Source organism: Anabas testudineus, chromosome 7 (genome assembly GCF_900324465.2).
Source record: "Anabas testudineus chromosome 7, fAnaTes1.2, whole genome shotgun sequence".
Lineage (NCBI taxonomy): Eukaryota > Metazoa > Chordata > Actinopteri > Anabantiformes > Anabantidae > Anabas > Anabas testudineus.
In genome coordinates this window covers 17987991-18093609 of record NC_046616.1, presented here as the reverse complement: position 1 = coordinate 18093609, position 105619 = coordinate 17987991, and the positions used below count along the sequence as shown (strand labels likewise).

General features: G+C 40.2%; 7 protein-coding genes and 1 non-coding gene across 14 annotated transcripts; 5 read left to right on the top strand and 3 right to left on the bottom strand.

Moving 5' to 3' along the window:
- Positions 1-8657: 8657 nt before the first annotated feature.
- On the bottom strand, positions 8658-16758 carry zgc:113278 (TRAM1 and TRAM_LAG1_CLN8 domain-containing protein). The gene is made up of 11 exons (XM_026366905.1): positions 16357-16758; positions 15245-15305; positions 15040-15158; positions 13685-13801; positions 13538-13596; positions 13234-13318; positions 12719-12789; positions 12434-12538; positions 12180-12323; positions 11892-12052; positions 8658-11736 (listed from the first exon to the last, which is right to left on the bottom strand). The coding sequence occupies exons 1-11, from the start codon at positions 16474-16476 to the stop codon at positions 11663-11665; spliced, it is 1116 nt and encodes a 371-aa protein (XP_026222690.1). The 5' UTR covers positions 16477-16758; the 3' UTR covers positions 8658-11662.
- A 998-nt stretch (positions 16759-17756) lies between these two features.
- On the top strand, positions 17757-17829 carry trnak-cuu. Its single transcript has one exon. It is a non-coding gene; the product is annotated as a tRNA-Lys (tRNA).
- A 927-nt stretch (positions 17830-18756) lies between these two features.
- LOC113167233 (protein kinase C-binding protein 1-like) lies at positions 18757-33700 on the top strand. 6 transcript variants are annotated; one of them, XM_026367661.1, is made up of 21 exons: positions 18757-18896; positions 19007-19242; positions 24147-24217; positions 24741-24904; positions 26244-26387; positions 26886-26999; positions 27172-27264; positions 27464-27551; positions 27641-27696; positions 27792-27869; positions 27976-28091; positions 28219-28694; positions 29160-29288; positions 29429-29587; positions 29874-30377; positions 30713-31183; positions 31291-31439; positions 31625-31705; positions 31796-31874; positions 32004-32243; positions 32565-33700. In XM_026367661.1, exons 2-21 carry the CDS (start codon positions 19229-19231, stop codon positions 32741-32743), a joined length of 3405 nt encoding a protein of 1134 aa, XP_026223446.1. In that variant the 5' UTR covers positions 18757-18896; positions 19007-19228; the 3' UTR covers positions 32744-33700. The 6 variants fall into 6 exon arrangements, with proteins under 6 accessions (XP_026223446.1, XP_026223445.1, XP_026223447.1 ...); XM_026367660.1 differs by having other exon boundaries at positions 26166-26387; XM_026367662.1 differs by lacking the exon at positions 26244-26387.
- Positions 33701-33980: 280 nt separating this feature from the next.
- Positions 33981-65183, top strand: LOC113167865. Its single transcript, XM_026368765.1, has 17 exons — positions 33981-34068; positions 35207-35295; positions 35390-35458; positions 35564-36719; positions 36830-37076; positions 37586-37843; positions 38001-38181; positions 51818-52355; positions 52532-52691; positions 52803-52916; positions 53037-53162; positions 54688-54856; positions 54974-55595; positions 55729-55882; positions 55976-56065; positions 56161-56356; positions 57524-65183. The coding sequence occupies exons 3-17, from the start codon at positions 35413-35415 to the stop codon at positions 64558-64560; spliced, it is 11094 nt and encodes a 3697-aa protein (XP_026224550.1). The 5' UTR covers positions 33981-34068; positions 35207-35295; positions 35390-35412; the 3' UTR covers positions 64561-65183.
- Positions 65184-66455: 1272 nt separating this feature from the next.
- On the top strand, positions 66456-70725 carry LOC113167877 (transcription factor-like 5 protein). Of its 2 annotated transcripts, XM_026368787.1 has the most exons (8): positions 66456-66474; positions 66592-66659; positions 66989-67540; positions 67657-67813; positions 67911-68073; positions 68168-68354; positions 69065-69206; positions 69692-70725. In XM_026368787.1, exons 3-8 carry the CDS (start codon positions 67089-67091, stop codon positions 69806-69808), a joined length of 1218 nt encoding a protein of 405 aa, XP_026224572.1. In that variant the 5' UTR covers positions 66456-66474; positions 66592-66659; positions 66989-67088; the 3' UTR covers positions 69809-70725. The 2 variants fall into 2 exon arrangements, with proteins under 2 accessions (XP_026224572.1, XP_026224573.1); XM_026368788.1 differs by lacking the exon at positions 66456-66474 and having other exon boundaries at positions 66489-66659; positions 67657-67771.
- An 81-nt stretch (positions 70726-70806) lies between these two features.
- On the bottom strand, positions 70807-85747 carry col9a3 (collagen, type IX, alpha 3). The gene is made up of 32 exons (XM_026368776.1): positions 85569-85747; positions 84715-84783; positions 83473-83508; positions 82641-82712; positions 82379-82432; positions 80295-80330; positions 79966-79989; positions 79814-79867; positions 78902-78955; positions 78666-78707; positions 78523-78579; positions 78324-78377; positions 78115-78168; positions 77909-77962; positions 77774-77827; positions 77600-77653; positions 77460-77513; positions 77320-77373; positions 77162-77215; positions 76773-76817; positions 76631-76684; positions 76426-76479; positions 75893-75946; positions 75649-75720; positions 74869-74904; positions 74556-74600; positions 74260-74292; positions 73291-73437; positions 73118-73172; positions 72854-73036; positions 71798-71875; positions 70807-71547 (listed from the first exon to the last, which is right to left on the bottom strand). The coding sequence occupies exons 1-32, from the start codon at positions 85632-85634 to the stop codon at positions 71363-71365; spliced, it is 2037 nt and encodes a 678-aa protein (XP_026224561.1). The 5' UTR covers positions 85635-85747; the 3' UTR covers positions 70807-71362.
- A 1621-nt stretch (positions 85748-87368) lies between these two features.
- ogfr (opioid growth factor receptor) lies at positions 87369-92967 on the bottom strand. The gene is made up of 7 exons (XM_026368777.1): positions 92668-92967; positions 92085-92150; positions 91910-91991; positions 91739-91817; positions 90888-90954; positions 89592-89740; positions 87369-89507 (listed from the first exon to the last, which is right to left on the bottom strand). The coding sequence occupies exons 1-7, from the start codon at positions 92794-92796 to the stop codon at positions 88409-88411; spliced, it is 1671 nt and encodes a 556-aa protein (XP_026224562.1). The 5' UTR covers positions 92797-92967; the 3' UTR covers positions 87369-88408.
- Positions 92968-98553: 5586 nt separating this feature from the next.
- Positions 98554-100956, top strand: LOC113167879 (potassium channel subfamily K member 15-like). Its single transcript, XM_026368790.1, has 2 exons — positions 98554-98976; positions 99163-100956. Exons 1-2 carry the CDS (start codon positions 98694-98696, stop codon positions 100170-100172), a joined length of 1293 nt encoding a protein of 430 aa, XP_026224575.1. The 5' UTR covers positions 98554-98693; the 3' UTR covers positions 100173-100956.
- The last annotated feature ends 4663 nt before the right edge of the window (positions 100957-105619 follow it).

The following is a 105619-nucleotide window of genomic DNA, read 5'->3' as shown; positions in this document are numbered from 1 at the left end:
GTGTTAATGTTGGTGACTAGTCTAAACTTGGGAGCAAATTAGGACGCGAAGGTCTAATCCTTGTGTGATGAGGATGACTTGGTTCATTTGGATAAAAAAAACAAACAAGCCGTCCCGTTCATGTGCCAGTGGCTCCTCTTTACTGGGATTAGTTGTGGCACTTTAAAGGGGCCATGCTGATGGTTTGGCATGTGGTCAACCTGAAGTTAAAATGCTGCTGTGACATGTGGGTGAAAAGCACATCAGTGACCTAACAAGTGTGAAGAGGCACCTATTAGACTTTTATAATGTGTACAACTGAAGTGAAACTCCACTGATGGACAAACGATATGAGAATAAACAGAGAAAGCTGTTTTGGACATTGATTGAAGAGTACATCCACTAGAGGGCAGATTAAGGACCGCTCCTCCTCAGAGGGGAACTTCAAACCATCCTCCTTGAGAACATCTGCTTTTGCGTTAACGTTGACAATCACCATGGCAACACTTGAGAAGGTCAAAATGACGGCGAGACAGCAGCAGAGAAAATGGCAGATACACCGCAGATGGTATATAACTGGGACAAGCTACAGAAGTTTCTTTTCCAAACCTTATTCTGCCAAACCTTGTTGTAGAAGTACAAAACCGCTGCTCGTCGTTTGGCCAATTCATAGTTTCAGCTTCCCTCAGACGGATGGTGGATGAAACAAGTGGATGGATGTCTTAAGAGAACAGCATTAAAGTGGCACACACAGAAAAATACCCATTTTCTTCTAGGACACAGAATTAAAATGAACTGGACGACCTCGATGCTGTTGATGTTGAACCTACGTGTAGAGTTTGTGAGCTAGTGACCTCCTCCAGTTGTGTTATTCTGCACTTTACTGGTGCACCTTTTCTAATGATTCTGGGAAAAAATGCTTTTTGGGCCAGTTTGCATCACGTGATCAATGTAGAATTTACAATAATGCTATTTGGACACAATGCCAAATTACTGGCTACTCACTGCAATATCCACTTTATTGGCATTACAATACGCAAATGTTACACTGACATGTTTTAATGTAAACTCAGGACAACTCTACAGTTTGGACAGTCTGCTACTTGACATTCATAGCCTACAGAAATGAAACCAACAGCTGCCTAGAATGATACAAAAATACACCCAAAACCGAACAGCTAGTATTCAAAACAGGTCAGCAAAAAATGTTTTTATCATATTTGTAGTTATGAAATAAAAATCAATGGTACGGCCCTTTAAATTAAATAAATGAGACAAAATATAAAACTTATTATGGAAAATCATTATCTCAACAGTTTTTACTAACTGGTGTCTTCTCTTTATTGCAATAATAGTTTCAACTACACGTCTACTTCTACAAACCTGTGTTGTCACTTTAATAGTGAAGATGTTGATTTCTTTTCAGAGCCTTCTGCACTCATCCTCATTCCATTGACTGAAATGCGTGTCTTTAATTTACAAGTCAAAGATCCGATGATGCTTGATGTTTGAACACTTTAGCAAAACACAATTGGGTCGTTTTCCAAAATAACAAATTTTTTTTTTGTCCAATTAGTTTGAATATATTTCCTTTATCGAGCCGTAGAATTTAGAAATAGAGGAGAATCCTATGGGTTTTTTTTCAGATCTAAACCAGTCCGACCATTGTCTAAGTTTGTGGTACCTTCTTCACTTTTAGAGCTAGACAGATAAAAAGATTGCAGGACACAAGTGCCAACGATGTGTTTGCGATGGTTCATTCATGAATACATGGGTGACATCAACACGAAACACCATAAAATGCAGGCTTATTTATTGTAATATGCAAACTACAGGGATGCAAATGAACATTTTTTAATTTCTCTAATTTGCTTTCTGACAGAAACTTAAACTTTCATAACAAACATAGAAAACTAGCAAGCTGAAAAGAAATGTTAGGCAACAATTGTCTTAATGTCAAAACTGTTCATCATCTGTACAAAGACTAATGGGTTTATTGAGCTCATTTTAATTCTGATGTACCGTTAGTTTATTTTTCCCAATCCAACTAATAGTTGTCATCTGTACTGTATGTGAGCACTCATAATGTTTGATATGAAGTGATATGTACCTATTCTATTTACTGTTGTATGTGATAATATATTGATTCAAACACATCAAACACACAGAAAGAAATAACAAAATTCACATTGTTGGGAACAATACAGGTGATATTTCTTTGTGTATGATATACAATAATACTAATGTATTATGTATTATATCATTAATTAATACTTTATTGCATTACTAAGCAGTATTCATATATTCAATAAACAGTTGTAAGCAGATATAAGTGTTCATTGTTGAATTACAGGTTTATTTTTCTTCCAGAACTCAGTTGTTCCTTCTCTTGAAACAGACTAAAACATCACTTCATGCCTGCAGCACTCTTGCAGAAGCCAGGCTTCTGTGAACTGCATTTGTTTCACTGGAGGGACTGTGGCTCCTTCAGGCCGTCTATTTCTTATAGATGATGCCCATATGTGTGCTCCATATGTGAGCTGGCAGGGTCAGCGTGGAGCACTGACGTCGGAGCCAGGTGGCCTATGAACTGGGACACGTCGACGCAGCGCCCCGACTACTGCCAAGATATACAGAGCAGAGACAGATAGCACCAAAATCCGTCACCATGGTGATACCAGACAGATAGACAGATAGATACAAACACACACACACACACACACACACACACACTTTGTGTAATGATCCTGTTGTGTCACTGACAGTGGGAATGAAAGAAGATGAGAAGAGGAAGGTGGGAGAGAAGTGAGACAAGATGATGAGATAGTGGAGTTTAGTTTAAGGCAGTTTAAGAGGATGGGGGACATGATCACAAGTAAAGATAAATGGTGCCTATTGCCTGAAGAGAAGGGTAGCTGGGAAAAGAAAGAGACACAAAGCAGGAAAAAGGGGAGAAAAGGAAAGAGTGTGGAGTTGTCAGTGTGATTGAGGAGGAAAAGGAAGTATCTCTAAAGGACACAGTGAAGATAAGACAGCGCTACACCAGTTTTACTAAGAAAGTGAAAACGGGAACATACAAGAAGGAGAAAACCATAAGCAACTACGGAGACTAAGAAAATGTTGAAACTGGGCCGTGGAGAAGGTTTAAAGCAATTAGCCTCATGGGTCAGCCATAATTTATCAGGCAAAACTAAAAGAACTGCTAAAGAGATGAAAATGTGACTAGAACCTGCAGTGACTCTGTGTGAGTGTTGTTGAAAAGCAGAAATGACAATAGAAAGATCCTTAGAATGACATTTTTTGGTAGTTCTGCCAAAATGTCTGGCACATTTAGAAGAATTGAATAACGAATTTTTATGATGTATGCCACACAGCTGCTCATTTCACAAAGACAAGTAAAGAAAGACATGCGTGCTTCATGTTGCACTCTAATGAACACATACACCCGGAGGGATAAGTCCTAGCCAAAGGATTTAGAGACGTTTTAAGCCTCCTTTAAAAGAAATTAGACTTGGAGCACATTTGAAGTCTACTGGCAGACGACACTGACCCAATGACTGAAAATCTGAAAGCTTAATGCAAGTAATGCAGAGAATTTGTTACTGAGCACTGAGTGTATCACAGGATCATTATTACTGTCTGAACTTCACAATGAGCTACACTTTCTGTGCCTAATATTTATTTTACGTTGTGTATGTCTTATAACGATAAGCCTTGACACATACTACATGTACGACCACGGTGCCACAAAACATACAGTGTACCAAACTCTATATAGGTGTGTTATCACTAAGGGCATCAGGAAGGAGTAATGCAGCAATGTAACGACTCACAAGAGACAGATTTATAAAAGAATGGTCAAAATCGAAGCAGCAGATAAGAGATATCTTTAACTAAAAATCCCATATGGGTCAGGTTGTATTTCAGTGTTTTTCTTCCAGACTTTGAATAGCTCCCTTGGGAAGATGTGTTACGCCTCGTGATGAGTAAAGTGGACTCCTGTAATATCCCCAAAATCTTAAAGTTTCGTTGACCTGATTTTCGTTTCGTTTTGCATCTTTTTGAGGTTATTCTGTTTCTCCGTGTGTTGGTTTTCATCTATGTTTTTGTGGTTATTTTGTGTCTCCGTGCTCATTAAGCATTTTTTCTTTCTCTTTTTGGTACATTTTATTTTCTCTGTAGTGAAACACAAATAGATTTTTGTTCTATATGAAAATGAGAGAAACCTAAAGGCTTCCTGATTTTCATAATAAAGACACAACTGTTTGGATACAGGTTGGCAGCAATGTTTGTAATGAATGATTCTTTATCAGATAACAGACATCTGAAATGAAACTGTAGTTTGATTTCATGCTTGTACATGTATTTAAAACTGGATTACTATTGGACTAATTTTTCCCTTTCAAATCATTTCATTGAAATATATTTTGTAACTTGTTTTTTCTCGTGTTCCTTTAAGCAGCTTCGCTACACTTTAATTCATTAGGTCTGCTCCTGATTAAGTGAAACACTGGAGAATTGTTTTTCTATAGCCAGCTAGCTTCAGGTTACGGTTCCACAATATTTAAAGCCACATTATTATTGTACTTATTGTCCATCGTTTGGAAAATTCTGTAGTGCAGCCTGAGGCTAAGAAGAAAACTGAAATGTAACATGAAGAAACACACACATCCAACAGCGCTGCTTCTGCAGTGACACTTCCACTGTGCTCGCACCACAGCCTGGAAATGTCCCTTCACAATTCAACTTGAGCATAATCCTCAGAGATACAGTAAAGCACTTACTGCCTGATATCAATCCATTAGAAGGTGGATGGAGAGTGAACAGAAGATGAGATTATTTAACAGCAAACCATTTATTGTTGAGTCAGCCCCTCCGTGAGAATTTAGGGGACTGTGGATAGAGCTGTGGGAAGGTGCGAAGAACAGGGAAGCGGTTTAAAATTCAAAACAGGTAGAGAAAAGGCTTCGGTGACACACACGTTGAGCTTCACAGTAGAGCAGGTGGTAAACAGGAGGACTTGCGAGGGTTAAGAGGTGACTACTACTTTTAGAGACATGTTGAAGAAGCATTATTAGCTGTCAAATGGAGATATATCAACAAATTAAATCAAATAACTCTTCCGACGCCAAAGCTGTGGTTTGGAAAAACAAATCTTGTACAGATGAAGAAATAGGTCTGAAAGGAAGAGTTATACTGGGACTGAGTGGGTACCACCACAGGTGAAAAGGAAGAAACAAAGTGAGCACTCTCAGTGAGTTCAGGCAGTGAAGGAACAGATGAGTCTATATAAACGCACGTGACCCCGCCAGTGCTGTCAGCTGTCCCAGTTGCTGGCCGGGCCACGTGGTTGTGCGCGCACATGCAGGCTGGTGTGTAAAGATTCACGCTCCAGATGCACAGCTCGTAGGTGCACAGCTGCATGCACACATACAGACAGAAAACATTCCAGACTGTCTAGAGGACATGCATAAATCATATTCATATTCCTTCCACATTTTTGTTGATTTCTGCATTGCTCAACGTGAATGCTTGAGGCAAAAAGGGGACACGCGCTGACTCCAAAAGTGAGATCTTCCCTATAGCTCTGTAAGCTCACACTGCAACATGCCGGACAGTGTCCGATGATGATTTGAAAACAGCCATAGAGACAAAATTCCTGAAGTTACGTCCAGTTCATTCATTGAAAAACTCCCTTGGCAGCATAGAACAAATTCAAGCTGTAACCAATTTAGCTTTTAGAGGACGCAGGGACAGGTCTGGATGCATGAAACAGCTCAGAAGCGCAAAATCCTGGTTTTGTGTGCACTGAGTTCAACATGTGGTCCTATAATTTTCCCCAGCAGTTTTGGCAGAGTCTGGGTTTTGGGAGCTAGAGGAGAAGCTTTAAATCATTTTTGAATATCATGCCTCTAAGTGAGGCTACACTATTAAGTTTACATAGACTTTTTTGTACCGTTGACTCTTGCTTTGTAACTGTCTGCATTTATAAAGAACAGCAGGGATAGTGTACTGGGAAGATGGCTGCCTCCTTATGTTTACCTTTGCATAGGTTGCTAATGTGACAGGATGCCAAAGAAGGCCCAGATATGCTGCCAACCCTGCTCTCAAACCTTGGCCTGTGTTTGAAATCACAAATTCACTCGTTCACTACTTCCTATATAATGAACACTAGGAAGCTCTAAAATGGGGAGCAGGGCATTGTGGGATTGTTAGTCGAAAAAGAAGCAGTGCATGCTGTGTTTTCTCGTCTTTTGCTGCTCACAGACTATATAGTGGAGCTAGAGGTTTGCACACTTAACATTTGGACACGGCTATAACAAACAATCTGTATAGTGTGCTTTATAGTAGAGTGACGCAGACACGGCCGTGTTCTGTGATGTCAAACACGTCCCTGCACTTACTCAAATCGTCACTGTTTTGATTTATTTGCACCTTTAGTCATTAATTAACTTCCACGCACGAGCACTGATTGTTATCTGGTTTTGTCGCCTAGTGTTTGTGCCCCTAGTCTGATTAAAACAATCACACAAACCTGTACACAAAAAAACAGAACTTCAGAGTTATTTTAATGTCCTGCTTGCTTTTTTTTTAATCCATATTTTTGACACAGTTTTCTCCAGCGTCTTTATTTGACCGGTCCTCTCTTTATTGCCACTATTATTAATCCATCTATCTCATTTGAATCTGCTGGCTCTGATGGGCCCCCTTTAAAATTGGTTTCTTAAAGGATGATAGCAGTAATATATTATTATATCACTGTTGTTTCAACAAATCAAAGGACTTGAGTAGTGCCCACTAACTTCCACTGAGTTCTGTCCAGCGCCTGACTTTTAGTTCATTAGTCTATGCTATAGAACTCAATAGAGTTGGGGCTTTTTGGGACAGAGGCATGTTTACCATGTGTTACATCACCTTGTTTATATAACTGGAGTCAGAGTTGAGTGTATTCGTGGAAGGTCAATCACGTTTCCGGTTGGTGTATTCCTCCATCTGCGTTGTTGCATGTCAACGACTCTGTTTGTGATTTCCATGGACAGGATCTCAAAGCACAGCCACGGGGAGCAAGGGGTCCAGGGCACATCCAACAGACGATGGAGAAGACCTGCTGGATGCTGGTTAGATCTGATTCGTGCTGCTACTGAGATGGTAAACGGACGACTCTGGTGAAAACTAAGCACTTCTCTCCTTTTCCCAACACACACACACACACACCCTGACACTCACTTCCCTCCATTATTCTCCTTAGTTACACTAAATCTGTCCGTGCGCTTCTTTTTTCTTTCTCTTCCATTACCATTTAGTCTCAGTGCTCGTATGATTTTCATTCTTTTAAAAATGGGACATTTGCTTGAACAGTTCAGATCTTCACCAAGCCTCACGGGTCACTGTAAGAAAACCTGGCTGGGAGAGCAGCTGCTGTCCAATTTGCTCATTCAAATCAATCAATGAAAATAACAACGAAGCACTACAATACTTGCAGGAGACTACACAAACACACAGGCACATGCACACACGTGCTCCAGTCCAGCTAATTGTTGGCTATTAGTCTGCAAGTCTGGGATTACATGTCTTATTAAATACAGAATTTCAAATGAGCTTCGTTAAATAAGAAAGTACTCCGCTTTTAATGAAGCTAATTTATATGGAAATTACACATAATACTGACGATTCAGCGAGAGATTTATCCTCAGTGGATGAAGGGGAGGAGTGGGATAGTGATTTTTTTCCTCATTGCATTAGCCAGCCCTTGCTTTTGGAGTCTTTCTGCATGTTTGCCTCTGGATCATACCCTCAGATGTTTCAGGTCATGTATGTTTCGCTTGTGAATACAGCCGTCAGTGGGCGTGTGTGCGCGCACGCGTGTGCGTACGTGTGTGATGGAGAGCATGTGTGTGAACTCCTGTCCTTGTGCTGACCCTGCAGAGATCCAGCCTGCCTCTCTGGTTCCCACTGATCCATCATGCTGTCTGATTGCCCAGAGAAAACCCATTACTCGGAAACAACACAACACATTAACAGTGAGCTGCAGGTGTCTCTTTTCTGTTTCGTGCTCATTCTTCACTATCCGGGGATGCAGATGTCATGTTTACAGTGTCCTAGCAGTCAGATTGCATAACAGTAAAGCCAACACCCGTGTTTTCTACCAGAAATACCCTCATGTTACAATAGAAATTGCAACACATCAGTTAATCATATTGTAAATTGCTTATTAAAGACTGTATAGACTGTAAAGAAAGTATTTATCTACATGCTGTGTGATAACAGTGTTTCTGTCTTTCTCATGCTACTAGTGATTTATTAATGCAGGTCTGTATGCAGCTATGCCCCTGCAGACTGCTTCTGTCCCTCAGGCAAAAAGCTCATTGTTGCTCCCTGGTGGTAATTATAAGAAGTACAATTTGGCCAACATTAGATACTGTCCTCAGTGGGTTGTGTAAATGAAAGTGTTCAAAATCGAAATATGCAAATATCTGTAAGTGAAATAGGTGAAAAGCTTCTGAATGTAATATCCTGAGAGTGGCTGCTTTTAATAATGAAATGTTCTGCATGGTTGGACAACTCTCTACCATGCTAGTAATTTACAGTGTTTTTTTTTTCCATGGGTCAAAACTACTACTTAACTTTAGGCACTAAAGTAACTGTAATGTTCACATTTGTGTAATGAACAAAAGCTTTATTCAAACATGACATAAAAAAAAAAAGTGACAAGGAAAAGTGATCAGAGCTCACAAGAATTTGCATAAATATATACCATCAGAACAGTTCAGAGACAACATATTTGAAAAAGTAAATACACTGAAACATCTATAAACAAGCAGCAAAAAAAAGAAAAAACAAAACAAAAAAAAAAAAACAAGGACGATGCAGAATGAATTAATAGAATACAGTAAACATGAGCTGTGCAGTTTTTTTTAAGATCTCGTGTTTAAATGCATTGATTGTTGCCACCTAGAGGAAACTCACAAAATGTATTCATTGCTGACCTTTTTCCAACTTTTACAAAATGCAGACAGTTTAAAATGGAGCAATTCCAATATTTAGTTTGTTAAGAATCAATGCAGAAACAGCTCAAAGTGAGCAGTGTCACGGTGCTCTGACATTAATGCATATTATGCAAGAAAGTGCATTCCTGTGGGATTATACAGGCCATTGTGTCTCAAAGCGAGGGGGCTGTGATCTACAGTGTGGCTGGTGTTGCAGAGCCTAAATGTCAGCTGATTGTTGTGCAGGGTGGTGTCTGATGAGAAAGGCTTACAGATGGTTTCACCCTACGAAGCGTAGCTTGTTAATACTACATCTGAGCCTGTAATCATAAGTACTGACAAACGCCTGCAGTAGTGGAACAAATTGAACACTATACTGACCGCTTGCTCTTCTGATCATATATTTATACTGATGTGTGGATGACTAGTGTCGTCATGACGATGCTTTTCACTATCATGGAACATGTAGTAGTAGTGAATGCTGCAGCATGGTGTTAACTGAGCACTGTTATACAACTGAGTTCACTTTGCTCTAATAAGGCCATAAAGTTAAATAAACCATTAGGCTAAGTAAATTTTTACACTCATACCACAACGTTTACGCACGCTAACAGTTCAGCAAGCTTCATTCTTATATAAAAAACAATTCATATCAATATGGATGCAAAACATATATTCACGTGTGTACTGAACAACAGTGAACAGTTTCCCCTCTATAAAAATAGCTTAAAAATCTGACACATATTTTAGTACAGTGTAGGGTTAAGTCAGTTTTTTTTTTTCTCTTTTACGTCTGAGACAGTTAAATAACAGGCTGGTACATAAGTCATCTGCTCCTCCTTTCCTCCTATGACACTGCTATATACAGACAAAGGACCACCAAAGTCCCAACAGGGAGCGCTAAAGGGAGCAATAAAACGTATGGCATCTCCTCCCTGCTTTAGACTAAGACTCCAGACTCCAGCGGTCTACAGGCAGGTAGTGCAGTCTTTTCTGTACAGACGTTCACATGCACAGTGGTTTAGCAGTAGAGCAGGACTTGGTCTGTGACAGGAAAAGGTATGGCCAAGAGTACAATTGGTGTGCTCCATAGCAATGTCAGGATCATTGAAAAGGTGAAGCAGGAAGAACAAAACAAAACGGAAACCACGAAATCTCTCTCACACAGGATAGGGCATCTGAGGGGCAGAGACATGTAACACAGAAGCATTTAGTAACCAGAAGCACAACATACATTTGTTCACAACTCAGTGTCTTGCACAGAGAAGAATGTCTTGGAACTGAGATGTATGTAACAAAAGTAAACAAAAGGACAGGACATAAATGTAAGGTCCTACTAACAGGGCAGGAGTCATATTTCATGCTCTGCACGCAGGCAAATTTTTTTTTATGGGGCGAGCAATGAATGTTGTCATCATCCTTCAGGCCCAGTTAATTCATAAACATACACAGTGGGTAAAACAACACTGTACACACACACACACACACACTCAGTGAAGTGCACAGGCATTCAAACACATCCGCTCACAGACACACCTCCCACTGCACCATGGGATGGAACGTATAGTGTAAGTGGTGAATAGCTTGTCCCCTGATACCCTATAATAATAAAAGCAAACGGAACGCAACACAAGCGGAACGAGTGATACAAACCACTAACGTTATAAGGACACTTGAAGAAAGATTGTTTTGTTTGGATTAACTAAACGCAGTTGCTATGTACCGCCGTGTTTGCTGGTTATAGCTTCTCAAAGCGTTCAAAATAACAACGATCTATAGTGTATGACAAAAATAACTAACTCAAACCTGTTGCAGTAGTTGTAAAAAGGCCACTGAATGCTTGTGTGTTTATCTATGTGTGTGGTTGTGTGTGTGAGAGAGATGCAAACTCAACAGCACAGTTAAGAACTAGCTGTAGTCTTCAGCTTTAAACCCTCATGCATTAACACGACCATATAAAAGACTGGCGTGCAGCCTCAAACACAGTTTTCTTGCCATTTCCAATCATGCCATTATAAAGATTTAACTGTATGCATACAGTACAGCATCCCAGGTTACAGTACAGCTTCCTCTTGGTAGGTTTCCTAACCTGGATGAGCCTATGTAACAGGCCCATTACCATGCTAGGGATATAATCAAAGAAAATTACAAAAGTGCCTCAATCCTGTAGCATATTGGATTTCAAAGGCAGAGGCTGTCAAATAATGGCAGTAAATGATCAAGGAACTAAGTACAAGCTTCAGTTCGTCAACGCCAAGCTGTGTAGTTAATCTGTACATTAACACTTCATACTAAGTTGCCCTGAAGTTTAAATTCACTTTTTAAGGTACTGTGATCTTCACTGATTGAATGACAAATTACTCAGGTTTGATGAACCCGACGAGTGGTCGTAGTTTTACACAAAAGGACACTTTTCAAGAGCGAAATCTATCCTGTTAAAGCATCAAAACCAGCTCTGCCCAGCCCACGTCCCATCCACAGAGAGCCCATATTAATAATACACATTTCTAGCAGACAGTAACACTGAACCTTTTCCAAAGGGAGTTTCAGCCCCAAAGGGACATTTATGTAAGGTTTCTTAGTGAGCTCAAACAGCTCTTTTGGAAAGCCATAGACAAAATTCGAAGTTGTGTAAAGACAATGTCACATTGTCGGAACGCCCTCACTCAGTTTTTCCCTCCGACTTTCTTTCATCTCTACGAAGCTTTGGCTTTTCTTGCCCGTGGTGATGTTTTGTCCTCAGACTTCACAACCCCATTGGCTGCACCACCTGTTAGGTCAACAGAAAAGTCCTCGATTAAGGTAATGTGGCCATATACTCCACAGCAAAAGAATCGTACGCGTCTCACACGTGTTTCAAACGCACAGAATCACATTGTGCCTGAGTGGCAGACTGACCAGACGCTGAGGCTCCTGCATACTCACCCCTTGCAGGTTCCCTTTTGTGAGGCTTGCTCTTTGGGCTGACCACCTTCTTCTTTGAGGCCTGGTTCTGGCTGTGCTCCCTCCACTTTTTCAACTGGAAGTTAATGAATTTCCACATCATCCAGGCCTGAGTCAGGCAGATAGCTGCCAGACAAGTCATTCTGAGGGGTGGGAAGGACACATGGAGTGAATGACTCAACTGTCATTTTGTCATCTTAAAGTACAATGGCACTAGTAAACCTGCTTGGTGCCAGGCACTATTGGCTCTTCCTGTAAATCTATACTTGCCTTATAGTGAGTACATTAAAGTTCCCTTCTGCTAGAGAAAAGCCCTGGTTTCCCGTACGGGGCAGACCAAAGCCGAATGTTAGAACTGAGAGCGTGAGGGTGAGGAGGCGGGCGATGACAAAAAGTAGTGCCCACAGAGTAAAACTGTAGAGAAGAGAAGAATGTTAAATCAGGTCGTTCAGACAGAGAAGTGCTGCTAGCCAGCAGATATAGAATGCAAAGTGGAAAAAATATAAATGAAATTAAGGCAGTACCCTTTCTGCTTGTTCTCGTCACTGAAGTAGAAGAGGCGTGAAGCGTGAAACAGGAGCTCCACCAGGTAGTGAGGGACCAGCAGCACCAGGCCCAGTCGGTGGAGGCTGAACACAGAGAGGAAAATCAGCTGGCATAAATGTACTGTGGCACTGCTTTACCTAGTTAAGTAAGGCAACGGTGACTACATTAAGCCATTATGAGACATACTGCTAGAATGGGCTCTATGTCTTGTTCTTTATTTCCTTCTCAGAAGATACAATGTGCTTAGGCAGGATTTCACTCACTTTAAGACGTAGGCACCAGTGATGTGGACAACATAAAGGCAAATATAATAGAGCTGGCGGGGGATGTCTTCCTGTAGAAATACAAAAAAAAAGAGCCTGTGTTAGCGCTGGTAACATCAATTACAGTTGTAAGTTCACAAAACGTGTTTTACGCAGGCTCAGCATACTGAAAATCTCTGGAACCAAACGATTCAAGTATAAGTTTTAGTCATTTTATTCAAGTTATGATAAAACAAGATGAAAAACAAAGAGTATATTAGTTAAACACTAACAAAGATACAACAGAACAGAGGTAAGAGTAATAATCATTAACCGCTTCTTCGCACTAATTCCAGTAAGAGAGATAAATACGTTTCATTCTAGCTTATCTTTAAATAGTACAACACACACGACCCAGCAAACTCTTACTTTTCTCTAGATAATTTGAATATAGAGGATCTAAAAACCTAAAATTAAAGTTAATGTTTGTTTCCCCAGGTACATCTTCTCTTCTTTTTTTTTTAAATGAACCTTACCTTCCGTACTTTCTGAAAGTACAGTTCAGGAAGTGCATGGAGCCAATAGGCAATTTGGCAAATGTAGAAGAACTTGACCTGAAAACTAGACAGAAGACAAATTGTGCAGATTGTGAGGTGAAAGTCTGAGTGCTGTATGGCATTCGTGTACAATGGATCACGTTGTGCATGCTTCACTGTACCAATTAAAACATACTGATGTGCACAAGAAGTCACACCAGTAAAAATGGGAAGGAGTTCTAAAGTTAAAGTAATAAAATAGAAACTTGTGATGTGTAACTTGAGTCTGTAAATCTTTACTTACACCATGTGAGTGTGTGGGTAACCCTCCCATAAGAAAGTAGGATTTATTGCAAAGTCCTCCTGTTAGAATAAAAAAAAAGACCAATGCATAAGATAAAGCTTAATGCAGGCCGGGACAGTGTGTTTCTGTGACTCCTGACCCTCGTACCGCTGTTAGGATGCTGCAGCCCCAGATGAACGAGAACAGGTAGAACGCTGCGAGCTGCCCCGACTCATTAAACTTGCTGTGTTTGGTTTTTGACAGGTGCAACCTTCTGTTCATTTTCTGAAATTAAGCAAAAATATTACAGACACAAATACGTCAAATGTTGACACGAAGCACATTATTTTTAAAACTACCCCCTTCAGAAGTAATGCAGTTGTAGATTTCTTTTTTACTACTTGATTTATGAGGAAAAGAAGTGTATAAAACTGTCTGATACGGAGTTATACATGTTTCACCTCATACAACATAAACTGTATTAGAATAAATTTTCCTACATTTCTTTCTTTCATTTCTAGACACGTCCTTCGACCTGGCATGGTAGATTCACTTTTTCTCCAACCTGCCTTCCATATGAACGGCTCATGGGACAGAGCAGCTCATCTGCTAATGGCAGGATTGAAGCAATATCTTAATGTTCACATGAACATTCGACTGCTGTTTTGAGACAGATATCAACAAACGTGAGCCTGTGCTATTAAGACAGACAAGCTCTTCATAGGATAGAATTTCTAAATCCTCCTACACTGTTGAATGTGATCTAAAAAAAGGCTTTTATTTTTGGAATAAATATATTTAAAAATAGTTTTTTCCTTTTAATAACACCCCACTAGGGATTACCATCAAAGCAATAAAGATGCCAGGAGAAAGACATTATGCCTTCGTGATCAGGGGCCGTACTCACAAACATTGTTAGAAAACTCTCATTGAGCTCCTAACGGTGCGTCTTGATTGGTTGATGTCAATTGTGGTGAGTTTTGAGTTTGAGTTTTTTTTTTTTTTTTTTTTGAGTTTTGCTACTCAATATGATGGATGTTCGTGTAGCATTTCAGTCAGTATCAATGTTTACACAATTTAATATCAATATAAATGTAATATATACAACTTGTATTATTATTATTGTTGTTATTTTATATATAATATTCGTTTCCTGACACTTCCATGAACAATTATCACAATATAGAAACAAGATTAAAATGTGCTCTCGATGACAATAAGCATACTGTGATGATTTAAGTATTAATGCAGCTGGATGTTTCTCTTAACAGAACATATTCTAAGCTGATACTGATTACTGGCCAGTCTATTTTAGTAGCAGAATTGTCACTCTAATAACATTAAAGATGTACGTTATGTACGGCCCGTGATCACATAATTAGAGCTTTCTAAAAAGAACAGTCATAAAGCAGAACGCACTTGACACACACAGCAGTGGAGCCCAATATACTTTTGATTCCTTTTGAATAAAAAAGGGAAAACATTATGAACCTGTGTGATAGGTGCTGAAGATGGATACTCACATCGAGGATATATTCTTGTATCAAGGCATGAAGGATGACCGCAATAAGCAGGTAGAAGAACACGGTGGCCACATCTTTTGGGCCATACTGGTAAAGATTCACCGGCTCACTCTTGTCCTCTGAGAAAAAAAAAAAAAAGATAATATCATATGAAACAATCATAAAAACTTAAGGACGATTAATGAATGTCTAAACTTTGACTCACCGAGAACTTGTGTAACATTGTACTGGACTGTAATGAACATGATGGCAAACTTTGCTGTGACCTGGAACACAAAGAAAAGAAAACAGGATTAAAGGACTAACGTCATCCAGAGGAGGCAATAGCTCAACAAACTAAATGTCTTGGCCTTCCAGAATCTTTGTTGTCAATGAATGAACACACTGTGGATTTACAAATTAATAAAAACATAATTTTATTGAGACATCAATTAGAAACAAACTGGACGAACCGTCAGTCATGTCTATAGACAAGACTTCAGATGAAAAAGAGACGAGAAGGATAAAATCACTTTACACATACACTACTTCAGACATACTATTTTTTCAGTAAATCTGAAAAGAAAAATCAACCTAGTTTCATCTTTTTAGTATCAAATTGCTACATAACTAAAATATTCAGCCATCGGCACAAGTGATGAGTGAGGACTGCTGTGTCATTGCAAGACACTGAATTCACTGATAACCATAGAGGAGGTATGAGGATCTCCAGAGGCAGACTCCAGGGGCTCCCAGGGTCTCTGGCAAAATCAGGTATTTTTTAAGTTTAGCTCACCTGCTACACCTGAGTGTATGATGGCTTTCATCCCACTTTGCCCTCAGCTATAGATGTCAAGCTACACCTCATCTCACAGAGGAACGTGACTCTTACCACCATGGGGATCTGGGATGTGGATAGATCGTATTTTCTAATCTGGTGACAAGGTACAGATGGGGGCCAGTATGTGGGAGGAAAGCTATCTAGTTGAATTCAAACGTGGGTAGGTAGTCAGGTGCTCTGTCGAACTAAATGGTTGGTGATGAACCGTGCAGCATCCACACAGACATTAAGCCTGACGCTCCTGTTGCCAAATTCCTGTACATGTATTGATTTGTTATGGGGGCAGTGCACTAGCCGACTGGTGAAATCACCTGTTCGATGTGTCAGCTGGGCCTCCTCAGCTTCTACTTTGGCAGCCAGGGAGACACATGAGAAGGGAAGGAGACAGGCGAGCTAGCGCCCTGCCCCTGGAGAGCTGCTGTCATGTCAGCTAACGCTAGCTAGCGACGGCTAACTACGGCGCCTGCGCTTTCCCCCCCCCTCCTGTCACACAGTACCTCAAACATCAGGCCGAGCAGGATGATCATGGCCAAACACGACACCATGTCGGCGTGGTTCTGGATCACAAACTCGTGGCTCAGCACCGGCGGACTCTTGTTCTTCTTACGGAAGCCCATGGCTCACCAACGGCACTCTCCCTTCTCCGATCCGGGCTTGCCGACACTGAGTCTAGCTAGGTTGGAGCTAGCTTCCCCCCGCTGCACGGCTGCCGTCGGCCTGCAGGATGTCCGCGCTGCTCTGGGCCGATTGCTCCTCTCCAGTCCCTAAGCACAGTGAACAGCTGATCGTGTGCTTAAAAACAGTCATGAAGAAGCATCGCAGCAAACCAAACACCACAGTACAACACCCACTTTTTTCCTCCGGGCTGTTAGAGTCAGATGACGGGCCCTCCCACTTCAAGAGCCCATTCATGAACCGCCCAGCGCCGCTGACGTAGGAGGAGAATCCAGGCCCGTGGTGCGTTCACGTACTCCACGTAAGAGTGGGGATACAATGACAAAGCTTCCTAATACATCCAGGAACGCCCAGTTTTCAAATCTATTAACATGCGACCAGTTCATTTACATTTACATTAAGTGTGTGGAGCGTTTTTCTTATAGGGTTTAATTTTAGTAAGCGTATAATTTGAGGTTACCTTCCATTTCACCACCAAACAGAGAGCATTTGATAGAATAATAAATGTTTCCTGTTATAGATTAAATAGATTCAACTTCTCACAGTTCATTATATAGGCTGCTCACAACATCACAACAATACGTGGTAAGACCAACATCCTCTCTTTCCATTGTGCTGGTGTATATCTGAAAATACTAGGTTGCAGTATTTTTGAATGCAGGACTTTTAGCTGCAAGGCAGTCTTTATTTTTACTGTACATGACCTTGCTGCTTCAGAAATGAGCCTGCTTTGTTGATTTTATGAACCTACAGTAAACAGGTACGCTAATTTGGTGTTTCCTCTTGGTTAACGCTATTAACTAATTTTATCAATAGCAAGTAACCGCTAAATATATTATATATAAAATATTTGCATGTACCACAGACAGCCAACGCTGGCAAAAAAAAAAAACATTTTGTGTATAGTGGGAAGTTTATTGTGACCATTGAACCAAAGTTACACCATTTAATTGTTAACAGTTCGTCTGACTGTGGTGAAATGGAAGCTATGCTAACACTTGCTGCTAACGTTAGAGGGCAGTATGAGACAGACCGTAGATGTCACGACGGTGGTTTGACACCGTGGTTTCAGATTTATTGGGGTTTATCTACACAACCTGCTGCAACAGAATCTCCCCTTTTCGGCTTAGTAGTACAAACCAGCACAATAAATTGAAATTTACTTTTACCATATGATAATGTATCAGGTATAATTAATATTGTTCGATGCTACCTTCTCGTAGCCCGGCTAGCTCAGTCGGTAGAGCATGAGACTCTTAATCTCAGGGTCGTGGGTTCGAGCCCCACGTTGGGCGCACTACCTTTTTCATTTGTCGTTTTTCGGTCTCCACTGTGCGGACACGACCACAGAAACGATAACACTCTACAAATTGCAGTTTTTCGACCCTGGTGTATTTTGGTGTGGGAAGTAATATACATATATAAAACAGCTGGTGTGTTTTCTCTGGCACTTGCGATGCGTGTATATATCTCTCTCTCTCTCTCTCTATCTCTATATATATATATATATAATGCAGCTTAACTAAAACCTGGTTACATGGTTATAATTCTAACTAAGCTATATTCATTTCAGGTTCAGTTTTGTATTGCATGTCATTAGATTGTTTTTTATAATGTCTGGGCACCATGTTTACATTTATGGAGGAGTAAAAGATGCATTTCACCATCATGCAGTTCAGTGTGCTGGTATATTCAGCACACTGTCATTTACAGCCTCACGAATTAAAATAAAATTAAGTCAAGAATTGACACAGTTTCAGAAAATGTGAATATTACAAATGTGTGCAAGATTGCATTTATTGTAGGGTTGTTTCATGTTAAATATTTTTTAACTTTTACAGGTGTTGAAAATGACAAAAAAATCCTCACACTTTAAACAAAGCTATTCCTGGCAAGAGGATCTTGTGTATGTTATAGTAATTCAGCTAATTCACACCGATTTTTAGATACATTTGTGTGGTTGATTGTCACTGGCTCATTATGTAATGAGGTTATTACAGTAACAACAGTGTGTGTGTCAAAATTGTGATCCTTTTTATGACGTATAAAAAAGACTGGTTCTATTTTATCTATATCTGTATAATTTATTATCTAGTCAAAATATTCTCTTTATTTGCCTAATCTTTGTCTTTTGCAGACTAAATCGCTAAAAAAGGTAGAAGAGCTGTAGTGTGTCTTTCTCTGGAAACAGCCAAGCGAGAGGGAGGAGTTTACACAAAGGCCCTGTGCACATAAAAAATGGAGGCTTGTGCAGAGAAGCCATGGTGTCCTGTTCTTCACACTTTACATGCTGCCATTTCTACTTCTAAAGCCTTCAAATAAGACAGCTGCTACGAGATTCTACACTCTGAAGCTTCAAAAGGTTGTTGTGTGGGGTTTGTATGTCACAAATGTTCATGTTAATCCTGTTATTTTGTGGTTTTAGGCCTAGCTCTGTGCTTATTTTCCTTTCCCTGTCTCTGACTCTCACAGTGCTGCCCCAGCCTGCACTGAACAAAGATAATTACTCAGGAAACATTTCGGCCAATCAGACGTGGCCTTGTATCTTGCCTGCGAGGAGAGCGACCAGTCAGGATCTGGCTAACAACACCGGGGCCTGATCGCCTTGCCTGAAGAGCGGAGCCTTCCCCGGCTGAGGGCTGAGAGTGTCCTCCATGTTTTATAAGTGTTGACATAACAGTGTGTCAGGCAGCCATGCATCCACAGAGGTAAGCTCTGTCTTTTTTATCTCAGCTCTCTGATAACAACATGGCTTCCTTCTTGTTGTTGTGGTGACTGTTGGTTTCTCATGATGAATGTGCACACCTTGAAATCAGTTTAGTGTACAGGAGGAGGAGGAGCTGGGGTGGATTGGAGGCCTTGCCAGGCCTCTCTGCCCCACAGTGCGGAGGGAGGTGGGGGGTTGAGTAACGACTCTCACCCTTGCTCTCTCTCTGTGTCTCAGGGTCACATGGGTGCCCCGGACAACCAGGCTGCCATATAGGAGGCAAAGTGGGCCATGGCAAATCCTTTTCCTTTTTATAATGTAAAAGAGAGTTGGATTAAAAAAAATGGCACCCACTCCTCCTTTCTGTTGTGGCAGTCTTGTGTTGTAGCCTGGCATAGAACGAATGGGGGGATGGGCAGTGGAGGAGAAGGAGGGGGGGGGTTATTATGTACCCTTTGTAAGTGGATTGACTATCTGCAGGACAAAAGTGAACACTGGTTTTGTTTCAATGTATGTAAACTACATTATTGTGAAACTGAAGTCAAGTCTTTTCCCTCAGTACACACAGTAAAATAATGTACTGAAGCTGCAGTTTGTACATTACATACTGGTCAGAGTATGACCCACGTGAAGAAGTCCTCTTCCAGTTCTTCCAGTCTAACCTTAGGAAATGAAGTGCTCAAACATAGGTTACCTCGATTCAGAGCCACAGGGCCTCAGCTTGCAGCCTTTGGCTTCGTTGACTACACAGCACTATTGTGAAACAGTTTCCTCCACTCTCTGGTCTTCAGACAGTGGCCATTTTGTGTTTAGAGAGCTCTTCTTGGGAGACATTTAGTCTTCTTTTCACACATCAGACAGCAGGACAGAGAAACAACGTGACATCTTCAGTGTTTAGGTGTGTAGACGTATTACCTTGGCAAATGTCTGAGAGTTTTTTTTTCTCTTACATACATTGGTCTGTTTACTTTGCTTTCCATTTTCTGTTATCAGAAACATAATGGGTTTTAATTTACAGTTTAGTGTGCAAGCATACAAAGATTGTGTCTTGGTGTCAGTTTCCCAAATGCAACATACGATAATAAAAATAGTATAAGCAGAGCAAATACACAAAGGCAAGAACAAGATTGTGGACAGAATAAAAAAGTTAAAATATAAACTACAGTGATAGTTGTGGTAGTCAAAAAGCATGAAATTTGACAAATGTACTTGGCAGTATATGTGCATAAGAAACTAAATAAAATATGTTTATCAAATAGCACAAATTAGTTGTTTTGTCGTATAAAGAAAAATATTGAAGCATTAACAAAATACAGTTAATGGGTTGATAAAACCATGAGCTGTATGAAAACTGTTCTTATTATTATTTTTGCTTAAATTTTGAATTAGCTTTCCATAATATTTTCAGAACACATCAAGACTGTGTTTCGTGCACCATTATTCACCACATTGAGATTTTTTGGGGGGGACAAAACATGTTTTCTTTCTCGTTGTGGCTTCACATAAGTCATGTTTCATCTACGGCAAGTTACAATCAATTTCCTCTTAGACTAGTTTAGTCCCTCATCAAAACCAAAACCAAAAGTTACACCAATTGACCGAAATGCATGTGGTAAGGCAAACCTGTAAAGAAACCTTGGTAATGCGTTAACGTCCTAGTGTTGGGAACAAATTGTATGGGCCTTTTTCTGAGCTAATGTAGCCCATAAACAGGATGGCAAGGGTTGAAAAGCACAGCTATTGAGTAATGCATTACAACCACAAATATAGGCTCCACAAAGGCCTTTTTTTCGAATCCCGTTTGGTTTCTGTTGTCATAATCAGGAAGGACCATCTAAACTGAAGGAACATAAACCGTCTAATGCATGAGGAAATCTCTGCATTGCAGCAAAAATGCTTTTTAAGAGGAAGAGGGGAGCCTGCACACTGTGATCCGTGTGGCATAGCACAGCCGACCAATAATGTTCCACCCTGCTGGCCATCCAGCCAATTGCAGCAGCAGTTGAGGTTAAAGATTGACAATCTGAGGCAGAGCAGCAGGAGAGCAAGGGCCTTCTGGAAAATTCCACAGCCATCTTTGATTCACCCTTTACTGCCTTATATAAAATCCAGGTCAAATCTTTCTTTTATACAGGATATTCTTTGCATATTTGCTGATCAAGTGTTGGGATTCATGTAAAAAAAAAAAAAGGCATTTTATTTTTATGAAACATAGGCAAGAAACTTCTGTCTTGTGTCTTATGCTTTTAATTATTACGTTTTGTTGATCACAGTAAAAGCAAAAGCTAATAGAGTGCCTTTGTTTATTTGTCTGCATGTGGTTGTTGATCTTGTGCAACCTTTTCGGGGGGTTTGTGTAGCAGTTAACTGTGTTTTCACTGTTAAGAGCACAATATGATGTTTGTACTGACTGCCTTTCTGCCATATAGAGAAGCCTTTTATTCAGCCTTAGTTTGGCATGCAAACATTGTGTATTCTTTTAGGTAAAGAGGACAGCTTTGCCAGATAAATGGGGTTTCATAGTGTTGGCCTCTCTTCCTTGAAAATGAAATCAAATTATTCTATGACAACCGTATTCACAGGGAAGGAGGGAAGCCCAGATCGAAGACATAAAAAAACGAGATGAGTGCTTCTCACTTTGCTGGATTTTCTCGTGTCTCCTTCTCTGTGTTTCTCTTCTATCTCTGTGATCGGCTCTGAAGGTTCGTCTTGACATAGTCGTGTTTTTATTTTTTCTTAATATTTATTTTGGACTGTAATCTCCACAGATCTCTCTGGTCCTCCTGCATGGATGTGCCAATGCCTAAGTCTGAGCTTCGGAGTGGGGGATGGGGGAGAGGGGGGAGGGGAGCAAGCTGTGGCCTCCATTTTCTGTGACGAGAGAACCCTGCTCGTCTCTCACAGGAGTGGAGTCTAAAGGCACTGACTCAGTGTTGTTTCCTTTTTGTCCATCAGGTACCACTTACAGAGGGGAATACTATCAGTATTTTCTTGAGCCTGGGTGTCTCTGGATTATAACCCAGAATCTGCTGAGGATTTATTTGCCTACCTCTTCTTGTGTGATGGATCATAGCTCCTGATCTGCCCTCTGGATGAGCATACTTCTTACTACTGCTCATCCTGTTTTCCTGGTAGTTGCAGCAGTGTCTTGTCATTGGTATTAAGTGTGTATAGCATAGGGGCGTGGGGTTGTTCAGCAGCTCTGGGCTGCCTGGTCATGGCGAATGCTCTCTGTTTTCAGGGCTGTTGTACACGTAGCAGAGCGACTTGGATAACGCTTTCTTATTTTCATGTGGGCCTCATTTGTTCACTCAGTCCGGAACAGGAAGGCCCCGGAGGGGTGTGTGTGTGTGTGTGTGTTAGTGTGAGAGAGAGCTAGACTGTTGGCAGGCTGAAACAAGATACCCATGTGCCATGTTTTTAAAGAAACTGTGCTCAAACCATGTCTGTAATTTTTCAGACAACACAAGTTGCTGCTTTTATTCTAAGTTTCTGTTTGGGAGGCTGTCTGTGATTTCTAGTTTTAATATCTAAAGGAACTAAGAAATGTATTTTGAATACCCTTGCTGGTTGTGAACTCCAGCATCAACTTGGTAACAGTATTTGATATTCTCTTTGATAGACTGGAGAGCTTTAATCGTAGTTAAACCTCTCTATTGTGATCAAACATTTTAATAGTTGATGTCATCACATCTAATCAGTTTGTGTTTAGTTTAGTTTGTTAGGATATGTATTTTGCCATCAACATGCTTATCAGTGAACTGACATTTGATTTGAACTTTGTGTGGAATGTCTCTTTGAAGGTAGAGGAGAGGACATTTTCAACTTTCAGAAGAAAGTAAAACAAAAGCTTATCCCACGAACGTGGTTGACCTTTGAGCCAGTAATTCAAGTCATTCATTCAAGCTGGAAACTGGAGCTGCAGCCAAAGCTATGAACTGGTCAAGTGTGTGACCTGTCAGGGGTCCTTCTGAGGATTTTCTCCACAGGGCTTATGAATAAAAGCTACATCCCTGGAATGAGACCCTATGTTGCTCTAACAAAGGAGGAGCCAAACACTCAAAGATCTTCATTAATTGCCCGACCGTCTTTATTCTTGTGCCTTTTTCCTCAGAGGAAATGAGATGGGAGCAGGACCAGAGACCGGGGAAATCCAATTCCTATGCTGCTTATTTGAACACGCTGTATCTTAAATATAACATGGTCTCAATGTTATAGATTATGACGATGGACATTGGCATGAACATGTCATTAGCATTCTTAAAAATGCCTGCCGCTAAGCCACATAGATAAAATTGGTATCCTAGAATAGGCCTAAATCCTTGGGGTGTAAACTTGTTGTTACTGAAGGGGCTTGTGGGGTGGCAGAAACATATACCTTTAATTGTCATGAGACACTGTGCCACAATAGTATGGACCAACTCCCTTTGGATGTTACTATAGGACTAATCACCTTATGTCATAAACAAGGCATAGTGCAAAGAAAAGGATCCAGGCATCTTGCAAATGGGTCTCGTGAAGGACGGAGGTGCAGGGTAATGTGTTAAATGGCCCGATGTGTTGTTGTGAATTTCAACTTGTGCTTAGCAGAGAGGAGCGTTGCCATGGTGATTGTTACCATTCTCTCTCTTGGAACATAAAGAACATATTCAGACTCATTTATCACTGATAATATGGAAAGGATTTGAACTCATACCATAATGTTAGATATGAGCAGAAATCAAATGAAAACAGTAACAATGGAAACCTGCATAGTCCCCACTGGCAGATCCTTTGGGACCTGGGTGCCTTAGGTGGTGTTCCACTTGTTTACTGTTATGCTGGTGTGGTTTCTGAACACCCTTTCTGACTTTGCGTTTGCCTCTCTTTCTGTGTTTCTGTGTGCTCTTGTTCGGTGCTCTGCAGTCTGGCTGAGGAGGAGATAAAGACAGAGTCTGATGTGGTAGAGGGGATGGATGCATCTTTACGATCCAAAGGTATGTCTCTCTAAGGCCGAGTAACTCACATTAAGAGTCAAACATCTTATGTGGCTTATTTTCAGAGAATGTAAAGCTTGTTTACTGTAAGTTTCGAGAGGAATGTAATGCATTTTATTGGCCTCTAAAGGCTACAGAGATAATCCATTATGCCTGGCTGTCTGCCTGTTTGTGTCAAGTACCTACATAGCTTCTGTTTAGTCTGGAGGAAGCCCTGTAGATATTTGTTTGTGATTGCAAAATGATAAAATATGAACAGTGAATCTAATTATTGGATTGCTCAGCTGAAAATGGACTCACTTAGTTTGCATTCCCTACCTTTTGATTCTTAAGATCTAAGAATGTGGCATGATGGGAAAGACTTTCAAACATCCTCTTTATTTAATCTAGAGCTACCTAAATGTGTCATAGTACTTAGTACTCTTCAGTCTTTTAGTCTGCTTCAGCTTGTGTACCATATAAGACTAGAGCATGGTGAACAATACTAGGTTTTGTGTGATGACCATTGTCTTTGTGTATGCAGTTCCTGATCCACTGGGGTCAGCAGAACGAGCAGTAGTGCCACAGAAGAGAAAGGCATCAAGTCCCACTCATTCCTCAAATGGACACTCTCCTTCAGAAACCTCCCCCAGCCCTATTAAGAAAAAGAAGAAGCCAGGGGCTGTCAACTGTAACAACAAAGACCAGGTAAGGGTTTCAGTCCACTAGGTTCAGAGATTAATTTATAGAATACGAATGAAATAATTCCTTGACAGTATGTTGTGTGTGTATATAGGGTCCAAGAGTTTGGCCTTCTGCCATGCTTGTTCTGCTCATAGGAACATGTGAGAGTTTTTAGGCACACAACAAGAGTCCAGGTTATGGTGGACATGCTAACATGTCATGACACAACTATTTTGTTAATATCGCAAGACAGCAAATTCTTATCACAGGGAGGCATTGTGTCTTTAAATTGTGGATGATACCAAATGATACTCGGCCTTAGAGAGAGGCCCAACCACCCAATCAACAGTTCATCACTTTTCAGACAGAAAGACACTTTGAACAAACCCAGACTCTGGTCCTGTATATGGGACAAAGAAGGCAAAGCACAATCAGGGTATTCTACTTTTATTTTATCAAAATGTGCCATTTTGCCTGTGAGAACAGAGTCGACATGTATGGGTGTGACCTGCTGTGAGTTTGTAATTGTTGTCATAAATGCATGGTCAACTAAAATACACTTATTTTGACTGATGACTTCTTAAATGTGACATCAATCACCATTGGTCATTTGTGTCCAGCTATTCTTATGAGGTTTTGTGCGATGCATATTGGAACCATGTGGCTCTGATGCACATGTTTTTCATTATCTGCTTGTGGTGCTGGGTGACCTCCCCCTTTGACTTTTACTTGTGTTGATCTTGCATGACATTAAAAGATAATTCTAGTCTTTCTTGTGTAACAGTTGTTTGATGTCAGCATAGATTTATACCATCATAATAGATTTGGAATACATGCTTTGGTTCTCTGGAAAGGCTCAAATAAGTAGCAGTACAGGTTTACCACTACTCGTGATAAATACCAACACTTGTTTTGTAAAATCACCTTGAGCTAAAGTTCTATTTATTCAATAATGTAGCATCACTAATGTACCAGTTGGGTACTTACCAGAGAACTCCATGATGCATTGTGTTTACCCTTAGGTGAAAGAGGATCTTTGCTTAAGCTCACACCCTAAAACCTGTTGGATTAGATCAGTTGGACTCACAGTTAAAACTGTCATGTGACCAAATGCTCAGATAGTTTGGTTATTTGCTTAATAAGTGTTTATAGCCTAAATACCCTCTATATTGCTGACCCTGCTTATCCCAACTTACTGCTGCCTTGTTTCTGTTGCACTGCACCTTTTTGTGTTCCTGCGTGTTTTTTGAAACCTGCCCCCCTGTTTCTCTTGCCTGCATTTCAGTCAGAGCTAAGACATGGTCCCTTTTACTATATGAAGCAGCCACCACTGACCACAGACCCTGTTGATGTTGTACCGCAGGACGGCAGGAATGACTTCTACTGCTGGCTGTGCCACCGAGAGGGCCAGGTGCTCTGCTGTGAGCTCTGCCCCAGGGTGTACCACGCCAAGTGCCTCAAACTACCAGCCGAGCCCGAGGGCGACTGGTTCTGTCCAGAATGTGAGGTATCTCACTGAAGACGTGTATATGTGTGTGTTGTCAGACGCGAGGCACAATCCTGCTTGCTTAGTTGTCAAAACAGGTGTCAGACCATGTGCCATCATCAGCTGAGGCAGAGGGACAAATCAGAAATCACCTGCTTTTAGTCTGGTTTATTCAAAAACCTGTAGACGCTTGACATCTTAAAACATGTACCTCTGCAGACGTTAATTAGTAGCTCACACCATAAGCCCGATCAAAAGACAACAGATCAGAGTCGGAGGAACTGCTTTTTTAAACTTTAAAGAAATTACAGTGAAGTTATTTTAATTGTCAAGTTGTGGACATCTAACATTTGTTACAAGCTAAATCAAAAGACAGCAGATACTGTTTAGTTTACAAAAGGTAAGATGTGCAGGAAATGATTCAGTTGCTTAACTTGATGTTCGTGGTTTTCGTTATACTTTATTTTCACAAATGTCATTAATAATAGTCTTTTGTTTTTTGTAAATGTTGTTTTGCAGAAAATAACAGTTGCTGAATGCATTGAAACGCAGAGCAAGGCAATGACGATGCTGACAATAGACCAACTGTCCTACTTGCTCAAATTTGCACTCCAAAAGATTAAACAGCCCGGGGTAAGACTTCTCAAAACCCACTTTATGTTTGGTTCATATTAATTAAGTCTTTGTCTAGATGTTTGGGTTTCTATGTATTTATATTTTAACACCAATGTTTAGGAAATACTGTATATTCAGTAAATGAGACACCCAATGTTAGGCTGACCTTTTTTTTGTCTAAACTGAACAGACAGAGCCTTTTCAGAAGCCTGTGTCCTTAGAACAGCATCCTGATTATGCTGAGTACATCTTCCACCCCATGGACCTGTGTACTATTGAGAAGGTAACATTATTCATTTTATTAAATATGCACAAGAATTGGTAGAAACTGAATGAAACCTAAAGAATAAGACTTGTATAAAACCCCTTAGATATATGTGAAAACAAATGGGGTTGCAGGGATTGGAGACACATGTCGTCATATAGCTTGCCCCCCCACATACTATTTATATGTATTTTTTTGATTATTTTTACTTTAATAGAACATCAAAAAGAAAATGTATGGCTGCACAGAAGCATTTCTTGCTGATATAAAGTGGATTTTACACAACTGCATCATTTATAATGGAGGTAGGCAACTTTATTGCATGAGTAAAAACCCTTTTAATGCGTAAATAATAAAAGAATATATAATAATGTAAAAGTTTGTCTTTTTCTAGGTAATCACAAACTAACTGCAACCGCGAAAGTCATTGTTAAGATTTGTGAACATGAGGTAAAGAAGTTCTCTAAGTAACTTAATAATAGCATCACTTCTGTAAGTATTTCTAATGTATATACTAACTAAGTTTGTCATCCACACATTTACAGATGAATGAGATTGAGGTTTGTCCAGAGTGCTACCTCTCTTCGTGCCAAAAAAGAGACAACTGGTTTTGTGAGCCATGTGTAGGTCTTTGAATAATTTAAAATACAATTTTAAACAGTGTGCATAAGCCTTTGCTTAAACTGGGGATGTGTGAAACACTGAATTGATTTCTTTTGTCCCCAATAGAGTCAACCCCATCCCCTTGTCTGGGCCAAACTCAAGGGCTTTCCTTTCTGGCCAGCAAAAGCACTTCGAGAAAAGGACGGGCAGGTTGACGCACGTTTCTTTGGGCAACATGACAGGTGAGATTAATTCTGAGCACAGACGAAATTAGCTCCTCACATTGAAATAGTTTGATCAAAATTAAACCTAGAGTGTCATCTAATTTCATAAATGTTTTATTTTACTTTTTGCTGTCCTTTCATGAAGGGCCTGGGTCCCCATCAACAACTGTTACCTCATGTCTAAAGAGATCCCTTTCTCTGTGAAAAAGACTAAAAGCATTTTCAACAGTGCTATGCAAGAGATGGAGGTCTATGTGGAAAACATTCGCAAGAAATTCGGGGTCTTCAATTACGCCCCATTCCGCACTCCCTACACTCCTGACAACCAGTTACAGATGCTACTGGACCCCTCCAACCCCAGTGCTGGGACAGTGAAAACGGAAAAACTAGATAAACTTCGCTTCAACTTTGATATAACTGCATCTCCAAAGATGGTCCTTGGCAAGAGTACTACTCCCAGTGGCATGAGTCGAAGGGTCTCAATGACAGACATGCCTCGGTCTCCTATGAGTACCAACTCGTCTGTTCACACGGGGTCTGATGGGGAGCAGGATGTGGAGAAAGCCACCAGGAATCCCGCCTTTCACTACAGCACTGGAGAGGAGTCGATGGACTGCACAGGTAAACGAATATTAAAATCGCTAAAATGTATATTTTGATGATAACAGTTCAAATGAAAGGCTCTAAACAACCAGTTTGCACTACTTGTTCAGCACAACACAGATAGAAGCAATTACATGATCTGAACTAGTATCTTTAGAACCAGTTTCTTTTTTTTTTTTCCTCACGATTTGGTGAGAAGAGACTAAAAGTACAACTAAAAGAAAGTGAATACTTAACTCACAAGATGGCCAAAAACATAACTCCAAAAAATAACAACGTTGCTTTGTAACATTTGATTATGCGGAAAGAAAAACATCAATTTAAAAGGTGAAAATCAGAGTTGTATTCACAAAACAACACTTTGTATTGTGTTGATGCATCCATCCCCTCTACCACATCAGGCAAAAAGTCATTTGACCTAAATATGTTAAACTAAATTACTCAAATTGCTGTGTGTTTGTTTGTATTTTGCTGTGATTACAGCATCTCCTGTCTCTGGGAAGATGGGTCCTGCAGGCAGTGTAACAGGCAGCCCAAAGCCCTTTAACCCTGGACTGGTGCCCAAGCAGGAGAGGACTTCAGGCTCAGGTGGCATCCTCAATCTTAACCTGGGTAAGTGCATACAGTACAAATGTATAGTATGTATGTTGTCACAAAAGCTGACGAGCATATGATAATCATCATGGGAGTCAACACTGAGAAGAAATGAAGAGATTGTACGCTGCAATATAATGCTGTCCTGTTCCTTGTAGATCGAGTGAAGGCAGAGATGGATCTGAAGGAGCTGAGTGAGACTGTGCAACAGCAACAGCAGCATCAGCAACAACAAGGAGCATCAGCTGCCCTCCCTACCCCAAAGAGACCCATCAGGAGCCTGGACAAGACTATTGAAAGCTGCAAGGCACAGCTCGGTACACTCCACATAATCAGCTTGAGCTATTTTTTGGCACAAAACTCTATTCTTGTTCTGTACGTCTCACGCTATGTTGTCTCTCGAATTATACAGACACCTTAACTTTTGTAGTAATGTCATAATGCTTCTTTTTAAAATTTGATTATTGCTAAATTATGAAGAATTCAGAAAACATGGAGCATTTAATATTAGTAACTGTGTGTCTGCTATTCACTAGAAGTGGGGAAACAGTTTGAATTGTACCCTTTAAAAGTTATATTAAAGAATGTGATTTTTCCATACAGGTATAGACGAGATCTCTGAAGAAGGTGTGGATCACAGTGACTCTGAGGACTCTGATAAATCTGACTCAAGTGACAGTGAGTATCTCAGCGACGAGGAACACAAGCCAAAGACCTCCACCCAGGAAGACAAGGACAAAGCAGAAAGAAAAAGGCCCAAGGCAAGCACAGAGGGAGATAATAAAGAGGGAGTAAAAGGGACAGGAAAAAAACCCACGTCGGAACCCCTGCTCAAAGAGAAGCCGGTTAGCAGTGGTCCAGATAAGGATCTCCAGGACAAGCCTAGAACTCCACAGTCTCAGCCACTCACTGACAAGCTCAAAGCCCCAGAGGAGGGCAAAGCAGCTGCTGCCTCATCAGTGACTGAGCAAGACTCTGATTCTGAAAGAGAGCTGGTGATTGACTTGGGGGATGAACATGGAGGCTGTGACGCAAAGAGGGCAAGAAAAGAACCGGGTGCAGCGACTGCCAAAACTCACAAAGAGTCCAACATCGCCAAGTTGGAAGGTAAGGATTTTGATTCGCTGTTAGGTGGACAGTGTCTCTAATCTCATTATCTACAGTCCAGTGATGAGTGTTGTGACCATAGATACCAAGCATAAAACATTATCATCATCCCTCTTCTTCCTAAAATTATTATTTAGAAAATACTTGATTACCTAATTAATACTTAATTGATGTTTATACAAAACATTTAAATTAATATAATCCATTTTTTAAAGAATATTATCCAGCAAATACAATTGTTGATCTTAGTCAATCAGTGGGTAAAAGGGTGGAAATTTTAACTCTGTTAAGCTTACAAATCTTCCAATAAAAGTGTTATTTTATTTTCTACTCAGGTAAACTGCTTCCTGCTGCTGCAGCAGCCCCGTCAAGGGAGGCAGCCCCTAACCTGAAAGACTCCTTGCAACCAGCCATCACAGCAGCTCTCAACCTTGTTTCTACTGCAGCTTCTGGTCAACCCAGTGCCACCACAGCTTCAAGCGGACCTACCAGTGCTTCCTCTCCTGCCTCCACCTCGGTTTCCACAGTATCCCCAGTACCAGCTGTAAAGAAACAGCGCCCCCTACTGCCAAAAGAGTCTGCTCAGGCTGTGCAACAGGCAGTGGTTTGGAATCCCACCAAGTTTCAGACGTCGTCTCAGAAATGGCACATGCAGAAGATGCAGAGGCAGCAGCAACATGGAGAACCGCCAGCAGTACAGGCACAGGGCCAGACGCAAGGGCAGACACGCAGCCCACAGCAGCTGCAGTCACAACAGCAGAACTCCTCTTCAAGTACCCGCTATCAGACCAGACAAGCAGTCAAAGGTACATATTTGGAATATATTGATTAATTTGGGCATTGAACTCAGATAAATGTGTATTAAAATACATGCTTTGTCCCCTTTGTTTGTTTTGCATTTGTCCCTTCGTAGTGCAACAAAAAGACCCACCTCAGATTACATCTTCATCAACAACTGCCCAGACCACATCTGTTAGCTCTTCTTCTTTCATGTCAGGCGACTTGCAGATCCCCACAGGGTCAGCCGATGTGGCTGCTGATATAGCAAAATACACAAACAAAGTAAGTTGGAAACTGCTCTGTTATTAAATATGTTTATCTTGTAGGTATTACTATCTCTCTAAGTATTGAATCATATTGCATTGAAATTATGTTAACTAAGGAGAAATCACAAAAAAAAGATCTTTTCATTGTGATGGTTCAAAGTAGATAAAACTGTTCTGATCACATTTTTGTACAACTTGCAGATAATGGACACAATAAAAGGGACAATGACTGAAATCTACAATGACCTTTCCAAAAGCACATCAGGAAACACAATTGCAGAGGTAACTACTGCCATGCAAACCAGGGCTTATTAATGTGTACTAATACAGTACCACAGTTCAAGAACTATAAACACTGCGTATGTGCCACAGATTCGACGGCTAAGGATAGAAATTGAGAAACTCCAGTGGCTGCATCAACAAGAGTTGTCAGAAATGAAGCACAATTTGGGTAAGTTTCCTGCTTCCAGAAATGTGTCACTACACCTCAGTTGATCACTGAACCAGGACTAGGACGACTAGGATTGCAGATGTTTCTTTTTGACGTTTAATTATATGTGTTTGTCTCACTTCGATGCAGAACTTACAATGGCAGAAATGAGGCAGAGTCTGGAGCAGGAAAGGGAACGGTTGGTGGCTGAGGTCAAAAAGCAGATGGAGGTGGAAAAACAACAAGCAGTGGACGAGACCAAGAAGAAACAGTGGTGTGCAAACTGCAGGAAGGAGGCCATCTTCTACTGCTGCTGGAATACCAGTTACTGTGATTACCCCTGCCAACAAGCCCACTGGCCAGAGCACATGAAGTCCTGCACACAGTCAGGTAACATTAAGGTTTTCCACTAAAAGGCTGCTTTGATTAAAGTAACCAACATTTGTTCTCACTTTGCTTTGCTGAAGAGTTTTCTTTTCTGTAACATGTGATACACAAAGCTTTCACACCTGCAAGTGTATTTAAATGATTTGGCAAATATGAAAACCAAATGCGCTGTAATGTATTCAGCCTCTGTCTCCCGTTCAGATAATGCACCCAGTACATGCGCATCGAGTACTGTGACTCAAAACTAAAATGTCTTCTCACACAGCCTGTGGTAGTCCGATTCTAAAGATGCACATTCTCATTTTGTTTTGTTTATCCTTCCAGCTACAGCTTCGCAGCAGGAGCCGGAGCCTGAGACCAACTCGGACCCCACTATCAAAGTATCAGGCCACTCTCCTGCCACACAGACACTGCCCTCAGGAGCAGGATCCATATCAGACAAAAGCAACTCTCCCACATATTTGGACAAGAGCAAGGACAGTACTGCTCTTACGGTGACCTAACCGCTACACTACAGAATCTCATGGCATCAAACATAAGGAGTCAAACATGGTGCTTAAAGGCCTGCACCTCTGTGACACATCACTTATTACATTCCCAAATGTACATTTGCTTGGCAGGCAGTTTTCATTTATTGCGCATTCAGTTTCCACAAGTCTGTGTTCAGGTGGATTCCCCATGTGGAAGTTGTCTGTTTTGAGAACTAAAATGTGAGTCTGTATGTAATTTTATGTTATAGCTCCGTTATCGCTATGTTTCAAGTCTGAATAAGATTGTACCAACCCACAGGATATTTGCTACTTCATCACTTTCATTGCTGCTCTTAAGTACTTTGCTGTTTGTATTTTGTTGATTGCTCTACATAGAATGAGGCAACAATTTGAAACAGCCACCAAAAGTTGATAATCATTTATTATGGTGCCACCAGAGGAATTCTGAGTTATGCAAGTTTCTTTTTTATTTTTCTGACCATGTCCACTTTGTGTCAGTGGTGGCATTTTTGACTCATACCAGTTTTGTATTGTAGTTTCACATCGTATAGGTCTACACAAAATATCTGTGATTTAAACTGACTAAAAAATTTAAACTGTACGAAGGTTTTTGTAAGAAGATACATGAACAATATTTATAGTGTTATATGTTTTTATAGTATGTTTAATGATATCACATTTCTATGTGTCTAAAAAAAAAAAGAAAAAAAAAGTTATTTGAAAATAAATGACTTCCCATGAATGTCAGTACTGAGCGATGTCTCAGAAGTTTATCTGGTTATCCAATGCTGATGTAAATTGTGGTCAGACTGTGTCTAAGAACTGGGTAGCCGTAAATAGAACTGCATTTTGGCTGGATATTATTTCCCGTGAGCATGTCTGTTTTGAGCTCGTGTCTCGTCCTTGTTTACATACTGTACATACAATGAATGGAATTGTGAAGAAAAAAAAATAAAACTGCTCTGATCAGTTTGGTGTCCATCAGTTCAATTTGTCCTCAGATTGGTGAATTAAACTTTCATTATGAACACAGCATACAATTCAACCAGACGTTGTACGTTGAATGGCATCAAACTAAGAAATTCTTAACATAACAGTGTTGTTTTGTCTTGAATAAATCCTCACCTGTCCAAGATTAAAAAGTGAGGGACGTTTTCTCCAAACATTAAAAATTAAATTGAGCGCGATCAGCACGGCCCGTGCTCTCGGCTCTTGACTATTTCTCGCGAGATTACGCGTCAGCGGCGCAGAGGAAATGGATGGCTGTGCTAAATAACTTAAGTTACGCTACCAGAGCGAACATCATTGTTAGTGCAGATTTATCGTTTATATAGAAGGTAAGCTTTCTGTTTTTGTCGCCGTGTCGATATAGAAACGTGCATCATTTAACTCTGCTGTCGGTATCTTTGGAAATAGTTATCTTGGCAGTGTATTTCTTTTATTACCATGTAGTGTAGCAGCTAGCTGCTAGCTACATTAGCTGCAGAAAACAATGTCGGTCGTCAGGAGAAGGACGACATCTCCACCTCCTTAACAGAGCTTTCGCTTCTCACTATTCACATGCAGCTGAGGTCTGGTAGTGAGAATAGCATGGTCTGTTGTTTCGTTTGTGGTTTTTCTAATGTCAGGGTATAGAGACGCTGTAGACTGCCCACCTATTTATAACTCCTGTTCACCAGTGTTTGCATAAATTGAGCATTTGTACCAGCCCGAGTTTATTAGATGGGCACTCGACACAGTGGTTCTGCAGCTGCAGCGACTAGTCGAGTAATCGATTTTATAAGGAACCCATACACCCATACTGGTTTCAGCAAGGATCTGCTGTATTTCTGTCCATCACGTTGGTCTCTGTGCAGTTGTAGTTACATTGTATTTTTGTGCAATTTTGTTATAGACTAAACTCCAATTCAATTGAAAAATAACCAGCAAGTTAATTCATAATAAAAATAATCCTTCGTTGAATCCGTGGGTGTTTGCATGTTGCCCTGACAGAAGAACAGCAGAGCCTAACATGATGTCAACACCACAGCTGGTAAAAATAGTCTTACTAAAGACATAATACCAGTACAACAATCTAAATGCTTATGGTGTTAGACTAAAAGGGAACGTCCACTCACTCACTGTGAATTCTGCTGTAATCACACATAAGCTTAATTGGACATGACTAAGTTCCAGTGCATGTCGGAAAATAGATTCAAATGGTATTAACAAAAAAATACAACATTCAAACCTTTTATTTAATGTGTCATATTAGAGCGGCCTAGTTAAGGTCAGTAATCTTAGTACACTTTGTGTGTGTGTGTGTGTGTTTTTTTTTCTTTTTTTATTAATCAGGGTAATATGTTTTTGAAATGACTGCCATCTCCAACAGCAGATGGCGTGTAATTTAAACTGTGTAAATATACGCTTGTTTTATAATTTTGACACGTAATCTAATGTCTGTTTTTGTGTATTTTCCTTCCCTAACTTTCCCAGGTATACAGATAGACAAGTGGAATGGCAAGTGACACTATAGAAACCTGAAATTTTAGGCTGGGGCAGCCGTCAGCTGATCGGCTGTATAGGTACTTATTTCTCTGCATTCAGCCCTTAAGCAAAATAATAAATAGTTGGTATTTCTTTAGTGTAAACTAACAAATTATATCTCTGTTTTGGCAGACTTGTTACCTGTGCATGTCAACATGGACGCAATGGAAAATAACAGCATCACAGATGACAATATTTCTGGTAGAATTTGCCTTTTAATCTGAGTTGCCTAAAAGTTTGTTGATACACATGAAGGAGACTGTGTTTATCTTTTTGTTAATCTTATCTGCTTCTGTCGTTCTATAGGGGAACAGCAGAGCCAAACCGAGTCGGGCGTTCGGCCGTCTCTGTCACAGGTTAAAAAGTCTTGGGGCTTCAGACGGACAACCATCGCTAGAAGAGAGTTCATGGAAGAAGTTGGAGACCTAACACACAGTCCTCCACTTGTACGGAGAGGCAGAAGTCGTCGAACTAACCAGGCACCTCAGACCACAACAGATACTCACACTACTCATAGAGCTACTCACACTACTAGGAGTGTTCTAGATGACCTTGAGTGGTCTGCACCGTCTTCACCCGTATCAGAGGAGAGCAAGCCAGCCTCGGAGGCTTCTGCAGTAGGGAGTCTTGACCCAAGTTTATGGCAAGATTTTGGGTCAGCCTTCCACACTGCCTTTTCACTGCTTGGTGGGAATGAGGCCTTGTCAATGGACATGCCAGATACTCTGGCAGCCCCTGACATTTTGGAAGCTGCTGATACTGTTGAGACTTCACCTGCTATGGATGAAACTGAGGTGTCTGATGTTATGGAATCTGCTGAGGACATGGAAATTTCACTGCCGGTTGCTCCTAACAATGTGCCGTGTGGAGAAATTGAAGACATAGTGTTGATCTCTAGTCAAGAAGAGGACAGTGATGAAATGACTTTGATACAGATTAAGGACCAATTAGCATCTAAAGGCAGAAAGGGAGACATGAAAGCTAGAGGAGGGAAAGGCGGAAGAGGAAAGGCCAGAGGAAGGGCAAGAGGCAGAGGAAAAGGGAGGGGAAAAGGTAGAGGAAGGGGGCGTGGGAGAGGCAGAGCAGTGGCGCTTCAGTCAAGCATTGCAGATGGTGTGGAAAGCGATGATGAGGTGGTGCTTGTTAGTCCAGCTGAACATCAGGTGATGCAGTTGCACGAGGGGGAAAAAGCAAACGATCCACACACTGCTGCAGTAGACATATCACCTGTTCACTGTGATAGTCCTGCTGAGCGATCAAGCACAGACTGCATAATCATAGATACCGATTCAGACCAGATTACTGATGTAACTATTGGCCAGTATGATGATGCACCAGAGGAAGAAGAAGAGGAGGAGAAGAAAGACAGTAAGATTGTAGGAAAATATTCAAGCATAATGGACGCTGAAGGTTATGACGGCAATGCTCTGTACTGCATCTGTCGGCAAAAACACAATAACAGGTACATATCTGGTATAGAATCTCTTGTGCTAGGCTGCTCTTTGGAGGTTTGCATAACCATCTCTCAGTTTCACTTCCTAATCACTGCTGTTTGTTCACTGTTTCTTCTAGATTCATGATCTGCTGTGACAGTTGCCAGGACTGGTTCCACGGTGATTGCGTTGGTATCGATGAGACACAGGGTCATAAGACGGAGAAAAAAGGGCAACAGTACATCTGCCCCACCTGCACTACGAAGAAGCGACTTTCTTCTGACCCTCATTCTCAACCAGAGCCTGAGCTTAGCTTCCACAGATGTTTGACACTAAGCCCATCTGTTGAAGAAGGTGAAGGGCACAGAAACCAGCAAGTCCTCAAGGTTAGAATTTCATTTTTATTGCCTCTAGGGCTGCAAATTCACATCAATCCAGCAATACAATACGTACAACAATACAGGGGTCGTGATTAAATATATTGTGGTACTGTAAGCAAGACCATATATTACAATTTTTAAATCTAAGTTTAGGAAAACTGTTACAAAGTAAAGAACACACAGGATCACAGTTTAACCACTTTCTGCCAGACATCTTTGCATGTGAACTGTCAATCAAATATCACTACAGTGTTTTTGAGAATCACTATTTATTAATACTTATCACAAAACACATCATGATATTTTCTTACCTCATAATTGCTAGTGATCTCCAGATAGCTCTGATAAAAATGGCTCGCAACTTGTTTGCTTCAGCACTTAGTTTTTAGTTTCAGTATACCTGTGTGATTGAAAATATGTGATATATCATTGCAGCAATATATTTTTATTATTTATTGGTTGATTTGCATGAAGGAAGTTTGTTCTCTGAGTGTAAGATGAGACTCTGGTTTCAGGAAACTGTGGAGGAGGAGGATGAGGAGGCTCCTGTGATGAGGCAGGAACCTGAACCTGAAATGGAGACTAACAACTCTCTTCCCCTGTGCATTGGACCTGGGTGCTCAAAGCAAGCCCTTCCAGACTCAGGTTACTGTGGCACTGACTGCATCCTTCAGCATGCTGCTGTCACAATGAAGGCAATGTCTGACCCTAAGGTACCCAAGTCCAAAGGATGTGGACAAAGAAATGCTGCCATTGCCAGACCCATCTTTAGGGTAAGTACTTCTAAACATAGAAACTGAAACAATGAGATAGACATTTGAGGTGTATGTATAATACATTTTCTTGTCCAAAATACTGTGAACCCATTGTGTAAAACTAAAAACTTTAAAACATCTTAGTTTTTGATTTGTGCATACATTTTCATTTTAGGGTCAGAAGTCGATTAGGACGTCTAAGAGGTTAGCTGGAAAAGCTGAGGAAGAAGGCGGAAAGGAGAAAATGAAGGAAGATGATGGAGGCCAAACAGACGCTGAATCTGCCTTAGCCTGCGACCCCGGTCTTACAGAAGTTCAGGCCTCTTCCATACCATCATCTCAGTTTTACACAGCGTGTATGTACTATTCACTACTCATACACATTCAAATCATGCAGCTGTTCAAACACCATACACAAAGTGCTTCTATTTGCATTATATGTTTTCCTCTTAAAATTATTGCAACACCACCACACACACGCAGACACTTAAAGGTACATAGACTCTCTCTCTGGGATGGCTGATAAGTAGAAGGGGTCAGCAGTGGGTAAGTATGTTTATTTTATAGTTCCTCTGCAAATATAAATGTCCAGTTCAACCACTTCAACCAGTACTGTCAATACTGGTCAGGATTCCAGTATTCAACTGAATGCTTTACTTTAAACCAGTCAAGTAACTGGAAACACTAAACTCTGGTGTATGTGTGTGTCGCGTAGCTCTGGGCAGGCAGGGTTCTTTATGTCGTTCGGTGCCCATGGATGCAAACAGTGCTTCAGTGTTCACTTTGAGGCTTTTTGGAAACTCAGAGGTTCTTCACTCACAACATGAGTAAGGCACTAAATGATGAATGCGAGTTGCATGACACTTAAGTTGCAGGTAAAAGTCATCATATTGACACTTTTGGCGAGCGTATTCTAGAAATATGCATTGTACCGTGTCGGACTTGACTTCAAAGGAACTTTACTGTCTGTGTTTAGGATCTGTTTCCCATCACACATTACAGTGCACATGAAGCATACTTTTTCCCATGTTCATTTCAGACAAAAACAAGGTGACACACACACATATTACCAACATTTCACATCTATTTTTTTATAATTTTATCTCCAAATAACTTTACCTAGCCTTAATTTAAGACCTTAAATTTAAAATCGAGTACCCAAAGACATTTCGGTTCCCAAGCTCAATGTTAAGATGTGTTTACTGGTTTCGGCTAAATTAATTTGTTCAAAAGCTTTGCACACTTGGATGTTCACACTTTTATTACAAAATACACATCGTGTACACTACTATATTATGCACTTTTGGTGAACCTCACAGAATCTGTTCTATCTTGGGAAAGCCTTAAAGGCAAATCAACCGTGTAGTTGAGGGTGTTAATTATTCGTACTATTTTTAAACAAAGAAGAATATAAGTTATTGCCAGCATTTCTAACACACTGTGTAGACTTTCAACTTAGAAAGTTGAAATAATAGCACTCAGTAAGTCTTGCTTACAGGTGTCAGACATCGCACACATCAAACTTTTCAAAGCTTTTTAACTTCTTTTTCTTTTTCAAAGAACGACCCCAATTTTCAATTATCAGGTCAGAAAAGCAAGTTTTCTTTTGGTCATATTTTCAGTGTGATGCCTTCAACCGGCAACAGCTTTCTGCTTTATTTTTTGGTAAATACATAAAACAATTTAGTATACAATCCATGAAATGCACTTCATAACACATACATTCTGTAGAGTACTATTCATGTACATGTTTCATATTCAAACAACCTTCAAGGGAAAACTTTACATCCAGTCTTTTTATGCTGCAGCTTACAGTGCCCTATCTCTCACCCCTCATCACGCTAACATACTCTTGGACATTGTTACTCAAAGTCAAGCCTACTTTATTGTCAATTCTGCCACAGTACAAAGAGAATTGAAATTGCACTTTCTCTCATGCCCCTGTTGCATACAAAAGAGCTTCAAACAAAATATGCAAAAAATACTATGAATATGCAAACGTGCTACAGATGTGCTGAATAGCTTCGATGTGTTGGATAAATGCAGTGCAATGAAGGTCCATGGGCTTATCAGACTGGTGAAATAAAGTAAGTGTGGTGTGCAGGAAGCAGTGCAAAAACTACAAACACTCAAATATTAGGTTGGATAGGATCTGGATAAATAGGCATTGGGTATCTGGTGTGGAGGAGAAAGAGGAGGCAGAAGAGGTGACTTGTTGCTGCTGCAGAGCCGCAGTGAAAACGGGAGGATTCATCAGTGCCGATGCTAGAAAGAGGCTCTACATGGACTCCACCCATCTGTTGTCACAGCTCTATGAAGATGAAACTGAAGTGTCAGTGGTATTAGTAAAATTCTCCACTCCTCTGATTGTCATCGTATCAAAGAAGGCAGTCAGCATTGTTCGCCATACATACACAAACACACACACACACACACACACACACACACACACACACACACACACACACACACACACACACAAACACACACACACACACAAGGGACTATTTTTAGTAACAGAGTTTATATATATTAATCAATTTAAGTCCTATTTGTGTTAATATGGGTTGATTCATATCAAAAGTTAAGACCAATGTTGAAGGCCCCTATCTTTTTCATTTTGTTTACACACTTTCAATACAATGTTAACAACAGAATAGTTTTACCCTCACTAATGCAAGTAAAAATTATACTTTATCAAAAGTATAAATACAGAATATCTACGTACTTACATGCCAACATACAACACATCAAGATTTCCTTTTCATGTTCTACTTTGATTTAATCAAATAGTCAACACACACACACACACACACACAGTTCTGTATTACTAATCTATTTAGGTTAAAATTTTTCAAACCCCAGTTAAATCCAGGATTTAAAAAAAAAAAAAAATCAGGATGTTACTACAACTTGACTAACGACCCTAGCCACTTACTCGAAGAAAGACCTAGGAAGACCTGTCTGTGGGGTTTTGGCCTCTAGTAGTGCCATGGAACAGATTTTCTACAGCTGCTTTCACACATGCATGGACCTTGAACTTCTCTAGTCATTACCTGGGTGAGCTCCATGTGAGAATACCAGTGTTTTGTCAGCTTGGATATTACTTCATCTTGTTATCCCCATAGTACAAAGTCTATCTAATGTCTGTGTCACACGTCTCCCTGTGTGAATACAGCATGTAACTGTTCAGAGAATTCACAGTGGGTGTCCTGTTGACGTGCTCAGCAAACGCGTAGGTTTCTAATCATGCAAGTGGCATTACCTTAGCTGGAAGCAAATCACAGTTAATGTTCGCCGTGTACCTTTTGTGTCATGTCATGCCAGGGACTTCCCCTCACTGAAACCAAATGGACTCTTTCTCTAAGTCACACGGCTCGGTGTGTGCTGCATGTGGCAACGAGCAGCTCTGGATAACGTTCGGACCTTAGTCTCATATGTGAAAAGAAACCTATGAGTGGGTCCTTGTTTTGTTTGTCCTGTGCATGCACACACGCTTAAAGACATGTGACACAGTGCACAGTCTTGCCAGTGTTTTACAGGTGGCAGTAACATGCCAACAAGACTTCAAACCACACATGTACACGTGAATATAAAAAATACTGGAAAAGTGGACTCAGCGTGGGTTAGGCCTCAAGGTTGCAATGTATAATTATTTATTTATTTATTTTTCTTCATTTTTGTGGTTTCTTCTGAGCACTGAACGAGGTCCAGTTTCCACTCCCCTTCACTAACTATCAACCACTGTGAAATTTTAATATCCTAACAACGTGAGTGAAATTCAGTGTCAGTGTCTGTTCAGCAAAGCACCCCTACTCTTCTGTTAATAAGAAGTAAAGAACTGTATACTGACTGTGTCAAACAGGAAGGTGACGTTAGCAGAACAAGACCTATGACAATTTAGATCAGCATTCTTGACAGCTGACATCTTTCAAATCTCACAGTTATCCATTCAATCATTGCTTTGTGAATACATGCCGAATTGTAACCGAAACCTTTAGCCTTTCAGTCTTGTAAAGTCAAAGCAAAGTCACATAGCGCATATTGCCTACCACTGAATTATTTAATCAAACATTAGTAGTAAAATATTTTTGATCCACTTTCATTTGAAGTGTTGTGCTGCCACCCCATAAAAACTGGTCTTCAAAGTATTGCACATTCAAAAAAACACAGCAACATGTATTTTCAGTGTCCCTCTTAGTTTAACAAATTAAGACAACTTGGTAATAATCTTCATTAAAACATTCAAAGTAATACTTCCAAAGGAAATATATCAGCCTTGGTATATAAAAACTTGAATGGCTAGATACCACTAAGCCTTTAGATGACTTTAGACCTCTGAAACACATGTTCCACAACGTCTTTGACTTCACTATGGATACAAATTTCAAAAATCAAAAATCTTGATATATACTGATGGCAAAAAGAAATCTTAGTATAATAAGCAACAAGAAAAGAAACGGTCAATCAGCAACATTTGGTGCTTGACACCTCATGGAGCCAGTGAGCCTCTGAATATGCAGCTGTGAAGTGCTGATGCATTTCTGGAGAACGTTCTGACTTAGCTGCTGGCTCTTGGGAGGCAGAGGTCACATCTTTAGCAGCTGTGTTTCAGGAGATTCCCAGTGTGGTTGAGATCAGGAGATGATGCAGCATCCATCAACACAAACAGACATCAAGTCTAAGGGGCAGATGTGGCCTGGTGAACAGAGGTGTTCTTCATTCATCACTGCACATGATTTGCTGCAAAGTTTCATCTCTTCAACACATGACGTCATGGAACTCGGGGAACCTAAGTGTTGTGGGTGTCTCAGAAAGATGGCCGGAGTGGATATTTCTGCAGCTGGACAACGAAAGACTCGTAATCATGGCTGTGAATGTCAAGTTACAAATTTTGGTGCCTCACTGCTGGTCATAGACCTCTAGACATATTTCTGTCAAAAAAAGCTATACTCAATATAAAATGTTTCTTTTCCATCAGTATATATTTTTTAGTATAAAACATTTATGCCACAAAGCTTCATAAAACAAATTGTCTTAATTTTTAAATGTTTAAAGTAAATTCTGCGGGAATTGCAAAACAAAATCTATCAAAAAAGATACTTAAAAAAATGGTAAAGGTTGAATTATCCACTTTGAGCGTGTCCTAACCTACAATACAGCCACTATTGACTTTCAGCCATTTCTTTCTCATTGTTAAATAACATGCCTTATTTGTGCTTTCAATTATTCCTCCATGTAAAATATATCCTCATTTCATATAACTTTTTAAAAACAAAGTATGTAAATGTATGCCCGTCAACCATTTTAACAGTTGAGTCATGGCGAATCTTGTTCTGGATCCCAAAAATACTGAAGTGCTTAAAATCATAAAATGTGTTTAAGACAAACATGGCACTTGTTTGTAAAATATGGAAAAAACTAACAGAACTAATTTAAATGAACCTGAAAAAAGTGCAAACAAGTTTGTTTAGTACAGGGTGGTTTAAAACAAATACTTTCTGCAGAAATTTGTGGAGGGAGCAAGGTCCCCCAAGAGTTCATTTTCACATCACATATACATATATTTAAACATCAAATTTAAATCAAATATTGCCATTAAAATAGAAATTGTAGCTGTAATTGTGATGTAGGAACTGTAAGCACTATTTATCGGCTTGTTGTTGTGAGTGAGTAGAGGCATGTACAGTGAGGTGCCTCACAACACATTCAAATTGTTCACCTGCTTGTTTAGCGTATAGTGAAGCAACACTGTAGTTACAATCAGAAATACTTGTACTATGTAGTTTTATATGTCAAAGCTACAGACAACTGACTTTGACCACATTGACGTTTTTATCACATTAAACTTGGAGCAAACTTAGTGTTACTGGCAGCAGCTTTTGCAGAGAGATGACTATCTGCTTCAGTGCTTTCTTGCTTGGATCACTGTCACAGTTGAGTCATGGCAAATCATGTTCTGTGTCACAAAATGCACAAAGATAATTTGTTTGAAAAAGCCTTGTTAGACTGTGACTGGTTTGAAATTACTAAAAGGGACAGGGTTTAGTGTCTACATCTAAATGTACCTACTGTCAGTTAATTTAAGTTAAATGTCAGGGCTGATTAAGTAAATGTTTGCTTAAGTCCCCATGTAGGTTCTGTGGCCTTTAAAATAATCCAAAAAGTGTAGCTGTGCACAAAGTTGTTATGAGTGTGATGGTTTTGTGAAGGCAATCCACGTCTAGTAGTATCATCCCCTCCATTATCTTCCTCCATTATTAAGCAGTGTGCCTTTTGGTATTATACAACTTGCAAATGACTAATCCATTCAGAGTATGCTTTAACGTGGGTTGTCCATCAGACTTTAGAAAAAACTTTCTTACAAATAACATTTTCAGACACATTAGTTGATAGTTAAAGGAAATATGTGATTGAATTTCTTCTTGATTAAACCATTAATCTCACATTAAACTGAATTTCTCTCAAGACTGTGCAGTGGGACTCTTGAGTGTTGTACTTGAGTCCCTCGTGACCACATGAAGTAGTGTAACTGATGTGGAAAAGGCATGTGATCTCTAGTTTGGTTTTAGTAATTGCAGCAATAACAAGTCAGTCTGGGAAAGCATCATATTTACTTTGGTTCAGTCAAGATATAGCAGTAATTTCTAGCTCTGACAAGTGTGTAAAGTGCAGTAAGAGTCTTATGCCAAAGCAAACTGGAGTCATTTTCTATTCCAGCTGCTGCATTTAATGTTCCAGCTAAAATCTGTTTTTATTAATCTGTGTTACATCTGAAAACTCATTCCTACTCCCTCTTCATCATGTGCGCTCGAAGTTCTTCTTTTTTTCTCAGTATATGTATTTTCTAACACTTCAGTAATGGTAAAACTTTATGTTATCATAGTATTTGATAGCAAAACAAGAGCACCATCTACTGGCCAAATAAAAAATGTGCACACAAAGAGAAAACACTAACATCTCCAGCATTTCACAGATTGTGTGAGACTGTGCTTCTGTATTTTTAATGTTTGTCCCATCTGTAATTTTATAGTAGCAATTAAGTCAATTAAGTAACAAAGAAATTTAGCTTTATGCCCAAGTTCAGTGTTGAATTATATAGAAATTAGCAATTCATAAGGCATCATAATCAAACATCACACCAAATCTTGTGTGCGATTTTGGAATACACAATAACCACCTAATGTATCCCCCACCAGTGATTTATAGTGTAAATACATGTGTAAATACATGTCTCTCGAAACTCTTGAGCACAATGGATAATTATGGAGTCCACTTTCAGTGCAGCTAGTTAACACCCATTCACTCCCCTACTTGAGTGAGGTCCTTATAATCAGATGCCCCTGTAAACCACATGTTTTGTTTGATATGTGACTCATAATGTCACAAAAAGGCCTAACGGCTTCCAGTGCGAGAGTAAATGGGAGTCTAAGCCTATTGTCGTGCCTCAGTGTCTTCACACAGTGAGACCTATTCTCAGAGAGAGAAGAAAGATGCAGAACTGAACACAAGTCTAAACTAAACAATATGTCCTTTATAGAAAAGGATGAATTCCTGCAGTTTTGCTCATTGACATTATTTTTAAGTGAGAGGAAGGAGAAAATACTAAAAAAGGATAAAGTCTGTGGTTTTCTTTATTTTTGTAATTGTCAACAAATCCCATGAAAAGGCTAAAACCAACAATTAATTGTATCTACTCGCTGTAATGTCTGTGTATGAATACAGAACATGATGTAGCTTGTTGTTGGTTCCAAGACTTGGATTGTTCCTGAACTATTGAAAACACATCAGTGAATCTCTCTGCTGCTGTGGGAGAACACACACAAGAAAACTGATCACATTTCACTTGCAGTAATCCATTTCAATCATTGTAAAAACAATGAAAAACTGGTTTTGGATTCACTTGTATTATAGTGGTGGAAATGTTAAATGAAGACAAATCATATGAAAAATGTTCTTTTCAGTGTTAATAATTTTATTCTTTTAAGACGGCACATGATACAGAGTCTCCTACCAAGTACACTGTCCCGCTCTGTGTTCCTCTCTTACACACTTTTTTCTCTTATCTCACACTTTCCCACAATACAGTCCACAGGACAGTGTCTGTCCTTGAATGTCTACGTCTGTGATTCATTCTCAACCAAAGACTAATTATTTACAGAAAAATCTGCACACTTTAATCTCTTTATAATTTCAGTTCCTGCTTCCTTTCCTGCTACTCTGTCAACTGCACCTGTAGCAGATAAACACACAGCTGTCTTATCATCTGGACTCCCTCCCTCCTGTCATTACTCTGTTAGTGCAAACACACACACACACACACACTCAAGTTACACAAGGTAAAGGTTACAAGGTGTCAATGTAGACTGTAAACAATTACAGAAAATACATTTTGAACTCATTTTCTTTCTTACTGTTAGTAAAATGGAATTTCCCCGCTAATCCTTGTCTTTTCAAATCTACACACACTGTAGCCTGGGTTAGCGTGGCACTTCTGGAAGTAAATGGTCTGAGCTAAGTAGTAGTCCAGCTCAATACACCTTTAAAACCAGAACTTCTATTTTTGTTTCAGGATTAAATGTAATTAAATGTGGTATGATTAGTGACAGATATAGTGTGTTAGTGGTCTTTATGTTGATCTATAATATTATTAACCCTGCTAGGACGAGTTCACCGTAGTACAATAGTAGTTTGGATAAACTTGATCCAGTTCTGAGTGATGTGTCAACACATCCTAAATATGTGAGGTGTTTAGTCTTTAAAATCAGCTGGTGGTTCTATGTTTAAAAAGACCAGCATATTACTGGGCCTGTGTAGCACACACGGTGCAGGATTCAGTCTGCGTCTAGGGGCACAAGATAAAGTGTCAGACAGGCATACTGTTATGGTCTCATACCTAGACTTTTTGTCTTTATGGTTGTATTTGCTTGTTTGTATATACCTGCATACTGCAGATTAGTATAAATAGTTGTGTTTTAGATTAGATTAATATAGGATGCATGTATAGATCTATTTTGGTGCAGAAACCCAGATTAATGTAGGTTAACCTTCCGTATCAAATTAACTCAAAGTTCTTGAAATAAAACTACTTCAGTTTGTACTTTTCTCTCTGATAGCATTTGAGATGTCAAACATGGATTTCATAACTTTTAACTCCTATTTGTCAACAGAAAGTAAAGTCTGCTATTTTATTCTCACTTTACCCTTATTTAAACTCATACATAACCTCACAGCCAGCTCCAAACAACAACAACAACAACAACAACAACAATAACAACAACAACACATGGCTACACATTGACAGGTGTACATGCTGATTATAAAAATCTAATAAAATCTATTTCAACAAATCGAGCCTAAAATACAAGCCTAAAGTGAGAGATATGAAAAGTTGTGACCTTTGATACCTCCAGGTCTTCTCTTAACTGAACTAGCAGTGTGGCACAACTGTAATGTATCACATAGGACTTTTTAAATTAAAGAAATACATGGTGAAAAGGGATTTATATAGACGTCTACAGGGCACTTTTTGTTGGTTTTAGTTCAAGTCGGATATTGGGTGGATCTAAAAATGAGACAGCATCTCTGTGTAATGACCTCAAAGCATGGCGACCTGTCAGCAGTCTTTTTCCTGCACATGCACTCGTAAAAAGCTAATTAGAAAGCTGGTTACACATATACATGGCAGAGTAATCGGAGTTCTCTAGGAGAAATCTACCTGAGCGAATCAGATTTCACTAATCCCCTATCCCAATTACAGCAACCATGTTTCCTGTTGATATGACAGTTAAGAAACCACTCTATTTGAGAAAGTTGACTGTAACCTGGTTACTTGAGTGTAAGGAAACCCACTAATTGACACACACACACTGATCCAAAAAATTCTGAAACCAGAGCTGTTGATAAATGACAAGCACGCTGATGTAGTGAAATGTTACAAAGTCTTACAAGCAAGAAAAGTGTAAATGTCTTCTTAAGAAAAGTCAAAAACAGCAACAACAACAAGAAACATTGGATTCTAGATGTGATAAAAGCAGATTTAATTGTACATTTGTTTTAGCATTGGTGAATCCCATTTTCATCATAAATTGAAAGTCCAATATAGTTTTATCCTATTCAGCATATGTAAAGGCCACGAGACAATTGAAAATGACACTTGAAGACAGTGGAGCTTCGGACTCATCGGAGTTCTGACGCCGAGGAACTGCTGCATTAAGTGAACAGCAAACGAACCTCATATTTTGTAGTGCCACTAGTGGATAACAAATAGCACGCACACACAACTTAATAATTATAAAAAAAAAAAAGTCTGAAAGAAAAAAAAAGACTCTTCTGACGCACACGCTGGCCCAGAATAACCTGAGCTAAGCTAAGTCTGCTGTCCAGTGGCAGGAGTTGGTTCATTTTATGGTGGTTTACTATGATGTGTAGTTTTTATTAATGTAAAAAAACACATGATGTTTTGTAGAATATAGATAATAATATAGAGAGATGTTGAATCAAACTAGTCAACACTGAAATGTGCATAAGAGTGGTGTTTAGTGTGCACAGATTTTGTTCTATTAAGCAAATCCCAAATAAGAACAAGATTGGTAAATTGTCAGAATCTTTAAGTGTGTAAGTAGAGAAGTTTAGAAACTTCTTCTAAAGAATGCCTTGTGAATGAGGCCCACTGTTCACTTTCAAGATGGCTTCTTGTGTGAACAGTTGTTCGCAGTGGGAATGAGAACAGTTAAGGAGCCTAGGAGTTTATTTGACTATATTACTATATATGACTCTTATTTGAATAAAGAAAGATCAGTTGGAAGTGTTTGTTGAGGTTAGCAACAGAGAATGGCTTTGTCAGTGAGACTTCACTGATTGGGCTTCTTCATAAAGATTAAGCCCATAAGAAATATGTAGAACAGGAGACCTGGTGTCCAGACGCTAGTGCTGCCGCTAGTAAAGCCACCAGATGTTGGAAACTTTCACTTAAATCTTCTGAAATTTCCTGAGGAAAATGGTGGTGGGCTGTACAATTGTCATGAAAGAAGCTTGAAGATGCACTGCAATCATATTTAGAGATAATCATATTAGGAGCTGAATGGCTCCAAGAATGATGCTATGGTGGTACTGCAATTGTGACAGCGTGAGAACACAGGAGAGAGTCAAGAGTGGCAAGACACTGCAGAAATTCATGAAAAGAGCAATAAAGGGTAGTGAGGATGAACTTTGACCTTCTCCAAAGCTTCATCACAAAATAAAGAAATTGCATGACAGTCTGTAATATTAAATTAACTTGTTGGGTTGCTCTAAATATTACAAGTAGGGGCTTTTTTTAAATAATTATATTCAGTAGTTTTGTAGGTAAATCTTTTCTGAACCAAGAAAAAAATGTTTTTCTTGAGATAGAGATTATTCTCGAGTCACAGGATATTCTATGTAAAGATCTTGGTGTTCATAGTGCTGACTGGATTCAGTGTTCTCAACCCCCTTATAGACCCTCATTTACATGTCTAGAAAATGGTATCTTACCTCAAAACCATGCCTACTCATCAGAAATGGTGTGGTTTCTTCCTCACTTCCACCGGTGCACAAGCACACAAACACACACAAGAATAAAGATGCATAAATAAAGATTCTTAAACTCATACCTTAAAGATGCAAAAAATTACCTACTTACATTGACACTGTATCAGTCACTGGTAGACAAGAGAAGCAGAGAATCAAGAATCCTGTAAATATTGCCTTAGTGACTACTCTAAGAATTTAAACTGGTTTTGGTGGGGACCTTAAATCACAAATTCATATTGAATTTTGCCTGCTACTTTTCCAGATTTTCCATTCTGACATTTTACTAGTTCACACATCTGTGCAAACATGCCACAAATGTGGCTCAACATGGACTTAAGTGCATGTTCTTCTCATATTTGCGTGGGTTTCTATGCATGCTCTTATTGCCTCCCAGACACACGTTAGTTATTGGTAACATTGCTACACTTTACACTTAGTCTTGGCCAAGGATCTGACCTTAGAATTGGAGTTGCTGTTCAGATGCTATAATGTGGCTGTACACTGCTCAAATGCAGAGAAGGAACTTCCTTACAGGAATGACTAATATATAAAGTGTCACAATACAGTGTAAGCAGAAATGTAGCCCACAATAACTCAAGATGTTTATCTTCACAATGGTGTTTTTTTTCCACAGTGATTTTTTCTGCTTGTCATAATCTGATGATGAATTCTCTCCACTTGACATATAACAAATGTCTACCAATCCATACCACACAACTTCTACAGGGGCTACTCTTCTCTTCTTTCATCTGCTCCTGACAGTGATGCATGTTATGCATTAATGAGACAACTGCAATATGAATTATGCATATGTTCAACTTTATATACTGATCAGCCTCAACATTGAAGCCATTGATTAGATGAAGTAAATCAGATTGATCATGTTGTTACAATGGCATCTGTCAGAGGGTGGAATATATTGGGTGGCAAGTCAGTTCTTAAAGTTGATGTATTCAAAGCAGGAAAGCAGGAAAGCAGGAAAAATGGACAAGTGAAAGGATCTGAGCGACTTTGACAAGGGCCGAAGTGTGACAGCGAGATGATTGGGTCAGTGTGTCTCCAAAATGACAGGTGCTGTGGTGTGTTCTTAGTATGAGGTTGTTGGTACTTACCAAAAATAGTCCAAGGAAGGACAACTGGTGAGCAGGCAGCAGGATCAAGGTGTTTCATATTAAGACGGACATGACACTAGAAATAACATCTGTGTTATTTATACATCAGCTTTTATAGAAATTAGCAAGAGACTTTATTTTTCACAAGCCGATAGATTTTTAAAATATTGTTATCTGTTGATTGAACATTGTAAAGCTTCTTTGATTTTAAAGTAAGTACATCTTCTTGACTTTGATTAGGCTCCTTACACCAGTGCACATCTTCAATGAAAAAGACAGTAGATCACATATACTGTATTTATTCTGTTTATATAATCTGCCAAATGATCATATTTATTGTGAATTTTGCTATTGCAAAGAAACACCTGCCTGTGTAGAAATCACTGAATGATAAATGGGAAGTGAACTCATAGGACTTTCATTATCAAAACCAAACATAATGGTACTGCCTCAGTATTCGAATAGAAACACCTACACTCATAATGTCCTAAATAACAATGAAGGAAAAAATTATACAAAGTGCAAAAACAGAATAGAAATATCTTTCAGAAAAGCCGAATGTTGTTACATTCTCCTGGAGAACTGTAAGAGAGGATAAGTGAAAGTGCTGTTGTAAAATCTGAATGTTAAAGGAGGAAACTATGAACAACCAGTGTATGCTATATAAAAGAGATTCTGCAAAGGTTTTGTCAGTGACGTATTGTTAGAAATAGGAATCCCAGAATTTAACCACAACCTAAGTGTAATCACATGCTTGAAATGTTCCCGTATATTTCAGATGTAGTAGTGTAGTACAAGTTAATGTCACAAAACCTGTGTAAGAAAATCTGAATCTAGGTGTACAGTAAATGTTCCAGGAAAAAACACAACAGCTTGTTAGTTCGCATTTCATCAAATAGTACAATCAATTTATTAATTTTTCAAGTAGTAAACATGGAACAGAGGAAATTAAATCTATGCTTAACTGTATATTATGTTGGACTCAGTTGTTCATTCAATTATATACATAACAGCATAAAACTAACTTATACATTAATACAAACCAAACTCCATAAGCTAAAACATGTGTCCTCAAAGTACAACACAGTGCATCCACTAAATATTACCAGGGTACATTATTATTATTATTATTATTAGGTAAATGTTATGTTTATTATCCCATCCAATAATAACTCTTTGTTTCAGTTTGTGTGTCTTCAACACAACTTCAAATACAGGATTTATGAAAACAACAGCAGCAATGAACACCAGAAACCTAAAATTAGTTATCATCCTAGTGATATTTCTTCATATTCTAAAAATGCACTGCTGTTCTTTTTCTTAACAGCTAAAAAAGACATTAAAGAGGTAGAAGCTGACAGTGAGGTTGGGACTCCTTCAACACAGTCTTCAGAGGACACTGCTACAGATACTGCGCCCTCTTCCCAGCTTGTCGCTGAGCCTGCCCCACCACAAAGAGACTCTCATGAAAAAGCAAAGGAGTCGGTAAACAATCTCATGTCTAAGCAACAATCTGCTGAATTGAATCCATCAGTGCTGCAGATTCCAGCAAAATGTACTCCATCTCCAGCTGAACAGTCCCCTTCCAACTCTGCCCCCCGACATCATGAAACTGGGGCCCTTATGGTCACAAAGACCACATATGTCATACCAAAGAAACAGGCAGGACCTCAGACCCAATCAAGCAGCCACATATCAGCATCAGCATCTTGCCAGAAGCCTTCATCAGCCTCGACACTGCTGAACGAAACACGAAATTTGCCTGTACCTCCTGCGCCCAGCGCTCCATCCTCCAGACCCTCTCAGCCTAATAACCAGGTCAGACAGAGCATCCAGCGCTCTCTTACGAGCATCCTGTTGAAAAGGTGAGAACAGTTTTGCAGGCCTGAATGAAAACCCTTTGAAAAGCAATGGTAATGGTGGTCAAAGTCAAATCGTAATTTCCAGTACTTTAAAACCTGTATACCACCATTTTTATAGGTAGTATAAGGTGGTACTTTTCAAACTTATTGAATAACCTCTTTTCTTTGTTTTTGTAAAGGGTGTGCGATTGTGAGGATTTGGACATGTCTGAGAGTGAAGTTGCAAAGCTTGTTGCAAACATTGAAACGGAGATGTTTGACATATTTCGCAATACAGACAGCAAATACATGAACAAGTACAGAACTATAATGTTCAACCTGAAAGACCCAAAAAACAAGGTTTGTTCAAAGCTGGTAAAATCTATTTCTGTTTTGTGGTGTGTTAGGTTTCTTAACTATCGACTCTAACTTATGTTGCAAAATGACAGTGAAGTTATGGATTCTCTCTAGGGCTTACTGTATCGGGTTGTACGTGGAGAGATCAGTCCCTTCAGACTGGTCAGGATGAGCCAGAAGGATATGCAGGCGACCAAGGCACCAGAGCCAAGTGCGAAAGAAACTGAGGTAAAACCAAGTCTGAATAAGATATGCTTGTATTTGTCCCAAACTTGCTAGAAAGAAGAAACAAACTGTGTGTGTATGCGTGTCACAGTTTATATTCTTCCTTTGCTTGTGTGTATTTAGGTTAAAGATGCACCTGCTAAAGCAACAGGTTTGCTGGAGAAGCCAGAAGCAGTGAAGGTTGATTTGCCCAGTTTGCCTAGTCCTGCTATCCCTGACAGAAGACCAGACAGAAAACCCAATAGCACAGTGTGTACACTACACCAAACTGTTGAAATTGCAATTTTTTTTATAGCCACTATATTGTTCCTCCTGCTCAATATAAACATTTCTCATGAAAGACCAGTGACTTTGAGACCAGACGAGAAAGTATTCATGTTTAACATTTTATATTCCAGCCTTATTTTCCTCATAATTATACAAACAGTACCTCATGATAACATGAAAGAAGTTAGTTTGAGATCTTATAAAAAGTATAAAAGTATAAAAATAAAAGACAAAAGAATCACATGTACATTCACAGTAAGCAACTAGTATTCACAGCCTTTGACACTCAAAATTGAGCTCTGGTGAATCCCGTTTCCATCCTTGAGATGTGTCTACACTTGATTGGAGTCCACCTGTGGGAAATTCAGTTGATTGGACATGATTTGTAAAGACACATACCTGTATATAAGGTCCCACAGTTAACAGCGCATGTCTTAGAGCACAAACCATGCCATGAAGTTCAGGGATTTGTCTGTAGCCATATGACACAGGATTGTATTGAGGCACAGATATGAAGAGGGGTACAGAATAATTTCTGCAGCATTGAAGGTCCCATTGGGCACAGTGGCCTCCATTATTCATAAATGGAAGAAGTTTGGAACCACCAGGACTCTTTCTAGTAGGGGCCACCTGGCCAAACAATCAAGAGAGAAGGGCCTTATTCAGGGAGGTGACAGAGAACCAAATGTTTACTCTGAAAGAGCTCCACTGTTTCTCTTTGGGGAGCAGAGAACCTTCCAGAAGAACAACCATGTCTGCAGGCCCGTATGGTGAAGAGGCCAGAGGGAAACCACTCCTCAGTAAAAGTTTGCCAAAAGGCACCTGACAGGCTATCGGACCATGAGAAACAAGATTCTCTGGTCTGATGAAACAAACATTGAACTCTAACTTTTGGCCTGAATGCCAAGTGTTGCAGGAAACTAGGCACCGCTCAGCACCATCCCTACAGTGAACCATGGTGGTGGCAGCATTATGCTGTGGGGATGTTATTCATCAGCAGGAACTATGAGACAAGTCAGGATTGAAGACACCTTTAGAGTGCTCTGGACCTCAGACTGGGGCGACGGTTCATCTTTTAAATGGACAACGAACCTAAGCACACAGACAAGATAACAAAGGAGTGGCTACAGGACAACTCCGTGGAGAGATCTGAAAATGGCTCTGCACCGACGCTCCCCATCCAATGATGGAGCTTGAGAGATACTGCAAAGAAGAATAGGAGAAACTGCCCAAAAACAGGTGTGCCAAGCTTGTACCGTCATACTCAACAAGATTTGAGGCTGTAAGTGGTAAAACAGGTGCTTCAACAAAGTATTGAGCAAAGACTGCAGTTTTTTCATCTTTATTTTTAATACATTTGCAAAGGGTTCCAACTAACTTCTTCTATGTTGTCATTATAGTGTATTGTTTATTGAATTTGGAGGAAAATAATGAATTTATTCCATTGTGAATGCCTTTTGCATGCACTGTATAAATAGTAAAGTCTTGTGTCTTTGTGTTGGTGTAGGTTGCATCCCAGGAACAGAAAAAAAGTCTTCCTGCTCCTGCTCTCAAGACCAGAACAAGCCAGTTAAACCAGGGAAGAGCTGCACCAGATATTCTGACCTGTATGCTAAAGGACACAACATCAGAACATAAAGCTCACCTTTTTGACCTGAAATGCAAGATATGCACAGGTGAATTAAAAATGTGTTTTAAAAATACAGTAGTTGTATCATACCTGGTAGAGATTAATATTTAACAACTATCTAGTGTTTTAATTGTTAAAAGAAGATTGTTATTCCTTCCCAAAGGCCAGATACTAGCTGGCCATGATGATGAACCAGCAAGGAAAAAACCCAGGGTTTCTGAAACAAGAGATAAGCATGAAACCTCTTGGAGACAATCAGCAGGAGGCGATTCCCCTCTGCGAGCACCACCTGACTCACCTGACATGGATTCTCCGACATTTTCTCTGATGGATCCAACATCCCGCCTTGTCATTGACTCTCCAGCTCTGACTATTGTAGAATCCCCTGCTTCTCCTACAATGGATTCCCCAGCTTCTCCTATTTTGGACTCCCCTGCTTCTCCTGTGATGGAGTACCCTGCATCCCCATCTCAAGACACTACCACTGCTACTAAACCAAAGAAAGCATATGCACCCGTTGTGATTCCAGCTGTCTCCACTGTAACCTTCACCAGACGTGACCCTCGTACTGCGGCAAGCAGGTTCTCTGCTTTGTCTGGAAGTACCTCCATTCCCAGTAGCACAATCCATAACCAGTCAACTCCTTATGCCCCAGTTAAAGAGACTAGTTCCGACTCATGCACTGCATTGGCATCCTCCCTACCATCCATGAAAACTTTACCTAAATCTATCTTAATGAAGCCATCTTCATCAGCAGATCCCAGACTCTATGATTCATCGTCAAGGTATTTTAAGAACTGTAGTACAATGACTTTAAAGGACTTCTGTTCTATTCTGTTTCAGCAAATAAATATTTAGCCAAACTCAAAATAATATGTGGATGTGACTGTTCTTGTGCTGTTGTTGTTTGTGTTTCAGGACTATGATCTCTGAATCCACAGCTGATGGTGAGACGGCTCAGTTCTTGGCTAAGCAAGAAATATTGTGGAAAGGCTTCCTAAACATGCTCACTGTAGCCAAGTTTGTCACCAAAGGATATCTGGTCTCAGGATCTGCTGAAAATCTTAAAGCGGTATAGTCATGTACAAAAATAACTTTTATTCACAGGGCTATATTAAACAGGTATGTCATTGTCACTAAATTGTCTTTATTTACTTGTGTGTAGGATCTACCCGATACAATACAAATTGGAGGGCGGATCATGCCTCAAACAGTGTGGGACTATGTTGCAAAATTAAAGACTTCACTAACAAAGGCAAGCAGTCTATATACAGTTCATATATCTGCATTGTAAAATAATATTGATAATATATTAATATTTTACACTGCTTCTTGTTTTTCGCTTATTAGGAGTTATGTGTAATCCGGTTTCATCCTGCAACAGAGGAAGAAGAGGTGGCCTATGTCTCCCTGTTTTCCTATTTTAGCAGTAGAGGTCGTTTTGGTGTGGTTGCCAATAACAGCCGTTCCATCAAGGATGTATACCTTGTCCCACTCAGTGCAAAGGAATCAATCCCATCCATAATACAGCCCCTTGAAGGACCAGGTGCGAACTACTGCTTATATTCACCTTGTGTTACTGCCTGGTCTTTTTATATGTTAATACCTTTTAGTTGGTCAGACTGAGAGAGGAAGAGAGATACTGCTGTTCTATCTACTTAAAAGTCTTACTTAATCTGTTATGATTAAATAATTTCCTATAAAATGCCAAAACTGTATAAACATGCTTATATGTTACCAGCATATTTTGTTATATAGGCTTATTGTGAATGATTGTAAAAAATAGACATCATCATGAGGTGTGAGAGTGCAGGATTCTTAACCACTAGACAGAGCCACCTTAAAATCTGTACTGCAATGATTTTGACTGATACATCTTTCTTTGTTAATTATAATACAATCATAACTACTGTCTGTTGGCACTTTATTAGGTACTTCTAGCTTTATAAAACTGATACAACACTGAATCCTTTAATTAAGGCAATAAATTAAAATTTTAATTCAAATAGTTTTAGAAATGTGTTGATTCAACTGTCTGGTCATTTTGATGTTGTAATTTGTCCTGTGGTTTAACTTTATTATATTATGCAGTGGTGTGCTACTTAGCCTAACCTCATTGATAAATAGGATGGACAGTGACAGTTCGACACTGTATGGTGGTTCTCTAAAACTGTTAAAAAAACAACTGAGCATTATCATCTTGATGAAGAAGGGTTTGTTGCAGGACTGTTGTATTAGACTGTGCCAGTTTTAGCCTGGTCTTCTTACAGTAATAAACTACCATCTAAGTGTAGGTTAGCTGCTGTGGGCTTTAGTAACAATACTTGCACAGTCTATTTGTTAAAATAAGGGACTGTCCTTTAGGATGGACACAGGTGGATCATAGAAATCATAAAGCTGAAGATTATGAAAAACATTTAAGCTATAAGCTATATGTATTTTTTTTTTAATCAAATATTAGATTTTTCTTTCAGAAAAGACAACAAAAATATGAAGGAAACCTTTGTATATTTGAATTAAATCTAATTATTCAATGTGCATGCAATACTTGAAATCATGTTTTGCTATTAAAATGAGTATTAGGTCATACTGTTTACAAACAGATCAGCAAATTTATCAGATCTATCCAAGTTTTACTCTTTCTGCTAAAGATGTTGCTGAATTATCCATCTCTTCAAATTATTTATTTAACCTGCTTTTGTGTATTTCACAGGACTTGAAAAAAATCGGCCCAATCTTCTCTTGGGCCTTGCCATCATCCAGAAAGCAAAACGTCCAGGAAGCTTAACTCAAGAAATTGAAGAGAAAAGACCTAGTGTTCACATGTCCAAAGACCCCATGTGGATCCCAAAACCTCCAGTTCTCTATGGTTCTGATAAATTGGAAATATTCCAACCGTATGATCCAGAGACTCCCGCTAGCACCTCCCCTCCTGGTTCACCATCTTGCCCTGGATCCCCATCAGACTCTTCCTTCTCTGGCTCAGTTACCATACCATCTCGTTTGACTTCCATTGAAGTGCCCCCTCCTGTTTCTACATCAGCTGATGTTGTTGCCAATCAGTCCATCTCTAACAGCATTTCTGACAAGAGTCCCTCAACTGCACACAGTGATAAGACTCCTCTGCAGGCTATCTTAAAGACTTTGTTTGGCACTAAGCAAGCTGACTGCACTGTCTCTTGTGATGGAAGTTCTACAACAACAACAGTAAGTGACAAGAAGACCCCAGTGTTTTCTCAGGTTTCTCAATCATTGGTGGATCCGATTGTCCAACAATATGGACAGAAATCCAAAGTCAAAGAGATAGAACAAGAGGAAAATGACTTTGACAGACCATATGACCCAGAGGAGGAGTATGATCCAGCAACTGGATATGGAATGGTTGCTTCACAGAATCTAGAAAAGAATAAAGTAGATGACCCTGCATTACCAGGCTCTGTGGATGATGATGTGGCATACGATCCAGAGGATGAATCTATCTTTGAAGATATTCAAAGTAATACTGTTGTAACCAAGACCCATGTTCAAACATCAGATTCTTTGTCTTGTTTAACATCACTTTCCACCCATGTTGTTCCACCGGGTACTACTTCCATTCCAGCACAATCCTCTGCCCCTGCCACAGCAATGCCAAATCTCCCCACAGGCACTGTAGTTGTCTCAGCTGCAACACTGACAGAACAACAGCGCATGCTGGAGGAGCTCAACAAACAGATTGAAGAGCAAAAGCGGCAGCTGAAAGAGCAAGAAGAGGCACTACGTCAACAGAGAGAGGCTGTAGGTATGTTCATGGCTCACTTTTCTGTTTCTGATTCCCTGATGTCTCCTACATCAAAATCTCTGTCCCTCAGTCAGCTGTCATCTCAGACAAAGACCAGCAATCCTACAGAGACTGTTGACAAATCAGATGATAATTCACAAATTGTTAAGCAAGAAGACACAACTATAATCGCTGATTTTAAAAATGACACAGATACAGTTACAGAACAAGATGAAACACAGGAAAATGCTTTGGAAAGTGACAAGTATTCCTCTGCTGGAGAGATTGAGGATTCTGATGTAGCTTATGATCCTGAGGATGAATCACTTTTCAATGAAATTCAAGAGGATGTATTTCAAGGAAGCAGTACAAAGACTCATGATTCATCTTTGTCTAGACTAGGGCATAGTGTCAGTCATAAGGGTACATCTCCAAATTCACGCCACAGTCGAAAGCGTAGGCTATCACCAAAAAGACGGAGTCATCGTGAAAGGGACCGCCATAGAAGTCCTTCAAGAAGGTCACAGCTTCGCTCTCCTTCACATTACCGGAGACATAGAGAACGGGATAGACACAAGAGAAGTGAAAGGGACAGGTCGAGGCATAGAACTAAAGAGCAGTCTGAAAACCAGACTCGCCATCGAAAAGATCATACATCACGCCGTCGTTCTCGAGGGCATAGAAGATCTCCTTCAACTCCTAAGAAAAAACATTCTGTGTCCCTTTCACCAAAACAGCACACAGTACCCTCACCACAGGTCCTTGATAAATCAAAACATGAGACAAGTATTTTATGTCCAGTCCCTGCTGGGCAATTTTTAGAGAGTAACGCATCATTGTCTACCTCAGTTACTATTAAAAATGACCCTGTTGAGAGCCCTAATAAAGACTCCACTTCCTGTTCACATGAACCTCTTCACAATGTGAAGCTTGAGACTTTAGAATCACCACAACCCCATAAAGTTCAAAAGGATTCAGTCAGTGACCATGATGACAAAGGTAGTGGATCTTTTACACAGGGAAATAAACTCTCTGAACAGGAAACCCTACTTAAAGACAAAATTGAAACAACAGTTCCTCTAAGAGTAATTGATCCACCCATTCGAGATTCTCCTGAGAGTCCTGATCCAGAACCACAGTTTGCGAAACCTAGCAGTATAGAAATGAGTGAATCTATTATGACTGAAGAAAGCAGAAACCCTGAGACAGATACCAGTGCCTCAGTGCCATTTGTTAAAGTTGAAAATAATTGTTTACCTATTGGTGGTCAAGCAACTGCATCCAATTTACTGTGGTCAACCGTTGGAAGTTCAATATCAGATGTTAAAAACTTGCATTTTAGAGCCCTAGAGCTTCCAGGCTTAGGTGTCAGAAATCAAGGTAGGATAGAAGCAGATAAACAGATGGAATTGGGAAAATCAGGTTTAAAACATTCCCAAATGTTGGGTCATTCACAATCAGATACAGGCTCAGATATTCAGGGCTCACGACCTGAAATAGACCCTCTAACAAAGTGTCCAGGACCTGTAATGAGTGGTACAAGTATTATGGATCAAGGACCGGAATTGAAAGAACCTGGACTTAGGGGATCAATGACAGGACTTAGATTCCCAGAACCTGATAAGAGAGGTGCAGGCATGCAAGACATAAGCCCCAACATTTGGGGTCTTGGAACACACATACAAAACCCAGCAACAGTGATGCAGAGTTCAGAGGCAAATATTAGAGAACCAGGTATTCAGTATGTTAACACTGATGGAAGTGGTTCAGGGCCAGCCACAAGAGGTTCAGGAAAGTGGAGTTTAGTACAAAATATGGTAAGAGGTGGTATGCAAGACAAAACCCCTGAAATATATGGTCCAGAAATGAGCCCACAGATGGAAGATAGGGCTCAGGATGTTATAGGAAGAGACAGAGATGGGAGTCCACATACGGGGGGCATGAGATGCTTTATGAGGGGTGAAGGTGTAAGAGGTCCATCTTTTAGGGGCTCAGGAAGAGCTTTGGAAGGACGTGGTTCTCACAAAAGGGGTTTTCAGCCACAAGGAAGAAATGCAGACTTTAACAGAGTGGTTGGTGGTCCACAAAGAGGGCGTGGTGTACCCATAAGAGAAGCCAGGCCAAGCATAAGTTATGGAAGTGCTGAGCCCAACATGTCCTGCATTGAACAAGACAGTACTGTGCCTAGAGCTCATGTCAGGGAGCCACAGACAAATACTAGGGCAGAGGGTGACAGAGATGTTGGGGCAACAGGTTCAGATAGAGATAAAGGCATCGCAGTGAGAAATATGCAAGGTCCAGGGCAACAGTGGAGAAATGAGCAAATGGGAGAAGAATACAGAGGGCCCATGCCAAGCATTAAAAATCTGGAATGGAGAGGTCCAGAACATGGCAGTGTTGGTCCTAATATTGGGCCTCAGATGAGTCATAATAAAGGTCTGGACCCACATATGAGGGATCTAGATTGGAGTGGCCCAGGTTCAGATAGAAGAGATGACCAGAGAGGAATTGATAGGAGAGTATCAGGTCCAGTCAGAGGAAGGCCATTTATGCAGAATGAATGGGGACCAGAACTTGAAAATAGAAGAACTGACATGGATGTCTTAGTGCATGATGGAAGAGGACCAGGAGATCCAGATTTCAGTATGAACAATCTAGGGACTGGGATTGAACACACAGGTCTAGCTATGGAGTGTCTTGGCACTGACACGCAAGGACCTGGAGGTTCATATTTCAAAGGGCCTGGACCTGAGCGGAAATGTCCAAGTATGGAAGGTCAAGAACATGACATAATGGGGCCACCAGGTCCAGATTTCAGGGGGCCTTGGCCTGAAAGGAGAGCTCCTGAAATTGTTAGTCTAGGGCCTGACAGAAGAGGACCAGGAGGTCAAGATCTCTGGGGACCAGGACCTGAAAGGAGAGGTCCAGCTGTGGAGGGTCCTGGGAGTGAGATGCGAGGACCTGGAGGTTTTGAGTTCAGAGGACTAGGATCTGTAGGGAGAGGTCCCACTATGGAAGGTCCTGGAATTGACAGAGGAGGACCTGGAGGTCCAGATTTTAGGGGACCAGGGCCTGATACAAAAGGCTTATCTATGGATTGCTCTGGGCCTGACAGGGGAGGCCCTGGAGATCCAGATTGTACAGGGCCAAGGCCAGAGAGAAGTTTTTCTATGGAGAGTCCTGGGACTGAGAGGAGGGCACTTGCAGGCCCACATTTCTGGGGACAGGGACAGGAAAACAGAGGCCTTTTTATAGAGGGCCCTGGACCTGAAAGTAGAGGACTTAGAGGTCCAGTAAAAGCTGGACTTCCAAGAACTGGACCAGGACCTGACAGGAGTGGTCCAGCTATAGGGCCTGGAGGACCTGACAGGAGAGAACCAGAAGGTCCAGATTTTACTGGACAAGGGCCTGATAAGATAGGTCCAATTATGGGTAGTGTTGGGCATGACTGGAGAGAAGGACAAGGACATAAAAGGAGAGCTCTGTCTATGGGCAATCAAGAGCCTGACAGGGGAGGACCAGGAGGTCCAGAATTCTGGGGACCAGAGCATAAAAACAGAGGTCTGGCCTTAAAAAGATCAGGGCCTGACAGGAGAGGACCAGGGGGTTCAGACCTACTAGGACCCGGTTGTGAAAGGAGAAGTCCCTCCATTGAAGGCCGAGGACCTAACAGGATAGGACCTGGTGATCAAAATGCTGGCGTACTGGGTCCTCAGAGGAGAGAGCCATTAATGGGGGATTCTGGGCCTGACTGTATAGGTTTAGGGCCTGAAAGAACTGGTTCACATCTAGAACGCCCAGGACGTCACAGACGGGGAGGACTACATTTTAGAGGTACTGGGCCAGAAAGTAGACATCCAAATATGGAAGGCCCATACCCTGGTGGTAGAGGCTCAGACATCAGGGGACCATGGCGGGAAGGGTCCGAAATGGAGGGTCCAGGGCCCAACAGGAGAGGTCGAGGAGGTCCAAATTTCAGAGGACATGGGGCAGAAAGAAAACCTCCAGATTTGGAGGAAGCAGAAAATAACTGTAGCTTTCTCGGAGGCCCACAGTTTCAGTGCCCTGAACAAGAAAGAAGACCTTCTGATATGATGGACTCAGAACCTAATATGAGAATTCCACACTTAGGACAAGTGGAGTCTGTACGAACTAATATGGAAGGTAAAGGGAAAGGTTCAAGAGGTCCACATTTTAGAGGTCCAGGCACTTTGGGCTCTGGTCCTGTTAGACAAGAACCAGAAGGCCCAGGCTTCAGGAAACGTGAGTCGTCTGAAAGGAGAGGTTCGCATATAGAGGGCTCAGGACCTGATTGGAGAATATCAGGTTGTTCAGACTTTAGAGACCCAAGCATCAGACAGAGGGGTGAAAATATTAAAGATCCAAGACATGATAGCATTTTTATGGGGTCAGAACCTGTGCAAGGAACACCAAATATAGAAGGCCCAGGACCAGAAAGAGCAGGCCAAATAATGAGGGGTCGAAGGTCTATGATGAGAAACATTAGAGGACGAGGGATAGATAAGAGGAGTCTAAATCAGGGAGACAGATGGAAAGGCACAGACACAGAAGACCAATGGTCGGGTAGAATAGGACCTAATATGGAGGCTGTAGCAAATGAAACAGAAAGGGCAGGAGACAACTGGAAAAGACATATCAACAGGGATCCATGTGAGCAGGGCTCAAATCAAAGCGGACAAGGTTCTCATGGTGAATGGAGAGACCAAGAAAGTAGGGGGGGAGGGCCTATACAGGAAAGGTCAAATATGCAATTTCCAGGGCCTATGAGAGGTCCGCAAGATGACTGGGGTGGTCCAGGTTTCAGGAATCCAGGGCCTGGTTATGATAATCCAGATATGGTATCCCAAGGACCGAGCAAAGGGTTTGCTGGAAATGAATGGAAAGACCCCCATAGAGGGGGGACTGGGCCAAACAGAAGGAGACCTGGGCAATTCTTTAGAGGGGGAAGAGATCCAGATAATGGAGGACGAGATCATGATAGTAAAGGTAGTACAGGATCAGACATGGGAAAAGACTTCAGGGGGAACTTGAGAGGGCCAAATATGAAAGGACCTGGAGCTCATAGGGTAGGTCCAGACCTGATCAGTTCATACTCAAATGAAGGAGAATTTGAGATGGAAGGTGTTAATAAAATATATCCACAAGGTCCAGATTTAAGATTTCCGGGACCTGGGAACAGAAATTCAAACACTGAAAGACCAGAGACTGATGGGAGGTTTTCAGATTGGGGGGGGCTAAGGCCAGATGTTGACATGGAAAGCCATGGACCATGTAGGCAAGGATTTGAACATAACTTTAGAATGGAAAGAAGAGGTCCAGGTTTGAGAAGGCCTGGACCTGAACCTGGTATAAGTTCAGATATAAGACATGGCTCTGATAGGTGGGACACAAACACTGAAGTCTCTCAATGTGAAACAAGAGGTCCAGCCATGATTGACCCAGGTTTAGACTCAAGAGGATCTGAGCCACCCATGAAGAGTGGCATGAGGCATAGAGAACCAGGGCCGAGAGGTCAAACAATGACACATTTTGATAAATTGGAAACCCACCATTTAAATAATCCTCATCAGGTTACCAGATTCAAAGGTCCTAGTCATCCACATTCTGAACCATTCAGTAGACCCCCAGCTCCAAATAGTGGCAAAAAATCATTCCCTGGTTTCGACAACCAACAAAATCAGCAAGCAGTAAAACCTCAAAGACATAGAGTTGCTTTACTTCCCACTCCAACAGAAGGTCTCCTACGCTTCCCAAATCACATGACAAACAATCCTGATGTCTTTAGTCTGAAACAAACACAAATGGCTCACGCTACAGACAGGAACTGGAGTAGAAGTAGACCAGTCAATCGTGAAAGAGACTCAGTCAAAGGGCAGCCACAGGAGCAGGAGAAAAGTCCTTTTGGTAAATTAAACACATCTTTAGGTGCAAGCACAGTGGGAAGGGAAGAAAAAAATAAGGACAAATAATGAGGGGATTTATTGTGCACCTGTAGAAAAGAAATCCACTTAAGGTATGAACAGTGATGGAAATAAAAGTAATGTCGAGCCAAGTTAGACACATGCAAAAAAATCATAACAGACAGGCTCCTCAGGACACTAAGGCCATTAAAGTAGACTTGCAAAAGTACTTTGTATCATCTTACTTGGATATGGATATTACAGCATAATGCACACTGAATGTATTTTTTTCCTTAAGTAAAGTAGCTGTCCATGTTTTTTGAAGATTTAACATGAAATACAGTCAAAGCAATGAAGGTGATTGATTATAGATTGAAATGGAAATGGTCAGAGGCTTTCAACTTTATTATGTCCTAGTATGTCTTGCATTCAGAGTACATTTATTGTTATTTCATTAGGACTAAATGCCTCTTAGCCTTATTTGAAATGTACATCACATTGTACGTTTACCTTATTAGAAATAATGAGTGACTGCTTTTTGTACAGAAACTGTACATATTGTCTTGTTTTTTTTTTATAGCCATAGTGTCAGTACAGTAGCCTTGATGTGGTTATGATGTGCTGCTGATAAAGATGGCTTGTTTCATTGTTCTTATAGAATGCAAGAAGTCAATAAAATAACATACCTTTTTAAAATCTGTGGTATTTTTGATTTTGTTAAATTATTTGTTGCTACATGAGTATTTCCCAAACCTGTTACTTAAAAATAACAGTCCCATATTATTTATATAATTCTTTTTCTATTCTGTCAGGTATAAATCAAACTGTGGTTTATAGTTTTCTAGATTTTCAATTTAAAAGTGTTCTTTACCAGGTTAATTACACATCAGAGTAGTTATGTCAGCTAGATATAAGGGAAGAATCCCTGGCTGCTAATGAATATAGACACGAGGGAGGTTTATATTGGGTGTTAATGTATGTGATTAATATAGTCCCCAGTGAATTTCTGTTTTATATGTCAATTGTTAATCTGTGTAGTAACTTAAATAAATATATTCAAGACAAAAATTACACTTCATTCTTTTACTTCCTTCATACTGATAAAGCAGCAAACAGGCTCCTCAGACAACAGATGAATTTGATTTGTAGTTGAATTAGTCATGTTATGTTTACAGTACCATATGGTATTTTGCACTTAACAAGCACTACCTATTAGCTTTTAGATTTCTTTCTCTTGTTGTGACAAGCGGGTGGGAATAGACAAGGAGGAAGAGTGAGGGAAGGGAAAGTTAATGTTGATATAGTATTGACTTTGCCTGTAACCATGTTGTCAATCGCCCTCCACCTGCAGAGTGCATGGTGACAACATTTAATAAAATAGAAATCTATAAAAAGATATTTATATGTAGTCTAAAATGTAAAGGTCTGGAATGAAATACAAATCCCAGAAACTAGATGTAGCCTATTTTAGCCGCCCAGCCACTCATGTCAACTCATTTGCTGAATACGTCCACATCCGTCTTCTCGGGGGTCGTGCTTGTAACATGTTGTGCAGCGATCCTACTGTGTTTATCATATGTTGAAGATCATGGTCATGTGGTCATAGGATTTGGTCATATGGAAGAACAATCTTGTTTTCCTGTCCTTTCACATAAAGATCTCTTTGTCACCTTCTTGCTTCGTCTGAAAATGATGCTCTGTGTTCTCCTTCAGATAACTACCACTACCTACTCACCGCATTCCCCCATTAGTAAGCAGTGCTGCAAGAAACTTTAGCATTGTGTTTAAATGGACTGAACTAGATAATTTCTATTAATAATAATTAATAATTAGGCTATTGCTTGTTTATTTTTTAACTCTAAGTTTTATAATTTGACACCAACACACTGGACTCACTGAACTATTCTTTACTGTGCTTTGCTGTACGTGAAGGCATCATTCTACTGCACAGTACAATTAGCAATCTATGATAATTTATTTGGGGTAAAAATGTGAACTATATATGTGTAACGCTATATAGATATTTCATCGCCAATTTGGTAAAAAGTCAGGTTTTGTTCGACATCATTTTTAATAATCCAATCCTCCTTTATTAATCAGAGTGTAGCTTTACCGACGTCCGGGAACTGCACACCAACGTCTGTTTGTCACCACCAGCCACAGAGACAGTAAGTTGAAGACCTGAGGGAAATCTAGAGAGAAATATAGAAAACGGGTTTAAACTGCAACCTATTAATATTATTATTTAATAATTAGCTACTAAAAATATTACCCAGTTGACCATTTTTTTAAGGCGGAAGAGCTTTACATTTTTTTGAACGTTAGCTAGCTAGCTAACTAACGTCCCTCGTTCGCTAAGCTAATTTCCCGAGCTAGCTTTGGTAACTAGCTAGTTAACGTTGACTAATTATGGAGTTTGTCCTATACAGACTACTTTGATTTAGAGTGTGAGTTAAAGTGTTAATTTGCTCTAGACAAACTGAACTGTTTTCCACAGCTTGTAAAATCACCCGTGTGGGCTATCTGCTCCATCCAAAGACACCTGTGACTCTGCTGGGGTGATTTTGAGCCAAAGTGGATGTTTGACACATGATCAGATGCACATGTTGGGGAGTGACCTTGGTCTGATGGAGATGACAGAAGTTGAATACATGCACCTTCAGCACCTTATCCAAGTGCATATGGAGGCACAAACTGGACCTCCAGATGGACCAGATGCTGGGTCTCGCCCTGTCGCGGGGATGATGAAAGACGGTGTTGGGTCCACAGTGATTTCTCCTCTCACAACCACACAAGCAATTGACCTGTCAACTTCTACTGACGAACACTGTCTGGTGATGCCAGGAGAAAAGACGCCAGCTTCTTATGGAGACGTCCCGGGTTTTGTGCTGGCCAAAATCAGAGGCGAAGACAGTCCGACCTCCAACAGCAGCACATCTTCACAGAAACGATCCAGATCTGCTGCTAGAGTTTGCTTAGAAAAAAGGTTTAACAATGTGTCTGCTGATGCACCAAGACCACAAGATCTTCAGTCAGCAGTTCTCAACAAGTAGGGTTCACTAACAACGTGTATTATTGTTTGAGTTTTGAGTTTATTAGTAAATATAACCCTACAATGCTGATGAGCTATTTATTACTGAATGAATCTGTTTGTGTGTGTTTCAGCTTTTTGACTATACTCCAGCAGTCTACAGAGTCTCAAGAATCAGTCATACATCCTCAAATGCAGAAATGGATGAAAACAGACAGAGCAAATCCATTTGAGGTTTCCAGCCCATATGTAGGGGAGGTGTTTAATCCAGTCACCAATATGTGTGGTCAAGTATGATGGAAAAAATAAGCAGATGCATATCCTTACAGACTAAAATAAAAATTTATTATGTGATGATTAGTTTTTTTGTTTTTTTATTACATTTCAGGTGATTGGCCATATTCCTTACATCATTGAACCTAACAAACATCAAGGATTTATCATTCCCAAGAGTTTTTCATTTAATTTTCACCCAGAGAGGATTTCTACTAAAGCTCACTATATGAGCAGCAGCTGCCCAACTGAAGAGCAGCAGTTGGTGAATATGCAAAGTAATATCAGTACTCCGTACTGTAACAGTTTATAGCTGCTGCCTGCCATAATGCAGAAGTCTGTGTCAGGCTTAGTTTTATATGGTTTTCATAGGTGATATGGTGACGCCTGCTGCCGCCAGGAATCACGGTCGCGTCCAAAACGCTCAACCCACCAAGACTGTAAAAGTTCCAACGAACACGGCTGGAGAAGCCGGAACTAGCACCAGAAAAAGAGCTCGATCTTCTATGTCACTTAACCAGCGCAGGGAGAGGCATAACAGTAAGGAGAAGGAACGCCGGTGAGTAGTCCTTACTAACTGCCGAATGTGTCTCTGCACCTTTCATTTGTCACATGGTCTCATGAAAGAATCTGTCATTCCCCATTTGATGCTTTCTTTTTTGCCAGTAACAACAACCTTGTGTTTTAATGTGAGACTGTAACATGTCAGTTTAACAGCTTAGTCATCATTACAGGCTGTGTCTGCAGTTACTCCATTACTTCTTTCAATACATTATTCCCTACATAATAATACAAATTAGGGTTATACTTCATCATAAGCTTTTGCCCAGAGGACAGACCAGAAGTGTTAAAATATGAGATTTATTGAAGGGTATTAGAGTGCTGATAGTACAGATATCAACCTGGACTTAGCAAGTAGCAGATGAATTGATACTGAAAAACAAATGTTAGCCACATAACTTGGACATCTACTGATCCCTAGTTAGTGCTCTTAATCCTCCACATGTTCATTAACTAAATAGAAAAAAAGCCCATGTGGACTTATACTTTATCATCCACTATAATGTATCATGGCCTAGTTGTAGTAGAATCTTGGGCTCTGGGAAACTGTGATGCAAAACTTTGATTATTTTCTGATATTTGATAAACCAAACAATTTATTGATTAACTGAAACAATAATATGCAGATTAATTTAAAATGAAACTAATTGTTACATATATAAACAGCTGGACATGAGACTTTAGAATCTAATAGGACGGTCTGTGCAGAAAGAAGATTCGTCTGTACTGTGACGAGCTGAACATGCTGGTGCCGTTCTGTGACTCAGATACAGACAAAGTGACCACCCTACAGTGGACCACTGCCTACCTCAGATACATCAACAAAACATATGGAGAGACATTCAAAGAGGTACATTTGTGTGGTTTCATCTTGGAGTTAAAAATTGATGGTAATGTTAAACTAAGTTAATGTTAAATATGTTGGCCTGATCATCGGAAAGTGAGTTGTTTGAGATGAGAAAACCTGAGGCAGGAAGATGAGAGTTTAATTACATTTCCTCTGGTCGATTAAAATGTACTGGAGCTGATTTTTTATGATTTTTGTCATTTAAAGAGTTCAAATCAAATTCTGCTTAATATTACAGCATAAAATCGAATAAGCTTTATTGTTTTAATATGATGGGTTATATAATGTTCCAATTATGTAGTCTGTGAAAATAGATTTACATACTGAAAAATACATGAAAGTACATTTAAGCAAACCCCCACCTGTCCAGCCTCATTATCATGATAGTGTTCAAATACACCAGTCTAAATATGCACAGACAAGAAATGAATTAATACTGATATTATCTGTCATAAAGCATAATAATCTGCATTTCTCAACATTTACAGGAGTTTCAGAAGTCACTTACAAATGAAAAAGGAGTCCTTAAATCCAGCACTTCTTCAGGCCAGGACAACCAGGATGAGGACGAGACACTGAGCATTCCTCTTGCAGTCGAACAATGAATCCCCCCTTACCACTTACTGTTTTGTCTAATAAATCAGCTAGATATTTGGGAACGTTTAAAGTAGTTCATGTTGTCTCATGAGCTCTGACAATGTGGATATGTTGATGTGTTGTTACATTTTAAATCGACAAAAGTCCCCTTCTGAGATAAGCTCTACTTCTGACTACACTGCACTGATCTAGAAGGTGAAAGGTGTTCACTACCCAAGCATGCTCAAAAACGGTTGGCTTTCCTCAGCACCACAGAGTAAACATCAGTGAAAATGAACTTTTCAAAGAGTCATCGACAGGTGGCACTGTTTCCCTTTGGAAAAACAAGATGAGCTACTGCTCTAATGAGTAGTTTTCAGCTCATATGTATCATAAATCTCATAAATGTAGCTAGTTTTAATATCATCTGTCCCTTTTAATGCCTGTTTCTAATACATTGTTTAAATTTGTTCCTAAAGCATTTTATTCAGTTTTTGTGTCCTATGTGTTCAGTCTTCAATCACATATTGACGACTTTTGCATTAAATTGCATAGAAATAAATGTTGATGTTTTGTAAACTAATAGAATTTTTGGACTTACAGACTGTTTATTTGATATGTAGAGAAGAGTATTTATTTTTTACTGAAAAGTGGCTTTATTTGTTCTTTCTTACAACATGTCGCTGTAGCATCTTACTGTACATACAACAGTCACCCACAAATAATAAATAGTATTTAAAGTCATGTATATTTAATTGTTACAGCACCGGTAGTACATAGTGGATGTGGAAGAAAAAAACAAGAAAAACATTTTTATTTTGTTCCAAAGATTCTTAACATTATTTTACAATGTCTAATTTAGGCATCCACATGTTTTATTGTGTTTGTGATTCTCAAATCTAGAGAATCAGTTTTACATGTAAAAAAAAAAAAAAAAAAAAAGTTGTAAAAAACAATCATCAAAGGTTTTACAATTTTTGCATCCATCTAGATAATTTCAGGGCGCCTGGGTATTTATTATTTATTGGTTTTACAATACATACACAGCTCCTTAAAAGAGACATTTTGTCTCTAGCACCTATTTTTTTCAATATTTTACACTGTAAGCTTGTATGTTGAGGTAACACCTGTGATTTACTCTAATGGACCATGATACATGCACATTTGCTTCAGAGTCACTGCTGTTTTTAGAGCATCGTCTACCTAAAGGATGTTAACCAAAGTAAAAGGGGCATGGAAACAACATGTACAATGGTTTTATACACAGAGGACTCGTCATTCATTTTCCGGCTGTTTGTAAGTCAAGTCTTGTTATGTGATTCTGTTATTCAGAGCAGTGCAGTTGTTCTCCCGCACTCCTTTGTGCCTCTGTCCACTTTACTTCTGGATGTCATCTTGATGTTTTTGTGTCTCAGTTGCTCTGGTTATTCATGTCACTCCACAGAAATTCCTCTACTCCTCTCCAAATATGACACCTGTTGTTGTTACTCTCCTCATCTTGTGACACATGAATTTAATTTTGTCATTCATTCCTTCCTTCCCTTACTCAAGGGGTCTTGGCGTCAGGTTGCCGGAAGTAACGCTTAATGGTTTTTAGGGTTAGAGGATTTCCCAGCAACTGATGCTCCCTGGCAGGCTGATGTGTCACAGATACCAGGAGGTCCCTGGTGCCCAGTCCTGCCTACCCTGCCTGACTCTCCAGGCTCACCTGGATCTCCAGGAGAACCATCGCGCCCATCCTTAACAATGCCAGGTACTCCTGGAAGACCTATAGGCAGAATACAGACATTAAGCAAAACAGACAAACAAACAAGTTGTAAAATAGAGATTCACAATTCAGTTCTAATAACTTCAAGTTTGCTCTGAATCTGGCACATCGCAATATAATCCAGCCATAGTGAAACTCATTAGTTACTGTACATCTTTGTTTTCAGGTCAGTACAGACAATATAGTCACTATGGGTTGTAGGCAACAATGTTTTAACTCATATTAGAGCGTGTTGTAGAAGACTACATACCTTGGTAACCTTGGTCTCCAGGGGGCCCATCGATAGCCTTGCCGATGGATCCCTTATCACCTTGATCACCAACATCACCTGTTGATAAGATCAAACAGATCAATTCAATACAGTTTTTTAAATAGTGCCAAATCACTACAAAAGTCATCTTAACGCACTTTACAGTTAAAGATCCGATAAGATAAAGATTTTGATCAGTGATCACTGATGTTACACATAAAGAACATATTAAAGTGTTATATGTCAGATTTATTCTTTTAGATTAAACCTGTTGTTTGTGACTGTTTTTTAATAAAGCTGTGTCCAGGTCAGGTTGGAGTTTTCACATGTCAAATATTTCCTCTCTACATAAACTTTTTGTATGGTTTCATTCAGCTGTTTGGCTAAAAGAGGTAAAAGTGCCAAATCTTTCAAAAAACAAACTAACAAGCAAACATAGCAGATATTTTTTCTTACCCCCTCATTACCCCTCTCATTTGTCTGATTTTGTACTACCCACCTGAATATTAAGTGTTTAAAACTAACAATGTATTGCGTAGGCACTAATGGATCATTATTGCCAAATAGTATAATATATACAAATGTATCAGTTACATTACATTCCTTTGCAGAATACTCTTACTACTACTCTTACTTACTTTTACTTAAATGCAATGCATTTTCTATTTTAAATCATTTTTTTGTATACATATATATATATATTTTACATGGTACTATAATTGAAGTACTGGTACTGTATTGGTACTGAACTTGAAGTACTGTACTGGTACTGAACTTGAAGTACTGTACTGGTACTGCACTTGAAGTACTGTACTGGTACTGCACTTGAAGTACTGTACTGGTACTACACTTGAAGTACTGTACTGGTACTGCACTTGAAGTACTGTACTGGTATGGCACTTGAGGTACTGTACTGGTACTGCACTTTGAGTATCTGATTTCACCACTGATGCTGATAATAAGATCATGCCCTGACAAAACTAAAGATGCATTCATGAATTCACTTTTGTGCTTCTACTGATAACAGACCTCATACTGATTTTTTATTTTCCATACCTCTGGGACCAGGGTCTCCAAGTTCTCCTGGTAGACCTCTGTACCCTGGTGGTCCACGGGAACCTGGATGACCAATAGAGCCAGAGACTCCTGGCTTTCCTGGGGCTCCAGCAGGGCCCGGGCGCCCCACCATTCCAGGGGCCAGGGGTCGTCGAAGGTTTGCAGCGAGCTGTGCAATCTGATCTGCATGACAGGAAACAGCAGCAGGTGAATTTCCGGTTTAGCGTTTCTGTAAAACTGTAATGAATTACAAAGAGAACTCACCATCGATCATAGAGCCACACAGTTCCCTGATGTGCTGCTCACTTGCCAGTTTACCCTGAAACACAAGTGACGATCATATATACATTTGACCTCATTTAGCTATTATTAAGATATTTATAATGTTTCAAAACATTTTTAAGTTTTCTACAGATTAAAAAAACACAAACACTCACAGGTACACCTGTCTTTCCTGGAATTCCAGGCACACCAGGTTCCCCCTGAAAGCCCATTAGTCCTGGTTTTCCTGGAGGCCCTCTTGCACCGAGCTCTCCTTGTGGACCTGTCACGCCCTTAGGTCCCAATTCACCCCGCTTTCCTGACTGTAATCAACCAAAGTCGATCTGTTTAATAACTCATTATATGTTGGAAAAAAGAGGAAATCACTTTCTTCCAAACTGGGGCTAAAAACACCCATAAGCATCTGATTTGATCGCTGACTGAACACCAACTGAAGAACAAACTGGGTCTGTTGAGACAATGCGGAGGTGGATTCATATGGCATCTTTCTGCTTGATAATTACTCCAACAAGCCCAGCAAACAGTAAATGAAAGTAAAAGAGTGAGGCTCGTCAGTACCGTGTCTCTAATTACTTAAATGTGACTCGTCTCTCCCTTGTGGCGATAGCAGCGATCAGGCCAATGAAGCTAAAGCAGCAATTCCTAATTAATCCTATTAAATCTGGAATGCGAGGCTGAATCATGTGTGATGACTCTGACAAGTGGGCAACAGCTCAGAGCTACCGACCAGTTTTAATGTTCAGTCAGGGAGTTTGGAACACACTTGTGCTGCTAATTACACCCACACAGAACATGTGAGCCAACTATGGTTTGTGCTGATAGACAGACATCTTCTGCAGTGATTGAAAATAGAATTTAAAAAAACAAACGCTCACATGGAGTCAATTACAACTTGTACGGTTTTCTACAGTGCATGGAAGCCAATTAGCAAACAATGAGACAAGCTGAGACGGTAAACCAAAAACAGTTGATACAGGCCACTAAATCTAAGGCATAAAAGGTCGAAACAATAAACTAGATGGATTAATGGTTGAAATAAACTGTGTTTTCTGTGATGAGATGTAGTTAGACAGGACTAAGGGAGTACGTCTGAAAATATGTAAAATAAAAATGATCCAGCTTACCTCTCCTTTTTGTCCAACTGGTCCAAAAGGACCCTGAAAAAAAATATGATTTTAGATAAATATATATGAAAACTGTATGATAGTATACATTTAAAAAGTACAACAATGTTAAATACTAGAGGTAATATATTAGCTGGACTGTACCAGTGGCTTCTTTATAAATAGGTGTAAAGATTTAAAGATGAATATGAAAACAGGCTACTGGTGTGTAAACTTTAAAGTTGTAATAAAAGGTGTAGCTCTGTGTCAAATAATTACTGCTGGTAACAAGGTAACGAGTGTTGGGTAATACTTACAGGTTCTCCGTTCTCTCCTGGTAAGCCGTCACTTCCTGCCACACCCTAAAGTGACAAAATCCAATCTGAATTATTTGAGTAAATCACACACGACTCCAGTTTTGCTGATTGTTTTTATGTTTTGTCACTTGACTTGAAATTTTTGCCATGAAAAGACAACCACAGGGTCTGTTTTACTTGGTTTCTCAAACCCATCTTAAGTATTCATTTCTCACTTATAACCTTTGAACAGTCTGTACAGACAATCACAGGCATTCAGTGGAGGTTATGTTTGAGCTACACCAATGTGAACTCTGACTTAAAAAATATTTACCATGTCTCCTTTAGGTCCAGAAGCTCCGACTGGGCCCTATAGGGGTTGAAGGAGGAGAGAGGAAAAGAGTATAAATGGGAGCCATGTAGAGAGATTTGTCGAAGGCCGACTGTGGGAGAAGGAAGGAGGGATGAAGGGAAGTAAGGTGGGCTGTTTGAGGGCAACCAGCAGTGGTATAAAGACCGGCTTTGTTCTGTCTCAGTCTCAGAACAGGAGATTGCTTTGTGTCTGAGCTCTCTCCTGGCTACCATTTGAGTTTATACCACTAAGACCGTGTGGGGACGACCTGGTTGCTGACACACAGTGCCCTCCCATCGAGACACATCTCTGCTGTGTTTAGTATGCACAGATATTTGTAAAGGTTTTAGGTTTTGCTTGAGATTCTTTTTAGTTTTGGATACTTTTTAGGGTTTAGTCGTGTGTCGTTTGCCACAACCAGACAAACTTACAGCAAAAAGAACAGCATTATCTTTATTGATAATCTATTAATAATTTGTGTCAGTATTTAAGAAAAAATGTCAAAATTCACTGGTTTTAAATTTGGACATTTTCTTGTTTTATTAGTCGACTATAAGAACAAACTGAATATCTTTGATTTATGAACAAAACAAGACATTTTAGGACACTGCAACAACAACAACAACAAAAAAAAAAAAAAATCATTCAAAACAACAACAAGATTAACTTTTATTATTTTATTATTTTTATTTTATAAGAAGCTGTTATCACCGTTAGCTGCAGGTCACATTAAACCACATATGTTAAACAGGCCAAACTCACCCTTTCCCCAAACTCTCCACGAATTCCTGTTGGACCTGGAAGACCTGGATCACCCAAAGCTCCTTTTATCCCCTGCAGTGCATGACACACACACACACACACACACACACACACACACACACACACACACACACACACACACACACACACACACACACACACACACACACACACACAGTCTAAGTTAATTAAAACATTTTTTTATTAAACTACAGCTAATGACTTGTGATTTTATTCAACTGACCTGAAAACCTTTGACTCCCTGAGGCCCAGCATTGCCCACTGGTCCAATGCCTCCCTGATGGAAACAGACTTGTTATGTCATCAGTAAACTTGGGATTGAGATGTTTAGCTTGTGAAGACTGCAACGATTGATTATGTAATAAAAGTGTATTAATTCCTATGAGTGCCCTTCTCCTTCTTCCTCACCGCCGTGCGTGATGTATAAAACAAAGTCCTCTCTGTTTAAATTCCTTCTTAATATCTGCTCCCATCCCTGGCCCTCTATTTATCTTTATTTATTTGCCTTAGCAAGTCCCTGAATCAGCAGTGTAAGTCTTAGTACATCTCTAGCAGCATATCCTTAACTTTGAAGGGCAGAAGCTTATTATCCTGCTGTTCCCTGCATTCATGCTGTACAGGATCATTTATTAAAGATTTTAGGTGTCCAGCACTAGATGGATTTCAGGATGTACGAGTTGCACAACTTCAGCAGTTTAACAGGAGATACAGTACATGAATGCATTTTGTTAGATTATAGAGTGAGCATTAACTTACAGCCACTCCTCTTGGTCCTGCGATCCCCCTCTCTCCTGGGACGCCAATCTCACCCTAAAAGACAAAGTATAAAGATGTGGTGGACAAGTCTGTAAAGTTTACATACAGTACACAACGTTGTTAACATTCTTTATTGGCTTAATGTCAGACATGTTAGAGAGACTTTAATCCATGAATAGCACCAAAAGCACCATCAGATACATACAGGAATACCTGGCTCTCCAGAGGGTCCCGTCTCCCCAGCCTTCCCTGGGTCACCCTGGCATGATAAAAGGCAGGTAATTATAGTTCGCTTCCTGGTCCTAAACTTTAGATTAGAATTTCTTTTTTGTTTTTGTAATACCCACCACTTCTCCTTTAGACCCCTTTTCACCAGCCTTTCCCGGTAGACCCTGGAATAACAAAACAAAACAAAACAAAACAAACGAACAAACAAAAAACAAAACAAAACAAGAAAAACAGAAATAGTTAATAGGATGATGGCAAAGATAATCCTAAACCTGTGTTCCTCCAATCGGGACTCTAATCATTAATTTTCATCATTTTACTATTCAGTATGTTGAACACAAGATACAGAAATGACAAATAGCAGTAAACATGAAAATGAATGTGCAGAATGGCGCTGAGAACGGCTATTACAATCAATGGAGAATCAAGATAACGAGAGCTCTAATACACTAATACACTTTGTTATCAATTAGACAGGAAACACACAAGTCTATTTTAAAATACTTACAGGAAGGCCATTAGGTCCTTTCTCTCCCACTACACCATGGCGCCCAGCATCACCCTGTCAGCACAGACAACAATGACTGTGACATCGGTCTTGATATGACAGTGGACTCGCAGCTAATCCCAGCAAAACATCATGCAGGGAGAAAATGTGCAACAAACCTTCTCGCCGTCTAATCCTGGTGTACCATCTTTGCCATCTCTGCCAGGAATACCCTATGTAAGACATCAAATGCTGTATGATCACCGTGGTTCGGAGAGGTAACATTTGTTAAAACTTTATTGTTTTTTCAGGTACTCACAGGCTCGCCTTTGGGTCCAGCTCCCCCAGGTGCTCCTTTGGGACCAATTTTACCCTATTGGAAGACAAATTAGGATATTTATACCTAATTGGGCTTGTACTTGTAAAATTAATAGCAACAATTCACAGTTGGATACGTACAATTTCTCCTTTGGGTCCCCTGAATCCTTGTGGTCCTTTTTCTCCAGCATCACCCTGGAGACATCAGATGAAACACACACAGCTATTCATTGATCGGACCAGTCGTCTACTCCAGCCATAGACTACGACAAAACAGTTTTATTTGAACTGTGTTACAAACAATGTAAGACTCACTGTCTTTCCAATGATGCCCGCGATGCCAGGCTTGCCTCTGAAACCAGGCAGGCCCTAGAGACAAACAGACTATGAGGTCAAAGAAAATATACAGGTGTCTGAAGTATGAGCGGCCATGTTATAAAAGCTGCTTACTCTGTCTCCAACGGACCCCATTGGGCCTTGTAAACCTCTTAGACCACGTGGGCCCTGAAACACAGCATTGAAGCAATGTGAACACATCGAGATCCACAAAAAAATATTTCATAATCATCCCAAAGATTACCTGAACATCAAACATGCAACACTTAGAAGTGGGTAAAAACTAACATGAGAATAAAAATAATATTTATATAACTCACCTGCAGACCCACAGTGCCAGGAATACCTGGTGGGCCAGGTGGGCCAGTGTCCCCCTAAAAAAAGAACAGGACACTTAGAAAAGATCGTACCACAAAAAAAAATGAGCACAGGTTTCACACTAACATTGATGGGTTAGTTCTACCTTTGTGTAACTACATTAGCCCTATTATCTCACTGATAAAATATCTAAGTCACATAATAATCTCACCTTCTCTCCATCTTTTCCAGGTTCTCCTTTGTCTCCTTTGTGCCCTGTGTGACCCTACATGAGCAAAAAACACACCACAGTGAATACAGATGAATGCGCACGGGAAGGTGACATGAGTGGTGTTTAAACCCACAAACACATTGAGCAGCATACAGTATAAATAGAAACAAATAAGAAACATGACAGAAACTCTCCTTACCTTGAAACCTGGCATCCCAGGAGGACCAGGGGGACCAGGGGGACAGATTGCAGGACACTGTGGGGATACAGACACAGAACGCTAAGGACACACCTCAGTTTCCTGTCATTATGCTGCTTGATGCTTGCATGATCAAATCTTACCAGAAGGTCACCGTTTAGATCGTGAAGAGTACCAGGCAGACCCTGAGCAAGAAATAAAGACATGTTTTATTCATCTTAACGCATCCTTGATTCAGTGCATTTCCCTGCCCTCAGTTGTTACTGTGCTTCTGTGAATTCACAGAAGTTTACCAAGAGATCCACTGGGTGGCAGCGGAAAAATATATGATTACATGTAACCAGCAGCAAGCTATCAACCGAATTAAGTTATAACTTACTGGGGGTCCATCAGGGCCAGGAGGTCCGGGAAGTCCTGAAAGACCCTCAGCACCCTGAAAAACCAATACAAGAGAATCGGGATTAGTAGTGTCCTCAGGATCTCAGTCTAAAATAAGTTAGTTATATATTTTTATATTATATTTATATTATATTGATGCTAAACGTAGGTGTTTAGCAGCATTACAGGAAATGACAGGAAATACAGGATGCAGTGTTTTTGGACTAATACATAGTATATCTGCCTTTGCTGATATGATTCATTCACCAATCTAAATGAAGTTGTGTGAAATATCTTCACATGGCTGCTGAAACTGAACAAGCTCCTAATTGTACAGAAAGTGAGCGTGAGCGTTGGACAATTCAAATAAAGGGTGAACCAGTAGAAACACTAGGCTAGTGCACATGCGGAAGTGTCTTTCCACTCCAGTGGTTATTCTTATCCTCCCGGCTGCTGGTACAATACAGGCAAATTTAGGGCCGTGTGTAGCGCAGGCTGATTTCAGAGCTGCAGATTCAAAATATTACTGGAGTTTTCTTTTTAATTCACCGTTCACCTGATAAACTAACTGGATGATGAAAGTGTGTCAAAGTCGAGGGTGGAAACCACTGATGAACGTGCCCTGAGGCAGCATTGCATAAGAAACCATCACGCTGCCATGATGAATATAACCACCAAGTTGATCAGTGAACATCTTGAATTTGCACTTTTTTCAGATAAATAAAGTTTCAAGTAAATTAACAAATCACAGATTTTATTTAAATCTTTATTGCATTTTAGAAATAGTCGGAACTTTTCAGAAAATTGGGTTGTACATTTGAAGAGAGAAGAGGAGACTCTTTCTGAATCAGCGAATGTAAGGCCTTAATAAGGATGACAGAGGTATAACTGGGGAGATCAGACAGGTACTCACCCCGGGACCCTGGGGTCCAACTCCACCTGGCAACCCGTTTGTTCCAGGTAGTCCCTGGAAACAAAAGACACAGCCAAATGTGAAAATGATTCACATCATTCGCTCCTCTCTCTGCTCGTAGGAAAGACATATAAAAAGTGCTGTGTACTCACTGGAGCTCCTGGTCTCCCTCTGCCCTACGGAAGACACAGGAAACAAATTAAGTCACAAACACAAAGGAATGATTAGATTGTCTCACAACGTCGATACCCACCACATGATGTCATACTGCATCAAATATGCTTTGAACATTTTCTGCTGGCTGTTGCTGCAATGTGAAAATTACACAGAGCAAACTCTAATCTTATCAAAGGCGTGGTATTTCAACGCTCTTGAAATAAACTCCTTAGACTGACTTGATATTCAAACTACAACACAGTATATTACACTACTGCTGCATACTGTACCTGTGTGATGATTTATAGTATGTGGGAGTACTTACAGGAGGTCCGGGTGGCCCAGAAAGCCCAGGTTCACCCTGTAAAGGGGCAAAACACCACAATCAGACATCCTGAAGCATTGTAAAATAAACCTATACCGTTTGAGTCCTTTAAACAAAATGCTCATCCATGTGTTCACAGACTTGAAGCACCATGACTATGGAGAGCGGGACAAAGTCTTGAGAATAATACATCTTTTTTTGTAGACATTTAAATGTAATGTGAGTAGTAAAAGTCTCAAATAACAGCTGTTTATTATTGTGTATTCATACTTCATTGTATGCAGCGTTTATACAATTCAAACTAAGTGAATGCATTTTAATTTGAAATTTGGTTTTGTTCTGCTAATGTTCAGCCATAAAAATGGAAGTCAACGTAAACTTATCTGGTTATTGAAATGATAATTTAACAAACACAATAATCTGTCTGTAAGTGTAACATTTTGTGTTTGTTCTCGTCTATACCACCTGTACACAACTGTAGTTACATTTCAGTCAGGCACAGTAAGGGACAATAAGTTGAACTATATAACTTTATTTTATAATATATTCTATAAATACTTTAAATCTCTAAATATTATGATTATTATTATAAGGAAATCTGTGTTGGAAAATAGTAATAGTTCTTTGGCAAATCATCCTTTGCGTTTCCTCTCAATCTCTAAGATTTGGAAATATCAGTGAAAACAAAGGCAAAACTGCAACTAGAGTATTAAAAATCAAAGGAGAGTGATTTGAAGAAATTCATTCAATAGATTTTCTTCTGCTGTTAATGAGAATGTGGAGGATCACGTGGAGCAAATGTATGGATCTGCTCTGATTGATTAATGCAGACATTTCTCAGCATGGGTTACCTTGATTGAAAGTACAATATGTCTGTGCAGAGAACAACACAGAGAATGGCTAACTGAGGTCTTATATTCAGCAAGAACAGGCAAATATTCCACTTGCAAGACTCATTTCACTAATCAGATCATTTGCATGTTCCATCTATTATGTCCGTCAGTAAAAATGAGCCCATTACTACGTTTCCCTCTCCCCCATCCGTCTTTGCTTTCTTCTAACCCCACGTGACCTTCTGTAAATCTTTATTTGCTCTCCTCACAGCTGTATTGGTGTTGTCTGAGAGGTGAAAGGGCAAAAGACAAACACGCCGGTCAAACACAGCGTTGTTACACTTACACACTGAATTCCTCAGTGAGCAAACCGCACAACAGGGAATAGTGGCAAGCAGACGTGAGGCGGCTTTAAATGGACTACAAATCAATAAATGATCTACCATGCAGTGGATAAAAACTTTTCATCACGTCTGTTGGTTGATTCCTGTACTTCACATCTGGAACACTGCTGCACGTTCATTTCATTTAATGCTTCGTGTCAAACTCCTCGTGCCTGATCCTGTTTGTCATTGTACGACTCTTCATCACTATGAGCCAGCCACAACATTGGAGCAATCTTAGTAATTAGGGACACTGGTTGATCCTAGCTTCCTCATTAGACTGACTAATTACTTGAACTGCCGGGCGGGTTTATCTGTCTTGACAGCGACTTTGCAGCCTTTCAGCCGGGATCGATCAAACTTAATTCTTTAATATCTGTAGGAAATATACGGCTTCCTGTTTGATCACAACATATAGCAGTAGTTCCATGTCCCACGTGTTTGATTCTGTCCCCTTCCTCTATCTCTCGGGTCATTCGTCTTTCCCCTCATCGCTGAGGCAACGGACCACCGTCCCCTACGGTCTCGCAGATTGGTGGTGTGCAGTGTGCATTCCTGGTGGGATTAGGGAAGCAGCAGAAATAAATCCGGTTCTGATCCCTCATTAAAAATATTCCACCAAGGGGCTGAGCTGGCTTGACAGATGCAGGCTGACAGAGAAAACACTGGCACTGTCCCTGAAAGACACTCCTAAAGATCTTCATTCAGCAGCATGCGTGTCTGTTAATTTATGTATCTTCCACGTGGTTGACTTATGATGATTTATGAGGGAAACCCTGAAGTACAGAAGGTCGTAAAACTCAATTGGGTGCATCTTTAAGGATTTCCTCAGCATCCCAGAAGCATTATAATACTAAGACACACTTACTGGTTCCCCTGGGGGTCCATCCTTCCCAGCAGGACCATCGGGACCTGTCAAACCCTGAGGAGAAAGTACATCATTCAGCTGTTGCCTCATGCTCTGCTATTATTTTAAACATTGTGCAACATTTGAGCGTTGTGGCTGAAACTACACCCTGTTTGGGCACTGAACGTTCTCCGACAGAGACAGAGTGTTAATTTTAGTGTAACAGTTGTCTCTCTCTCTCTCTCTCTCTGTGTGTGTGGGTGTGTGTTAACTTGACACATACATCCACCCCTGGAAGTCCTGGCAGGCCTGGTTTTCCCAGTGCTCCTGGTATTCCTGCTTTCCCTTTGGGACCCTACAGAGAAAGATTTATAAGAACAAGAGAACAAGACATTTAGAATTTCTACATCTTTTATTCAAACATCATACAATGCAGTTTGAACCAACTCTCAAATCGAGACCTAAAGAGCCTAATTTGGCTAGAGGAGGATGGGGACTACATTTTTTGCTGCAGCCTTAATTTACATTTTATTTGACCTGTCATTTACAGTGTTGTTAAGAATTCCATAATAAATTACACCACAGCTTGTAAAGCTGCACTTAAGCATGTACATAATGCAGCGGTTCTATGTTTGTATAAAGAATTATCAAGTGTGTTTGTTGATGTGTACTCAGGGAGGCACAGAAGTCCCAGTATGATTTTAAGGTTTAAAGTGGGGCACGTGAATAAGTGGTACCAGCACACAGAGCAAACTCTAATCTTGGCTAGGGCGTGGTATTTCAACGCTCTTGAAATTAGCTCCTTAGACTGACGTGGATACATACAACACAGTATATTACACTACTGCTGCATACTGTACCTGAGTGATGTTTCATAGTATGTGGGAGTACTTATAGGAGGTCCGGGTGGCCCAGTGGTACCAACACTGCTATATTGTTTCAACATACTATGGACAGGGTTTTATTTTTTCTAGGTTCATGTGGAGGGTTAAAAGATCAAGAATTACCTTTTGGGGGACATGTTTATAGAAAGTGATTTATAAAGTTCAGCCCCTTTGCCGCTCCAGTAACATTCATACAGCCCCCAAATAAAATGATATTGTTGCAACACTTACTGTTTTCCCGGGCAGTCCAGCAGGTCCAGGTTTGCCCTGTTATTTACAAAAAAAGCAGTACAGGTTTCATAGCCAATGACAAAATATACATTTTATCATCATCATACATTTTGAAAGCACATTAAAATGTTTAAAAATGTCGCTGGTCTGCTTCAGTGAATTGAATATAACGTGTAACTTCAGCAGCGAATGGAGGAGCAGGAGCCTTTCTAAACAGACCTGATGCTGACTGGTCACATGATAAAAAGCCTTTGTGTGGTTTGGATGGGGGGTGGGGGGGGGGGGGGGGGGGGGGGGTTGAAGGTGCGGGGAGGAGGTGTGAGGTGAAACTCTAGATGGTCTCACAGCGTTGGGGAATGTATGAATGGATCCTCTGTGAGCCTCAACTTTACCAAAGCAACAAAAATATCCACCAACTAAAAATACTCCCGACATGGAAATTCAGCATTTACAACATTTGTCATTTCACAGAAACATTTGACAAAAATCAGACCTAGTTATAAAATCCAAACTTCAAATGATTCACAAGGGAGGTTTCTGCTCATGTGAGCTCCCCATAATCCAATTTCCTCTTTGAATTGTTAATTTACTGTTGTTTTTCTTGGACATTACATCCAAAATAATGTAAATAAATAACTCATGCATGGCTTAAATGTCAGTGGACTTTCTTAGATTGTCCACATTAGTCTGTTTCAGAAGATACAGTGATGGAAATCCACATGTATCAGGCTGAATGATTTCACTGTATGACTTGAAATGACCACCTGCAGAACTACAAGCCACTAACAGCTTCAAAGAGTTTAGCATGAAGAGATAACCAGTCAGTTTATTATGTACAGCCTAAACCCGGCCTACCTGACATCAATTATGATTTAGTACTGGTAGGAGTGGCTGTGGGAGGAGTCGGGGAGATAAAACTAAACATCTAGAAGCCCTTCAGTTAACATTTGTGCACACAGGAAACACTTTCTACCCAAAGTAACTAAGATGGATTTTGGGGATTCAAGTGCGATTATGAAAACAGTAAAGTCACTGAGCTGTAAACTCCAAACACTGTAATACTATGGAAGCGGGGGCCTGTGTCCTTTAAAAACTAAACAGAGGGGGAGAACAAATTGATTTATTGAGAAACTACCTCTGCCCTTACTTATATAGCTATGAAATCTGAAATAAGCAAAAGTGAGAAGGCCCCAAAGCTTAAAGAAAAAAAAACCAAAAACATTTGGATTATGGTTAACTCACATCTATGCCATCCCTTCCCGGCGGTCCTGGGGGTCCTTGAGGCCCTGGAGGTCCTCTTACTCCCGGCCTCTGCAACACAATAAGGTTCTTTAAATTCATATGTTCCCCACTCTTCAACAGAAACTACTCACTGTTCATTTGAAGCAGAATCACCACCTCACATCATGAGAGTGAACCTTAATGAACTGAGGAGGAGCTGGTTGGAGTCATCACTATCTGAACAAATTGTTATAACTCTGCTTGATTATAAATATGTGGAAGTGGATATAAAGTACACATTACAAATGACATCCAACATTAACAGAGTGCGCGTAAAGACGCTTGGAATCTCGTTTTACGCACAAGAGAAAGAAAACCTGGAAGTTCACAGTTCATCTGAACAGCACAAACTTCTTTCACTGAGGACTTTCTAAACGAGCTCAGTCAGGGAGGCTGAGTGAACAGAGGTGGCTTTGTGCGCCGAGCTGCAATCCGCGCATTCCACAGGTTCAGGGAAAACAGAGCTTCATCACAGCCACCTGTGGATGATTATGATGATACGGCTGAGCAACAGTGAGACTACACAAAACTGTGTAGTCTCACTGTGGACCAGAAGATATCCAGAGTGAGCAAACAGGTTTTGGGGGTAAATGATGTGAAAGTCAGGCCCGCATCAGCTGTCATCACCATCACCAACACAGGAGATGGTTGTTATTTCCCAACAGCTCAGTCCGCAGGTGGTGTAAACTCGCTGCACCAGGTTGATACTGTGCGTTGAGCGCCAGTAAATGATGAAAAACCAGTTCAAGGCCCCCACATCAGCACCGAGAGATGCTGCAGGCGGCTCCGTGATGCGCCACTTGGTGAAACCTTACCTGCGATGAGGACGATGACAAAAGCTGGCACACCAAGAGCACCCAAAGAGCGGAGAACGTCGTCATGGCTCCTTCAAAAAACGCCAGTTTACGCCGATAAGGTCAAATCCCCCGGTTCCCGGTCCTCGGTCCTCTCTCACTCCCCCCAGCGTCCACAACGGAGGCTTCCTTCACCTCACGGCGCACAGCTCCTGAATGGCTTTTCTCTTTGGTCCCAGATAAACCCGAGCCTCCAGACGAAGGGGCTGAACTCAAATCTAGCGCAGTGCACACGAGGATGAGGGGGGTGAGGAGGAGTGGGAGTAGGAAGAGGGCAAACAATCTCAGACACTCAGTAAGTGGGTTGAGCCAGTTGAAAAAATTCGTGCTATGCCCTGTTTCAAACTGACCTGAAACACAAATCCTCCGTGTCTGGGTACAACGACCTAAAGGGAAACTCCAGCACCTACAGTTGGAGAACTCACAAGACACAGACTGTTTTCTAGCTTCACACCCCCCCTTGTGTAATGCAGACCCCAGATATCAACCTGATGAAGTGACTGTAACACCATCAGTCATGTTTCTTATAGAGCAGCAGTGGATATAACTCAGCTGTTAATGTGTAAGAAAGGTGCAGTTTTATTTTTTGATCTCCATAAAACCCTCAGATCCAGAACAAGGCCTCTTTTCAACTCCCCGCTTCCTGCAGTATTTTAGGGAATCAAAACACCATGAGCCACGAGGAACAATTTCAGTTCCCGTCTTCAGTTCAGCACTTTACAGCAGCTCAGGCTTTTATGATGCTTGTCAATAGAAAGGTGAGCAAATACTCTGAAATTAACTACTTAAACAAGTAATCTGTTACTCTCTACATTTTCATTTAGCAGACGCTTCTATCCAAAGCTACTTACAAGTGAGGTCCAAGGTACAACGGCAGCAGAACAGTAAGGAAGTCCTGTCTAAGGACCCCTACTGGAGCCACAGCTGGGCTTCAACCCCAGTCTCCCACATGGAAGGCAGTGGTCTTACCACTACACTATCCAGCCACACGCTAGAAAAGGACTTGAGTAATTACTGGATTATCAAAATAGTGATGGATTCAGTGAATCCATCAAGTCTTTAGTTCTGCAGAGTTCTTTTTCACCTATCTGTGTTGTGCGTTTGGATCTTGGCTGGGGACGCTTCCTGATTCTCCACTTAGAAATATTGTGTTTATTAATATTTGCGTCTTTGGTGAAGATCAGATCACATTTCATGACCAAATTATGCAGAAAACCAGAGGATTGCAAACAGTACCACGTACTGTGACGGGGTGATGTAGACCTGGAATGAACAAACTAAATCGATTAAGAATTTTATTTACCATAATCCAAACAGGGAAAGGGTGGATGTAATCAGTAAAAGCTGGAATGAACAATTCAATGACAAACAGCAAGCTCCAACTGCAACAGTATATTTTTAGCTGTCAACTCCATAGTGATCCTGAGGCCTGAACAAGATGTGTTGCATCAATATTTAAGTTCAACATGTTTCTTCTATCTGCTGTGAGTCATATCATGTCATCTCGCTGAAGCTCGGCCTGTTTGCTGAGAAAAAAATAAGACCAACATTTCTGACTATATGCGGCTGCACTAGGAAAAAGTCATATATAAAGAATTTAGCACTTTTGTAAAGTTATTATCATTTCATTATGTAAATAACTTTAACAATTAACATTGAGAATTAAGTGCAAATATAAAATGATGCATCAATATAATCACCCTGGTCCTTAAATATACATGGAATGCATCAATTTCAAATTAACATACAGTGGACCATAAATTATAACCAAAGCTTTATCAGTTCTGCAATACAGAAGAGAAGACATACAGTACATATAGTACAATCAGCTTATCATATTTCTGGAAAGACTTTCAGTTGTTCAAAAGTCTAATTCCCAAATCAGCGAGAAAACAAACAAATTGTGCAAAATTACTGAAATATTAACTTAAGTGACATTCAGTCTTAAATTCATTTGAACAGTGGGATCCATTAGAAACACACTAATCAGTACAGAACCTTTACATCCACAACAAAACAGGCCAAAATGAAAAACAACAAAAAAAGAAATCAGTGTTAAAAATGCCAATATCATCATTTCATTGACAATAGTACTTCATGTATTCTTTAGCAATATTAAATATCAGATGCTGACAGTCATTCCTACCTTAACAGATAAGCATGGTAACATTCTATAGTTTTCTTGAATTCAACAAATCCGTAAAACGGCCAAAAGCAGGTATGAATTTATCTGACTTGTTCAAAACATCGAGCCGTCTCCTTCTTTACAACAAACATCGGCCCCATAGTTTATTTTATGTCAATGCCACATACACCATCATACTCCCGGTAAATAGTCAGACAAAATCATTATTTACTCCTAGAATGAGCTCAAACAGTTGTAGCTGCCAGCTGTCAAACTATATACCCTTTTTAAAAAAGGTGAATTATTAAATCCTGACTTGTTTTTTAAAGAATAATTTCTTCAACGGGAACTGGAGGGCTGTCGCTGAGCGACACAGACAGGGTAGGGAAGTCAGTCAGGGAAGTTTTCGAAGACTGAGTGCATTCTTACTTTGGTCTTTAAAGAATTTGCTGAACAACAACAAAAAAACACAGAATACCATCAGCCATGACTTAGTACTGTGTGATCGTAATGTAGAAACTATGGCACTTCCAGTCTCACATTTGGTCAAATAATCAATTGATATTCTCCTTCATAGTGAAAAGAATCAATACTAAACATGAAATAGAGTAGAAATAAGGCCCAGAAAGTCTTCAAGTCATACTCTGTCCCTATATTACATTTAATCTAAACCAAACTAATGTATTTTCTCCATCATCCAGTTTTGGTCTGCGCTTGAAGGGTTCGATTCCATAATAATGTCCTCCGACTCCTTCCCGTTTGCCTGTTCGTCCGCACATTGCTTGGTGCTCGTCAGTGACCCATTTGTTGTCGACACATTTTCCTGAGATGTGTCTTCTTCTTCCTCTTTATCTGCCACCTGATCAAATTCAGTCCTTGGGATTTTTTCCCCTCTCACTGAAGAATGAGATAGCGAGTGTATTGAATTTTGCGCTGGCATACTTGTTTGACCAGTGGATTTATTTGCACCGTCTTTTTCCTCTGTCTGCCCACTGGCTGAGTCTCCAGCAGAACCATTGCTTTGCAGCACCATATCTTCTCTCTTCTTCTTCGGTGGTTTTTCAGTGTCTAAATCTTCATCTGTTTGCATATTATTGTCTGGTTCCTGCGTGATATCCTTCGAGTCGTTGGTTAATTTTTGCTGACCGTCTGTACTGGGCTCAGTTTTTGTCATCGACGTGTCAGAACTGGGCGACTGTTCCATTACATCGACATCATCTGCAGAGTCATTTCCATTCCCCGAAATCTCATTATTAGACTCAGCCTTTGCATTTCCATTTCCAACAATCTCAGCATCTGGTTTTGGCTCAGGAGATGCCTCGCACAGTTTGCTTTTCTCTTTACTTGCCACTTTATCAGTTCCTTTCTGAGCCTTTGTGGTGTCATCCAGTACATCCTGTTTTTGTTGCATAACTGCTTCTCCATCTTTGCCTTTATCCTGTGAACACAATTCATATTTTCCCTCTCCATTCCCAGCAGCATCGGTTCTTTTCTCGACCTTCCTAAATTGTCTCTGAATCTTTCTGGGACACCACACAAACTTATCCTTTGGCTCAAAGTTAAGGTAGGCAAAGCGCACAAGCTCCTGACGTTTCTGTTTGTCCAGCACAGCAAACAGGAAGTAGTCAAGCACACTGCGTTTAACAGTGCTAAGGGTCTTCTTGACAAGAGTCTCTTCCAGAAAGAAGCGAACGAGCGGAGCCTGATAGTGCTCAAATCCCAGTTCACCAAGGCTCTTCAGGATGCGGGTGATGCGCAGATTGTTGTGTATATTGCTGCGAGAGATGACACCTTTGGTGAAATAACAAACAAAAAAAGTACTTATCTAGAAGCTGTTTGTGAGAGAAGTTAATAATTACCGCTCCAGGTTTCCAAAGCGCTCTTTCCAGTTTTCTGCACGCTTCACTTCACCAGTCTCTTTGTTCACCAAACGGATCCCATAGAAACCCAACATGAGCTCGTAGGCCTCAACTAGCCTCCTTTTGGCATCCTCACTCTTCTTAAAGGTCTGAGGGGAATATACAGTGGCCATAGAAATAACAAATTAGAAAAAGATAGAAAGATCACACTATGAGTGTAAAGACATCTAGAAGTTCTGCATCTCTACTTAGGCATTGACTGCTATAGTAGTCAAATAATAAAAAATAAAAAGATTTGTATAAGGAGATAAATGTAATATTTGATGTGCCTGTCTGTGAAGTCCAAATGAAAAGAACTGGGCTTCTCTTAATAACAACACACACACAAACACACACACACACACACACACACACACACACACACACACACACACAAACACACACACACACACACATACAAAACAAACAAACAAACTTAAAAGCATATAGAATCGTGTGAGACCTGGAACTTCTTAAGGTACTCTCAGTCTCCTATTCGTGTGATGGGTCAGACAGATCTAAACACAGCTACATCTTTTGGGAAACACCTCCTAAACTTAACAAGGTTGTTTAAAACCATCTTAGCCTTAAGATCCATTGATCCATTTTCTTCCATTATCTGGGATCGGATCAAGGTGGCAGCAGGTTCAGCAAGTCCAGACATAGCTCTCCACAGTCACGTCATCTCCTCTGTTGGGATCCCAAGCCGTTCCCAGGCCAGATGAGATATACCATATAATTCTGAGGCTAGCCCAGGGCCTTTTAACGTGAAGGTGCAGTGTCTGTATTCCAAGGTTGCTAGATGTCCAATCTTTGTCCCCTATGTCTACAGCCTCAAACTCATCTCAGCCATTTGTGTTTGCGATGTCATTCTTTTGGTCACTACCCAAAGCTTGAGACCATAGATGAGGGGTGGGGCATAGACTGAGGTTTCTCAACACTAAAATACTTTCTCTACAGAAGAATGTTACTTAATAGTTGTGTAACCAATGTGCTTACTTGTGTCATAAAACAAATGTTTGTGAAGGATTTTTAATATTGTACATAAACGTAGAGTAAAGTAGACATGATTCAACTTCTGTTTAACCAGTTTGGGGGAATTCGTGCCTCAATTTTAATAGCAGACAGTGGAATGATTAACATTACACCAGGTTGAGTGCATTGTTCTGTTGCTTTTTATTCTACAAACCAAACCCTGTACAACTAATTGTTTGGTAGAGTATTCATTTAAGGACTTGTATTCTACATTACACTTACCTCAATTTCCTTCTTGGTGAGTTCTGAAGCCATGTAATTAACTCCCGGTTCTCGCAGTGGAAACAACCTTTGAGATGCAGAGAAGATGAGGAAGACAGGACATAAAACCAAGTAACATCTAATGAAATTCCACTCTAATTCAGTGAACAGCTACATTTATAACACCAAGGTGAAATATCTCTACACGGTAGAGCTCTGAAATCCTGTCAATGTCCTGTTGTATTTCATGTTTTTTAGCTTAAGACATGATGTCAGAAGGGTGGAAACCATGTGGAGTTTAATACATTTCATTTACTTGTAAAAACACACAATATGCATCTTTGAGATCATACCGAATGCCATTCCTTCCTTGTAAATAGCAATAAATATATATATATATATAGATATCAACATGAAAACATTTACTGCGGTAATATTTTTGGCAACATTGCTCAGCCCTAGTGGAATGTTAAAGGTTTCGATTATTTTTCTGAACTGTAAAGAAATTAGTAGGCTGCCCAAACATTTGCACATAACACAGTTAGTGTTTAAATTTTTGCTCTTTATATTTATGTTTATGAGTAAAGTCAAATTTTTAATGCCGGTTTGCAGCAGTAGTTGTATTTACTTGTATTATTTGAGGGGGCTTAACCTTTGCATAAAAATGTATACTAAGATTTAGTAGTAAATCCATACTAGATCTCTTGTACTATTTAATATGTTGTGCATACTCCTCAGTTAGGAATAAAGTGTGTAATGTGTAATAGGTCACAGCAGGTTGGACAGGATGCCAAAAATATCACACACTGCCTTTGGTGCTTCATACAATGCATACGTGCAACATCCAACCAAATACTTTAAATTAAACATACCACTGAATGTACGAGTGAACTCTTTCCAGCCTTTTGTAATCATTTTTCCAATCCTTGAGAAATGAGTCAATGTAGATATCTGCCCCAAATGAGACAAAATAGAGACTGTTACAACACACACACACACACACATTCCCAAATTATCCTTGTAAGAAGATTTAAATATATTACCATCAGGGGCTGATGGGACTTTATTCAGATAAAACTGCAAATTGCTCATTTTATCTTCAGAACACTCTTCCTCGTTAAGATTCTGTTAAAAAAAAAAAAAAAAAGACAAGAAGAAATAAATAAAGAGGCTCTGATCTTTCTCTAGTGTGTGCTGCAGCATGTAGCTGCTACTTACAGGGTATCTTCTCCTGTAGGTCTGCATGTCCTTTGCTGCCCTCATATTTCTGGGCGTATGATGCCACTGCAAGTAAGTGAGAGTGAAAACAACCTGCATCAGGTGTATTTCCGTTATAAGACTAAAAAAAAATCCGTTTTAATGTTATATTTTAAAGCAACAAGTCGTCTTGTACCTGTACTGTTCCTAATGACAGCAGGACGATGGGATAACGTCAACGTTACACAAGTTGACGTATAAGGCCAAGCTAATGGGTTTCCCAATCCTTCAAATAGGCTTCCGACTTTATCGTAAGGTTTCATTTTAGCTATGAACCCCAGACTGTGAACAGTAACCACCGTGAGCAGCCCAACATAGCTTTTTAAACGACTTATAACCCCTCAAAGTGAGCTAGCACAAGTGTCTAACTGTTAGCTAAGCTAGTTAGCAAGAATGCAGCAGCAGCGAAGCATAAAGCTAATACACCAATACAAACGCCTAGCCGGGTGGAAAGGCAATGAATTGGAAGGCAACATATGAAACGCCACCACATCATTTCGGTAAGTGGTGGTATGGCTGAGTGAAGAGGAAAACGCATAGTTACCAAAGTCCATCCAGATTTGTTTTTGTCTTGGCTTGAGCGACGGGTTTGGCTCTCTCCCACCGGGTCGTCTCCATCACTCTCTGTGTCCCAGGTCGAGTCGTAGTCACAAACACAGTCGTCCTCCATCATTAAAACCAGATATGTGACTCGCTAACGCTAAATAAACGCGTAACCCAGCACAGCACAGTAAACGGACATGAATGAAGTTACGCCTGCATGTTCGCGTTAGACGGGGGCGGCCCTGAACATCCGTCTTTTCCAGTGCACCATCGTTACACAGCGGAACCGTCGGCGGCTGCGGTGCTGGTGCTGCTTTCAAGTGCTCCTCTGAAAGTCCCGCTTGTGCACCTCCATACGTTCTTGAAACTTATTTCAAGATGCATGTTCGCCGCTGTTTTTGCCACTGTTTTTATTTGGAAACGTTATTAGTCTTTAATAGCATCGGCTTCTTGGGCACTATATATTTATTATAAGTATTTGACGAGCTAGTTTAAGCGCTGTCTAATACATTTTAAAAAAATTCCGACACAACGGGAAGGCAGCACACTTGCTGTGTAACCAGCCTGTCCTAACGAAATCAATAACATGATAGATGTTCTGACTAAAAGCAAAGAAATGAAAAACTAGCAGCACCATACAGGGTAACAGGGAACGTGTTGGCTTCCATTTTATCATTTAAATAGCTTTAATGATCTTAAGTCACATCATACGCCAATTATATCTAGGCTCCAACTCTTTGTCACAGGTTAATAAAGTGTCCTCTGATAAATAACTCCACCACTAGACTTCATGTTTTTATGGTTATATTCAATATTCAGCCTGTTAATTGTAGATGATTATAGATCAACATCCTGCCAATGGACTGTTTCAGTATTAACCCCAGATAAGAACATTACTGGGGCCTATTATTTGTAGCCTATCATTGGAATTCAGAAGACTTCAAAATAAAGTTCTGTGGTTTGTTTTGACAGATCCACCCACAAGCTCATACTTGTTAAGGGGCTAAATGTGAATAAGTTGATAAAAATACCAGAACACAAGGCTAAGCTTGTAATCTCACTAAGACAAATAAAATAATTGTTAATAATGAATCTGACCATTACTCTTGTAAATAATGAATGAAAACGTTTGTCTGCAAAATGGCAGGGAGTAATTAAAGTAATAATAAAAATGCCCATCGTTCAAGATTATGTCTTTAAAGGTTTTTATGACCCACAGCCCCCAACCAAAAGTTGGTCATTTCACTATGACAGGACAAACAGCAGCAAAGCAATGTTTGAATGTTTTTATTAATAAATGACAAAGATTGTAAAAAATTGTATTTGCCTATATTCTAAACAGTTGGCCTGCGCTGGCCCAAAAGATGATATCCTCACCATGCTGTGGCCTGCTCAACAGTCCTGTTTGTCACGCTTCCCATTGTACTCACTTTCTGTGTCTTAATATGTGACATCTTGCACCTACAACAGTCACATGCAGAGGGTTTTGGGATTGTGCCTCGCAGGTCTCTTCAGTAGTCTGTCCATGCTTTTACCATTGTAGAACATGGTGACGCAAGAATGTTAGCACATCTTCATAGATACTAGAAAACCAGATCAGTATCATTAACATAAATGGCAGCATTTCTAAGTTACAGTCTTAAGAAGCACAGCAGATCTGATACAGCGAGGAAATAAAAAATGCAGCAAGGAGCTGAAAGAAAAAAAGAAGAATTCAAAGGTTTGAATGTATAACTGGAGTGTGATGGTTACCTTTTGACACTAATTGGACTGATGCATTTATATGTGTGATCATTTCACCATCAGAAGGTATAAATAGAATCATGTATTATCACAGGGGATTGAGTGTTGAATGGCCGCTGGTGTGGGTTTCTATTTTTGGTCCTAGTTACTGTGGAAACCAGAGGGCTCTGCAGGCATCCAGTGTTTGCTGTTGCTATTTAGTTCCTCAGTTTCATAAAATCGGTTCTCTTTCGCCTTATATGAGCTCAATAAGGCTGGTATTATTTGTCAATATACAGTGCACAGATATTGCAATAATTATGTAACCCTATAGACTGACTGAGTTTGTAGGAGATGTTATCTGTACATTTAGATTACCTCCAAATTTTGATTCTAATTGTAGTTTTTAAAGTACAAAGGTTAAGTTATATGACTTAACTTAATATAGTTAGGGCTGGACTTTGACTAGGCCACTCAAACAACATCTCTTTTGCTTGAGATCACTGACTTGCTGCATAACCCAGTTGTGCCTGAGCCTCAGCTCACAGACTCATGACCTGATGTTCTCCTTGAAGGTTTTCTCTTACAGAGCCCGAATTCACGTTCCCCTCAATTATGGCAAGTTGCCCTGGCCCTGCTAATGCAGCAAACCATGCCCTCAACATGACACTTTGTCCTCGAGACTGTAAGTATGATTGTCTTTTGGTGGAAGTCTAAGGTTGGTTTACACCTTGTCTTGCAGACAGTTTAACTTTTGCATATTTTCCCTGAAGGGTTCAGGGTCATCTCAGTGTGTTGTGGTCATTTATAGGATAGTGGAGTCACGATAACTGATCTTTATTATGGTGAGAGAGCTCTGCTGTTCCTAGGATGTTTTTCTTTTATCATTTGTGGCTTCTTCAATTTAAATGACATTGCTATTGTTTGTTTACTGCAACTAATGTCTTGAATTAAAGTGGGAAGAATGTATTATGTAATAAAAACATCATGGATCTTAACACAAGCTGCTACACTGCTGGAGACCACTCTTTTCTTAAACTGTTCAAAGTTGTTAAAGCGGAGAACTCAGCATGCAGCCCACATCTAACCCACCTCCTGTCTTTGGAAATGTTATTACATTTTATACACTATTTGCATACATATATCATGCCTTCTACTACATATGACTTGTGTGAAATGAGATGAAGGAGCATCTGAGTAAAGAAGATGTGAAATAACCAATTTATCAGGGAAAGTATGGTTTTACTTGGTTTACTAGTGGGCAGCATTTGTTTGTGGTATACGTGGAATAAACATACATTTTAATGTCATACATGCGCTTTCATCATATTACACTTTTTTTTGCTTCCATTTAATGTTGGGGGTTAGCGTTATATGGAGACTGGCTGACTTGTCAACATGGTGGTACTAGATGAAAGAAAACGTGTGATTAATTTACAGACTTTCTACAAATATACAATACCTAGTCTCTCTTGTACAAAGTAGACAGGTCTCTGGGTTTTGTACCACTGCACTAGATTTAACTAGAGGGGATAATCCTTATTCTGCTTGTCAGGCAACTGCGTTTATATTCTGACAGGTAGTTTAGTCATGGTCTCTAGCCAAGATTATGGTGTACACAGTGCACAGAAAAAGTATGTGAACCTTTTTTTTTTTGCCACTGTATATATTGTATATGGCATGATGGCTGATCTCAGATTTGATCTGGATGACACCAAAGCCTCCTCATCCCTGTTATCCTCCTGTCGTGCTTTTGTTTCTTCCTGTTGCCGTACATTTGTGTATTGTATCTCAGTATAGTTTCAGTTATCCTGCTCCTTTACAATGTGATCTACTCATTCGTATAAGCTGTGGCTGAGTTTGTGTTAAGGATTAATGATGCAAAATGTATCTACATCTTACAGAACATTATGGCTACATCCTGTCATAGGGAGCGTTTACCACTGTCATTCTCAAATTGCTATAGGCTAATCTGCATATTTAATGGGACTAATAATGATAATAACTTTTGCCAAACTGAGAATAAATAGAACATAATTAATGTTTTGATTCACAGATAAACAGCAGATCATTATCTGGATTAAAGCCTTTCCAGATAAATTCTCCCACCAATCGATATTGTTGTGTGTTTAGGTTTTCGTCCTGTTCTCACCGAGTTCACTGAGCGGTTTGTCTTCTCACAAATCCTCTTTCTGTAAAAAGCTGCTTCCTCATCTTGCACTCGAGTACTGTGCCTGTCGGTAATTTTCTCCTGTACTTCTCAAAGCACAGCCGTAGCTCCCCGCTAACCTCCCAGACCCCCTTCCATTTCAAACTTAAATGTATATGTCTTTTACAAAGTAGCTTAATTTTTATGATCGCTTTCAGATCCTACCACGTTTGCATTTCTGTTGTTGCAGAATAGGCAGATGGGTGCACCTCCAGGCACAAAAGCCTCTTTTGTTTCCATCGTGCTCATCTTTATAAGTTTCCTACAGTCTGCATGTACATGTAGATGAGGTCTTTCTGATTCCTGTTGAGATGCTTGATTTTTTGTGTTGAGAGGTTAAAAATAGTTTAAACAAAGATCTGTTAACCTGTATAATGTTTGCAAAGCACGTTTTGTACCAGAATCCAATAGAATAAATATTCAGGCCTTAAAAACTAGACAAGCTGAAGAGCAGATAAGGGATGACATTTCCACAATCCATTTGTTTTCACTGTTTCTTTAAAACCACATGGTAATATATGTGCGTCGTAATGAAATGTACCTGAGACAGTACAGGACAGAGAGAGCAAAACTAAATCAATGAAGCATGTCTCTGACTCTAAATACTTATCCTTAAGCCCAGGCCTGATGGGGATTGATGAGCCGCCTCACTTTGTTCCATGTCCTTGGGCTTTGTGAATACAAGCTGTGTGGATTGATGGGTAGCTGTTAGGGCTTCAGGTTCCTTTCTTATCAGCTGAGATGTAATTGATTTATGGAGAGCTGGTTTGAATCACAACAGGGACGTAATTGTGCTGATTTAGTCACTTAACACAAAAGCAGAGAGCAGGTTGCTCTGTGTGAGATGAACAAAAGAACATGCATTAATTCACCTGCAGTACCTCACTGGTGCTGCTAATCCCTGCTGTGACACAAGACGGATGCTCCTTTACAGTTTTTATCTGATAAAACTATAAGACTTCTTCTCAGCTTTTTATTCCACGTCCGCCAAGAAAAATCCAGCCTACATAATCACACGTGAGGCAGTGACATAACTCACTGCATGAAGGCCTGCATCCTTAAGATTAACATATTAGCTTCATTCTCACTGACAGTACAAGCCTGTGCTTCTGGTATAAGTAACCATGGCAACCACCATCACCTACAGTAGGTTTCCAGAAGCATCTAATGCGGCGACGTTGTTTATTTAGCCACTGTACGTGCATGCATCAGTTCTCCAATGCGCAAAGACACACATGAAAATAAAATCTTCAACATGTTTTCAAAGTGACCGAGACTGAAGTCATGAGCAGAGCCTTCATATGGCAGATGGTGTTTGTTACTGTTTTACTGCATATTATATATTAGGAATGTTATAAGTTATTATTAATGTTATTATTATAGGCTTATAGTTTGCATTTGATATCAACATCTTCTTTACCCAACCTTTAACCAACCTTTAATCTGTGGATGAAACAGGACTCCTGAAGTGACAACTGCTTATAATCAAATTATAGTGGACACTGCAAGAAAAGCTCATTCACAGAACACATTCAGTTTCAGGTGAGACGTGTGTGAGATGTGCTTGCACTACCTAAACCCTGGTTGTCACTATTCCTCCTCCTCTATGCTGCTGGATGCAAAACTTAGGAGGCACATTGGTTGCTCTCCATGGTGCTGAAGCCCCTTCCTTATGTCACAATGATATTTGCCAGGTCCAGTTGTGATAAAGGTGTGATAACACTGCACACAAGTGGCAAAAGCCTACAATATGTCATATCCACAGCCTATATTATATTGCACCCTGCTTTTTATTGGTGTCTGGTTTGCGCATGCGAAGAGGCAAGCTGAGGCCACTTGATCAGACAGATGACCGTGTGGAGAGCATCGTTCGCTCTCGACGCGCTCAGCAGGACAAGGTATGCGCGGTCCTACGTTAACAAGCGATTTAAACCCGTCACCATAGATTTCCCAGGTTTTACTTTCACACAGGCATCCCGCGCTACCGCTGCACGGTTCACGCAACAGGCTGCAACACCAATGTGGAGTCCACGGTGAAGAGCAGTGCCACCTGTAACTGTGCATATCTGCTCCTCACTTTCACGCCGACGCCGAGGATGAAGAAGCAAAACGTCCGGACCCTGTCGCTCATCCTCTGCATGTTTTCCTACTTGCTGGTCGGCGCCGCGGTCTTCGACGCGCTGGAGTCCGAGTCGGAGAACTCCCGCAGGCGCATCTTGGAGCAGAAGCGCAACGAGATGAAGAAGAAGTACCGCTTCTCTGAAGACGACTACCGCGAAATCGAGCGAGTGGTGCTGCAGGCAGAACCCCATCGCGCCGGGAGACAGTGGAAATTTGCCGGCTCTTTTTACTTTGCCATAACAGTCATCACCACCATTGGTAAGTTAATGTCATGCATATGCCTATGCACTGTTTTGATTCAGTTGCTGTGGGATTTAAAATGAATGCAGCATCACATGCAGTTCTCTTGACTACAGACTAATGAAAAAATACACAAACTGTCCCTGTTTCACTGCTACAGCCTGAATCACGGTGTTCCTCTATTTGCTATTTCTCTGCATTAAGGCTATGGACACGCAGCACCGGGCACAGATGCAGGAAAGGTTTTCTGCATGTTCTACGCTGTACTGGGCATTCCTCTCACTTTGGTCATGTTCCAGAGCCTGGGAGAAAGGATGAACACGTTCGTCCGCTATCTGCTCCATAAGGTCAAACAGTGCCTGGGCTTTCGGCACACTGAGGTGTCCATGGAAAACATGGTCTTAGTGGGCTTCCTGTCCTGCATTGGAACATTGTGTGTAGGAGCTGCAGCCTTCTCCCACTTCGAGGGATGGAGCTTCTTCCACGCATACTACTACTGCTTCATCACACTCACCACCATTGGCTTCGGGGACTTTGTGGCTTTGCAGAAGAAGGAGGACCTCCAGGAGAAAACACCGTATGTGGCATTCAGCTTCATGTACATCCTGGTGGGGCTAACTGTTATTGGGGCCTTCCTTAATTTGGTGGTGCTCCGTTTCCTCACTATGAACACTGAAGACGAGAGGAGAGATGCTCAGGAGAGGGCGTCGCTGAAGAGGGACAGAGGCCTTTTGGACGGCGCTTTGCGTCTCCATGTTGTAAGTGAGCAGAGCAGAGACGGTCACGGGGAGAGGAACAGAAGAAATGTGATGCACAGCCGCAGCCACAGTGCGCTCTTCCTCCCGATGGAGGAAGGAACCAGCCGCACCAACCTCATTCCTTCTCCTGCAGAGGATCAAGAGAGGCAGAGAAGCCCCTGCAGACACAGGCTGAATTTTCAGATCAATGCAGGGAGACAGGGACCAGAGTCGAGCCTCAGCTCCCTCTGCTCCTGCGTGTGCTACCGCCTGGGGATATGTGATAGTCCTCTTGTGTCCCACAGTGAACACCATGGCTGCCATGTCAATTCGGTTTATTACAACTCAGTCTCCTATAGGATCCAGGGATGCTCACCAGGTTCCAGAAACAACACTGGACTCTCCTCCCCAGGCAGCACGCTTTCACCTGGCCATAGCTTCCGGGAGTTCCCTCGTTCAAGAAGAAAGTCAGTGTAGAGGGCAGTGTAGTGAGGGAAGATGTTTGCACTGTAAACTGTATTTTCAGCGACACTGCATTTTGTGTTGCAGCTCTTTTGTGCATGTCAGAACTCAATAATTCTTTTACTGAATAATTTTTACTCGCAAAGCTAGGATGAGATTTTTCTTTTAATCTTTTGCAATGATATTATTTAATGATAATGATAATGACTCTGCTGTTTCTCCTTGCATGTGAGCGAGCGCAGTGCATGCTAAACAGAATGTATAGCACACAATGTGAATGCACGAGTGCTACAGAATGTAAAGATGTAAAAAGTCGGGCTTTTATTTTACAATTTTAACAAGAAGTATTTTGGATATCGTGCTTATTAATGATTGCATTATTGTTCAGTGAAAGTATGTGAATGATCATAACCCCAATTTTTTCCATGCAACTGCTAGAAGATGTCATTACACTTTTATAGTGAAAAGCCTTAAAGAACTTTGACCAAGCACATGAGATATGTGGCTTCTTAGCTCAGTGAATTTAAGAAGTCATTGTATTATCTGTCATTGTGGGAGGTCAAAATAACTTTTCTGTGCTTTATTCAGCACTAATGCACTCTGAGATTAGGAGATTATGCTCGATGTATGACTGATTCAAATGTAATGGATGTAGCACACGACGTATGTAGCAGGTCGCAGCGGCGAAACTTCCCACAGTCCTGGAAAAGCTGTCACCTTCCAGCCAAGAGACATTTATTTCCTCGCAGACTCGGTGTGTAGTCACATTTAACGTGAGCATCTTACAGTGTTGTTTTATTAAACCAAAAGAAAAGATCAGTCGATGTGTGTTTTATTTTTATTATTTTAATTAAAGCAGTTTACCAAATCAAGTCAGTATTTTTAGGAGCTTGTTAAGCTTTTATGTTCATTCATCTTCCTCTGTTCTGTTTGTGTTTTATCTACTGGAGCGCGTTTCTCCTGGATAAAAATAGAACATGATTGCGCCTTATCTCTACTTACTGTTATTATTACATTTTCTGCTGCAGGTGTCACACCAAAAGCGTGGCAGGATAATAATACTGCTTTTAGTGATGCTTTTTTAGTGGTGATTATCGTCATAAACCCAGTATTTATTATTACTGAATATGTTTTTTATGGTCTTTTACATCAAAAGACTTGATGTTAAAAGGGCACAAACAAGAATATTAGATATACAGTATGTGAAATAAAAATTCTTTTTTAAATTTTATTTCTATCTGCAAATCCTCAAATCAGTGCTCACTGCACTTATTGTGCATGTGTGTGCTGTAGGTTTGACTATGCTGTGTGTGTGTGTGTATGTGCTGTATATATGTTCCCGGGCTTGTCTTTTGACTAATCTGCACACTCTCACAACCATCCCTCTCTGCTTGCCATATGAATAAATGATAAACTGTCCATAAAACACAAAACAAACCAAATACCTCTAACTTCATGTGGAGTAGCCAATATTTCAAGTCATTAAACACCACACCTTCTCTACTGTCGTGAGATAAGATTACATCAATATATCATATCTCTGTATCACTGCTGTTTGCTATTTTTAAAACCTGTTTTCACTTTGAAACGAGGGACATAAATCAAGAAATCTTTATGCAAGTGTCCCTGAGCATAAATTTCAAGCCATCTGTTGATCTGCTGGAATGGCGAGCTACTTTACATATAAATGTAAAACTGATTGGGCAATAGAATCTAAAATGGTGATTGGTTATGAAATGCCATCTGCTCTGGCTGTTCGGGGGAGGAAATAGGGACGTTTGCTCTCTTTCTTATGCTGTCGCATCACGTGCCCTACTTGTGAGCCTGTCTTTACTCTGTGCAACAAGTCCAATGCTCAATTGCTCTGTACTTTCAAACACCAAGGAGAGTCATCATTTTGTGTCATGACAGAGAAAAAGGAAGGGGATTAAGATATAATAACTTTGACAAGGTGGCCCTCTACAGGGCAGACTGCTTTGAGGCTATTTGAGTAAAGTAATACAGGCCAATGTGAAACATCTGGCCTCTAGAGGGCAGTATATGTCCATGTATAACAGCAGCTCATCTCTGTACATCTGTAGAAGTTTGAACTCTGTCACAGCAACATGCAAATAAAAATAACACCCATAGAGCCATTGATGTTTCATTAACTTTACAGAAAATTAGTTTTTGCCCAAATAAGATCTTTTCTCCAGCACATTATCACAAATCACATCACTAAGTGTTCACTTAGACCCTTGAATTGGATAAGAAATAACTCTCAAAAACAGTTAAGTGTGCCATGACGTCACATTATTGACCCCCAGTGGCTGAGGACACACACAACAGAGAGTTACAGGAAAACATAGCTCTTACTGAGCGCACAGTCGCACATATATTATCCACAGGCTCTTTTCTCATTGACTGGCCTTATTGCCATAATTTCATTAAATAATCAGTATCTGTCAAGTCAACATTCGTAGCCATCATTTCTAATCCAAATTAGGCAACGTTGTTCATACTGAACCCACTGATTGAATAAATAATTTTCCAAGTTATCAAACAAACTGAGTTGTGTAAAAAGCAAATTGGCACAGAAGCCAACCACAATTAGTTTCGCACTAATGGATTACAGCAAAGATACTGACCATTTATAACATAGAGGCTAAAACAGCTACAGGACAAATGACATGGCATGGTTTGCTTTGGATGTCCACTTCACATGTTAGTCTCATTTGGACGTCCTTAGATAAGAGGTTCGGGTTACAAAGCTTGAATTACAATGATGAATAATGCTGCTGCTAATTAAATTGTTTGTACTGTTTATTGTCATTGCAGCATTTTCTGTTGTATACAAAAGGTAGAAATAATTCTGGCTGAAGTGGACTGAAGCAGAGAGACGTGAACATTTGCTTCTTATAAATTAATTTAAATCAAACCCAAGAGAAAAACATTCCTTCATTTAAGTAGCTTTAGTAGTTTTGTTACGTGTTCATACAATTTCAGGTTTCCTGTGGGTGTGTTTGAGCCCAAGGACATGGATCAGTGTAAAAGGTGGCAACTGTCCTGTGAAAATGAATGATCTTGAAAGAGATAATCAAACAGACACTCATCAAAATGAGATATGGTGCTAATAGGCTGTGGAGAGATAATTATACTCCAGGGATTACTCTTAGTCTGTATGCTTCCTGCTTTTCACCTTACATGTATTCTTATGACCTCCCTTTTGAGAATAAACCGTTTAAATTTCACTTCTCTGCGAGTGGCTGTGCATTTCCCACACACACACAGATGTATATATATATATTTATATATATATAGAAGACATATGCCTCGAGATGAAGTTTGCGCTCTCGCCAAAAGACATCTTGTATGCGTGACACAGATAATGGGTCAATTTGAAAGCATCTGTTCCATTTAGCAACTGAAAGCTTCGCTCAAAACATTCCTCCCCGATCTATTTATTGCGAGATATGATACTGATGATTGTGACTGCATGTGTGCTGAACCCCAGGGTCTGTTTATCCAACTTCAAACTGGAAAGATAAACGCAGAGAATAGTTTCCCTACAGTGCTAAATTCAGTAAACATGGACCATATTTCAAGCAAATGCTCTGCCTTTTGCACTGGTAATGAAAACTACTGCGCTCGCGTTCTCAAGTCATGGAAACTTAGACTGGATCGACTGATGGATGCATTAGTCATGCAGCTTTTGTGGTTGCCACTGGGAGGCAGTAAGTCACTAGATGTCTTGCACAAAGTGCCTCCTATGTTTGTCCAGCTGTAGCTTGTGTGCCATCATTACCCCCCCCCCTCCCCACACACACACACATCTTCCCACCTCCCCATCCTCTCTACTAATGCCAGTACTGATCTGAGTATGAGATGGAGGTAAGCGATGATGAATAACAATTAGGATCCTACTGAATGGATATCAAAGAAAATGCCAATAGCAATTTGAGATTTTTAAAATGCTAAATCTTTCACGGTCCACTTCAACACAAATGTTGACAGAGTGGGCCGTAGCCTGGCTCACATATACACATATACACAATAATTAAACACTTACTTCCAACTAATACGTGAGCAAACAAATCTGACACAGACGCACACAAACCGGGACAAAACCTTCACATCCATTCTGCTGAATCCTCTGCAGGAAAGTCATTAATGGCTTTAAATGAGGACAAGCTGTCACCGATACAACAGATCTGTGTGTGAAATGGAATTAGGTGGCTGAGGATGACAAGTGGAATCTTTTATAGCCAATACCCATTGCTCATTGTGGCAGTGTAAATGATGCTTTTTGGTCTGCTGCTCGGTGGTTAACAAATGACACTGACAGCGCACATTTTCCGCTTCGACATACAATCAATTTAACTGATATAATCATCTGTTTAATCACTGATACATGATGTGTTAATCTCCAGTGCTATCTAACACAGGTTTTATCTACCAGCTGAGTATCCACAGGTACTGTGTCTGTTATTTTATTTACTCAAGTCACCATACGCATCATACTTGTACTTTATGTGACTACTTACTTACTTATTAACTTTCTTTGAACAAACAGTTATAAACAGTTTAATGAAGAGACCTGGCCCTTCCTCAATAGAAACAAAAGCTTTCTCTGGGTTATTCAATCTGAGAGCTAAAGATACAGCTGAGGGGAACAGCAGCGTGATCACGTTTGATGTTTGATCCATTAATAATTGAATTAAAAAAACATTGATGAACCTGCTGAGATTACATGAAACATCTCATGCATGCAGTGTCATTTTACAGGTGCCATTATATATAAGGGGCAGAAAACTGCTTCCTCTAGGAATACCTGCTGACTGTGCGATCAGTTGGATTTGTCCCTGTGGGTTTCATGTGAACCTCCACCAGCACCACACACATACAGTACATCATCACAACCTCTAACTATCGATCAGAGCTGCTGATGCTCCTCATCCCAGTGCCTCATGTTGGTCTCTGAGCAATTAGCCTGCTTGCATCCGAGTGCTACACAGAACTATGTGGCTAATCTCTCTCCCTTTTCACTTTCTCTCGTCTCTTTATCGATTCTCCTTTCTCCCGTTGGATGACGTTGGCTTTTTTCCCCCCCCAGAGTTTGACTGTGTGACACATATAACTGGAGGTGTGACAACTTTTGCAGCTTTTACACTAATACCCTTTATTTGCTTGTAAAGGGCTGTTGTTGGAAGGTCAGTAATGGATGCATGCGTCTGTGGCTGTCAAGTCTTCGTCAAGTCTGCGTGTGTGTAGGCATGTATGTGGGGTGTTCATAGAGTTTGTGTAGGCGTGTGTCACAAAGATGTTTCCTTTATAGCTGGGTTGTAAAAAGTAGACCTTCATCACCACAGAGCAGAGAGGGGAGCCGTTTCTGTTTCACAGGCAAAAAGGTTTCATGACCCTTTAGAGGGTACAGCTTTCTGCTGGAATGTAGTCTGTGTAGCATATGTCTGTTACAGTAGCTG

What these genes read in the sequence shown, in the direction of transcription:
- LOC113167877 (XM_026368787.1), top strand. Translation starts at nt 67,089, where the DNA reads ATGCACATGTTGGGGAGTGACCTTGGTCTGATGGAGATGACAGAAGTT. An exon ending in GCAGTTGGTGAATATGCAAA is followed by an intron (nt 68,074 to 68,167) that starts GTAATATCAGTA and finishes TGGTTTTCATAG; the next exon opens with GTGATATGGTGACGCCTGCT. An exon ending in ATGGAGAGACATTCAAAGAG is followed by an intron (nt 69,207 to 69,691) that starts GTACATTTGTGT and finishes CAACATTTACAG; the next exon opens with GAGTTTCAGAAGTCACTTAC.
- LOC113167879 (XM_026368790.1), top strand. Translation starts at nt 98,694, where the DNA reads ATGAAGAAGCAAAACGTCCGGACCCTGTCGCTCATCCTCTGCATGTTT. An exon ending in AACAGTCATCACCACCATTG is followed by an intron (nt 98,977 to 99,162) that starts GTAAGTTAATGT and finishes CTCTGCATTAAG; the next exon opens with GCTATGGACACGCAGCACCG.
- ogfr (XM_026368777.1), bottom strand. Translation starts at nt 92,796, where the DNA reads ATGATGGAGGACGACTGTGTTTGTGACTACGACTCGACCTGGGACACA. An exon ending in AGTCCCATCAGCCCCTGATG is followed by an intron (nt 91,818 to 91,909) that starts GTAATATATTTA and finishes CATTTGGGGCAG; the next exon opens with ATATCTACATTGACTCATTT. An exon ending in TCACCAAGAAGGAAATTGAG is followed by an intron (nt 89,741 to 90,887) that starts GTAAGTGTAATG and finishes TATTCCCCTCAG; the next exon opens with ACCTTTAAGAAGAGTGAGGA.
- LOC113167865 (XM_026368765.1), top strand. Translation starts at nt 35,413, where the DNA reads ATGGACGCAATGGAAAATAACAGCATCACAGATGACAATATTTCTG. An exon ending in GAAATGCAAGATATGCACAG is followed by an intron (nt 54,857 to 54,973) that starts GTGAATTAAAAA and finishes TCCTTCCCAAAG; the next exon opens with GCCAGATACTAGCTGGCCAT. An exon ending in CTGCTGAAAATCTTAAAGCG is followed by an intron (nt 55,883 to 55,975) that starts GTATAGTCATGT and finishes ACTTGTGTGTAG; the next exon opens with GATCTACCCGATACAATACA.
- col9a3 (XM_026368776.1), bottom strand. Translation starts at nt 85,634, where the DNA reads ATGACGACGTTCTCCGCTCTTTGGGTGCTCTTGGTGTGCCAGCTTTTG. An exon ending in TGGGGTCCGTTGGAGACAGA is followed by an intron (nt 77,828 to 77,908) that starts GTAAGCAGCTTT and finishes GTTTGTCTCTAG; the next exon opens with GGCCTGCCTGGTTTCAGAGG. An exon ending in TGGAGACCAAGGTTACCAAG is followed by an intron (nt 71,548 to 71,797) that starts GTATGTAGTCTT and finishes TTCTGCCTATAG; the next exon opens with GTCTTCCAGGAGTACCTGGC.
- LOC113167233 (XM_026367657.2), top strand. Translation starts at nt 21,103, where the DNA reads ATGCATGAGGAAATCTCTGCATTGCAGCAAAAATGCTTTTTAAGAGGA. An exon ending in CATCCTCAATCTTAACCTGG is followed by an intron (nt 29,289 to 29,428) that starts GTAAGTGCATAC and finishes TGTTCCTTGTAG; the next exon opens with ATCGAGTGAAGGCAGAGATG. An exon ending in AGAAATGAAGCACAATTTGG is followed by an intron (nt 31,875 to 32,003) that starts GTAAGTTTCCTG and finishes ACTTCGATGCAG; the next exon opens with AACTTACAATGGCAGAAATG.
- zgc:113278 (XM_026366905.1), bottom strand. Translation starts at nt 16,476, where the DNA reads ATGGGCTTCCGTAAGAAGAACAAGAGTCCGCCGGTGCTGAGCCACGAG. An exon ending in ACTGGTGCCTACGTCTTAAA is followed by an intron (nt 12,539 to 12,718) that starts GTGAGTGAAATC and finishes CTCTGTGTTCAG; the next exon opens with CCTCCACCGACTGGGCCTGG. An exon ending in GACGAGAACAAGCAGAAAGG is followed by an intron (nt 12,324 to 12,433) that starts GTACTGCCTTAA and finishes TCTTCTCTACAG; the next exon opens with TTTTACTCTGTGGGCACTAC.